Consider the following 144,179-nt stretch of genomic DNA (forward strand, 5'->3'; position numbering starts at 1 on the left):
AAAAAAAAATTAGTAACAAGCACACTCAGGATAGCAATTTCACAACAGAAAAATTCGCAACAACTTGTGCAGAAAAGCAAGTTAGAGAACTATATTGATATAAAGCTAAAAAGGAAACAAAACACAAGTATGGTAAAATTATAAAGAAAAGCAAGGGGATCTTTAACATTAAATGTAGGATGACGGTACGTGGTGCGGCGGGAGAGAGATTCAGAAGGACCTCCGTTTCCTGAAGCGGGAAGGCCGCGGCGTGTGCTCCTGGATCTGCCCGGTCCCGCTATGCTAACAAGCTGCGCGTTATCACAGTGAAGCCTGGTTTTCGCTGGAGCCACCTTCCTGGCCGTTCGGAGGAGATCTCAGCTCCCCCATCATCCAGGGACTCAGGTTCTTCCATCTTCCAGGGGTGAGACTCTGCAACCAGGCTCCAGAAAGGAAGGGGGCGCCGCCGGCCTGGGTCACCTGTGTCCTCACCCCACCCCTGGCTGCCAGGACCCGGGAGGCGTGGGCGCAGCTGAAGAGGAATGGATTCTTCCAAGCACCTCTCTAGCCAGCATCTTCCACAGCATCCTCTTTTTAATGTTTATTTGTTTTTGAGAGAGAGAGCGGGGGAGGGGGAGAGAGAGGGAGACAGAGAATCCGAAACCGGCTCCAGCCTCTGGGCTGTCAGCACAGAGCCCGAGGAAGGGCTCAAACCCACCAACCGTGAGACGGTGGACTGAGCCACCCCCGCGCCCCTTTTCTTTTTTTTGTTTTTTCACTTCTTACGCTAAGTTACAGTCATTCTTTTGAATATGTAGAATATTTTGCTATTTAAAAATGAAAACCATGGGACCACCAGAGAGACCGGAAGACAGAGCTTATGCGCAGGAGCCGGAGGGCAGGCTACGATTCAATCATTAAAGCGAAGAGGTAGGAGAATGTTTAAATGCCTTGAAAAAAAAAAATGGCGAAAAACAGGCTACAAAAGATCCTTCTGTTGATCGCGGGGTGGAAGCAGGACAGCTAGAAAGCCGCGGGGACACACCCAACTGTCATCTCCGGGCAGTGGCCAGATTGTCCTCCTTGGTGTCTTCCTGTTCCGTCTACATTTTCCGTACTGCGCACGTGTTACTTTCGTACTTGGATTAAGAAATAAAGCCATAGGTTTGGTTTCTTTTGGATGAAAATTACTAGCAGGGACCTGTCATCGGGCGCCAAGCAGGGTGGCCGCGGGCGCCCCCGGCCCCGCCCCCGGCCCCGCCCCCAGGCCCGTGCAGCCTCCTCCGGGAAGCCCGGGCCGCCAGCTCCGCCGGGTGGGTGGGGCCGGCCTGCCTCCTGGGCCCTCCTGCCACCCTCCTCCGCGCGGTTCATCCTCACCCCGCCCCTGTGTGCCTACGTAGCTCCACTTCCACAACGGGAAACGGAGACATCCGTAGCTCCCAGGACCCCAGCCGGGGGCTGATGACCCTGGGTCGCAGCACCCAGGGGCCGGCCCTGCCTCCCGCCCCTCAGCCTCACACTTCGGTCCCGCCTGGGCCCCGGATCTCTCCAGGACTGGGCGCGCGCCAAGAACGTCTGTCCACCCGAGTCCTGTGTGCTAGAGCGCAAAGCCGGTGCCTTCGCCCCTGCCAGAGGGCGGTGAGGCCTGGCTTTCAGGCCTCATGACGGGAATGATGGGGGGTGGGATGGGGGGAGCAGAAGACGGGAAGAGAGAACTGAATTTCAAGGTCAGCGCGCCCAGGGCGTCCTTCCCAGGTGTGGGGCTAGCACAAGGGCAGAGACCTGGACCAGAAGGGGATGAAGGGAGCCAGGGAGCTGTAAGGCGGCCACGGGACGCGCCCTCCCCACGACTTGCCAGAACCGAGACACCCCTTCAGGGCTCTAGCCCAGCAGACCATCCCTGCTCGGCTTCCGAGCCTCCGTGAGGGATAGGAGCCTCCCGGAAGGGCGGTCCCTGGCTTTGCGGCGCGTCTCCCCAGGGGAGCACAGCGACGGCGGCGCGTGCGGAGACCAGAGTGCTCAGGCCAGTGCTCCCACAGAGGGCTTTTCCCCACTGGGTCTGTGCTGGCAGGGGAAGCAACGGACAGCATGGCCTTTGGGGACAGCCGGCCTCCGCCAGGAGAGGGGAGCCCTCTGTTGATCCCAATCCCATCCCCCTCATCTCTACCCACCTCTGTACCTGTATTCTGGGGCTCAGTCACAGAGGTCACGTGGAGGAGGTTCTAGACACCTTTAGGACAACCCGGTCACATCTGAGAGGAGAAGCTTGTCCAAGGGCACTCCAGTGGCCCGCAGGGTTTTAGGGACGAATCCTCTGGCTGGAGGGCAGGATCTCTGCAATCTGTATCTTAGAGCTCTTTGTGCATCCACACTGTCAACACTGGAAAGTTCTTCCTGACAACGACAGGCATGAAGCGGTGGAAAGGTTGCCTTGTCCTCCTTCCGTTGCTGATAACAACCTGCTCCTTCCAGAGAAATCAGAGTGTCCTTGGAGACCTTGGTGAGAACCCACGGAGCGATGGGTTTGTGGCTGGGCACACACCCGGGGCAGGTGGCCTCGGGGCTGGTCTGGCACCACCGATCAGGCCAGGAACACGTGATTTGGGGAGCACTTCTGAGGCCCCATGAAACATGCTGTCTCTCTCTCGTCTTGGGTGTTCCTCAGCAGCTCCTGGATGCTGGCTCAGGGCTGACCAGCCAGCACCTTTGGAGATCGGAATGAAGCAGTGGGCTGCAACAGAGCACAGCAACCCTCACACTCGGCCCAGAGTGCCAAGGAGCAATTCAAGCTTTCAGCTCCCGAGACTGACTTGTAACTGTTTTGTAACTGGGCTGTTTTGTAACTGGGATCTGCAATGTCGGAGGTCTAGAGAATTGTGTTGGTTCACCAGAAGTTACAAACTCTGCCACAGGAGCCTGCCTTTTACCTTCAACTTTTTTAATAATTAAAAATAACCAGCAAGACCGTAAGAGCTGAGCATTTTTTTAAATGTTTATTTTTGAGAAAGAGAGAAACAGAAAATCCCAGGCAGGCTCCGCGCCATCAGCACAGAGCCAGGCGCAGGGCTTGAACCCTTGAACCGCGGGATCATGACCTGAAATCAGTAATCTGATGCTCAACCAACCGAGCCACCCAGGAGCCGCAGGGCTGAGCATTTTCTTATTCACTCTTGCCCCACACTTCATAATAGCATAGTCATGAGCATTGTGGAGTTCTCGCACACTTGAGATGTGGCTGCTCCACATGGATTGTGGAGGGAGTATAACATTCACACCGGATTTGGACGATGGGGGGAAAAAGAACATCAGCATTTCTTTTTAATAAACTTTCTGTTGTTACATGTTGGAATGATTAGTAGTTTGATTTGTTGGGTTAAATATGAAAATACATTCCACTTTTTGTTCTTTCTTAGCAGAGCTACTGACATTTTAATGTAACATATCTGGCTCCCGGTACGTTTTGTTGGATGATGCGGGACTAGAATATTTAAAGGCGTCTAAAAGTACCAGGTCTGCAGCGGCCTCGGGGTGGACAGTGATCTCTCGAGTCCAGAGACAGAGAGACGGAAGCAACTCTGCAGCTTTCCTGCTACTGATGAAAAAGGATGGAGTGACATTCCTCCTTCCTCATTACACTCTTGGGACCCGCGCTCTTGGGACTCCCTCCCTTCACCCTTCTTCAGGGGTGGCGGTGGGGAGGGAGGCGTGTTGATAAATCATCCCTGCACCCACCACACTTTTAGGGGGGCTGTGTGCCCAGAAATGGAGCAGGATCTCTCCTGGCCAGCGCCAAGAAAGCCAATCCCAACCAGGAACCTTACAGTAAGAAGTTGTGGGGGGTCAGGGGAGAGCAAAAGTGGCGCCCAAAGTAACAGGATTGCTTATAATCGATTGCTTATCATTCACGGCTTATTCTGGGGTGCTCACCAATCTCTTAAACTCGATGGTGAGGAAAAAAGAAGGTTGCCCAAGGTTTCTCCTTCTTAGCTCTGACTGGCTCAACATCTGTTACTGAGCAACACACACCATTTTAAGAGGAGAGCAGGAAGGTGATGTGGGGTGGTGGTGTATGGGACATCTTTTGTCATCTTCATGTAATCAAGGTCTGTCTGAAAGGTGGAAAATACATGGAGAATGTATTCAAAGACCTTCACCCCTACACCCCGGGTCTCACCTGCTGACAGGTGGACGAAGGACGAAGTGGGCATTCATTTTCTCTCCCACTGTGCTTCAATTTCTCTTGCTCAAGGAAATGTAGCATGAGGGAGAAGAAGGGATTTTAAACATTTGGTGAACATCCACAGTGTGCCTGGGATGAGCCTGGTGTAAGCAACAGGTAGTATATTTCTTGTTTTATAGTTGAGCAAACAGACTTGAGATCACTTGAGCAATTGAAACTGAAGGCATTTGTCTGAAGACACACAGCTCACAAATAGCAGGCTCAGGGCTTGAAGCAAGGCTGTGTGTACATATTCGGAGCCCACAGTCTGGCCGTGATCCCGCGACGCGTAGTCACACCCGCGTGGGCTGCCATCACGTCTACTCTGTGCTCTCCTCTTTGGCATTCAAAGAATATTCGAAGTTGAGAACACAGACTATTAAGGAGCGACATTTTTAGCTGAGAGATGCTTGCCCAGTTGGGTGGAAAGACTGGTGTAGGGCAAGTCAGGAGACAGCTTGGCTGAGCTCCTTTCCTCTGGTGCCAGAGAAAACTTCCAGATCTGTGGTGCCAGTGGCTGGGTCGTGATTTCTCCCACGTCCCTGGATCTCTACTTTGCAAGGGATCTCCCTGGGGCCTTGGATCAAGGTCCAGGGACTGGGGGAAAGGGATGGTAGCCCAGACTAAGAATGTTGTAATTGACTGATACATTAGAAAACACCTAATTCACTTGTGAAAGTGAAATGATGATACCACTAGCCTACCTCCCAACACCTTACGACACAGAGCGCCCCCTATGTGTGAACGCAGGGCCATCACTTCCTGCGGCTAGCTGCTCCCCTGAGCGGGGAGCCAGGGGCAGAGGGTCACAGCTCCCCAGCAGAGCTGCTCTCCAGAACACTGTCAGGCCCACACCTGGGCCTGGGCCCCTGGCTGTGTTCGGCCTCCGCACCTGCTGGCCTTCCTGCGGAGTCTCTGTAAGGCTATCTCCTGCCCAGCCACCTTCTCTTAACATTCCCAGCTTCATGTCTTCTCAGACTTGTTTTCTCCACCAATCAACCCTACCCACCGTCTTCTACTTCAGAAGTCGCTCGGGATTTCTGTTCTTGCGCTTTTTCGCTGTGAGAGCCGTTATAGATTTTTTTTGAGGTTTGGTGAAATCTGGGAGGAACAGATCAAATTGAGCACTCAGTCACTCAGTTTGCCATCTCAAGTCATGACCTTGGACTTGTACATAAGCCTGCTTCCAGTTTACTGGGGGAAGTCTGGCTACCTGGTGAGGTGTCCAGGTAAGGTGTGTAAATTTGCCCAGACGTCACCGGGAGCAAGCTGCTTGACCTCTTCTGGCTTATTTCTTGTCCCGCTTTCAGACAAAATGCTTCTTTATAAACATTATCTCAATTAAGGATTCATCTAAAATGCAGACTGCCTGAAGCAACTATTTCCTTCGATAGATCTGTGACAGAAATACAGAACTGGCCCCGCGGAGCAGCACTTTTAAAGTCAAGGCTCAGCTACCTATGGGAAGCAGACCCAGCCCCTCGGATAACTCATGATGGTATTTCCTGTGAGTTTAGCTAATTGATGCTTCTGTCTTCGGATCATTTTTTCCTTAGCTAAACTTTTCAAATGTGTTGGTGCACCAAACGTTCCTTATGTTCTTTGACAGCATCTAATTTCTGGGGCTCCTGAGGTTGAGTGTGTCACCCGCCCCACCCCACCCCCACTGAAGCAGGACCCTCTGTATGCCTTTCCTCATGAGAAACATCATCTCCACCCGCTTTCCCACGTCCCAGCCAAACAATCAAAGCACGTGCCCAAATTTACTTTTTATTTTGCAGACATAGGAAACGGGACCCTATCAAAAGAGAACAAAAAAGAGAAAGGAGCCAAATGTTGCAGAGAGAACACGCACAGATCGGCTCCCAGTTACTCCTAACCACGGACTCTCTAAGACATCAACACGCCAGGAGCTGGACTAGTCCGGGAGGGGGACACGGTCCACTGACAGCACAGGGGAAATGAGAACGGCCAGGAAAACGTCCCCACGAGTGGAATGTCTATGCGCAGTACTGGGGTTCAGTGTAGCGGGGTTCTCGTCCAGGTTCAAGGGGAAAACGGAATTTAACCTCACGCACGCAGAATACAAAGCGATTGCGCACTACCTAAGTCATCCAGTCTCTGAGATCATTTGCTATCAAAAAAGATAAAATTAAGTCATGGATATCTGGGTCTCCATCAGCTGTACCCGGATCCAATTCCAGGGGCATCTCTTCCTGTGCTGCCTGATTTAAAAAAAAAAAAAGTGAAGGGAGACATTCAAATTAAAAATGCAAAACACAAGACCTGGAGGAAGGGGAACCTTCTGGACCCCTGTGGTTGTCCTTGGTTGCAAAGGGCAACGTTGTGCTTTCCTGTCTCCCGGGACTCCAGGACTCGAGTGTGGGAGGAGCCGGAGTCCAGGAGTTCGGAGGTCACGGAGGGTGGCTGAGAGACCCCAGCAGCAGCATCTGGGTTTATAAACTGTGTTTCCAAGGGTGTTCGTGTGGCTCTAAGCGCTTCCTGTGGAACCCCCTGGGAGGTGGGCAGATTCTCCATCTTCAGAGGAAGGTATAGCAGAGCGCCGCTGTGGCCCCCCACCCTCCCCATACAGAGATCCCAGTAGGAAAGGGACCTCTGATCTGGGGGAATGAAAACACTCAGCATCCACTCCAGCGAGATGTTCTGATGCTCAAGTTCAATGAGTAACAATTTCTCAAGAGGCTCCAATCAGCTCGTACAAAAATAAGGGTCCCCCGCCCTGCCCCCCCAAAACCCACTACTACAGCACAGGGACCTACCCACCTTTGCCTTCCTATACATAACAAGCCGTCAGATCTCAGTCTGGGTTTCAATGCACGGTCAGCTTCACCGCTTGCGGGATCCCAGGGGTAGATCGTTTCTCAGGCAGGGTTTGCATTTCCCACCACACCTTCTATTCTAATGTTGGTTGAGTTGTCAGTGAAACCTATGAGGTGCTGTTTGCAGAGATCAGCCTGCAGTCCTGGGATTTCGCGTTCCTGGTCTTTTTCTTTTTTTTTTCCCCCCAGCAAGCTTTCCTCGTCAGAGTCAGACACGCACTCCTGCTGAGATCAAACAAACTAGGGCCCCGGCCTGCTGGGACAGCTCTGTCCCAGGGGATGATGTGACTTCCCAGCCGGCGGTTTCTCTCTGCTTTGCAAGCTATCCGTCACAGCCCACCTCTAGGGCTGCCTCTGGGAAGGCCATGGAGACCTGTGGTCGGAACATAGCCAGAGGGCGGCTGACGGTCAGGGAAGACACTCTCAATCTGACCTCAAAGGACAGGACTCTACAGGAGCTTCCACAAACTCACTAAAAAACAGGGAAACATTTTACTGTTGCCACATCAAACCAAGAGCTCATGAAGTGCAATGTCCCAGTTTGAGGCAGAGAGCAATTCGATCAATTCCTCATAAATATAAAGCACTTTCCTTAGCGATTTTCAGGGGAAGTGCAGACATCCAACTTGGCCTGATTCCGGATCATCGTCTCCTTGAGGAGAAGGAGCGCTCTCCCAGCCGTGGCTGTGCAGGAGGGCAGCCTCTCTCATCTTTAGGAAGTGAGCGGAGACAGAAAGGGCTAAAAGGCTTCTTCTACACCACAAGTCTAACTGCTTCTTGAAGAGGAAGACCCACAGGACGAGGGGCACAAGGGTGGGCCCCGTGGGGCCTCACTTCCGCAAGCTGCCTGGGAGGAGGCTGTCGGGGCCAGCAGCGGCCCTCCGTGTGCTCACCTGTGCTCACCGGCACGCACCAGCCCCGCCTCCTCCGCCTCCTTAGTCTCTCCCCCCAGGATCTAAGGTGTCAGCCCTCGGGGACTGTCCACACTCTGCCAGAGCTCAGATTACACCAGAAACAGAAGTAACAGAGACACGGGGTGAATTCAAATATTGGTCTTCCACGGAACAAGTGAAAGGGGGCTGTGCTTGATTTGAAGGAATCAAAGAGGAACTTGCCCTTAGTGGCTCAGGAGACAATTCCCAGAAGTGAACATTGATGGGGACAGAGAGGTGGAATGAACGCGCCTCTCTCTGTTCCCCTGTGAGGTCGCACAGGCAGGTGCCCCTGCTACTTGGCCTTCACCACCTGTTCATACGGGGGCGGGGGCGTATTGCAGTAAGAAGGGGGCGGCGGGTAGGCCGTGCTTCCCTGGGGTGAGTTGGGTTGGACCTGGAAAGCCATCGCCATGGGGTTCCCGGCGGGATTCAGCCCTGGTCCTCCGGGGTCCGTGTAATATGGCAGCCCCGGCTGCTGGGCTCCTGAAAAGACAGATGAGCAGATGTGAGACAGCAGAAAAACGCCAGTGCCCCGCACCCAGGGCACGGCCAGGCTGAAGGGACTGTGGAGAACCACCCCCGCCATCGGACACCGGGCTGCCACGTGCTGAAGGCCAGCATGCCCAGACACGGGGACAAGGTGACAAGCAGGGGCCCCACGCGAGTCCCTGGCCGCATGGAGGAGCTCCTGCTGTCCTGGGATGCAGTCGGCTGAAAGGGCACACGCAGACGCAGACTCACGACGGGACTGGATGGAAGGGAACAGGAGGAGGCACAGTGGGGGTGGGTGGGCCTCCAACGATGTCGCTAACCCAGAGCCTGGGTGAGAAACCAAGGAAGCCCTGCACAGAGCTGGGTGGGCACGTGCAGAAGACTTACCCGCCGGGAGGCCCGTGCACACTGTAGCGTCAAGAAAGCCGGGCCAAGTAAGCGAAGCCAACGCGCAGCCGCCGACTGCAGGACAACCCTGGTCTCCTGCCTCCCGGCCAGCAGTTTCACCGGCACCCCACAAGCCCCTTGAGAACACAGTCTGCTGAAGCATGGCCCCCACTCCCTTCTGCTGGGCTAACATTTTATCGGGTGGCAGCTGCCTGTCATCCAGGTGAGCCCAAGTTCACGGACAGGGAGACAACCTATGGGAGCAACCGCCAGAAGTGGGGTTGATGCATCTACGGAATCTCTATTTGTCTTGGGCACCTGCTGGAAGAGACGATTCTCTCGAAGGGCAAGGCTGTGAGATGCAGGCCTGGGTGGAGGCCATGTGGGGAGGAGGGGTGCAGAGGGCAAAGAAGGGGACAAGAGGGAACAAGCTGGCCACCCTGTCCCAGGTCTAGCAGTAACTCTCGTTTAAATGGGTAGAAATATTTGAGCTGCTGTTTTAGAGTCTATTTTTTAGATCTGCTTACTCCGATCATGTTGATAATGTTACAGAATACTGAATCTGTAATTAGAGAATCAAGATATGTGAGCTTTGGGTGTGTCCGGGACTAATTTTGTGGGTAGGCTCAGGTCTATTTGAGTTAGGCCTTGTTTAACCTATAAAGATACTAGGAGTGTCAGAGAAATCAACCCTGTATGCATATTGGGTAGGGCTTCGCCCTCCCGCCCGCCCCCCGCAAAATCTCTCTTGCCACAGTTTAATTGAATAAAGGTCAGGTTACTGGAAGATGCCCAGGCTGTCAGTAGGAGAACAGTGAGAACAGAACCACCTTTATCAACAGCCACCTTATCTCACACCTGGATGGCCCAACAGATGGCACCTGCTTCCATTGGTACATCTGCCCACAGGCTTGGGATGCATTTGTTTACAAGCCCTTGACCAAGAGTTTCCCAAGGACAGAGATTATGATGTATTTATCTCTGGATCCCTGTATATTTTATGCAAATAAAAAGTTAAAGATTTTTAAAAGCCAAGCAACTGTTACAGTTTGGAAAAGCCAAGATGAAAGTCTTTGACTATGAGAGCAGGAGAGGGGGAGAGGCTATAGGAGGAAGAGAGGGTAGAGGATAATGAGAGGGTGCAGGGGAGAGGTGCAGCAGAAGGAGAGGGTGCAGGGGAAGGGCAGGGCCAATGAACGCTCCACGCTGGGCCTGCTGGGGCGGAGGCAGCTTCCAGACACCTGAGTAAAAGTGGGAATAAACACAATGATCTGCTTACCATCACCCAGGAAGCGTGCAGGGAGAGAGAAAAGATGGCTGAGCAGAGAGCCATAGGAAAGAGCAACACTCCAGACAGAACAGAATGAGAAGCAGACAGAGGAGAAGGACTTGAAGGAGCCTGGGGAGAAAGTGTCACCCAGTGAAGCAGGGGGTGGGTCATGGCAGCAAAGGGAAAGGAGAATCTTTAAGGAAGAAGTGTTGGTATTTTCCAGTAATGCCGCACGGAGGTCAAAATTAGAACTGCAAATTTTCAGTGGCTGTGATATTTGGGATTTCTCACCAATGAATAGTTTTCGTACAGTGACAGGCACAAACTGCAGTGGGAAAAAGGTTCTTCAGGGGAAGGAAGGAGCGACGGCTAGGGGAGGGGGTGGGTGGTGGCTGACAGGGATGCAGGGAGGAGAAAGCCGTATTTTTAAGGATGGGAAATGCTTGCGATTGTTTAAAGGGTGTAGGGACACATTTACAGGAAAGAGAAAGGATTTCTAGAAGAACTGAAGCTCAGTGAGGGCAGGGACCTTCTCAATCCCTACTGCCTAGCAAAGAGCCGGGGGCACAAGAGAGCATGGATTTGTTCTGCTCAACGTGTGGAGAGACCTGTACAGGCAGCAGCTATGAAAAGGGGCACAGGGGGAACCCACAGTTACGTAGGAAGGAGAAGTGGGGTGCTCACAGCGGCCAAACTCTACATGCAGTGAACCGGGGTGCTAGGTTATTTGAACGGGTAGATTCCAAAATCCTCAGAAAAGAGATGGCCACAGATGGTAGCCAAACAGTGACAAGGCATGACAGAGCTCACTGGCATGGGGTTCAATGCGAAAGGGACTTTACAAACAAGGGTGGAAGCCAGGTACCATTACGTACTCCTTACCCTACGGGGGGTACGACGGGAGAAGAGAAACAGCCTTCGGGACTGAAGGCTCACAGCAGATTGTTCAGTCAGAGAAAGAAAACATATAGAGAATTCTGCGAAGAAGCTGGAGTTACAGGAAGGCTGTTTCTACGCTAGTCAGAGAGGAAAGGATCCAGAGAAGTGAGTTAAAAGACATCCTCACAGCTGCCCCTTCTATTTCCCCAAGCACTGAGTGTCTACCATGCCAACGTCTATTACATCTGTATTACATATATGTACACATGGGTATACATACATGTTATATGGGTATGGGAGGGGGAAAGGAAGCGAAAGAAACGGGATCAGGTAGAATTTTGTACATGTTCTGGAGGACACGGAGGCTCAGAAAGGTGACGTAACTTGCCAAAGCCCCACAGCTGGTATCTGGAAGCTCCAGATTTAACGCAAGAGCGCACTGGAAAGCCCAGGGTCTTTCCACTGGGACACGTGTCTCTTACAACAGGGTGATGAACGGGGGGAGGAGGTTCAGGTGAGACGGATGACAGGTGACCAAATCAAGGCTTGCCTGAGAACTGTCACGGCGCAGGTGCCCCACCTGGGCTGCCCTCTTATCCCGGGCGCATCGTGTTGGCGCCAAAGAACTGAAGTCCCTGCATTCTTTAATGCCATCATCTCTCCCCGCATTGAGAGTCTCAGCACGATTCGAGAAGGGATTGTAGATTCGACATAGGTGAATAAGAATATCTTAAAGACATCGGCGGACAGCAGGTCGTCCTTAGAACCAACCCCACCTCTGCTGAAGGACGGTCTGGCGGCCGAGCCTTCTTAACAGCGATCACCACTGAACTACGCAAACTGCCCAGGAACCTGTGAGTGGATGGGCTGGGCCAGTCTTCACCTGAGGTGCAGAAGGATCTTGCGCACACTGGAGAATGATGAGAATCATTGGTAAGTGTGTCCTATTCATTTATTTATTACAAATAATTTTTTAGGGGCACCTGGGTGGCTCAGTCGGTTAAACATCTGACTTTGGCTCAGGTCATGATCTCACAGTTTGTGGGTTTGACCCCCACATTGGGCTCTGTGCTGACCGTGAGCTCAGAGCCTGGAGCCTGTTTCGGGTTCTGTGTCTCCCTCTCTCTCTGACCCTCCCCAGCTTACACTGTCTCTCTCTCTCTCAGAAATAAAAAAAAAATTTTTTTTAGTAATTTTTTAGCATTTATTCACTTTTGACAGAGACAAAGCATGAGTGGGAGAGGGGCAGAGGGAGGAAGACACAGAATCTAAAGCAGGCTCCAGGCTCTGAGCTGTCAGCCCAGAGCCCGACGGGGGGCTCGAACCCATGAACTGCGAGATCCTGACCTGAGCTGAAGTCAGAAGCTTAACTGACTGAGCCACCCAGGCGCCCCAGGCGTGTCCAATTTAATTGGCATTATGTTAACAGTAACAACTCGTGGATATTGCTAGGAATCAGAATAGCACTGAAATACTGGAGATGGAGAGGCACTTGGGATATTAAAGAAACAGAACAGACAGGAGGTGGATAACTTGTGTATTTGTCAGGAACATGAACTCTTAGGTGAAAACACGTGGCAAACACATGGATGGAACATGCTGGAAAGAGTGTGGTGGAGGTGGAAGGGCACAGGAACGGAGGATGGACCCTCACTGAGCCACTGAAGGCTCCCTGGCCAGATGGGGGCGCCAGCAGACATTAGTTAGATCCCTGCTCATTTGGCTGAAAAAGTGAGTCCTGACAAAACACTGACTTGATTGACCATTCAGGCTCCCACTGAGAAGAGAAACTGAGGACTCAGTTCTGACTCATTTGGGGAAGGGGCAGAAGGAACACTTCACTCCATGTGTGAAAACCACAGAGAGAAGGCCAGCCAAGAACAGGTATGTGTCCACAGACTTGAGAGAGATGATTTCAAAAACATTCCCCAAAATGATTCTATGGCATTTAACTCTGGAATTCAAAGCATCTTAAAATCGTAATTTCAATTCCTTCATCACAAAGAAGCACGATGTTAATTTCAAGGTTCTGAGCCAACTTGGCGCAAGTGATCCTGAAGAATGAAACTGAAAAGTGGGGGGATCACCAGAAACGAATAGAGAACAGAACCAGGAAAAATACAGCCTAATGGACCTGAGGCTCAGCACAAAACTCTAAATAAAAAATAATCTTTTAAAAATGTAGGCATGGGGGCACCTGGGGGGCTCAATCAGTGTAGCATCTGACTTCGGCTCAGGTCATGATCTCAGTTCATGAGTTCGAGCCCTAAGTCGGGCTCTGTGCTGACAGCTTGGAGCCTGGAGCCTGTTTTGGATTCTGTGTCTCCCTCTCTCTCTGCTCCTCCCTCCCCTGCTCACACTCTGTCTCTCAACAATAAATAAAGATTAAAAAAAAAACTTAATGTATGCATGGAAGATAAAGAAGATTCAGAAAGAAAACAAATGGCCAAGAGACAAACATCAAATCTTATTCTCCTGTCAAAGAGGATGGTTTAAAAACGGAAATGGAGATTTAAAAATGGGTGAGGGAAAATGTAACTCTAAGATAAGGAAGAACAGGCTGGGTTTTGGGGAGAATACTCAGATGGCCCAAAACACCAGAACTCATTGTTGCAGGGAACCTTTTCATGACCGACAAGTCTCTCCCAGTTCATTACTTCACCCTTTCTTCCCTCTTATCTTGTATCTTTATTCATTTTGCTAAACTGTCTCATCTACTAAAAATATTTTTTAGTTCATTCTCCAGGACTTTTTAGACATATAATGATATATGGTTTCCAAATAGAAATATTTTTCTCCTTCCTAATGGTTAAATATTATTTTTATGTGAATGCTTTATCCAGAAGTTCCAGAATAATGTTAAATATTGACTGATGATATGAAATATCCTCATTTCTTAATGGGGATACTTCACTGCTGCACTGAAGGCTGATGTTGGCAGCACCTATGGCGTACAAATTTAGCTCATCCTTACTGAACATTTCCATTCAAAAGGCACAGCTGGTAACACTGGGGGTATATCATCAAGGACTTGATCCTTGCCCTCCAGGACCCTCAAGGAACATGCACTCTAAGTCTTTTATTATATTAAGAAAAAGCCTTAACGTTACTAGTTACATTATTAGTTTACAGGACGTTATTGGTTTTGAAAGTTCTGATAAGGCATGTATGCTGAATTTTATCAACAGCTTTTTTGGCATCTAATGAGAGACTCATTTTTTGTTTTGTTTTGCATTTTTTTACATTGTGGTAAAATACACACAACCTAAAACTCACCAACTTGACCATTTTTAAGTTTACAATTCAGTGATATTAAACACACTCACACTGTTATGCAATTATCACCATCGCACGTCCCCATGAGTCTTTATCTTGTAAAACGAAAACTCCCTCTCTATTAATAACTTCTCATTATCGTCTTTCCCCGTCCCTGGCCAACTAGCAGTATACTGTCTTTATAATCCTGACTACTCTAAGTGCCTCATGTAAGTGTAATCATATAATATTTGTCTTTCTGAGGGGCAGCTGGGTGGCTCAGTCAGGTAACCGTCCAACTTCAGCTCAGCCTGTGACTCTGCAGTTTGTGGGCTCAAGACCCACATCGGGCTCTGTGCTGACAGCTCAGAGCCTGGAGCTGCTTCGGATTCTGTGTCTCCCTCTCCCTCTCTGCCCCTCCCCTGCTCACACCCTGTCTCTCTCTAAAAAATAAAGATTTAAAAAAAAAATGTGTCTTGTGACTGACTTATTTCACTTAGAACAATGTCTTCAAAGTTCACCCACGTCATAGCACATCAGAATTCCTTCCTTTTTAAATTAGGATCTCATTGTTAGTATGTCTACATGCTACACTTTGCTTATCCATTCATCTTTCCATTAATAGACACTTGTGTTACTTCTATGTTTTGGTAATTGTGACTAAACTGCTACGAACTTGGGTGTCCAAGTATACCTTTGAAACTCTGCTTTTAATTCTTCTGGGTATATACCCAGAGGTGAACTTGTGGATCATATGTGGTAATTATGTTTTTAATGTTTTCAGGAATTGCCATACTGTCCATAGTGACTGTCCTATTTCACATTCCCACTAACAGTGCAAGAGGGTTCCCCTTTCTCCACATCCTCGCCAACACTAGTTTTCTGCTTTTTGACAGTACCTGTCTTAATGGGTATGAGGTGGTATCCCATAGTCTTGATTTGCATTTCGCTAATGATTAGTGGATGTTGAGCATGCATTCATGTGCTTGTTGGCCACTCACGTCTTCTTTGGACAAATGTCTATTCAAGTTCATTGTCTATTTTTGGATAGAGTTGTTGGTTTGGGGTTTTTTTTTTCTTTTTTTGGGGGGGGTTGAGGTTTAGAAGCTCTCTATATATTCTAGACATTAATTGCTTATGAAATATATGATTTGGAAATATTTTCTCCTATTGTGGGTATAGCTTCTTTACTGATAGTGTCTTTTGATACACAAACTATATGAATTTTCGTGAACCCAATTTGCCTTTTTTTCCCCTTTTGTTACCCAGACATTTGATGTCTTATCTGAGAAATCATATCCAAGAAATCAAATCCAGTGTTGTGATACTTTTGTCTTTGTCTTAAGAACTTTATTGTTGGGGTGCCTGGGTGGCTCAGTTGGTTGGGCGTCTGACTACGGCTCAGGTCACGATCTCACAGTTCGTGGGTTCGAGCCCCATGTGGGGCTCTGTGCTGACAGCTAGCTCAGAGCCTGGAGCCTGTCTTCGGATTCTGTGTCTCCCTCTCTCTCTGACCTTCCCCTGCTCACACTGTCTCTATCTCTCTCTCAGAAATAAATTAAAAAATAGTTAAAAAAAAAAAAAAAGAGGATTTTATTGTTTTAGGTCTTAGATTTAAGCTCCTGATCCCTTTTAAGTTAATTTTTGTATCCAGTGTTAGGTAAGGGTCCAACTTCATTCTTTTGCATTGGGATTTCCAGTTTCCCCAGCACAGTTTGCTGAAAAGACTGTCCTTTCCCCCACTGAAGGGCCTTGGCACTGTTGTTAAGTTACTTGACCAAATATGCGTGGATTTATTAAAGGGTTCTCTATTCTATTGGTTTGCATATCTATCTTTATGCCAATACCACACTGTTTTGATTAATACAGCTATATAGTTAAGTTTTCAAATCAGGAAGTGTGAAAATCCAATTTCTGTCCACTTTTTCAAGACTGTTTTGGTTAATCAGTGTACTTTGAGGCTGATGGATTTTTCTATTTCTGTAAAGAACATTGTTGGGATTTTGAAGCGGTTTGCACAGAAAATGCTTTGGGCAGTACTGGCATTTTAACAATATGAAGTCTTCCAATCCTTGCACATGAGATCAGTTTCCATTTTGTATGTCTTTTAAAATCTCTTGTAGTAGTATTTGTAGTTTCCACTGTACAAGTCTTTCACCTTCTTGGTTAAAATTTCAATTATTTTATGTTTTACTGCTACTGTCAATGGAATTGTTTTTGTAATTTTCCTGTCAGACTGTTTATTGCTTATGTATAGAAATTTAACTGATTTTTGTCTTGACTTGTTTCCTGATACTTTGACAAATTCATTTATTATACCTAAAAGGTTTTTTTTGGGGGGGGGTCAAATCTTTAGAATTTTCTTTTCTTTCCCTTTCTTTTAGAGAGAAAGAAAGACAGTGCATGAGCAGGGGACGGGGCAGAAGGAGAGAGATTGAGAATCCCATGCAGGCTCCACACTCAGCATGGAGCCCAACACAGGGCTCGATCTCACGATTCTGGGATCATGACCTGAGTAGCAATCAAGAATCAGATGCTCAACCAACTAAGTCACCCATGCCCAAATCTTTAGAATTTTCTGCATAATGACATCATATCATCTGCAGTTTTCTTTTCATTATTATTATTATTTCTTTTCTGTGTGTGGTGTCTTTGTCTTTGTCTGGTTTTGGTATCGGGGTAATGCTGGCTGGCCCTGTAGAATGTATTTGGAAGTTCTCCTTCCTCTTCTGTTTTTTGGAATAGTTTGAGGATAGGTATTAAATCTTCTTTAAATGTTTGGTAGAATTCACCTGTGAATCCATCTGGTCCTAAACTTTTATTTGTTGGGTTTTTTTTTTTACTGACAATTCAAATTCATTACCAGTAATTGGTCTGTGCAGATTTTCTATTTCTTTGTGATTTGGTTTTGGAAGATTATAAGTTTCCAGGAATTTATTCATTTCTTCCAGGTTATCCAATTTGTTGGCATATAATTTTTTTGTAGTATCCTCTTCTAGTCCTTTGTATTTCTGTAATGTCAGTTTGTTACTTCTCTTTTGTTTCTGATTTTACTTATTTGGGTTCTTTCTCTTTTTTTCTTGATAAATCTGGCTAAGGGCTTATTAATTTTATCTTTTCAAAAAACTGGCTCTTGGTTTCCTGGATTTTTTTTTCTACTGTTTTGACGAGGTAATTTCTTTCTTTTTTTAAAAAAATATTTTTAATATTTACTTGTTTTTGAAAGGCAGGGAGGGGCAGAGAGATAGGAACACACAATCTGAGCTGTCAGCACAGGGCCTGACATAGGGCTAAAGCTCACAAACCGTGAGATCATGACCTGAGCCAAAGTCAGATGCTTAACTGACTGAGCCACCCAGGTGCCCCGTGGTCATTTCCTTCTATTCCTAGTTTGTTGAGTGTATTTTATCATAAAAAGGTGAACTTCATCAAACGGTTTTTCTGCATCAGTTGAGATAGTAAGGGATTTCCCCCCTCATTCTGTTGATGTGGTGTATTACCCTGACTGATTTTTTATTTGTTGAACAATCTTTGCAATCCAGGAAAAGTTCCATTTGGTCATTTAAAAATACTGCTGAATTCTGTTTGCTCATGTTTTGTTGTGGGTTTTTTCATCAATGTTTACTGTGGACAATGATCACCTATCATTTTCTTTTCCTGTAGTGTCTTTGTCTGGATTTGGTGTCAGGGTGATTAATGCTGACCTCACAGAATGAGTTAGGAAGAGTGGCTTCCTCTCCAATTTGGGGGAAACTTTAAGAAAGACTATTACTGGTTTTTCCTTAAATTTTTGGTAAAATTCACAAGTGAAATCACCAGGTTCAGAGCTTTACTTTGTTGGGAATTTTCTGATTAGTGACTCAATTTCCTTAATAATTATAGGTGTATTCAGATTTTCTGTTTCTTTGTGATTGAGTCTTGGTAGGTTGTGTGTTTCTGGAAATTTGTTCATTTTACCAAGCTAATCCAATTGTGTGTGTGTGTGTGTGTGTGTGTGTGTGTGTACATACTACTGTTCATGGGACTCTCTTATAATCCTTTAATGTCTGTAGAAGGTAGAAATGTCCCTACTTTCATTTCTTTCCTCCCTCCCTTCCTTTCAAGTAGTCTTCATGCTCAGCATGGAGCCCAATGAGGGGCTTGAACTCACAACTCTCAGATTAAGACCTGAGCTGAGATCAAGAGTTGCACACTTATCGGCCAAGACACACAGGCACTCCCGCACTTGCATTTCTGATTTTAGTAATTTATGCCTTCTCCTTTTTCTCAGTCCATCTAGCTAAAGGTTTGTCAATTCTATTGATCTTTTTGAAGAACCAATTTTTTATTGATTTGTCCTATCATTTTTCTTCTTTATTTCATTTATCTATCATTTCCTTCTTTCTGCTAGTTTTGTGTTTAGCCTGTTCTTTGTCTAGTTCTGTAATTTATAAATTTAGGCTGCTGATCTGAAGTCTCTCTTGTTTTTTAATCTGCTTATAGCTATAAATTTCTTTTAGCATCGCTTTTACTGACTCTCGGATGTTTTGATGTTGTTTTGTTTTTGTTTCCATTTGTCTCTAAGTATTTTCTAACCTCCTTGTGATTTCTTCTTTGATCCACTGGCTGTTTAAAAGTGTGCTGTTTAATTTCACAATTTTGTGAATATTCCAGTTTTCCTTTGGTTAGCAATTTCTAACTGCATCATGTTGTGGTCAGAAAAAAGTACTTCGTATGATATATATTTTGTTAATCTACTGAGACTTCATCTGTGGCCTAACATGCAGTCCACCCTGGAGCATGCTCCACGTGCAGAAGACGACTGCGTACCCTGTGGCTGGGCAGAGTACTGTGTGTGTGTGTGATCTAGTTTGGTTTATTCTGTTTAAGTCTTCTAGTTCTTTATCTTCTGTCTGATTTTTCTATCCATTATTCTCCAAATATTATAGTACATCTGGCTATTTCTCCCTTCAATTCTGTCAGTTTTTGCTATATTGAACTTTTTCTTAATATATAAAAGTCTCATGTCTTTTTAAAATTTATTTTGTCTGATATTAATATAGCCACCCCTGCTCTCTTTTGGTTACTGTTTGCATAGAGTACATTTTCTTCCTTTCATTTTCAACCTGTTTGTGTCACTGGATCTGAAAAAGTCTCTTGTAGACAGCATACAATTGGATCATGTGTTTTTATCCATTCTTCCAATCTCTTTGGATTGAAGGGTTTTTGGGTTTAATTCATTTACACTTAAAGTATTTACTGATAGGGAAAGACTTACTTCTGTCATTCTGCTATTTATTTTCTATATACCTTATAATTTTTCTGTCCCTCATTTCTTGCATTACTATCTTTTTTTGTTTTTAGTTGATTTTTTTGTAGTGAAATGCTTAATTCCTTTCTCATTTCCTTTTGTGTATATTCTATAGCTATTTCTTTGTGGTTACTATGGAGATTATATGAAACATTCTAATCTTAAATCACTGTATCTTGGGGGTACCTGGGTGGCTCTGTCAGTTGAGCTTCTGACTTGGGTTTAGGTCATAATCTCATGGTTTGTGAATTTGAGCCCCGCGTCGGGCTCTATGCTGACAGCTCAGAGCCTGGAGCCTGCTTCGGATTCTGTGTCTCCCTCCCACTCTACCTCTCCCCAGCTCACACTCTGTCCCTCTCTCAAAAATTAAACATTAAAAAAACTTAAACACTGTCATTTAAATTTATACCAGCTTAACTTCAGTAACAAACACAAATTGTGTTGTTTTACAGTTCTGTCCCTCCCCTTTCAGTAGCTGGTGTCACAAAAGTACATCTTCACATGTGATGTGCCCTAAAACAGAAATCATTATTTAAGTGCATTAATCTCTTAAATTATGGAGAAAACAAGATTTGAAGTTACAAACCAATGTCACATTTATAGTAGCTTACACTAATAATCATTTTTTTCTTTAAATGTATTAGTCTCTTAAATAGTGTAGAAAACAAAAAGTGCATTACAAACAATAGTTACAATAATACCTTTTATAATTGCCAAGGCATTTAGCTTTTATGCGATGTTTATTTCTTCATGTGGCTTTTAGTTACTCTCTAGTGTGCTTTCATTTTGCCTCGCAGGACTCCCTTGAGCACTTCTGGCCGGGCAAGCCTGCTGGCTGCAAACGCCTTCATCTTTTGTTTATCTGTGAATGTCTCTTCCTCACTTTTTTTTTAATTTTAATTTTTTTAATGTTTATTTATATTTGAAGGATAGGGAGACAGAGTGTGAGGGGGGAAGGGGCAGAGAGAGAGGGAGACACAGAACCTGAAGCAGGCTCCAGGCTCTGAGCTGTCAGCACAGAGCCCAGTGTGGAGCTCGAACTCACAAGCTGTGAGATCACGACCAGAGCCCAAGCCAGACTCTTAACCGACTGAGCCACCCAAGCGCCCCAGTTTCTTCCTCACTTCTGAAGGAAAGATTTGCCCAGATATAGGATTCTGGGTTAATAGATTTTTTTTTTTCTTTTAGCACTTTAAATATATTACTCCACTGCCTACTGGCCTCCATAGTTTCTGATGAGAAATCTGCTTATGTTCTTATTGAGGATCCCCTGTATGTGATGATTCACTTCTCTCTTGTTGCTTTTAATATTCTTTTTTGGTCTCTGGCTTTTGAAAGGTTTAGCATAATGTGCCTTGGTGTGGCTCTCTTAAGTTCCTGTTACTTAGAGCTTATTCAGCTTCTTGGATTCAGGTCTTTCATCAATTTTTGGAAGTTTTCAAGCATTATATCTTCCAATATTCTCTGTGCCCCTCCCTTTTCCTCTATTTCTGACACTTCTACAATGCATCTGTTGGTCTGCATGATGGTGTCCTACAATCCTCTTAGGCTCTGCTCACATTTCTTTAATCTTGTCTTTCTGTTCCTCAGACTTGATCAATTCCATTGTCCTGTCTTCAGTTCACTAATTGTTTCTTCTGCTTATTCAGATCTGCCTTTGAATCCATGTGGTAAATCTCTCATTTCACTTATTGTATTTTTTAGCTCCAGAACTCCTTGTTGTTATTTCTTTAGGTTATTGCTTTAATGATATTACCATTTGCTCATACACGGTTTTCTTGACCTTGTCCATATACCCCTGTACTTCTCTGAGGTGTTTGTTTGTTTGTTTGTTTGGAGCATCTTTAAGACATGTGTTTTAAAGACTTATCTGGCAGATGTACCATTAGATCTTTTTTAGGAACAGTCTATTGATTTAATTTTTGCTTTGAATGGGCCAGACTTTCTTGTTTCTTTGTATGAGTTGTGATTTGTTGTTGTTGAACATCAGATCTTTGAATCGAATAACGTGGTAACTATGTAAGTAACATCCCCCTTTCCTTCCCCACAGTTTGCTGGGTTTTTTGCTTATGTTTTTATTTTTATTTTATAAAATTAATTGTCTGTCTCTGTGCTGAGAATAAGTCTGAAGTATAAACTTATGGTCTTCTCAGATCATCTCTGAGCTTTTCGCTGGGATGCACACTCTCTAACTTCTCTGGTATATGCAGATCCTAGTCTTTACTGTCTAGGTCTAAAAGGGGAGAATGTGAAAAACAAAGGGATGGAGAGTAGGGCACTGGCCATTTAAATCTCTTGGACGTCACTTCAGCCAGAGGGGGGAGACACTTGCCACAGCGTAGGGAGGTGCAACAGGGGCAAACACCCATCAGAGTGCAGGGTACCTATATGTGGGGGACAAGGTCCCTTGCCCACCCTGCTCCGGCCTGCTATGTGCAAGCTCCCCAGGAATATGTGCACAGCTGCCTACCAAGGGACCTGAGTTGGGGATGGGTAGCTGCTCCTGAGCTAAGAGCTGAAACTGACCAAGTGAACTGTAAGTTACCCTCCAACTCTCCCCTGTAAGTGACAGGCCTTTAACACACTTACAAATTCCAAAATATAGTTGACTCTTGAACACCACCCAGGTGACAAGCACCGACTGCCAGGGTGTAGTTAAAATCCATGTATAACTTTTGGCTGCCTCAAAACTTAACTAGTAACATAGATAGTCAATTAATACATATTTTGTATATGTACTGTATACTGCATTCTTACAATAAAGCTGGAGAAAAGATTAAGAATATCATAAGGAAGAGAAAATGTATTTATAGTACTGTATTTATTGGAAAAAATCTGTACATAAGTGGACCCTTATGGGTCCACTTGCACCTGGGGTGAGGGTGATGGAGATGTATGTGGGGGAGTATGCAATGTGTAAACGGCGGGGGAGGGTGACGGGGGAGCAGCATGTGTAGCTGGGGGCAGTAGGTGATGGGGGAGCACACCACGTATACATGGTGGGGAGGGTTTCGATGGACAAAGAGTCTTTTAGGCAGAAGAAATCCCAGTGCAAAAGGCACCAACATGGCAGCCTGGAAGATTTGAGGAAAAGCAAAGGCCAGTGTGCAGGGGGCTGGAATGAGCCGGAGGACAGGAGCAGGAGAGGTAGGTGGGAACACAAGAGTGGCAGGGGGGGAGGTGTCAGAGGTGGAGGGGAGCCGTGCTGGCCACTGTAAAGACCCCTGGCTGCGAGCAGGGCAGGTGGCCTTCAGAGAGCTGTGAGTGGGAGCCCGGACCTCTCTTTGACTGTCTGCTTCGCTGGAAACAGACCAAAGCTGGGGCGGGGGGGGGGGGGGGGGGGNCTGCGAGCAGGGCAGGTGGCCTTCAGAGAGCTGTGAGTGGGAGCCCGGACCTCTCTTTGACTGTCTGCTTCGCTGGAAACAGACCAAAGCTGGGGGGGGGGGGGGGGGGGGGGGGGGGGGGGGGCGGGAAGACTAGTGAGGAGGCTCCTGTGGTCACCTGGATAAAAGGTGGCAGCGGGAGAGGGGCAGATGGGAGAAAATGTCAGGATGGCTTTTAGCCTGAGCAACTGGAAGAAGAGATGTGCCCTTTGCGGAGTTGGGAAGGCTGGGTGGGGAGACTCGGGATGAGGTGGGGTGAAGACCAGGCGCTTGGGGTCCTCCTTCACTTCTATCCTTCATTTGCTCAACTAATGACAGAGGGGGTATTCTTTAATTTCCAAGTGGGGGCAGATGATTTATTTGCTCATTCATACATTTCTGAAACCTACAAGCTTGAGAAACAGTAGTAGAAGCAATTTGTGCCACTCAGGGAGCGTTGCCTCAGGCCCACGGCTGAGCACAGTCTATGGATCAACTCATATACAATCACCCAAGAAAGTCTCTTATGGTCTCAGCCTCATAGTTAGGAGCTTGAAGCTTAGGGAAACTGAGTCACATTCCCAAGATCTGCCCGAGAGGCATGAAGATAGAAATGAACCCGAGAGCGTCCTAGCCCAGACCCTGAGGTATGTGATTTCTGCCTTGGTAAACTTACTCAGATTTTCTTTGTGGTGTACAGTTCGATACATTCTTTTGTGTCCATTAATTTTTATACTTCGATCAGGTTAATGGTAATGCACAGGGATTCCTATGGTTTCCGCATTCTTTCCTCTCATTTCTAAGTGTTCACTTCACACACTTGAAGTTTTTCCATACATAACTCAAGTTATATGTTCATGATATAAAATTAGTTTTATCAGTGTGAAAAAGACTTCCGTTATAGACGTGTGTATATTCAGAAAATCGTGGATTATTTCTTCAAAGATAAACAAATATCTGGTAAAAAATATATATAGGTAAGCTGAAAGAAGAGAGCCGGGAGAAGAACGGACTTGCACGTTGTACCCGTTACAAACAAAGCGGGGGTCTTACTCTACTGCTTGCTTGGGAGGAGGGGGAAGGAGTTAAAAGGAGTATCTGTATTAGGTACCTAATACTTTCATGCTGTCCTGTCAGGGTTTTATACAGATCATGCAGGTGAAATGCAGCTTCCACTGAAAGTCTTGACTTTTTCTTGCCTGGTTGTATACATCAGGAGGTGAGTGAAGAAAACAGTTTTGCTCACTTCCGACAATGTTTTAAAACAGAAGCCAAAATAACTGCTAAGAACGCAGTGGTCTTCGGTGGAGCGCCTCCCCGAACACAAGGCAGAAAGGGAACAACGGCCATCACATCACCCCAGCAGATACAAGCACGACATTCTAGTCTGGGCCTGTGGCTCTCGAAGGTTGCTCTGCAGGTTTTCATGCTTAGCTTCTGTGAGATTACTCACTGCCGCCACTGGCCCCCACCTTTGGTTCCTTATCCAACATCTGGCACCCCCTGGGCGGCACTCTTCTACGGCACCGGCACCGGGGATCTTGTTAAAAGGCAGTCGTCTGGGGGCCGCGAGCGAGTCGCACTCCTGACAAGCTCTGGGGGAGACACTTGGGCCTCCAGCCCCAACTCTGTTGAACTAGACATTTTAGAAGTGTCTGCTGACCTTTGTAACCTATTATTATTCTCCCTCTCAGAAGAGGGATGTGAGTCATAAAGAGATTAGGTCCCTCCCTGCACCTGAACTCTTCCTAGGTCCTGTGAGCTCTAAGCCGGGTGGACCCCACAGCCTGGCCCAGGCCACCACCGCTTCCTACGGAGGCAGTGGCAGCCGGCTCTGGTGCCGCCTCTTCCACCCGTGATTCTCACTGAAAGTTCTCGCACGTTGCTATCAAAGCACCTTTGATCATTCCACTTCTCTGCGAAACAGCCGCTCATGCATTCCTATTCCTTTTCGGTTATGTTCTTCGCCTCTCTTTAACACAGTAAAAAATTGGGTTTTTAACGCAACCTGATGATATTTTAATGCATTTAGGGTCACCGCACTATATGCTGTAGGCCGTTCTCCACTGTCATATTTTGCTTTTATAACTCTCCATGCTTCTCTAGTTTGCTTTCTTGTCTTTAAAAAAAAAACCAAAAAACCAAACAAAAACCGTTGAGGACTATCTCTGAGGCTGATTTAGAATGCAGATGTGGTACTCTTAATCCCAAGAGTAAATAGTACAAAGATGTATCCTCAACTGTCCAACTCAATAGTGGAGCCTTTCGCTCCTCCCCTCCTCCGGCCACCCCTCAGCCAGTCTGTAGGAGCTGATCCTGGGGACAAGCACGCTCTTTCCTCTTCCTGCCTCGTCATATGCTCCCCCAATTTGCAGAAGCCTCACAAACAAAAGTGCCGGGCAGAGTCGCCCAGACTTTTTCCAGGCGAAAGTAACACTGGAGCTGACTTTCACGGCAGCTTCTAAGGACAAATGAGAGGCCAATTTGGGACCGAGAGTACTGGGTCATCAGCTGGAAGGGGGGCTCGAACCCGATGACAGGCAGGATCCTGTGACTTTTTATGATTTTCTCGCCTCCTTTTAGGAACTAACAAAACATTCCTGTCAGCCACATGCCCAGTGCTAAGCTCGGTTTGCTCTCAGTAATAATTTGCTTTCGGTAATAATAATTACCCTCACGGACCTCAGATGAGTGGCCACTAGAGAGCTTTTCCTCCCAGAGAGGTAAGGGTTAAAATATCAATACACACCAGACAGCAGATGGAAAAGCAATGTCCACATCACTTGAAAGCACCTCCCTAAGACATTAAGGGTCTAAAAAAATAGAAAATGTAATAGAGGACATTAAAAGTTTATCAAAGGCCATCTGAAAAGGTAAAAGGCAGTCAAATGGAAAATGCATGCTGTGCTTTTGCTGAAGTTCCACAGACAAACCCAGGTGTGTAAGCTCAGAGACAAAGGACTTCAAGCTTCATAACTTTTAACTGCAGATCTACAGCTTCCACATTTTTCTGTTAGAGCAGAAGTTAGGAGTCACAGCTGCCATCAACTCCGTCTCACTGTCCTTCTTCAGGAGCCTGGAGGGGGGGGCAGGGGCCATCTGTTTGATCACTGTATGCACTGAGGCCAAGCACAACACGTAACACACGGGACATGCACTGACAGCATGTGTGGCGAGTGACAGAAGGAAGCTGTGTGTGTACACGCAGTCATTTGGGGACCTCTCTGCCCTCTGTCTAGTTTGACCCAAGTCTGGGTCTAATAACAGTCATTTCGAATAATTTAGGGAGAAAAGTTCGCGACGACAGACCCGGGAGGCAGCCTGGACAAAGAAAGGTAGACTTGAAAGGTAACCTAAGGACCCTAAATGCAAACGAAGGGGGTGGGGACAGTCTGACCAGCTCTGCCCTTAGGAACTATGTAAGGAACACACTTCAGACTCGTGTCTCACCCTCCCTGAGACATGAGTCGTTTTTAGGAACTTGGACTGGGCAGGGAAGGGACTCAGACTCGGTCTTCACTCTGTCATTGGCAGAGCACGGAATAAGACGCAGGAGACTTAAATGTGCTAGAAGCTTCTGTCCCCAGTGATCAAAGATCATAGGTGGGAATGCTGTTGTTATTAAAGTAACAATAGGAGCCGCCTACCAACAGGGCAGGCTATAAAAAAATGCCCCTGCTTTTTGAATCGCACTGGGTGTGAAGTGTGTTATCTATCTGTGGTAGCAACAGATATGCTTTTATGGAGGGAAAAAAAACTGACATTTTCAAACGGCAGGAAAAAAATTAAACTCCCATTTTTATATGAGGGAACACTCCAGATGTGCCTACTTTATATTAATGCAAATCATAAGAAATAGCAATTGAGTTGTCACAGGAAAAAAAGGGGAGCATCAAAGTTAGAAAGAATTATCAGAGTAACAATGGCAGAAAGCGTGAGACATGCAAGCAGAGAATCAGACAGACACACAGAACTTTCTGGGAAAAAAAAGTCAAGGAGCTCCATGCTGTGAGGCAGTAATTCTTGCGCTTCACTAGATGAAACGGATCTCAAACCACATCCGCCCCCCCCACCAACCCTAATTATCTGGTCACCTAGTCACCTTCTGTCACTGGGATGAACTGGCACGAGCGCCGCGGTACCTGTGAAAAGTCTATCAGTACACTGGCATGTGTGACTTTTAAACAAATAAATATTTCCAGTTACTTTCTTTCACCAAAACCATAAATTCTAAAATAATTTCATCCTGAAGGGGGTGCCCAAGAACAACACAGTAGAGGGGAATGGCTGAGAGTCCCGGGGAAGCACAGGGTCCCTCCCCCCCAAACCATGGCAGCCACACACCTGGGTCTCTTCACCCTCAGTTTCTTCAGAAAATAAACAACAGAAACCTCAGAGCTGCAGAGATCAGATACGGTGACAGGTGACTGCAGGGCGCCCCGATCAGCGTCTCCACACACCTGAAGCACTGGCACACTGAAGAACTGGGCTTATTCCCTCGGCTCCAAAACCAGGCTGCCCCAGAACCGAAACAGCTCTGTTTGTGTTTCAGCTCTGGTCTGGAGGCTTATTCATCTACCAAACACGCTCCCTACGATTTCCATTTTCCTGCCGTTGGTGTCATTCAGCCAGACCACGAGAGTCACTCACTGCAGGCTGACAGATCTGGTACAAGACTGGGACATTAGCACAGTCAGAAAGCCACCCACAAACGCACCATAAATGCACTGCTGGAAAGGCATAAAAACGTGTCTCCCAGTGGAATCCTGGATGGGATGCTGCATCTTCTAGTTTGTTTTATTTAATCAGTATTAGTCACATTAATCAGTATTAAAGAAGACCATTTTTAAAGAAGACTTAACGTTTACACCCCAGATGTCCTTATTCACTGTACTCTTTCATCTCTGTCTATGCGTCTGGGTGATCGCACAGTCAGAATCGCGTACTCAAAACAACACATCACCCACTGCCCTCTTTCCTGAACACAGCTTGACAGGTGTCTTCCTCGCCACCTGGTCCCGACTTTGACCATTAACTTTGGTGACCACATAATATCCCATAAAGAAGAGAGGCCATAATTGAATCATCCTTTTCTCGGCTGCCCCTTTCACCCCCCCTTCCCCACATTCACCTCGCGGTGCACCACGTTGAGCCCACCACTCGGATCCTCCCGAAATCCAGAACCTGCCCCCACCCCTCCAGGCCCACAGCTCTGCTTTACCAAGGTTTTTACGTCTTTCTTCTGATTGTTCTCAAAGTTCCTTCCAGTGTTACTGAGGTATCATGGACACAGAACACTGCATAAGTTTAAGATATAAACACCATGATTTGATACGTATGGATGCCTTGTAAAATTATGACCACCATGTTATTTAACATCCATCACTTCACCCGGTTACATTTGTTTTCCCCTTTGTGAGGGGAACTTTTAAGATCTGTCCCCCTAGCAGCTCCCAAACACGCAGTAAAGTATTGGTGACTATCGCCATGAACTTAGCCGCCTCATTACTGGCGATCTGTACCTCTGCCCCTTCCCCACCCCACCCCTCATTCCAGAAGCTGTGAAAGGGCAGCAGCGCGGCTACCTTGGTCCCACCCTGCTCCTGCGCGAACACAGTGGCTGCTGCCACGCTGGCTGATGTCTGTCTGTCCTCTCTACCCAGGAGGGCAGGTCCAATGGGCCCTGTCAGCAGCACGATGAGGAAAGATGGGGGCGGGGGGGACACCATTCAGGGGGCTCTGGTTTTCTTCAGTGACGTTTTGGCCACCTCTATTATATAGAGAGAAAGACTAACTAAAATGAGGAATGCTTTTCTTTATGTGATTCCGTTTTGCAGATAAAGGGATGAGGGTCAGAAGAGAAAGGGGCCCGCTCTGCTCTCACAGACCTTAGGCCTCCAAAGCCCCCGTCCAGGTCCCTCTTTTTGTTCCCCAGAGCACAGCTTCTCTGCACACCCTCCCCTAGCTCACGGCCCACATGAGCCACCGGCAGGCCCTGAGCCTCAGCCTTTTTAAAAACTGTTTGGCTCCCGGGCGGACTCGGACCCGACCCCTGAATCTCAGTCACACGCCCCGTTTGTGAGCATCTCCCCCCGGGTCTTGCTCCAAGCCGCACACAGCCCTCCGCAGCCCTCCCCTGGTCCCGGCCGGGAGCCGGTCTGCAGCTCCCTCCACTCGGCCACGCTGGACCGGGGCGCAGGTCGCAGCCGGAGCACAGCCGGGTGCCCCTCCGCGTACCAGGACAACGTGACCTGCCACCCTCCCCCGTCCCCCAGGGCGCCACTAGGTTCTCTAAAACCTTCTGCCTTTTCTTCTTTGTGAATAAGCAAAGCTCCTCAAATCCACTCCCCACACCTCGGATCAACAGAGGAGAAAGGGAGCCGCTGCAGCAAGTCCCCAAGTACTGTATTGTGTTTCGCGAAGATACCATATCCCTAAATGTACTAATTACCCTATGACCGTACCGTATAATGTTAGCACGCAGAGTTTCTCTTCCTGGACTGCCAGGCTCTGCATGGCCCTTCTTACCCTGCTCATCTCCTAGGGGCACTGTACCCTGAGCATTATGGGATCTAAACAAACAGAGCGCATGAAACCCACCAACTGGATGAGGTGGATATCTACCCTGGAATCATTGAAAAGCCAACAGTCCCTATTTTTCTATGACTAATTCTAAACAATCCCATCAAAGCGCTCAAACTGCTTCTGAGCTTAGTGCTGTGACAAAGGACACAGACCCCAATTTCGTAGTGAAATTATGGAAACTGCACACTCCTACGGCCCAAATCAAGTCTTATTTTCTTAAGATGCTCTGGTGTATCTGGGGACTGACTACTTCACACTGCTATGGGTCTGCATGAAGTGCACCAATGGAAGAAGAGGGTGACAACCCACTGCAGAGGGGTGGGGGCACCCAAATCAGTGTCTCTCAGCAGGTGGGGAATGGGCTCTTTGACCAGCTCCAATGGTAGCTGCATCATGGCAGGTCTAGGAAGAAGAGGAATGGCCCCCATTTCTCTGAATGCCTCCAACAGCGCGGTAGAATGAGGTCAAACCACAGTGCCCGAGATGTTTGAGAGGCTGGGCTTCGCCCTGAACAGTTGCTCACTGGCAATTCTGGGCTTTCTCCACTGTCTACAAAGGGACTCATGATTTTTATTTGGGACGCTCCTGCCCTACATTTATGCCATCTTCTAGTGTCCTGCAGCTGGTGCTGTGGCCACACAATGGACAACAGCTGTTTGGAGCTCTGCGGCTCCAGAGACTTGGTGGGCACAGGAAAGGCTGGCAGGAAAGGAAGATCACAGGAGCCTCTCTTCCCGGTCCCTCACTCCTTCCCCACTCACACCCAGACCGAGTCCCTCACATGCATGGCTTCCCTGCATCCTGAAGGTGTCCTCCGTAGCTCTCACCATGGTCGGGGACCATCTGGGCAACTGTGCAGGCTTTCGCATGCAGTTGCGCAAACCATGCTGCATGCAAGTGGGTGAGGGCCAGAGCCCAGGCTGCACTGCGGCTGCCCAGCTGTGCAGCATACATGGGCTGAGCGGGCAGTTCAGGGAGGCCTGGGCTCCTGGCTCCGAGCGTGACCACTGGAAACGCTGAACCCAGGCTGGCCAGCTGGCAGACATGAGACTGCCTGGTGCCGGAGATGGGAATCCTACAGAAGCATGGGCTCAGTGGGGGGCCCAAAGTATACCGAAGGGATTAAAATTCACCGTAATAAATGCTGTTAATGCACTTGGCAAAACACCCGGGAGAGAAAATCAAGGAAGGGAAATGGCCAGGGACAATTTCACTAAGGGGACATTTTCCCGGCAGACAGAGGGCACGCACAGGGGCCCAGAGAGACGGCTGGGCTTGACAGAGCATGCAGCTCACACCCGGTGCTGAGTAGAAGCAAGGTCACAGGCAGAGGGATGACACTGTATAGGGCTCCCAGTCCTTGGCTAAGGAAAGTGGACTTGCTGGGAGCAAAATGAGCTGGCAGAGACCCTTAAAACAGGAGACTAACAAGACCTATGTGTTTTGTTTTTTTTTTTAAGAACTTTCTGGGGTGCCTGGGTGGCTCAGTTGGTTAAGGGTCCAACTTCAGCTCAGGTCATGATCTCACGTTCGTGAGTTCAAGCCCCACATCAAGCTCTGTGCTGACAGCTCAGAGCCTGGAGCCTGCTTCGGACTCTGTGTCTCCCTCTCTCTCTGCCCCTCCTCTGCTCATGCTGTCTCTCTCTCTCTCTCTCACACCTCACACACACACAAAAATAAACATACATTTAAAAAAATGTTAAAGAACCTCCTGGACTTTCTGGTGGCAATGTGGTAGATAGACAAAGAGCTGGAAGGTTATCAGTGACTGGGAAACTTCAGCAGCCATTGATTGCTCCGGGGTGAGGTAAGAGTGAGGTGAGACCTGGTACAATCTGATGCCTAGTGATGGGGTGTGGGCGGTAAGAGGACTGAGGACCCCAGTCAGGGTGCACCGAGATGCAGAAAAGAGACAGGATGAGGAAGGCCGGCACGCAGGGGACACAGAGCATTCTCACTTGGAAATACTCAGATGCCACAGACATTCAAGGGGTGTAATGCCAGATGGCTGGGAGCTCCACCTGATCACCGCAGTCACCCTGACAGCAAGGGGACCGAAGACACGTGGCACCTTGTACCCGTGGCCACGCGGGACACGTACTGCTTTTCCCTGCACTGAAAATCTACACAGTGCTGACAGGAAAAGGGAGGAAATTCAGAAGGGAGGAAATTCAGAAGTCTCTGACCCAATTTCTCTGGTCTGTTTCTTTCTTGGGGGTGGAGGGGAAGACTGACTCTGACGAACCCAGATGAGATCTAATTTTGCGCCCCAGCCCCCAACTGTAACTGAAAATTTGTGCTTCACCCGATGCTGGACCAGGAAAGAATAAAAATCCACTTACACATGAAAAGTGGTACTAACCCTGGTTGAAAGCTTTTAATGTACAGCAACCTCTGGACTGTTATGGAAAATATATATGCAGATCTTTTAGTAATATTAAAAAAATTATGAAGCTGATTCTTTAAGAAAGAAAACTGGGGAGTATGTGGTAGAAGAAAACTGTAAAGGACGTAAACAACAAACATCCATCTCCACGCCCTTTGCATCTTGAGATCTGCACTTCCGCATGAGGACAGGAGACAGAACACTTACACTCAATCCTCCCAATGTTTTTTGGTTTGAAAAAAACTTATGATTGATGTACAAAAATCCAGGCCTATCGAATGTATACAACGTGATGCATTTGGAGATAAATACGTACTGGGAAGTCAGCACCACTATGTGTGCCATAAAGCTATTCGTCACCTCCAAATTCATTCCGAGGATTCTGGTGATAAGAACACTCAACGCAAGATCTACCGTCTTCACAAAGTGTGAAGTGGATGATACAGTGCTGTTAACCGTAAGCCCTATACCGTAGAGCACATCTCGAGGACACACTCAATCTGCAGGACTGAAACTTCATAAAAACCAAGGCAGGAGCTGCTCCTAGAATCGCGTCTCCCGGGGGTGTGCAAGGGGGAGAGAGGCCCCGCCCTCCACTGCCCAGTGGGAAGCCGTGAGCAGCAGAGCAGCAAGCGCAAGAGGGAAGCGGCCACCTCCCCCTGGCACACAGTGGCCGAAAGACGAGCTCTCCTGAGCTGTGCCCACCCACCCCGCTCTGCCCTCTCCTCAGCAGGTGCCCTCACAGGGAAGGGCCCGTACAACGCCACCAAGAGGGAAGCAGCCTGCGTCCCAAGGGAGGCTTGCCTTCACCCCCCGCAGAGCCTGGGGCTTTCAGACAGTGAAAGCAGTTTTGTAAGCTTTTAGAAACCACTCATTTCTTTTGAGTTTGTGACATCACTTCGGGTAATGTGGCCTAATCAGGCCACCCTTAACTTGTGCAGAAACGTGCTCTATTTGTAAGTACTCAGAATACTAGTAAACGCATAGTCAATACTTATTGAATGAATGAATAAAAAGCAAAACAAGAGAAAACAGAGGATCGGCAATGACAGACTATCTAAGCAAATCACCATTTAGCAACATAATTAATATTTAGCCCCGAGGCACTATGAATGGCAGGGACACTACTGCTCGTACACAGAAATGTATACGTGAAGGAATTTTTAAGGGCAAAGACAGAGAGCAAACGATATGGTTACAGAAACTGCAGAGACATGCATAAAATGTGCACCTCTAATTGAGTAAGAATACGAGGTAACAGACATGCAGCCCAATAGACGCTGCACTTTTTCTCAACACAAATGCACAGTGAGGTTGACCATAAGAACTAACTGGATAAACACGGCCTGACTGGATTCTAGCATGTTCCATAGCAGTGAGCTTTTCAAATGCTTGCGGAGGAGACATAAGGCACACAGAGCAGAGACCAGGATGGGGGTGGGCTGACCTGGGGTGGCGTTGGGGGGCTGCCTGGTGTAGGACACGTTGAACGCGGGCTCCTCAATCAGCGGTGGGGGGTACATGCGCCTCCGGATGAAGAAGCCGGCTCCACAGCAGAAGAGCACACCCATCATCAAGAGGAACCTGAGCAAGAGCACAGGGGTGAGGGGGGTCTCAGGGTATGGGGTGAGGAGGGGCTCAGGGCACAGGGGTGAGGGGGGGCTCAGGACACAGGAGAGAGGGGGCTCAGGGCACAGGGGTGAGGCAGGGCTCAGGGCACAGGGTGAGGCGGGGTTCGGGGCACACAGTGGCTGCCCAGGGATGGCCTAGGCTCAAAGGCCCACAGACTCCGAAATCCATGAGCAGCGGCTCCCACGTGCTGGGGTCAGAGGGTGGGGCTCATACCCGGCCCCTCAGGCTGGCCTTCCCCTGACTTTTCCCCCAGGACATTCTTGGGTGGGTGACACCAGGGCGACCGCTGGCCTGCAGACTTTGGGACAGCCCTGAATGCAGCCCTCTCACACTGAGAAACTCTCTAAGTGAGTTTTCTGTCTCAAATAGCTCCACATGCTTAGCTGCCTTCAAAGGGTTGGTGCAGTCTCTTTCTTGTCCTTGGCTCTGACCTCAACTCAATTAATTTTAGTCAAAACAGGACCTTCTCGATCTTGCTTGAACACCATGGCCAATCCAGCTTTTGCCCCGCTGTCCATGTCCCGCATTTTCTGTTCTTCACAGGGAAAGCAACACGGATAAGCACATTTGTCCTTTATAGCCATTCTCTCTCCATTATTACATGAATATTCAGAAAGAAATTTTACATGGTGACCTTCCTAGGGCACACCTTAATTACAGAAAAACTAAAGGAGAAAGTACTCATACCCGATAAGAGAGCCACAGATATAAAATCTCTACGTGCTAAGTATGGCCGACCTCCTATCGTGACCTTCAAGTCTAACAAACAGTAGAGCTGACTGCTTAAGGACAGAACCTTTGTCTAACTCGTCTGAAAATTCTGAGATTCTCACATCACTGGCATTCAATAAATGACTAAAAAATGGATAAATGGCTTCTTCCAGCTCACACTTGCACCCTACCCTTTATTTCTAGAAATGGGGGAAGTCATTCTGAGAAGGGCCAAGTTATCTGTCCTGCACAGACATGGCTGAGAAACTCTTGACTATCTCTGAACTGACAGTATGATGGGACTTGTGGAACCTTCCAGAACCTCACCTAATTTACCCAAACTGCGTGGGCAGCCTACTGCCTTGTGAAGGATGAAGGAGCAGCAGAGCCAGCTGCATCACGGTCAAAGGCATCTGACCACTTACATAAATGAAATGTAAGAAAAAAGTAGGTGATAAAGTCTACCATAAAGAAGACTAATAGGATGTTAAGTGTAAGTCCATCAGTCGGTCAGGAAATGATTCGAGATAGGGCTGAAATTGTGGTTTTGGACCTGTCTTCTAATTCATCATTCATTCAACGATGTTTAAGCGCCTGCTCTGGCCCCAGCACCATGTTGTGCATTATGGAGAGTAAGGTAAAGTCCCTCCCCACCCACTAAACCTGAGTTCTGATAGAGGAGGGACAGCAAACAACAGATTTACAAAATCACTGATTTACAACTCTGGTAAGTGGGAAGAAAGAAAATTGAAGGTGCTGTCGTAAGTGTGTGTGTGTGTGTGTGTGTGTGCGCGCGCGCGCACGCGCACACCTATGTGCATACGTATATAAGAAAACATACATAATGTAAAAGTGACCATTTTCACCATTTTTACGTGTACAACTCAGTGCAACATGAGGTTTTAAACAAGGGTACGTGTTCTAGCGAGGCGATCCAAAAAACTTCCTTCAAAGCAGTATCTGAGCTTAGTTCTGGAAAGGGATGGAAAGAAAGAGGCCAGGAGAAGGGGAGGGAAGGCACGTGCTGGGTGGAAAGAACAGTGCAGGTGCGCCAGCGGGGAGCCGGGTCACAGGAGGCCCCCGGAGGATGGCTGTGGGCCACAGACGGGGGAGAGCCCGAGGACGCTGCTGTCTTGGCAAACTAAAGACTCCAGGCTGTGAGGGGTCTGGCATCTCAGCACTGAGATGCTGGAGCCTCGAGAGAACTGTTCTGGCTCTTAAAGCGAATTTCCCTGGGGTGGACTCAAAGGTAATCTTACATTCAACAGTGGGTCCAACTGTACATATCTGAGCACAGAGAGGCTGACTGTGCGCAAGGGTTTACATACAGGGTTTATAGCACTTTTCAAACAGCGCTACCACTCGCTCCCAGGAGCCCAGGCTCCCTGTTTCTGGAAAAGGCGCAGGACATCTGAGATAGGGATCTCTTCCATGCGGTAGGCTAAGGTATCCGTTCCACTATCGAAAGGATTTTTTCTTCTCCTAGCCTGTGAATGACATTGCACCTGATAGAGACCTAGTAAGTACCAGGCGGGGACAGAACAAGTCACAAGGTAGGAGACTGACTGCCAGCTTAGGTATCAATCCTCATCAGGTTCATTCCTCATGGAAACACTAGTCTGAGAGACCTTCAGGGAGAAACTGACGAGGCAGGAAAATGAGCTTGTAGAACAAGGGAAGAGAGGAAGGGGGAAGGGAGGGGTAGAGTAAGAAAAGCCGTCCTTTGAAGCACTAAAGGTTGATTGTGCTCTAGATGCTGCTCCCTTTAATTGCAGAGCAGGTTTTGGGAGCTTTCCAGTGATTAAGAGAGGAAGTTCGTGCCTTTTCTACGATCCGAAGTAATCTGGTTTCTTCAGTTCAATGTGTGTTGTTTCGATCCCTTCCTGCCCTCCCCCAGTACTGGGTGCAGCAGCTCCCTCCCTGAACACACGTCCTGGGCAGCAGGGGAGCCACGATGCGGACCCAGGTGCACCCAGACCTCCGGGGGAGCCACGATGCGGACCCAGGTGCACCCAGACCTCCGGGGGAGCCACGATGCGGACCCAGGTGCACCCAGACCTCCGGGGGAGCCACGATGCGGACCCAGTGCACCCAGACCTCCGGGGGAGCCACGATGCGGACCCAGTGCACCCAGACCTCCGGGGGAGCCACGATGCGGACCCAGGTGCACCCAGACCTCCGGGGGAGCCACGATGCGGACCCAGGTGCACCCAGACCTCCGGGGGAGGGACCCCGGCAGCGGGGCTCACGCACATGCTAACCCTGCCGGTTTTACCTCCTTCGCGGTGTGCTTTCCAACTCTACACAAGGGTGCTACTGGTCTAGTTTTTCTAACCTGAAGGATTTCATTCAGACTGTGTTGGTTAAAGATCACTCAAGATTTTAGAACTGGGGGGACTTTTGAAAGCATCTCCTCCAAAACCTTTGTTCTTATGGTAAGGAGACAGAGGTTCTTAAAAACGAGCTGGGACCAAGAGAGGGAAGGAGAGCAGCCCTTCCTTGACTCCACGCCCAGCTCCATATCCGCAGTCCCGACGGGCCCCCCAACACTGCCCCCCCCCACATGACTTTCCTGTCCCTTTCTCACCACGCTGGTCCCTCTCACCTCCCTGTCCCATCAACATGCTGGTGCCTTTGAACGGCGCACCCTCTCTGAGACCCAGCCAGAAGCTTCGCTGCTTTTCCCAACTTTTCTGGCATCAGAGGCTCTATCCTGTGTTTCCAGAACACGGGTTTAAAACTCTCCACGCATAATTACTATGCAGGCATCTGTCTCTGTTAGGGGCCTGGTGACCCTAAGAGCCTCTCCATGGGGCCCGGTGTGAGGAGACACTTGATGTTTCCCGAGAGCCGGACCCAAGCATCCTCTGACTTCAGCTGGGGTGCCTTGGACTCACACCTCCAGCTGTCCTCTGGCTATACCCCCACTTTGGAACGTGCTGTCAGAATCTCCCCCTCTCGCATCTGGCACCCGGGCTGACGGCACCCACGCGATGTCTCTGTGCAGGGATCCCGCTAACTCACTGCGTGCTGACTTATCTATGCATCCCAACTCTGACAAGTGGCCCTGGCCGGTCGCTCAAAGGCACCTGGCTGCCGGCTCAGGCGAAATTTCCTGGGAAAGCCAACAGAAGATGCTGTAGCTTCTAGGCCCTCGCGTTTCTCCTACATGCTGAATTGGTTTAAGAATCTCCTAATACCTAAACCTTGACAAGATCTTCCTCATTTTTAGGAACATTTCATTTTTAGGAACGTCTGGTGCTTCAGGCTAACCTGGCATAACTTCCTAACCATGTCAGGACTCCTGCCCCAGCCAGTCCTGTCTCCTTCTCCCACAAGGCCCCATGGAGGAAAGTTCTGAGGGAAAGCATGCATGAAGCTGGGCTCTGAAATACCACCCATCCTGGTCTTCCTGGCCCTGCTTTGGCTGGCCCGCCCCACTTCAAGTGGACCCAGAGATATTTACATTTAGAAAAATCTTGGACTGAAAAAAAAAATTCACCTTCTGTTTTAGGGTTTTAGGCACCAACATGGCGCTTGGCTCAGGAGGGCTCTTCCTAGAAGTGGTGACATCAAGACAGGGGATCCAAGCCAGCCCTAAGAGGGGGCCAGGCCAGGGCCCGATAGGACAGGTGAGTCCCCAGATAGCCAGTGCCCCATCTAGGCGGTGGTGATGGGGGTATGGAGGCAGGCTCTCCTACGAAGACAACGGGACAAGTGGAATCCCACCTATTGGCGCTTCCCCTAATCAAACACTGGGAACAGCTGTCGGAAGGGAAAGACAAAACCCCATAAAAAAGTTTCAAGTGGCTGCTGTAACATGCTTAGTAAAAGTCAGAAAGTCTTCGGAAGTCAGGAACGTCAGAATCTAAAAGTCACAGAGAAGCCTGAGTCTTAACCCTCTGTGGAGTTTGCCTGGATGACCTACCACTGCAGTGGAGCAGACGAGAGGGCGTGTGGGCGCAGGAAGTGCTCTTTTGGTTTTAGGCACATCCTCTCCCACTCACGCCCGCAGTCCCTGAGATTGGAAGCAGCGTCTCTCAACTATAGACTCACACACACTGTCAGACACACCCCTAGCAGTCATCCTCTGAAGAAGGCGATCCACTGGGCCATCCCATTGTTGATGGAAACTGCACCTTTCTCCTTCTAGGATGTTCTGTCAACGCCACTCCCTCATCCCCTCTCAAGGTAGAATTTTACGGCCTTCCCTCAGGAGAGCTGGAAGATGGACAAGGCTGTCTGTCCTGAAAGTGACTATTCAGCGGACAGAACGAATGGAGATGACTTCCAGGCAGCACAGACTTGATCGCAAGATCTGCCAACTCTCTTTCCAAAGATCACCCTCAGCTCCATCTCAGAAAGTGGAGCAGCCGCCGCCGGAGATCAACGGCCTTCCAGCCCACCTTCCCAGGCTCAGCCTGTGGGAACAGGAGCGAGCCTCCCACAAACGCAGTGAGCCAACCCGAACGTACCTGTTTCCTTGACCGAGGCTGTGTCCGAGACCAAGACCTCAGGTGACGGTGACTGACAACACTGAGGGTGGCAGAGCCCTGGCGGGGCGGGGGGGGGGCAAGGAAGGCATTCGAGACCAGGAACAGTTGCGACCTACCAGAAGTACCACAGCCTCTGGATGGAGAGGGCCCGCACGCAGCACCTGGAGCCACAGCAGTCCTCGTAAGGGCGGCATCTGTAGGACAGAAGCGCAGAGGCTGGTCAGTGTCCCGGGTCAGAAGGAAGGCCGGACAGCTCACGAGGTCCAGGCCGATTCTGGTGCTAAGGACAGAAATGCCACCGCTGCATTTCATGAACCAGAGCTGAGCGCTGTCTGGCGGCCCAGACAGACAGGGCCGAGATGGCTCCGGCCGGAGGGCGGTGCAGCTCGGAGTACCGTGTTCCAGACGCTGAATCCCAACGGTCCCCTGCTGGCGGGGCCGGCGAACCCAGGCCAGTGTGAGCTCCGTCAGCACTGCAATGGGCAGGAGGCTCAACAACAGACCCTGGCCCATGCTCCATCCCTGATGAGGGTCCAAAGCTGGGCGCACGGCACTGGCAAGTCCCCTGGGGCTCAGAGCAGAGGTTATGAAGTCAGACACATGAGCTGGTTCTGTTCTGGTCCTGCCGCTTAATGGCTGTGGGACTCAGGCAAGCTCCTCAACCTCTGCGAGCCTCGATTTCCCCATAACTGAGCTTCTGCAGTTCCCCAGTGAAAGGCGCAGAAGGGCAGGACCCTGTAGTGCTGCAACCTACACACCCCGCAGACAGGACTGTCCTTGTCTCATTCCCCCTCCCTCCATGGGGCCTGAGGCTTGGGGCCCTGCGCGGGTGGTTGGGGCTCAGGGGCCATTCCTCCCCTAGGAGAGCTGCCCAGTCAAGGCCCTTCGGACTCAGTGCAGGCTCCAAGGAGTCACCTTAGCTGTCTTTAAGATTCCTGCCCCCCTCCCTTTTTTTGGAAAAGAGAGACTACTATGAACGCTGAAACCCCTTGGCTCTGCACCTTGGTATTACAGACACACTTTCACCGGAGTGACTTGAGTCCACGCGGCGGGCAGTGGGGAAAAGGGAGAAGGCGGACTGTTCCTTAATATTGTTAAATGGTAATATAGCTGTGATCTAGGTCCCTGCCGGCTTTCTTTTTTTAAAAAAGAGCTAAGAGAAATACACACTTTGATCTAGGATCTTAGACACTGAATCTGTAGATAATTCCAGTAAAATTGGCTTGCTTTATGAATAAATGTGTAGAAAATAGCTCCCTGGGAAATATCAGTGAAGATGCATTAAGATGGCCAAGTCGGGAGTTATAGTAAAACTCAGCAGACTCGAGTTCCTCTGCTGTTTCTCCTTGGTTGGCTCCCAGGGCTTGCATATTTTTATTTTATTATTAATATTTTTTAAATGTTTATTTATTTATTTTTGAGAGAGAGACAGACACTGCGAGCAGGGAAGGGGAAGAGAGAGAAGGAGACAGAGAATTCCAAGCAGGCTCCATGCCATCAGCCCAGAGCCCGATGCAGGGCTCAAACTCATGAACCGAGAGACCATGACCTGAGCCCAACCCAAGAGTCGGACACTTACCCGAGTGAGCCCCCCAGGAGCCCCATCGCATCTATCTTTTTAAATACCCAGCACCCAACTGCTGCTAAATCTATCACTTCAAGGACATACTTATCTGAGAGACTCCTGCCCAGTCTCCACCACCACCAAGACCACATACACCATATGATACAGATGTTTCCACATCCAGTCCTCCCACAATCCACAAACACGGACTTCCACATACTAGGTAGAACTTGTTACGATTTCCCTAAGATACTTCCGTCAATCGGTGACATAAGGTGATCTGTTTCACTTGCCTTAATCAATCAACACACAGCAGAAGACTAAAGTGTGTGCCTCAAAATGCCGCTGGTCAAACAAGGGAAGAAAAGAGGCAAACAAAACCAAAGACTCTGAAATACAAACAATAAACTGGTGGTTGCCAGAGGGGAGGTAGATGAGGCAGGGTGAAACAGGCGAAGGAGATTAAGAGTGCATCTACTCTGATGGGCACAGGGTAATGGACAGGATTGCTGAGTCATTCTACTGTACACCTGAAGCTAATGTAACACTGTATATTACACTTAGATTAGAAAATAAATTTAAAAAAATCTGCTGGTTCTTGTAATCTAAGCATCCATTAAAAAGCCACCAAGGTGCTACTAAGGAGCTTGGCTCCTCACTGGACCCTGGGAGGGGTAGGGGGTGGGGCAGCAGAAAGCCAGACAGAAGTCCCTGCCAAGGAGGAGCTTTCTTTCTACAAAAGGGAGGCAAGCAATAAATCTTTTAAAAATGAGCCATGTGATGACAGTAAGTCCCACTATGGTGAAAAATAAAGAGCTGACAGGCCGAGAGCAGGGAGGGGGAATAGATGACACAAGCTTTAACAGGGAATTCAGGGATGACTCACTGAGAAGGTGACATCTGAGCAGAGGCCACGCAGAAATGCAGCCTGACAGTGACTTGGGCCAGCACAAGGGCCTGGGCGGTGGGCGAGCGTGGTTCCAGAGCGGCTGGACCGGCTGCCCCTCTAGTCGCAGCTACACCGCACTGTGGCCGCGTTGTGGAGAAGAGTGGTGAAGCGCAGAGCGTGAGAGGAGATGCAATGCCCGGTCCAGGGGGCTGGGGGGGGAGGGGCGGGCAGGGAATCGGGGCCAGGGCTGTACCCGCAAGGACCAGCACGGCCCAAACAGCACCCTCTGCTAATGTGATGCACTGCAGTGTCCACAGCGATGCCCTGGTACCCTCCTCCCCGAGAATCTCCGTGGTCCTGGGTAACCAGTATGTATGTGCTTGGGGGGGGGTGCAGGGTGCATACATTTGTATGGAGGAAAGGGGGGGTATTCAAGGGAGAAAAAGGAATTCTTGCCTTTAGGGTAGGTGCAGTTCAAACACTTAATTATAAATGAAAAGAGATGAAACTCTTTTCTATCACGAATCTGTAAAGAGAATCCTCAGCAGTTACGTCAGATTCATGATAAATGTGATCACGTGATGGGCAGGTTTCAAAGATGGCCCCAAGATTCCCACCCCTTAGTGTATGTGGTCTGCAAGACCCCCTCCCCTGGAGTGTAGAAGGTCCTAGGAATATGATGAGATGGCCACGCCCATGATTACAGAATATCATATAAGGTCATTTATTATATAAGACTCTCCCGCTAGCTTTAAGTAGCTGCAGTGCTGTCAGAGGGCCACGTGGCTCAGACTGAGGCTGGTCTCCAGCGGCTGACTGCCACCACCAACCAGCTGACGAGGAAACTGGGACCTCAGTCCGACAACCGCAGGGGACTGAACTCTGCCAACAACCTGCATGAACTTGCAGGAGAACCCCAAGCTACAGATGAGGACACAACCCAGCCAACTTCCTGATTTCAGCTTTGTGAGACCCAGAGCAAAGGACTCATCGAGGCTGTGCCCAGACTTGTGATCTCTAAGAATTATGAAATGATAAATATACAGTAAAACCTTGGTTTGTGAACATAATTCATTCCGGAAACATGCCTGTAATCCAAAGCACTTGCATATCAAAGCGAATTTCAAGAACCATGGGCTCAGTTGTGATCATGTGATTTTTGGACTTGGGTACAGCTCGTATTGCAAGACATCACTCCTTATCAAGTTAAAATTTGTTAGGAATGCTTGCTCCTCTTGCAGAACAGCCACAGGATGAGTTACTCACAATCCAGGGTTTTACTGAACATACTTTCAATCTGCTAAGTCTGTAGTAATTTATTATGTAGCAACAGAATACGAAGACAAGTAAGAACAAAGATCACAGGTTATGAAATGTCTTACATTCTAGATGTGAGGTGAGGTGCTTTACCACTGTCATAACACCCAAAGCATCTATATACACGGTTAAGTATTATTAGCCTCATGTCTGAAATAAGTTCAGAAAACAAGGCATTAGGGATATCCTCTTTTAAGTACCAGCACTATTGCTAAAGCCAGGAATGGACTTGGCCGGCATTCCGGGAAAGTGCCTGGCACAGACGCTGCATCTTGGGTCGTACAGAGTCTTCCATTACCGAAGGGTAACTAACTTCTTTGTCCATACTTGGTTTGTCTGTTCTTCCTACGCCCTGCTTTTACAAGCTGCCATTGGGCCGAGCATCCCAGTGATGGTGTGTGGTGAGTCCACAACCATTTAGCTCATGTTAAGGAACCAACTGGAAGGGACAGAGAGAAGCAGGGCAGTGAAGGGATGCCTAAGAAAGCAAAAGAGGTGGAGAAAATGTAGGAGGTGGAGGTGAAGTTTAATGTGGCAGGAGCCATTCCCAAAGGGCAAGTCAAGCTCCAAGGAGTGACAGGGAAGAGAGGGAAATTCAGACCACAGTAACAGGGACAAGCACAGAGTCCCCGGGTAACTGGCAGGAAGTCCCTGGGGCAGCGCCTACAGACACACTTCAGCAACCACTCTTAGTGATGCTTTAACCTGGAACAGCATACTGGCCATTAAGATTCCCCCAAATGCCTACACCACTCCACGTCAATAACTCTCCACAATCAGCAGATGATTTATCATTAAAGATAGAAATAATACCGTAAGATGTGATATTATGTTCATTTGGAAAGAACCCCCAATGCTACCGTAATAAATTATACATCAGAACAGTGTTTTTCAGCTACGGCGACCCACTACTGGATTGTGAAGTCAACTTATTAGGCTGTGATATCCACTTTTTGGAGGCAAAGATCAATTTAAAAAAAATCATAAGACACCACATGTAGGAAGTGTTTTGCGCAACTTCTCTTTTGGCCACGTATACACCCATACAGACGTGTGTGCGGGTAACAAAAGGCCACAACAGAAAGGCTGCTCCTTCAAGGCTTTGTTGTGTAAGCCCCAAAAGTAGACACGGTCAAGTTCTGTTGTGTCTAGATCAGCTTCTTTCACCCTCCTGGTAGGCTCTGGGCAGCTGCAGGTCACTTCCTGCTGGCAATGGTGCCGGGCTGAGCTCTCTTTCAGGTGCCCCATGACTTCTGCCTGGGTGATACTGGTCAAGTGGCTATTGCATTTTTGTTCCTAACTCTACTGAAAGTTTCCCTGCGATGATCAAATTCTGGAAGATGCAACTCTCAGGAAGACCCCCTCAAGGGGGAATGCCCCCCGCTCACCTGCCTGCTTATGAGCACCCCCTGAAGGGAGGAGGTGGCTGAGGAGCGGTGGAGAACAGAGATGGCAGATGTTTCTGGATTGGGAGAAGTGAAACTCTTCTCTTCCCGGCTCAGAACACTTTCTCTCCATTGCTCTACCACCTTTGCCGCCATGATGTTTCCTGTGTATCTCCCCCTCGGTTTTACTCATAACTATAAGCAGAGCTGCCTCAGGTGCAGTCAGAGCTGAAGGCAGAGTCAGGGAGTCCGTTCCATTGCGGTAAACATGGACTTGGTATAAAGCGGGCATAGGGATAAACATGTGGTAAATGGATTATCTTTCAAGAGCTGACTTTGATAAAATGCTTGCCCTTCAGAGCTATGCTTATGAGCAAGCATTTGCTACTTTGAAACCTAAGCTCCTGCAGTGTCCTATTTCCCAGGATAGAGAAAACACATAAGACAACAACCTCTACAAGCCTCTTGTATCAAATTCTACACACACACACACACACACACACACACACACACACACACTCTCCTCAGCCCAAGAATAAAGACAGAAGTATAATGATTTTGAGTTCCCAATTCAAATGACTCTCTGTTAGCAAGATTCAACATCTAAGTGCTCTTACTTTTCAGGATCCAAATTTGGAACACTAGCAGCAAATATGTGCAGTCAACTAATTCTCTGCTTTCTCTGCTCGAAACAGAGTGCCCTTTCTGCTCCCTTGTTCAGCTGAAGACCCATTCACTCCAAGCACACTTCTGCTCCTCTGCAGTCCTGGACTGGCTCCCAGAGTGGATGCTGGTGAGTGCCAACCTCTCGAAGGAGCACGTAATGACCCAGGGGTGACACTCTTACCCTCTTTCTCTCCGCTACTTCTTTTTCAGTGAACCTGCTGGTAAACTGGGGCCCCAAGAACACACCTATTGGCATTCCAGACGGCTGTGATTACAAAATAATGTTACGTGTAACACTCAGCTGAATTAAAAAGTAGGAAACACTAGCAGGCACCCAGCGTACTAAATAAGCCATCGTCTGACACATCAGGTCTGGCGCCTAAGTCTCAAACGGCACCGGTGTTCCAGAAGCCGGCTCAAGACTAACTATGCTCATTACCTTCACTGTGCTGGACACAGAATAAGTCAGGACGGAGACAAGAGAATGGAGTTTTCCTTCTCATTCTACTCTGTGTGTCACTGCTCAGACTTGCAGCAGAAAAGAACAATAGGATGTTTAACTAACTCCACTCCTCAACATACCTAATTTTCAATCTAGGACTCCGAAACACACACAGCTGCTACAGAGGTGTGGAAACCGCATGCACATCAGCTGCAGTGGGTCCCTGGAAGGGATCCCTCTTAGCCAAGTATTCCTCAGCGCATCCCATGATCCAAACATCAATTTCTGATTAGATCAGAGATGAGATGTTAACTTGTAATTAAGTACATTACAGGGATAAAATGAGACTATCTAGCTTCTGTCCTGCAGTGAAGGATCGGTGGTGAAGTCCTGAGGACACATAATGTAAGAGGAAGCATATGTCTGGAAGCGTATCTGCCACAAGCTGGAAATGTGTCAGAGCCGCGATTAAATGCAAATAGAACAAGATGGCTCTTCTGCAAATCTCAGGGGTCCAACAAGTAAGTACATGTCATGCCTGGCACTGCCCAGGAGGGAAGGGGTCTGGCCACTGGACACATTTTTTCTTTGCCGTTGAGTCACGTAAATCCAAAGGGCAGAAAAGGATAACATAGCAGGGCAGGGAATGTTCAACATTAATCAAGTCACAGAATTTTTGTAGTATAGAAAAATGGCCAGATGTTGATATGTTAACTCTTTCATGTGGTGTAAAATGGTAATTTATATTGAAAATGATTCATGGTGGGGCACCTGGGTGGTTCATTCGGTTACATGTCCAACTTCAGCTCAGGTCATGATCTCGAGGTTCATGGGTTCAAACCCCATGTCGGGCTCTGTGCTGATGGCTCAGAGCCTGGAGGCTGCTTCAGATGCTGTGTGTGTCTCTCTCTGCCCCTCCCCTGCTTCCCCCTCTCTGTCTCTCTCTCTCTCAAAACTAAATAAACATTAAAAAATAATTTTAAACTGATTCATGGAAAATCATCTCAGCATCTGGAGGAGCAACAAAAATGAGTTATGCATTCAGAGTGGAGGTCAAGAAATGCAGTTTGTAGGGTTTGCTAATTTTTTTGGTTTTAAATAAAGAATAGGGCATAGCTAACAAGTGAAAACTGTGTGGAGCTTTAGGTGATTTCCTGTCAACACTGTTTCATTTAAATTCCAAGCTATTCCATGACCTGCTGGATTAAGTCTCAGCACACCATTCCCTTCCTTCTAAGATTCTGCCAGTGCAGTGTATTTCTCCTGTCCAATCCGATGTCCTCGTTTGACAGGGGACTGGTCTCCTCAGTCATATGCCATATGTATCCTGATATCTGGACTTCCTCTTGCACTACTTTTGTTATCCTCTGTTTGTTCCCACAGAGCAAAGCACGAGGCAGCTGCGTGAAGGCTCACGGACTTCAAATCAGGAAGGACATTCAGTGTTATTGAAGACTCTCAAGGAACCCGTGAGAAACAGGACTCCTTAGAAAAACTAAAACTAAAAAACTAAAAAAACTAAAACTAAAACAGGACTCCTTAGAAAAACACATGCTCACAAGGTTTGGAGAAAATTCCAAAAGGTAAGTGAAACTCGGGTGGGGACAGAACAGAGGTCAGCTTAGTCCTCAGTCTACTCAGGGCCCTTATGAAGTCTCCTTGACACATGTCCTTGCAAGAGCTTGAGCACTCTGGGCCTTCCTTGTATGGAGGACTTCCCCCTGTGACCCCAGCCAGCATGGGACGGACTTTCCCTTTCCACCCCCTCCCACAGGGGCTGTCCCTCACCACCCCAGGACCTCCTGAGGGGCCACCCCTCTCACAGAGGCTGCCCCCTCACCACCCCAGGACCTCCTGAGGGGCCACCCCTCCCACAGAAGCTGTCCCCTCACCACTGCAGGACCTCCTGAGGGGCCGCCCCTCCTGTACAGGAGGGGCCACAGGACCTAAATATAGGATCTAATAGTTAACTATAATTAAATTTTATGTTTGAAATCTGGTCTATTATTCACTCGGTCAGGAGCTTCTGGAATCTCATTCTGTCACTCTAAGCATTCACTGTTCCTTTGAGTCTTCTGTCATTTAAACGAAGAATGAGAGTCAGGTTTTCTTGGGACCCAGGAATGTGCCACCCGGCCACCCCATTCTGCTCCTCCTGTCTGCAATGATCGCACAGCACATGGGCACAGCAGTGTCCAACAGCGCCCCAGTAAGGTCAGGTGGAGAGTGAGGGAGGCCTGGGCCTGAACATCAGGTGGACCTGTCGTCACACCGTAACGCTGAAATCTAGAACCAGAGATCTTCCCACAGGCTGCCTGGAATAAGAAAATCAAAGAAAGATAAAGAAAGAAAGAAACCCACTCCGCTAAGTGAGTCCTGGCCTCGCTGTGTGGGGGCAAGAGTGTGGACTGAAATTGTGCACCTTGCGGGAGGAGTGGCTGCATGAGCACCCAGACCCACCACTAAGTGGGTTCTAGGACACTAAATGGCTGTCCTAAATGCTGACCAATCACAGCTGTTCACTGCCTGGATGAAAAGAAAGCGGTATTTGAATTAGATATTCACATATAAGGAGAGAGGGAGGGAAGGAAGAAGGAAGGAAGGAAGGAAGGAAGGAAGGAAGGAAGGAAGGAAGGAAGGAAGGAAGGAAGGAAGGATCCATGACCTCCTCTCCCTACAGCTTGTGAGTGTGACTGCTACAGCATGCCTTCCACAATGTCACTCAAATTGCAACAAAGTATGGAGGATGGTGCCAATGGGGAGCTCCATTAGAGAACTTCCTTCCATGCTGGGATTTAATCCTGATATATAGGGACAGCTCTTATACCAGTTACAAATCCACCCAACTGGCCTATTTATTTAGACCAGAACGCCCTGTCTCACCGCTGAGCTATTGTGTGAGAGGCTATTAACTGTCCCCATGAAACTCAGGCACCCCGTCAAGTCACAGATCTCCCAGTCTTATGGTCCCTTTGAAAAACCTGAGCCCAGCCTCACAGGACATTAGAGGGACAAACCCAAATTAGTTCCAGATGATCACAAAGTATCCAGTTAATACTCTCCTCTAGATCATTCTCCTGAAGCCCCCACCTAGGAGCCCACTGCTCTAGCAAGTGCCCTGGTTGGTGAACCCACTTTTTGTCTTTTCCTTACGCCTTTTAAACTCTCAGCCTGGTGGGCTGGTTGCTTCCAAAGCATAGCGACATCCTGAGTATTCTCGCCTCTTCCCTCCTCAACAAGGTCATATGTGATCTTCCTGACGTTTCAGGTTTCCCACCAACTCCCTGAAGCATCACTTCCAGATGTGTATCAATGAGTCACAGCCATCTCTTGCCAAAATTGAGTCTGCCCTCCTAAAGTCTATTACTCGCCACCAATTCTACCTTCCTATAACAAGCTTTTTTATTATACTATATTATTGAATATCATTTTTCATTTCAGCCTTATGATGGCACAACATGGCAGATCATAGCTCAGGCTGGCCTTTCAGACCCCAACCTACTAGGGGAGAGTTCCCCACTTGAATGAAACAATAAGAAGTCTCCCCTGAACATAGGGAAGGACGAGGTCGAGGAGGAGCCCCTCACGCTCCACATGCTCACACTGGGTGTTGAGCACTCAGGAAAATGCTTCTCCAGTTTGGCTCACGTTAGAGTTATCAGGCAGCTTTAAGAAATACCCATGCCTTTTGGTCAGGAATCATTCCTCAAGTGAGTCTGGTCCACAGCCAGGACTGAGAACCAAATGACCTAAATTTGGAGCTCTCATACCTCTTATTCCTTTCTTGGCACCCAGCCAAGAGAGGAGGGGTAAGGTGCGAGCTTGTGTTTGTGCATGTGGTGGGATTTATTGATTTTTCCAATCAAGGAAAAAAGCAGTTTTACTGAGGTACAACTGTTATATAAAAGACTTCACATATTTAATACATGCAGTTTGATATTTGCACATATGCAGACACCTGTGACAGGATCATCACAATCAAGGTAATAGTCATATTCTGATCAGTTTCAATAGTGAAAACTGAAAGAAATACTTTTTTTTTTTTTTAAGAAATTTCATCTCTCTAATCACAGGTTTTAAGCCTTTCATCTGTCTGGCTGTCAAGACAAAAACTTCACAGACTTGAGGATGGACTGATGGCTCATTCTTTCTGTCAGCATCAGCTAACTATTGATATGTCAGCATCTTTTCCTTCCTGGTGTGACCTGGTGTCCCTGACAGGCAGGGCTGTGCCTATCTGTTGAGACAAGGTCCTACTTCGATGATCTTTTAACTCCAATCTGGTTGTCATAACACATGGCAAAGTCAACCATCTCTGGGCTCTGAAGAGGGGGCCACAGTGGCTCTGATGAAACCCAGCTTTGAGGGTGGGAAAGACAGCTGCCCCGTGAGTTGTTTTCTCCAGAGGCACATCTTTTACTAGAAAACATCTCAAATAAACCAGAACTGGTTGTACTTAGGTTGGCATATGGGAATTACCTAGGGAAGTTTTACTTTTGTCATGAAAGAAAACACTTTAAGTGCTTATGATAAGTCCTCAAAGTAACAGACCAAATGGGTTACAAAGGGCTCATTCCCTTGGCATTTAGCCTTGAATCGCTGCTGCCTGAGAGCAGCTGCACTTGTCGCTGAGGTGAGGAGATGAGGTAAAATGGACCAGGAGGCTTTAAACCACCACTGACTTTTGCTAACTTCCAAGTTCAGAGACTCTAACCTTGTGTTTCTGGGAGAGGTTTCTCCTCTTTTCTCCTTTCAGAGAGAAAGGATATGGTCACTTAAAATCAGTTCCATTCAACACAATCCTGAAAAACAAAGAACCTAGCCCTCTAGCTCTGGGTAAACCCTCAGATTGAAAAACTAAATTCTGGCCAGAAGAGTGAGTCAATATGGAAAATGAAAAACAGAAACGAAGCCCTAGGATCTTACAGCATATAAATCGGTTAATAAATGTCATGTTCTCTAAACAGAACTAGCATGACAAATACAAATGGAGCGATCCAGATTTGCCATTACAACCCTTAAAGCAGACAGACTCGAGTGCCCATGTGCTCAAAAATCATAAAAAGTAGAGTCAGGCTGACACCTGGCTTGCTTTCTCAGCTTTCCTTTTACTTGGGTGGTGAACTACTATTTACATGCTCAGAACTCTTGAATCTACAGTCTATCCCTGGACTCCCTCCTGAGCTGCAAAAACAAAGCCCCCACTGTGCATGCTTCTGGGAAGTCCTGAAAGAACTTCAAGCTCTTCATGCACATAGCTGACATCCTCCACTCCCTCTTCTGCGAAATCCCTCCCTAAACCTGTCCTTTTCATGATCTCTCTCACTGTCTGCCCAACTGGAAACCTCCAAGTAACTGACTCCCTTTATTCCTATACTGATTCTTCTGTGAAATACTATTTAAGCCCACCGCTGTGTTCTTTAGCTCTGTCTCCACTGAGTCAGGCCTTCCATAATCCGCCCTAACTACAGCAATGACCTCCTCACTCCAGTCTCTACCTCGCAGCCATGCACTGCCCTGACAGCTTCTTGAAAGACCAAGCTGACGCACTGTGCGGAAGGAAGTCTCTCAACGAGCCTCACGCTCCTTTTTCCACCTCATCGCCTGCCACCTGCCAGGCACCCTGAACTCTGGCCTTGTGGCCAAACAGACGATGCATCTTCATACTTCCATGCCTTACATTTCACTAAAGCCTCTGAAACTGCCGCTCACCCTTCAAAGGTCAGCTTTGTGAAGTCTTCCCTACCACCACCCCTTATCTCCCCCATACACCATGATCCTCCCTTTGCTAGATCTCCATTTATACAGTTCTCATCAGGTACTATATTATTGCTCATTGTTAACAGCATCTGTCCTCCACACTGGACCCCGAGCTTAAGAGCAGTTCAATCTCATTCCCTAGGTCCTGCCCAGGTGCCTAACACAGCTCCTGGCACATCTTAAGTGCCTGGCCTTAAGCAGAAGTGACAATGCCCTAGAAAGGAGACTCCCTGAGATGAAATTAACACATCAACTAACATGAGCTCAGAGTACAAAGGGTACTTTGATTACAGTATTACACCCAGTGCTGGTGAGGATGGTTGGAAACAGGCGCTGTCATACGCTCTTGGCTGATTGTATCAGGACAGCTTTGGGGAGGCTAGTCTGGCAGTATTTACTAAAATGTAACGTAAGCATAACCTTTGCTAACATAATTACATTTCTGTAAAATTATCCCATGACAAAAACAAGTTCTAGCATGTACAGATATAGTATGTACAAAGATGTTTATTAAGTAGTGGGGCATACTGAAATCCTTTCTCCAAACTCCTGGGACCAGATACGTGGAGAACTCAGACCCCTTTGGACTCATGGATGATAAGACTGCATAATACTACTGAGCAGAATCTGCACTGAAATATACAAAACATCTGTTAAGATAAGCAAAGAAGAGGCTATCAACTGAGGTGGCATTAGAGCCTATTTCAGCAAACCAAAACCTAGGCTAGAGTCAATTCCTGTAAATGCCTCAAGGTTAAGAACCACTCACAAACAGACAGCTAGGGTTTCCCAAATAATGCAACCATTTAAATGACAGCCCATTAAATAATTGCCTTGCTTTTCTTCCTTATAAAATCCTTGCCCCAAGCTCCTGTTGTAGAGTGCTCCTAATGATTTCCATTATGGGATTGCCCAAGTGAATTGATGTTTACTCAATAAACTCTAAAAAGAATTCTAGTATGCCTCAGTTTATCTTTTAACACATCATACTAGGTGGAATTTTAAAAAGAATAACCCTGTCTGTTCAAATCCATTTCTCCTACCAAATGAATTACTTAAAAATTTGTTTACATGGAACATTCTCTAGGATACCTCACATGTTAGGCAACAAAACAAATCTCCATAAATTGAAGAATACTCAAATCATATAGTGTATTTCCTCTGACAACAATGATAAGAATTAGAAATCCATTATTAAAAAAGTAATGGAAAAAACACAAACATGTGGAGAATAAACAACATGCTATTAAACAACCAACGGGTCACTGAGGAAATAAAAAAGGAAATGAAAAATACATGGAAACAGATAAAAATGAAAACACAATGATCCAAAATGTTTGAGATGTGGTGAAAGCCTTTCTAAGAGAGAAATTTACAGGGATACAGGACTCCCCTTAAGAAACAAGGAAAATCTCAAATAAATAATTCTCAAATAATCTAACCTTACATCCAAAAATGCTAGAAAAAGAAGAACAAAACCCAAAGTCAGTAGTTGGAAAGAAATAATAAAGAGCAGAGCAAATAAAAGAAGTAGGAGAACAGAAAAGATCAACGAAACCAAAAACTGGTTCTTTGAAAACATAAACAAAACTGATAAAGCCTTAGCAAGATTCATCAAGAAAAACAAAAGAAAAGAGGACCCAAATAAATAAAATCAGAAATGAAGAGAAGTAACAACTGACACCACAGAAATGCACCGGTTATGCCATGCCAACATACTGAACAACCTAGCAGAAATAGATAAATTCCTAGAAACATACAATCTTCCAAAACCAAAATCACTAAGAAACAGAAACTCTGAATAGACCAATACTGGGAATGAAATTGAGTCGGTAATAAAAAAAAAAACTCCCAAAAAACAAAAGTCCAGGGCCAGATAGATTCACAGGTAAATTTTATGAAACATTTAAAGGAAAGTTAATAATTTTTCTCATCAAGCCGAGGAAGGAAAGCTTCCAAATATATTCTATGAGACCAACATTATCCTGACACCAAAACGAGACAAGGGCACTACAAAATAAGAAAACTATAGGCCAATATTCCTAATGAACATAGATGTAAAAATTTTCAACAAAACAGGAGCAAACCACACTCAATAATACATTAAAAGGATTATTCACCACGATCAAGTGGGATTTATTCCAGGGATGCAAGGATGACTCAACATTCACAAGTGAATCTATGTGATCTGCCGCATTAACAAAATGAAGGATAAAAATCATACGATCATCTCAATACATGTAGAAAAAGCATTTGACAAAATTCAAAATCTGTGAAGGATTAAAAGCTCTCAAAGAAGCATATATAATCTCAACATAATAAAGGCCATATATGAAAAACTCACTGCTAACCTCATACTCCATAGTGAAAAACTAAGCTTTTCCTTGAAGATAAGGAAGAAAACAAAGATGTCCACTCCCACCACTTTTATTCACCACAGTACTAAAGGTCCTAGCCACAGCAATCAGATAGGAAAAAGAAATAAAAGGCATCCAAATTGGTAAGGAAGAAGTAAAACTCACTATTCAGCAAACGGCGATAGTTATATGTACATATATAGAAAACTCTAATGAGTCCACCAAAAAAAAAAAAAACCTATTAGAATAAATAAATTCAGTAAGGTTGAAAGATACAAAATTAATACACAGATATGTTGTATTTCTCTATGTTAATAATGAAGTAGCAGAAAGAGAAATTAAGAAAAATATTCCATTTACAACTGTGCCAAAAAGAATAAAATATCTAGGAATAAACTTAATCAAGAAAAAGTGAAAGATCTATGCTCTGAAAACTATAAAGCACTGATGAAAGAAATTAAGGATGACACAAAAGAATGGAAAGACAGAATATTCATGGATTGGAAGAATAGTGTTAAAATGTCCATACTACACAAAGCAATCTATATATCCAACACAACTCCTACCAAAATACCAATATTTTTCTTATAGAACTCGAATAAATAATCTTAAAATTTGTATGGAACTACAAAAGACACAATACGACTCAAAAACAGTCAGAAGAGGAGCACGTGGGTGGTTCAGTCAGTTAAGTGTCTGACAATGACTCAGGTCATGATCTCACAGTTCATGAGTTCAAGCCCCGCATGGGGTTCTGTGCTCCCAGGTTCAGAGCTGGGAGCCTGCTTCAGATTCTGTGTCTCCCTCCCTCTTTGCCCCACCCCCGCCCATGCTCTATCTCTCTCTGTCTCTCAAAAATGAATAGGCATTACAAAAACTTTTTTTCTTAAAAAGCCAGAATAATCTTAAGGGGGGAAAAAGCTGGGATATCACAATCCCAGAATTCCAGGTACACTACAAACCTTTAATAATCAAAATAATACAGCACTGGCACAAAAATAGATACAGAGATCAATGGAACAGAAAATTAGAATGCAGAAATAAAATCATGCTTACATGGTCAATTAATCTGCAAGCAGGGAGGCAAGAATATTCACGGGGAAACGACAGTGTCTTCAACTAATGGTGCTGGAAAATTGGACAGCTACATTGCAAAATAATGAAACTGCAACATTTTCTTACACCATACGGATAAATAAACTCGAAATGAATTAAAGATCTAAATGTGAGATCTGAAACCATAAAACTCCTATAAGAAAAAAGGGCAGTAATGTCTTTGATGCTGGTCTTAGCAGCATTTTTCCAGGTAGGTCTTTCCCGTCAAGGGAAAGACAAGCAAAAGTAAACTATTGAGGGGTGCCTGGGGCACTCAGTCATTTGAATGTCCAACTCTTGATTTCAGCTCAGGTCATGACCACAGGGTCATGGGATATATATGATCACAGGGTCGTTTGTATATATACAAAATATATAAAGAACTTAGACAACATACAAAAACCAAATAAGCCAACTATAAAATGGGCAGAGGAAATGAACAGACATTTTTCCACAGAAGACTTACAAATGGCCAGCAGACACATAAAAAGATGCTCAACATCACTCATCATCCGGGAAATACAAATCAAAACCACAATGAGGTATCACCTGACACAACTGGTGCAGAGCCCAAGAGGGCTCAAACTCCTGAACTAGGAGATCATGACCTGAGCCAAAATCAAGAGCTGGAAGCTTCATGACTGAGCCACCCAGGTTCCCCTATATGATGGAATATTACTGAGACGTAAGAATAAAGGATGAGATCTTGCTGACAATTTGGAAGGACCTAGAGGATATTATGCCAAGTGAAATAAGTCAGAGGAAGACAAATGCCATGTGATTTCACTCATAGGTAGAATCTAAAAAACAAAACAAATAAATAAACAAAAAACCAAACAGCTGAATCAGACTCATAAAGCCAGAGAACAAACTGATGGTTGCCAGAGGGAAGAGGGATATGGGATGGGAGAAATGGGTGAAGGGGAGTAGGAGATACAGGATTCCAGTTATACAATGAATACGTCACAGAGATGAGAGGCACAGTCCAGGGACTCTAGTCAATGGTACTATAATAGTATTATATGATGACAGATAGTAGCTACACTTGGGGTGAGCACAGCATAATATCTAGAGTCGTCACATCACTATTTTGTATACCTACAACTAATGTAACATTGCATGTCAAGTATACCTCAATAAAAAATTTATTTATGAGGGGCTCCTCAGTGGCTCAGGTGGTTGAGTGAATACTGTGTTATATTTCAGAAAATTAGAGATGGATTTTGGACCTTGAGTAGTAAAAACAAAACAGAATGGATGCTATCTGAATGTACAATGGTTAAAGGGAAATGTGTGGGTTATGGTACCTCCCCAAGGAATACTTTTACTTATAAAAAAAATAATGAGGTTGTTTTGTACACTGACTGAGAGGACTGTATACAATATGTAAACTCAAGAATCAAGTTACCCAATACATACAGACACATGACATTTTAGGGTTGTCTTAGTTCATTGGGCTGCTATAACAACGTACCACTAATTAGGAGGCTAATAAACAACATAAATTTAATTCTCACAGTTCTGGAGACTGGGAAGTCCAAGATCAATGATCACGATCATGTTCTCGTGAGGGCCCTCGTTCTGGTTCATAGCTGATGCCTCCTTGCTGTGTCTTCCCTCACATGGTGGAAGGAACAAGGGATCTCTTCAGAGCCTCTTTCCTAAAACCATTCATGAGGGCTCCACCTCCCAAAAGCCTTACTTCCTAATACCATCACCTTGGGGGGTTAGAATTCAACATATGCATTTGGGGGGACACAAACAGTTAGACCACAGCAAGTCTAGAGATCGGAAGGGTGGATAATCAGGGAAATCTTTCTCCCTGTTCTGAGGACAAGAAAATGCCAACTTCCACCAAGAATCTTCCTTGCGGAGCCCAAAAATAAGAACTGAGGATGAAGGAAAACTCTTCTCTAGAGTATCTGTCCCCAGGCTAGACCGGACACCTCCGCCTCCCACGGCTGCTCAGCAGAGGCTGTGCGCAGCTGCCTCGCCGTGGCAGAACAGCAAGGGGCAGGGAGAGGGCTGCACGGGGCGCCCTGCCCCTCCCCCCACACTTCTTTCCACTCTGCACACCCCTCACGTTCCCGGCGCTGCGGGGAGGCAAGCGGGGCACAGGGAGTCCAGCCGACCTCACAGACAGGAAAGTCTCCCTCAGGCTCAGGGTGTGACAACGTGATCAGGCGGGTGGTGCACACTCGCCTGGTAGTGATCTGATAGTGATCGCAGGTGGCCTTGTGTCTCAGTGCCCCTGGGACTGATCTTGGCACCGCCATGTCCAGCAGGCAGGTAAGGTGGCCCTGCCTGGTCTGGTTCTGGCCCCTCCACATCATGTTTCTAGGATACTGACCTGACATCTGCACCTAACATTTCATCCACTCACACCGTCAATTACTGACAGCAGAGCAGTGAACCTAGAGACACAATAAATCAGGGTAATGTGAGAACTTTAAAAGAAGTTTCAACACTCCAGTGGGACACTTGGGAACAGGGCCTGAAAATGGCCTGGGCACAAGGGAAGAGCAGTACTGGAAGGCATGGCCTCTACCCAGTGCTGCCCAGGGCTGGGCACATGCTGAGCTGGACAAGCCATGGGCCGTGAATTCCGGGACAGCAGGTCCTGGCCCCCTCCTCTTTACGTCCCGTGCCCCTCCCACTGGCCCCCCAACCCCTCGGTCATGGTCTGGAAATAGTAGGTACTCAATACATGTTAGAGGAACTCATGCACGACCCTGATGATGTACTCATTAATTCTTTCATGTGTCCTGTTTTTTGTATTTGACCAAAACACTTAACATCCCTTTCATTCTCTCCTGAGTCAGGGGTGGTGTGGACTGCCTTGAGTGCCAGTGGAGCTGACTTCCGAGAAATTTCCCCACATTCTCTCCTTCAGTGGTACTTGGATCTGAACCCAAAACTGAAATAAGTGAGTAAGGGGCACCTGGATGGCTCAGCCAGTTAAGCATCTGGCTCTTGGTTTCGGCTCAGGCCATCATCTTGAGGCTCCTGAGCCCAACTGGTGTGGAGCCTGCTTAGGATTCTCTCTCCCTCTGTCTCTCTGCCCCTCCCCCACTCACTCTCAGAATAAATAAATAAATTTAATTAAAAAAGAATAAGTGAGTAAAAGGAATGTGGAGGCCACAGATGTGACCAGAATGCAAACACCCCCTGAAGGAGCTACAAGCCCAGGTGAATGGCTTAACCTCTCCTGTTGCTAGTTATTTCGTTTGTAAAACTGGGGGGGTGTGGTCTTAAGGTTTTCTCAGTATTCTAAGAAAATACATATGAATCAAGGACCATCTTTGGGTCAAACCCTTCCCACCTGCCAGCTCTCCAGGACGTCCGTAGGTGATCTTGCCTCAAAATCATTGTTGTCTAGTAAGAAGACCCAACTCACTTCCAACCTACTACCCTCAGTGTTCTGGAAGGAATTACTAGATTCATTTCCATTCACAAAGAACAGGAAATATGCACCAGCTTCCTCTGGCCTGTTTAAAATCACATGAAAACATTCTCGCACATCACTGTCGCAAAGCTCCAGCTCAGCACCTCCTAGGAAGAGGTCTTAGGAACCTCAGAATCTCAAGCAGTGAGTGGTCACAGATGCCTAGATCCAGCCCACAGGCTGGCTGCGTGATTCACCTCCTTTTCCTACTGTTGTGTCAACACTAAGATCTGCAGAAGAAAGATGGCTCATTGCTTTGAAAAAAAATATTAGGTGATTGTTTCGTATTTGGCAGGAAGGGTGGACCCTTACTGAGCTGACATCCATCCCACATTGGTACGCTGTTTCTGCTACAGTACATAAGCCTGCTCGGTCATTCACCTTTTATTCTCTGTGCTGTCAACTGTTTTGCACAGACAGCCACAGGGGGTCACAGAATAAGCAGGATGAGACCTTGGAGATTACCGAGCATAGGAAACTGGGGCCCAGAAAGGTCAGATTTGCCCACGATCACACTGCAACCTAACGGGCAGAGTAGGACTACAGAAGGTTCTGACTTCCAGTCCCTAAAGCATTTTCCATCACCCAAGATTGACAGTGACTCCCCCTTGCTTTCTCCGACCCCCTGCAGGCCACCATTTGTTTCAGTTACTAAAGGTGTCCCGAACACCTTCTGTGCCAGCCCTGCGTTAGCACAGAGATATGCAAATCAGCAAGACTCCCAGTCTAGGGAGGAAGGAGACAATGAATGTTTGACTTTGGCAACAGTTAAGTCTGATGATGGAACATGGTACCAGAGGACCAGTCCTCAGCTGAAACAGAGAGTAAAGGAAGAGAGGCCACTACCGAAAGCTGTCTGGAGGCGAGCACACATATAACAGGCTCCGAAAGGGCACTGCACGTAGGAAGTACTCAGTACATGTCAGTATTGTTTTTAGTGTTTGTATTGTAATCTGACATTGTGGAGGACCCTGTGTCAGCTGCACATACTCTCCTCTGTCCTGGTCTGAAGGAGACATGGAAACCTGGGTGGATCATGGTGACCACAGTACAGTGACTGTACCATGGGGCTGTGAGGTCCTGCCGGCCTTCCAGGCGAGCCTCATGCACCACCGTCAACTCTGGAGAAGGCCCGGATGTCCCCGGCCCCACCCTTGGAAACCTGCCCATCTACGTGCCCACAGAACATGTTGCACTTATTTCCGCCTTCCAAGCCATCTCCCACCTCTGCTCTTGAAGATGCACGTCCGTCCATGGGTGGCAGCTGTGGACGAGTAAGCCTCGGGGACAAGCCTCAGGCTGCAGATCTCAGCAGAAAGAGCTCGTACACATGAGAGACACTGCTCCTGATCTGTGAGCTCCTCCCCTCCCCTACTGTCCAGGAAGGGGTTGGTTATGGCCATGGTGCTACCCAGTCCAGCACCAAGGGCATGCTGTGCCAGCCTCTGGATATGGGAGCCAGGCTGGGAAGGGCCCTTCCAAGAGTCACCAAGAGCATGCCCCACAGTGGGACTGGCTCATCCGGTCCTCCTGTCTCTCAGGGCAGCAGTCCTTGCATATGAAGTCAGGGGTCCCATCTGGTCATCTATGGACACAGACCCCTGACGCTCCCTAAGCCATAATGCAACTGGACGTATCAGTGATGACACACACATCGTGAACATGCACAGCAGTATCAAGCCTCGCTGCAACCAAATGTGGTAGTCACCATTACTACATCTACGTTCTAATGGGAGAAAGGCAGCCCAGGGCCAAGTGATCGGCCGGGTTGCTCAGCCGGAGAGAACAGGAAGGCGCAGAACTAGCCCTCGTGGGTTGCATCCCTGTCCTTCCGCACACTCAGGGGTACGGGGTGCACTACCCGAGACAGGACAGCGGCTCCCAGGCACCTGACAAGGAACTCAGCGCTTCCTGCCGCTCCCTGGGCATCAAAGTGAGCCAGGATGTGACACTGCATTTATACCCCTCAGGGACAAATGCCACCTCTGACTGCAGTACTTTCTGGAGTCTAAACAAACAGGGGAGAAGGGAGTGCTCCTTTGGATGTGTGCGCCCCACACGTGCCTCTGCCCCAGGACGTGCTCCATCGCAAGGTCCTTCCTTTATCTTCCCATCTTGTGTCTCCTGCAGCTGATGTGGTATTCTACGCTGTGTAGACAAAGGGGGTTGACTGAGCAAGCCCCTGACAGAAGAACAATTCAAGTGGAGACTGAAAGCAAAGGAAGTAGATTTGGTGAGGCCACGTGACCACCTGGCTATTTTTAAATCATACTGTTGCTAGGAGGGGCTACAAGGAAGGCCTCAACCAAAGTAGGAAAAAAAGGGAAATTTTAATGGAAGGCTTTGGAAAGGGCAGCCTGTAGACAAGAAAGAAAGGTGGCAGAGTGGAGGGCAGTGGGAAAGAAAAAAACCATAGGAAGCTTGAAATGTGTGGCTTTCTGTTTGGATTTCAAAGGGACTTTTTCTTCAAAAACAAGGAGAATGTTTTGTTTGTACGTATATGTACGCAGACTTCCAGCTCAACAGGGGTTAAGAAAAACACAAGTGAAAAAAATTAAGAAACTGACTGACAGGAGAGGTAGAAAGAGAAAGATGTGAGTCTAGGTAGGTACAGTGGACACCTAATTATCTTAAAAAATCAGCGGTAATGCTGGAATAAAATTCAGGAACACACAGGGAAGCAGGGAACGTAGGCATGCCATATAGGATTTCCGGTGAGACAAACGAAATCAGATTTCCAATACAAGAGTGACAGCTCTAAAACAAGTTCACAAACTAGATGTCCCCTCCCTCATGCAGTCCGTGACAAATTATAAGCACAAAATAGAGGTGTTGTTTGGAATGTATTTTCTGCAGGGGGAAGAATCCAGTCACAGAATAAGAGGACACCATCTTGAGTGTCCATATCTACAAGGAATTGTGTACTCGGAAGAATTTCATATAAAGCACTTTACCCAGAAGAAATGAAAGATAGGCAATACCAGGAATGTATTTTTTAAATGAGATCTGTTACAACTTACAGGTTGTAGACTTAATGTTAAAGGTGCTTCAAGAAGAACCGCTCAGTCACAAGCGATTACGCTGTGGCTCCCTGGCCCCCAGCTCCTTCCTGGCCCGCCACCACCGTATCCCAGCTGCAGACAGGCCGGCAGACGCTCCACAAGTGTCTGTGGACTGAAAGAACGAGGCGCAGCCATCCCAGCCCCTCGAGCCGTACCTTGCACACTAAACGAGGCAGGGCTGGGTATCCAGAGGAGAGACCACACGGCACAGCCTAGATGTTAGATCTTGACATGCAGGCTCCCTGTGAAGGCGAGCTCAAGCTGGACATAAGTCACCTTGACCTGCACCACCGTCTGTGCCAACACCATGGACAGCACGATGGAGCTGGCTTTGGGGAACACTGTGCTCCCCAGGTCTTCCACAGGCCCGAGTGCTTCTAGTTGGGGTTGTGATCTTTCTGTGATAGCATCCGGCCTGTAGCAAATCCATCCTTAAGCAGCATAAGATTGGATGGAGTAGAATACATCCAAGCCACTTCTCCTCATTCCTCTTGGATAAAAATGTGTCCTTACCCCAACTTGACAGAAAGTAGGGAGAAGATCTCACACGTGTTAAACACCTTGCTGGTGCAGTAAAGTGGCAAGCTCAGTTTGTAGAAGAACCAACCTTGTGTACATACACAGAGGGGATGTGAGCTGGCCCTGGGCGTGTATATATTTGTATACGATTTCAGTGCTGACCATACACAGGCCCCAAGCTTTACAGCCAGGGCAACTCTCACGTCCACATGTCAAGAAGAAGCTAACTGGGAAGGTCAAAGGGCTAGCAAATAATAGTGCAGTGACTGTAATGTGTGGATCTGGATAAAGGCAGCGACTTCACAATGCTGTGAATATACTATACACTGCTGAAGTGTTCACTTCAAAACGGTTAATTTTGTTATGTGAATTTCACCTCAGTTTTAAAGAGGGTTATAGAGCAAATATTTGCACTCTGATCTTCTGGACCCTGGAGCACTTAAAGTCTCTGATTAAGGACAAGGTGCCAGAACATGGGAAATAAAAACAGGGAGGATCAACCGGGAGGAAATGAACTGTGCAAAGACGAACGCTAACATCCAGTGCCACGCACCATGGCAAGCGGTGGCGTTTAATAAACATACGCGTTATGGCCCGTCCTGGGAGCACTCACAGGGCACACAAGACTGTGTGAAGACTATCAAAGATTTTATATAAGGACCAAAATGAGGAAGAAGGATGGAATTCTGAAGGAAGGCTTTCCAGCCAGGGAAGAGCTTGCCAGTGTAGGTCCTCCAGTGAGGAATGGAAGGAAACGCACCCACTCAACATTTGGGGGTGTCCGCTGTGTGCCAGGCACTATCGTGGGCACGGCAGTTCAAATATTCAAAAGTCCTGGTGCTTGCCCTCACGGGACCCTTAATAAAGAAGATAAAACTAGGTAAGTACCTTGGGAAGCTACTGTTTAAAGGTGGCTAAGAATCTGGACTTTGTTCCTGATGTTTTTAAGCAGGGAAGTGACAAGACAATCTCAGTAATTCAGGAAGAAGTGAGAACTTGAGGAGAGAAGAGAATGAAAGAAGATTCATTAGAAATCTATCTACGTATTCTGGGGTGCCTGGGTGGCTTAGTCGGTTAAGCGTCCGACTTTCGCTTAGGTCATGATCTCGCAGTTCGTGGGTTCGAGCCTCGCGTCGGGCTCTGTGCTCACTGCCAGCTCAGAGCCTGGAGCCTGTTTCAGTCTGTGTCTTCCTTTCTCTCTGACCCTCCCCTGCTCATGCTGTCTTTCTCTCTCTCCCCCCTAGAAATAAATAAAAAATATTTAAAAAAAAAAAAAAGAAAGAAAGAAATCTATCTACGTATTCAGTGCAATCCCTATCAAATTTCCAGGGCATTTTCCCCAGAAATAGAAAAAAACAATCCTAAAATTTACATGGAACAAGAGACTGGGAATAGCCAAAGCTGTCCTGAGAAAGAACAAAGCTAGATGTATCACACTTCCTGATTTCAAACTATACCATAGAGTACTGAAAACAGTATGGTATGAGCATGAAAGTACACACATTGGCCAGCAGAACAGAACAGAGATCCCAGACGTAAGCCCTCCCATATAGCGTCACTGAATAGTTGACCAGGAAGCCAACACTCAATGGGGAAAGAACGGTTTCTTCAACAATTGGTGCTGGGAAAACTGGAAAAATGCACACAAGACAATATAACTGGAGCTCTGTCTCACACCACCTACAAAAATTAACTTGGAATGGGTCAAACGCTTATAACACCTGATACGCTAAAAATCGTAGAGGAAAATATAGGGAAGAATCTCCTTGACATTGGTCTTGACAATAATTTTCTGGATGTGGCACCAGAAGCACAAACAACCAAAGCAAACATCAGTAAAAGGGCTCTATGTTGCATGAAACTAAAAAGCTACTACACAGAAAAAGAAACAATCAACAAAATAAAATCATCCTATGGGATGGGAGAAAATATGTGTAAATGTCAGATGAGGGATTAATATCCACAATATACAAGGAACACGTACAACTCAATAAGGGAAAACAACAATAATAATAATAATCCAATTAAAAATGGGTAGGAGTGTCTGGCTGGCTCAGATGGTTAAGCGTCCTACTTCCACTCAGGTCATGACCTCGTGGTTCCTGTCATGAGCCCCGCATCGGGCTCTGTGCGACCGCTTGGAGCCTGGAGCCTGCTTTGGATTCTGTGTCCTCCTCTCTCTCTCTGCCCCTCCCCTGTTCATGCTGTGTCTCTCTCGCTCTCAAAAATAAACATTAAAATTGTTTTAAATAAATAAAATAAATGAAAATGGGCAGAAGAAGTGAATAGATTTCCCAAAGAAGCCAACAAGTACATGAAAAGGTACTCAACATTACTCATCATCAAGGAAATGTAAATCAAATCCACACACAGGTATCCCCTCACACCTGTTAAAATGGCTATCATCAAAATAAGAGATAACCAGTATCAGTGAGGATATAGAACCCTGTGCATTGCTGGGATTGGAAATCGGGACGTTATTATGGGAAACAGTATGGAGAATCCTCAGAAAATTAAAAATAAAATCACAACACATGATCCAGTAATCCCACTTCTGGTTAAATATGCAAAGGAAATGAAAAGAGGATCTTGAAGAGATATCTGCACTCCCATGTTCACTGCAGCATAATTCATAACAGCTAAGATATGGAAGCAACCTAAGTGTCCATCAACAGATGAATACATAAAGATGCAGTGTAGACATAAAATGAAATACTGCTCAACCCCAAGAAAGAGGGAAATTCTGCCATTTCCAACAGCATGGATGTACCTTGAGGGCACTATGGGAAGTGAAATAAGTCAGAGAAAGACAAACAGTATATGATCTCACTTACTTGTGGAATCAAAAAAAAGGCACATTCATAGAAAGAGAGTAGAATGGTGGTTGCCAGAGTCTGGGGGTTGGGGAAATGAGGAGATATGGGTCCAAGAGTAAAAATTTCCAGTTATAACATGAATAAATTCTGAGGATGTCATGTACAGCATGGTGATTACAGTTAACAATACTATATTATATATTTGCAAGTTGCTAAGAGAGTCAATTTAAGTGTTCCCACCACAAAAAAGAAATAACAATTGTGAGATATAATGGAGGTGTTTACTAAAGCTACGGTGGGAATCATTCATAATATGTAAGTATATCAAATCACGACGTTGTACGCCTTAAGTTTATACACTGGTTATATGTCAATTTCATCTCAATGATGCTGGATAAAAGAAAAAGTATATGCAATGGTTCAGAAGACCATTAATGCAGGTATGGATTCACACGAAGGCAGTGGCAACAGAGAGCTCAGAGGCAAGACTAGTGTGTATGGCTGGAGTTCTCAAGTGGCTGTGGGATAAAATGACATTAATTTATGTAAAGGGCAGAGGACAATGTCTAGGCTATAGTAAATTCTCAATGTTACTATTACTATTTTTTTATATTGGGCTTCAGTACTCTAATAATTGAGTGGCTTTACTTTCTAATTTTAGAACCTTCCCCTTCACCGTGGTTAAAGACAGGTGAGAGGAATCTAAACCAGCAGACCAACCATACTAAAGGCAAGAACAAGGCTTGTCTCTGTCTTCTCTGTCAATACAAAAACACTTTCCAAATACAGAGTGAATAAGGAAATGAATAAAGGAACAGACAAACAAGTAAAGGCAAGAACAGCAATGACCTCCAACTCTCAACCTCTAAAAAACCAAGAAATGGTTCATCAGCTGATCCACAGAATGACGTGAGAAAGATTTGTTTTCAGAGAAGAACGCACAGGAAGACATGCCCCATTTCTTGCATCAAGGAACTAGGCTTCCCAAGGAATATCCACTGTTCTAAGAACCTAAATATTTTACCTCCATGCTCTCTCATAACCATTTTCCTTCAAGCTGACAGCTCTGTAATTAAAGCCCTTATGCTGCTGCTTTATTTTTCCAAGCGGCCTTTGTCATTTTCGCCACTGCAGAGGCACTCTGCCAGGGTCCCTGCAGGGCACTGAGGGCTCCTGCTTGTCCACGTGTCCCCAGTCACAGGTAGGCAACCTGCCTCCTCCTGTATTTGTCTCTTTAAGATCAAAAACTCCCCCAAGAATGGCAGGTAATAAACATGTACATATTGGCCAATTAAGAAATAACACTCTTGGTTAGTATTATTATTTCCTCTCCAATCTCCCTATACGCTAAAATATCTAGGGTTTCTGCTATAACGTGATTATATATGTTACTGAAAATTTTCTTGTTTTACAAAATTCAATACCAAAAATAACAGAGTTTGGGGAAAAGACTGCTTTGGAGGGCATTCCTCTCAAAACCTATGGAACTGCAAAATACAATAAAAATAATAACTGATAATCTCCAGAGTTAATCTGACCACGTAGGCAGGTAGTTCAGCATAGTCCGAGGCTAAATCAGCAGATATTTAAAAAACCCATAAAACAAGGGTGCAATGCAACACTGCTGTAATTAGAGTAACACCGGCCGGTGCCCAGGGCCCACGTAGAAGCATATTGTGTTCGGAGCCAAGAGCCATGAAAGCTGACTGTACCCATGGGGGGGGGGGGGCGGGGCGGGCCAGGTGATCTTTGTAATCACTGTCAACAAAGGCAGGCACGCACGCACACACGCACACACACACACAGTCCCAGCCGCTGAGCTGAGGGCTTTTTCCTATCTGGCTCAAGTTCAAAATTCTACTGCCACTGCTCCCTTTATCTCGGAAAGTTTGTCTAAGGCAGCACGACTCTGGCCCTGCTCAGATACCTTGCCCCTCCTGTCCAACGGTGTATGAGCCCACGTGCATCACAGAGCAAAGCACCTGGTATTTCCCGCTGCCTTCAAGGTAAGTGGTCAGAGCAGGCCCAGTGACTTTTGGGAAGTCACCTGCACCATCGTGAGCAGAGGCAGGTGAAACCAGGGTTGAAGGCCTCCCCGGACCGAGCGTCCTCCATCCCATAGCCAGTCCTGTTACCCATTAAAGAAATAACTGCCAGAGAAAGATGAGCCACAAGATCAAACCAACAGAAAAAAATGCAAATACTTACATATAATATGTTGGATAGAGCCCTTCAAAATACCAGCAATGTTTTTTGGCCTCTGTGCACTGAAAATAGAAGGAAGAAAATCTTTATCAGTGGAAAGCCATCTGCATAGTGTGAAGCAGATCTGACAGAAGACACCAGGGAAGATGAGGTGACACACCTTGAAGTGTGGAAAGCAGAGGGCTGGGGGGAGGCAATGGGCCAGAGGGAGACCCACCCTCCACGATGACTTTTTATTTCTGTAAATTTTTTAAAAGGGAAGAAAACATAGGAAAACACCTATTTGCCTGTAATTTTTCTAGCTTTTTATTTCCCTACATACATGGGCATGACCAATTCATTAAAAAGGTAAAGACAATCCATTTTTAAAACTTCACATAGTACGGGGGCACCTGGGTGGCTCAGTCAGTCAAATGCCTGATTCTCGGTTTTGGTTCAGGTCATGATCTTGCGGCTTTGTGTTTTCAAGCCCCACATCAGGCTGCTTGGGATTCTCTCCCTCTCTCTCTGCCCCTCCTCTACTTCCATGGTCTGTCTCTCTCAAAACCAACAAATAAACTTAATAAAACTTAAAAATTCACATAGTGCAATACTCCAAATATCTAAAATGTGCTAAAAATAAAATATCACAATTATCGCCATTTCCCCCCAACTTTTAGAAAGGTCGTTTCCACAGTTTTGACATTTCTAGGTCTTTATACTTCAGATTATTCCAAAAGCCATATTCAAATCATTGATCCTCCCGTGGGGAGCCACATCTGCCAGACTTGGTAAATCAGGATTCACTTGCGAGCACCGGTCCTGGCCCCTGCCCTCATTCCCAGAGATGAGAAACAGGGAGGAGGTGAGGAAAGGCACTAAGAGCCTCCCCAGTGCTTTCCAAGGAAGCGTGACGCTTGACCGTATGGGGGCAGAGCAGGTGCAAGGCTGTCCTGCTGGACGGACCGTCTCACTCTCCTAACAAGTGAGAGCGAGCCGACGGCGCCAAGTGCTGAGCAAGAGCTCCAAGCAGAAACACTCGCACGTACCCAAACAAGATTTTCTAAAATTCCTTGGCTTGTGCTAACATTTTCTTTTCATTCACAACTTCCTACATTCATGATCCAGTTCATTGGACCCTGTGTACCATCCAAATTTATCTTCCAAATATTACAGTGTGAAAACCTACCAGCAGGAAAACAGGGAAAGGCGCCGTGAAAAAAAAAGCTTTCTTTGGGCAAGGCAGGGGCTGTCTCACCCAACCCCCGCTCTGCCCCCCACCCCCGCTGCCATCCACCCTCTCTGCCTTTCCTGGCACTTTCCCAGCAGGTGTGTGGCAATGCCTTCCTGACACCTATCAGATAGTTTCAGAAACAGACCCCGACTCTAGAGTGAGGTGAGAGCAAATATTACGTGTTACGCGGACTAAGTCAGATGGGTCATGAAAGGAGCGTGAGACACTGGGGGAGTTTAAATGTGCTTTAGGACACTCAGGCACACTCAGGGAGCCCAAAATGACCCAGTTTTAGTAATGGAAAATGAGTTTAATTTAGACACCGTTAGTTCCTGTTTGGTTTAAGAAATGAAAGTCAGCTGAAGGCTGGCAAGGAAGGCAATTTCAGGTCTCCGCCCTAAATCACAATTTATCTCATGAGAGGCCCAGGTCATTCTTCCCGGTGGCATGTTAACCATTCCTTCTTTAGTTTCCATCGCTACTGTAGACGCACACTTGCTTAGAACTGGACCCTCGCCTCTCCCCTGCTGTCCTAGGGCTACGGGGTGGCAGAGAGAGATGTGGCCCAAGACTTCGGATCCCGCGCCCAGCTCTGCCACTTACAGGCTGACAGACTCCGGGAAAGGGAGCTCTCTCTGCCCGTGTGGTGGGTGTGTGACACGCACAGATGTGTGTATGCCATCTATGGGGGTATGTGTGAACCCCAGCACAACAACAGGGTATAGGAAAGCACCAAACTGCTACATAAAGCCCAAGCCCCAGGCGCTATCGGACATGATGACTGGGAAGGACAGTTAGCAGCATCTGAGGAACCACGAATGTATTTTGCTTTAACCACCGCCAGTCTCTCCACAAACATGGAACACACTATGCACAAGGTTATTTCTCACGGCATTATTTCTACCAGCAAAATCCGGGAAATGACACAGATACTCACAGCAGGCTAGTTAAATAAACGATGATAAATCCACACAACGTGGCCAACACCAATGAGGTCTCTTGGAAACACTATGAAATGATTTCTAAGACATGGGGTTACTGAAAAGACAATATGCAAAAGCGTGCATCCAGTATGCTCCTTTTTATGGAAAAGGAGAACTGTACCTTTGGTCAATTTCTTACTAAAAGAATTACAGGAAAGGTCTAGTAAAAACAAATGGGAACGCTTACCCTATGGGGGCTGGGTGAGGAGTTGGGAAAGAGAATGACGACACATTTCTCTGTGCGTACTTTTTAATCTACAGTTTGACTTTTGAATCCTGTGATAATTTTTCATGTTGAAAAAATAAAGTTACATTAAAAAGGATTTTTTAAAACTCTACTCTTCTCAGACCACAAAGATTTACTAAGAACTATCATGGCAGTGCAGTCACACATCATTTCTCTGCCAGAAGCAAGCAGACACAGCAGATAGCTGGGAAGTCAAAAGAGTTTCACAAGAAATGTGTGAGGAAAACACACCCCTCTTCACAGCCCTCCCACTGCCCTCAGATGTCAGGACACTACTTCCACCCCATTCTCCCTCTGACCTCAAAACTTTATTTCTGGCGTTTTTGCTGAAACATTCCATAACCTCCCTGGTGCTTCCTTGTTCGTTACTTTTGTTCACAGTTATTTGCTGATCGCCTTTACCATTTTTCATCAAGCTACTCAAATAAAACCTATTTGGAAAATGACCAACCTCCATTTACTCCTTTGTAAAATATTCTCTTAAGAAAATTTTATTGCTGGGGCCCCTGGGAGGCTCAGTCAGTTAAGCAACTGCCTCTTGATTTCAGCTCAGGCCATGATCTCATGGTTTCTGAAACTGAGCCCCATGTTGGGCTCCATGCTGACAGCATTGGGGCTGCTTGGGATTCTCTCTCTCTCTCTCTCTCTCTCTCTGCCCCTTCCTTGCTTGTACACATTCTCTCTCTCTCTCTCTCTCAAAATAAATAAAAATAAACTTTACAAAAAAGAAAATTTTATGGCCACATTTCCTGAAGCAGAAGAGGAAAACACTTTTAAAACTGAGCTACCTACCACTAAAATATATAGCTTCATTTATTGCTACTTGAAATTAGTTTAAGCTTTTGAAATCTGCAAATACCCAGGTAACTTATTCATTTTTGCTAGCTGGACTTTTACAACAGCTTTCTTGGGTGAGAAATGTAATCTAATAATACACACAGATAACACTTCACTAAAGTTAGAATGGGGTATTATTCCATTTTACAGCTGGATAATTGGAAGAACACAGAATTACATGTTTCTTTAGTCATCTGAAAACACTGAATGAGGACTAAGAAGTCCTGGGAATTTCCTCTGTCGAGTCTTTCCTTCACTAAATGCCTGCTAACTGAATCCCGGATGTCAAAGTCCGCTTGCACACCAACCCAAGAGCTCCATGGTAGGACTGAGGATTAGGTTCCGCAGAGCAGGAGGCAGGAAGGAAGACCCCTCCTAGAAACCACCCAGGGTTGAGAGCCAGCTTCTGCCAAGTGAAAGTCTACCAACAAAGCCATAATTCGCCTATCCATTCCAATCCCCAAATCTAGCACAATCACCAGGATTCAGGGCAGACCCAGACGGCTGGAGCTCTGGACATGTGGCCAAAATGGGAGTTTGTGAGAGATGACTAAGGGAGGGTTCCAGAGCATTCCCCAACAGTGGTGGGCACTCTGAAGTAACCTTGTGAGCAAATAGCTGGGTGGTATGGGGGGAGGCAGGAGGAAGGCACTGTGCTAGGGTCCACTGGAAAACACGCCCAAATCAAGGGGTAAGCACGGATTCATCCCACTGAAGAAAGATGAATCAGAACACAGCTGGGTTCTCAAGCTCACTGCCATTACCAGACGTGGTGCCAGTCCGTCTGGACCTTAGCCATCGTATTTCTAAAACAGGACAGACTCTCCTTATTTATGAAGATGGCTGCAATTATAAGACGGCTTTGTGAAGTAACTGAGATTGAATGCATCAAAATGCCTGGCCAGATCAGCGTACAGTTCACTGAATCTCACACCCAGCCTGCAATTCTATCTCTAAATGTGTGCCCTGAAGCAAGCTTTCCAACTTCTCTGCAACAAATGCCTCACTTTACTATGATCAGTTATCATCTAAGTAGAAGCAATGCTTTCAAACCCCTTGAGAACAAAGATTCTAAGTATGTAATATCTTACATTTGCACAGCATTTAGTTTTCCAAAATCTCTCTAAAATAAACAAGGCTCTCTCTAAAAAAAATTTAAGTATATAAACTAGAAAAAAAAAAAAAACAAACCCCACTCTCCACCCAGAAAGTAGGCCTACTCACTCTACAAAGATCATGGTTTCTCAGGGATTGACCATCTACCGACACAGAAAAATATATTTGTTAGGAGAGGTCAGGTCAGCTGCTCTCTGTTACCGACTACCGACTGGGCATCAACAGCCAGGGTGTTCTACCAGCTTCTGGGCAAACAGTAGGCCCTCAATACACTCCTAATGTAATACTCCTTCCATGTGTACAATGAAAGTAATAATAAGCATTTCTCAAAGAGATCATAAAGAACAGCAACATACAACAGACAGACTATTCACAAAGCAGAATACGCAGGACTGTGAGAAAACATCTACCCTAAGGAGCAAGTGGAGGGTAATCTAAGATTTACACTGGAAAGGCTTGTAAGGCATCTGTGGTCAGGGAAGAACCTCAGTGCTCTATTATTCAAGGACTAGGATGTCTATAAATGTAGTTGAGCCCTCCTAAATAGAGTCATCCATACTTAGCCAGGATCTAAAGAAGCCCAAAGGACAAATCCTTTGCTAATCCCCAACAATAATCCTCGCGCTGACATAAATGATTCTGTTCTATCTGTGCAGAAAGTAGAAGGTCCCATATGCTACCGTTTAATAAAATGGTACACCCTTTTCCTACTCCAAGTTCAAAGAAGAGCATACGGTCACTTCTGAGAGCCCACCACTGTTTGGGAATGCTCTGGAAACACCCCTTACTCATCCCTCACAACAGCACACGGTCGACTCTGACAGACTGAAGCCACCTGGGACTTTGGGACACACAGGGGTAAGGACTCGAGTGCCGACTGAGATTTTACTTAAATTCCACCCTTTCACCTTTTGTTCTAAGGGGGATGGAGTAAGATCTTTACATGAATAGCAAACCGGCAAAGTAGTGCTTCACTAACAGAACCGATCCCACTGACATCTGGAAAGCATTTTGCCAGTCTGTCCTGGACCAGGAAGTCCACAACTGGCTTCAACGTGGTGGGAAGGCCCTGGGAAGATCTGTTCGAGGACTCTGTCAAAGGGGAAAGATGTCCTGCTGCACCTCGGTGCTGCTTTCACATTCGTCAAAAGGTGAACTTGACACACATGCCACAGGATCTCGGCTGCATTCCGTTCCAGCCCAATTAGAGTGGGCATTTACGCTCAGCACAGACTCTGAACAAAGGGAGCCTCTTGGATGCAGGCAGGGCTGATGCTCAGGACCAGGGACAGAGGCAGAGGGCAGCAAGAGGCCTGGCGGGAGTCAGAGCAAGAATTTATGGAGGGGGTGGGGCGCCTGGGTGGCTTAGTCGGTTAAGCGTCCGACTTTCGCTTGGGTCATGATCTCGCGGTTCGTGGGTTCGAGCCCCGCGTCGGGCTCTGTGCTGACTGCCAGCTCAGAGCCTGGAGCCTGTTTCAGTCTGTGACTCCCTCTCTCTCTGACCCTACCCTGCTCATGCTGTCTCTATCTCTCTCCTAGAAATAAATAAATAAAAAAAAAAAAAAAAAAGAATTTATGGAGGGGGTAACAGGTAATTATATCAAGGTCTCTGGATTTCAAACAATAATAGGAGTAAACATGGCTCAGATTCTTATAGTGGGATTTTAATCAACTTCCTAAGTGCTAATTACTTCATCCTTGGACTTATGGATATTCTCTTTTTCAGGAACATATTATCTCCAAGGAACCCTGATTTTTTTTTTAGAAATAAGAGTATGAGGCTTCTCACAAGTATCATTTATTAAAGGAAAGAAAACAAGGAAACTCTTTAAATAACAGAAATAAAAGATCCTCTGGTGTCTTACAGAAGAAACCAATCAGCCAGCAAATAACCACTAGAGATGTAACCCTGCCTATTAATATCTTGAAGATTCCGGGACATGGAGATGACGAGACACAAATTAGGCCCGGCTGCATGTCCCTGGGAAAATTCTGTGGACTCTTGTAACTTATTCTGAAGAAAGTTTCCTTGTTAGCTTTATGCACCTTAGTTTTTACCAAAAGAATGGTCGGGAACTCATGCCAAAATAATAACAATAAATTACCTTTCTGGTGGCATTAGAGAGGACTTTTTTTTTCCATTGTTCATCTTGGTAATCAAGTTTCCAAGCTTTCTGTATGGAACATTTTGTTTTTAAATTTCTGTTAAATTTTACTTGAAAAAGCAGTTCCCTTATAGTCCAATAAAGAAGTGGAGAGTGGACATAAAGAGATATTTAAAATGAGGAAATTCAAAGGTGGGATCCACTGAAAGACTCACAACACTTGGGCACACAGGCATTCCTACTCATGCCATTTGAACACAAGAGTTCTGAAAAACATGTTAATTTTTTTTTAGTTTATATATTTATTTTGAGAGAGAGAGAGAGAGGGTGCAGGGGAGGCGAAGAGAGAGAGAATCCCAAGCAGACTCCACACTGTCAGCACAGAGCCTGATGTAGGGCTTGAACATGAACTGTGACATCATAACCTGAGCTGAAACCAAGAGTAAGACACTTAACTGACTGAGCCATCCAGGCTCCCCAACCATGCTATTTTTTTAAAACAAATATCAACATAAAGTATAATTCATGAGACAATCATGTGATCCAAGTTCTAGCTCAATATGAGGTTTAATTTATACACCATTTGGAAAACTCGTGTTTCTCCAACTACTCTCACATGACTACCATATTCACATCACTGCTGACACCAGATGTGTGGGGCTCTCCCTGACACCACCAAGGAATTCTGTGACACCTGCTGGGTGCCCCACAATGTAACTCAGCTCTGGCACAATGTACCAGGAGATAGCACTGGACCCCACAGGTTAAGGGCTCAGTCCTGTAAGAGTGCCCTGACCCCCTTCAAGCACCAGTTGCCCCTTGGGCTTCTGATCTACCAGCTCTGGATCAGAGGTTCCCACAACTCCCTCCTTCGGTTCCATTAATCTGCTATAATGGCTCACAGAACTCTGAGAGACATTACACTGACCAGATCATTGGTTTATTACAAAAAGATAGAACTGAGGAACAGACAGACAGACAAGATGCATAGGGCAAGATAAAAGGAAGGGGCATGAAGCTTCTACGCCGTCTCTAAACACATCACTCCCCCTCAAATCTCTATGTGTTCACCCACCTGAAGTTCTCTGAACCCAGTCCTTTTAGGGTTTTATGGAGTCTTCATCACTTAGGCATTGTTGATTAAGTCACGGGCCATAAGCCTCCAACCTCTCTCTAACCTCTCTCCCCTCCCTGAGGATCAGAGGAGGGACTGAAAATTCCAACCTTTTAATCACATGGTTGTGGAATGCGGCCCCCCATGCTTAGATGCTTCCCAGAGGTTAAGTATTAATAGAACAACAGATACATTTACTGGGATGAAAATCAAGTATGTATTTCTTGGGGCGCCTGGGTGGCTCCATCCCTTAAGCGTTCAGCTTCAGCTCAGGTCAGGATCACCCGGTTTGTGAGTTCGAGCCCCAGGTGGGGCTGTGCTGACATCTCAGAGCCTGGAACCTGCTTCGGATTCTGTGTCTCCCTCTCTCTCTGCCCCTCCCCCGCTTATGCTCTATCTGTTTCGGTCTCTCAGTAATAAATAAATGTTAAAAAAAAAGTATGTATTTCTTAATATAAATTATAGCATTGCAAACATAAAAGTCACCCATTTTCAATGCGCAGTGTGGGGAGTTTTTAGAAATTCATACACTTTGTGAATTCCATACAACAACCCAGTTTTAGAACATTTCCATCACCCCAGAATGTTCTCTCTCTCGACCTTCTGCAGTCAGTTCTAGCGCCCACCCCAGCCCCAGGCCACACTGATCAGCCTTTTAGGTTCGTCTGGCCTTTAATACAAGGTTCAGTTAGTTACATAAATGATAAAACTTATAGTCTTTTATGTCTGGATTCTGTTCATCTGTGTTGTTGAAATCAGCAATTCACTCATTTTTAGTGCTGAATACTATTCCACTGAGTAGACATACCATACTCTGTTTATCTATTTATCTGTGTTGTTTCCTTATTCGGGCTATTATAAACAAGGCTGCTATGAATGTCTGCAAGGCTGCATGCAGAACTTCGTGTGGACATAGGTCTTCACTTCTTGGGTAGATACATAGGAGTGGAATTGCTGGGCCATACGGTGACTCAATGTTTAACTTCTCAAGAAATCTCCAACCTGTCTTCCAAAGGAGCTGCATGATCTTACATTCCCACCTACAGTGTGAGGGCTCCAGTTTCTCCACATCCTCACCAACAGTGACTATTTTCTTTTTGATCTCAGCCCTCTGACCCTGTACTGGTATCTCACTGTGGTCTTAACTGGAATTTGCCTAATGATTAATGAAGCAGAGCATCTTTTAACGCCAGCTCAATTCTAAGGTGAAAGGAGTAACTGCCATTTATGCAATGGCTATTATCCTCCATGTGCTCTTCATGTAAAATCTTACCTACAGTCTAACAACCCTGAGAGTCAGCCAGGACAGGTACTCAGAAGCAAGTAAATGAAGGTCTCAGAGAGGTGAATTAACCTGGCCAAAGTAACACAGGAAACAGGCAGAAAGCTGCAGTCTGAAGGCTTCTAAAATCTGTGCTTTTTCTCTGACAGTGGACAGATGTCGCACTTTCCTGTGTGACAGCAATTCATAACCCCATTCTTTGCTATGTCTGTCACATCTCTCACAGGGAGCCAGAATGAGATTTATTTTAGGCATCATTTCAGTCCCTGGAAGAAACTAAAATGATGACTGCAGCCACATGAAAGACCTCACTTCCATCCTCCCAAAATCAACCTGATCAAAAATTAGACCTTAGGGCACCCCTCAACTCTCAGCACTATCATCTCCTGCATCTCCAAGAGCAGCAAAGACCAGGGTGCTTAGCAGCTTTGCCAAGACTTGGCCAACCTGCCACTGACAATCCCAAACCAAAGGAACCCAAAGCCTACCCACGGGCAAACCAACCTCTCTCACGCTCAGAAAGTGTCCTTAGCTGCGAAAAACACTCAGAGGTGCAACTTTACAGCACAGAAGAGCACAAAGTGAATGCACAGGTGCCAGCCAAAAAAAGTTTACGTGACAAATTTTCCAAACGGCACCAAAGACCATTCATTCAAAAACTGATGCTGGAGATGTCATTAGAATGCTCTGAAAGCAGAGGTAACAGAGGGAAATAGTAGAGTGACTGTTACTTGCTGGCAAGGCAACAAATGAACAATCGATCTTAGTTATGGGCCAAATGCAAGGGGGGAAAAAGCATTGAAGAGAGATGAAACCTTCAGATACTCTTCCCAAGGGCCTAATCCAGGGAAGTCACCCCTCTGAATGTGACTGCCGAGGACAAGAACGACATTATGAAAAAGTCAACAGGTCAACTCAGCAACCACCTGATCTATCACGGGTGCACCTGCTTGTATGATACCTATCACAGGAAGTGACTATATCACACCGTGCCGCCCACATGCACAGCAAACACACACTGGTATTTTATGTTGAGACTAAACCTTTGCCAACAGATCCAAAACCCAACCACCAAACTGATGAGAAAGCCCCAACTTCTTACCTGTTGGTGACAGAAGTGCCTGCAAAGACTCGTAAGCACAGCAGCTTCGGGAGCAAAATGGCAAAAAGGAAGTAGGGACTCCTAACTTGGACTGTGTTCTAGCCTCCCTATTCCACTTACATTTGAGAAGGAGAGTGTGTTGGATTCTCCGATGACATATAAATTGCTCTAAGTCTGGATTCTGACTGTAAGGAGCAAGCTCTTAAAAAGAGCTGAGATTTGCCTAAACCCAACGAGAGGCTGAACAATGTTGGGATCACCCACATTCAAAAGGTGGTACGATATATGCCTCCTCTCATGCCAAGCACCTCCAGCCCGCCCTTTGTCCCCAGAGAGTCCCATACTGTTGCTCCCTGGGTCTTCACAATTTACCAGGACAGGCCCACAACAACCCCCCAGCACCCACCCCGACTTCACCTAACCACTACTCATCTGTCAAGTCTCTACTTAAAAATGAATTTCTTCCTAGGTCTGAATGCAGGAGGAGGACTCTGTGGGACACCCCTGGAACAGCCTGCCCCTACCATTCCTGTGTCCTGGGCTTCTCCTTTGTGATTACAGTGAGTTCAGCCTTACCTGGGGCTCACTGCCTCTTATTCTCTGAAACACAAAGCCAGGCACATACCAGTGTAACTCGGGCTGGGCTCCCTAATGCTACCACACTGCTTTGCACATGCAGGGTGCTTAAATGAAAATCCAGTTCTCAAACCACCCACAAAAGCACACTCTCCCCAAATCCACTCACCAACAGCGAGTGAGGAAAACCTATGACAGGTGCTACAACACTTGCAGCTACAAGGCTGCAGGATCCACTGGATGGAGGCAAAATTTCAGAGAAGAGATGGCCTTTCTCAGGAGAAGAACCGTCCTTCTGATATCAGAATGCAATGAGAACTTTCCATTGGGCTTCCCAAGGAGAACAGTAGTGACTGGCATGGAAGAATGGAGGCTTCCAGGAGAATCTCCCCAGAGGGTACCTGGACTGACAGCTATAATCTGATATCTAACTGTGGAAATGTTTATTGAGGAGTTCTGTAGAGCTGCTGGATACCTCGGGAACTCAGCCGAACATCTGAAATGAACTTAGCTAATGAAAATCAGAGGCTAGTTTGAACTCAAGGAAAAACAAAAAGGTTGTGCAATAAAACAAATGAAGTATTAATATTCTACATGGCAAGAGTCAGCCAAATTTAAATAGTCATAATAATGAGGCTATTGAGTATGGATTTAATCAAATACCACATATGTGTGCATACATACACACATACACACACTTAATACATATAATACAGTAGTATATGTATATTGATATAACCAAACATTCTTAGGGAAGAGGAAGAGAGAATAAACAGATAATGTCTGACACCATGAATCAAGAGCTAGAAGTATATATGTATCTTTTAAACTTTAAAGGCAACTATTTGGCTCTATCAATCTTCCCAATTTATATTATTACTTTCTTACAAAAATAATTAGAAAAGTAGAATCCACTTGGTGCTTACAGCAAAAGCCACTGAGAGTCAATATTACCAATGATCACCACTCATATCAAAGAAGAAGGTACCAGGCGAGACCCAGTTAAAGGGAAATACTCTCATCAGGAAGGGCCTCCTTCTGGACCATTCTGGCCCCTGCTGCTGCGATGTGGAAGACGTCGTGGTTCCTGGCCAGCACTTGTCCCTGGATGCCCTCCTGGTGTCCCACCGCCCCCAACACAAAGCAGCACACAAGCAACACACGTCCCACCTGGGCGCAAAGGTGGACTCTTTCCTGCCCCGCCCCCACCGCCTTCCAGCCAGCGTGCCTGACTGAGTCCACCTGGAGATAAACACGGGTATGATTACACTCTGGGGTGACTGAACAAAGAAGGCAGACGTGACTGCAGCTGGACGCCCAGCCTGTGACACACACTGGTTACGCGTCCCACAAAGCGCAGGGATGGATGGACAAACGGTGCCTGGGCCGTGCCGGCTCCTATTCTGATCCAAAAGGCTCCTGAGAAGCCACCAGTCACATCTGTTTTAGGCGCAATGTCTTCTAAGCCAATCGATCTACCATTTGGGGGGGGGGGGGGGGCTTGAGGCTCTTGTGTTTAAAAATTAACCCACACAAACGAACATGTGATTCTCCCCAGGGTGTTCACGAAGGCAAGAATGGTTGTGCAAAGTGCACACCCAATGACAAGGGAAAGGTGAGGACAGGAAGCAGCAAGTTTTGGCAAAACTGAATTCTGCCTAAATTCAGTATGGGGTCCTGGATTGAATCCTGGAGTAGAAAAAAGGTCACTAGTGGGGAAAATGGGGAAAATCAAATAAAGCCTGAGGATCAATTAACAGCAATTAGTGTAGGTGTCTTATTTTAGCAAATGCGGCAGGGCATGGTAAGACGTTAATTAGTGGAAGCTGGGTAGCAGAGCACCCAGGAGCTCTGTGTTAGCTTTGCCAGTTTACTATGAATCCAAATTATTCCAAAATTAAAAGCTGATTTAAAAATATGCAAACATATTGTACCCAAAACAGATATACAACAACAAAAACCTGAAATTAGGGCCCCCAACTTGAAATACAGAGAGCAAAGACAGCAGTGGTGAAGAGCCTGCAAGAGGGGAGAAGGGCCTCGCAGGCCACCTTGTACGAGCCACGGTCTTCTTCCAGAGGCTGAGGGAAGCTACTGGCAGCCACTCTGCTCCGCATGCCTCCAGGGCCTGGGGAGACAGGCAGCCGCCGTGGTGGATGAATGAACGAGCGCGGCAGCAGAGAGGACTCAACAACGTGAGAGAAGGGAGAGAGGAGAATCAGTTCTTCTGACCTACATCATGCCAACTGCCCACTGTGCCAGAAGGCCAGGCAGTTGGTAATGCCTCTGACCCAGATGTGAGCTGCACCAGGTGAGCTGTAAGGAGGCGGGATGAGCCCGCAAGGCTCCAGGAATTCGTACTGGCTCGGGCAGTATGCCATGGCTCTCACCTAATGCCTGGTAACGTCCAGCGCAAACCCCGTCACGTCTCTGAGGCTGTGGAGGAAGACAAAAGGGACTCCAGAGATGGCCCAGGTAACAGGATCCCAGCAGGACCTCCTCGCCCCCCCCGGAGGTAGGAGCCGGGTGACCTCTGAGTCTCTTTGGAACTATGATGCCACATGAGACACTGATGTTAGGCAGGGCATTGGGCTAAATTTATAGTGAAATCCTGGTCTTTTCCGACATTTAGGTAAAGGAATCTATTATTTCAGCTTAAATCCCTGTATACCAATAAATCTTGGCAGCTTCCTGGGAGTTAGGGAATCATGGAAATTCAAGTAACGGCAAGAAAACTCCTTTACACAGACCTCTGTACACACAGGACTAACTATGCCAATCATTCCAGCCCTTACTAGAAACTGAACTGAGAATGGTCATCTCTGCTAGCCACGCAAGGATATGTTGTTTGGCTCACAACAGTTTTAACATAAAGAAACTTTACAGAAAAATCTAGACTTCCAACTCGGAAAAAATCCAAAACCCTGTCAGCTGGGCCTGAGCGGTGCCTACCTCCCCCGCACACCTTTTACATGATGAGGCCTCTGTTCGCGGTCTACACTTCTAGCACTCCTAGGAGATGGGGCGAGTCGGCCACACATGGCCATTTACCTCCTGGGCCCTGTAGGCATTTGCAATCGGTTTTCTAGGTGCAGAATCCCTGCCTTGCAACTTCCCATAAAAGCCCCCAGCAGTTTCACATCACTGCTTCATTCCCTTGTCAATACTTCTCCAACCTTCTTACCAAAGTAGGAAGGGCCTGAGAGTGCCCCAGAGCATGGATACAAGACTCTGGGAATGCAAGCAGGGGAATTCAAATTCTTCTGACATCTCCAGCTTTATTTTCAATACTCACACCTACTGCGTTCAACTTCACTTACATTACTGCATTCTGGTCCATGATACAGCAGCATTACATTTCATGCATGCTTTTCAGTTATTTGTAAAGGACAACCTTTCTTCCTCCCTAAAAACTCGAAGTTAAATGGGAGCTCCAGCAGATATGCTAGGTAGGTGCTGTGTCTTCCTTTTCTCCTAGCATATCACAGGGTCCTCAGTTTGAGAAGATCAGCGGCCAACTGACTTGTCCTCAAAGGCTCAGTCTGTCCCTCGGGACTTTGGGATCTCTCGGAGGGTGCCTGGCAAGCTTCCCTGCTCATTTTCTCACATTACAGGCGAAAATGCATATTTGCCATCCCTCACGGTGACCTACATTAGTTCCCTTAGCAGCAAGCCTAATATTCAACATTCAGATGACACATACTCTCCCAAACAGGCTGACTTCCCTGTGCGGACCAGCTAATAATACACAGTGTGTGGGTGACCACATTTACTGTTGGTAATTATAAAGCTCTCTTTTAGGTGTACTCTCTCTAATGGACTTTAATCATCTTTGCTTTTATCAGCCTTTTGCTCGAATTTACTGAACTCTTCCTGGCCCAAGCCTGCATATAGGAATCTGGGAAATAGTCCATAGTTACCAGCACCCTTACGAGGATAGAGGAGATAGATGATATGAAAGATGGGGGAACGTTATGGGTTCTGCACGATAATGAAATCCTAGCATCTCCTAATACCTAACAAAATCCACAGTCTTAGCGGGAGGAGGGATCTTGTTTTATCATCATTTTGGTCTATGAATAGCCTGGGGTGATCACCTGGAGACACGGGGCCTGGCGGGCAGGTGCACGTGTGAGGCATGAGACATGGGAGGTGCCGGGACTGGGGGAAGGTCACGTGAGGTCCTGCCTGGCAGGGAGAATGCCACATCCAAGAGACATTCCAGTGGATAATGGACAGTCTAGGCAGTTGGAGGCCAGGTGTTCCAAATAAGCCTTCAAGGTCTGATGAGGAAGATGGGATCAGTTCATCATAACAATCCCCAAGCACTAGGAACACCCAGGCTGCTCAGCAGAGGCCCACTGATATAGTCATGAGACAAGAAGCCTAGCAAGTGGTCCAAGTCCCCTGATCATTTGTCCTTCACTCAGGACAGGGACCCCTAAGGTCGGGCACACATACTTCCTTGGAACAGTAGACGGACGCAGATGGCTTAATTTCTACAAAAATGCCCAGATCTGTGGCTCCTCTGGACAAAAGCTAAGGAAAGAAATGATCCTTGAACATCACTTTTGCCACTGGGACTGGAGCGGGGCGCCATGTTCTTACAGACCTTTTTCCCTTTTTTCTACCCTTGGGGAAACAGGGTCTGCTCTATATTCTCTATCTTCCCCAGGGGGACTATTTGGTGAGGTCCTCACAGGATGACACTTTGTGCACAGAGTGAACTTATCTGGGAGCAAAAGCAAAAGAAGAAAGTGTCTGCTGATGACATTGTTTTACCCACTTCCTTACTCCAAATACTACATTCTAAAGAGACCTAGATCCAACTACATTAAGAACATTTTACCTTCACCTTCTTTCCAGGTGAAAGAATGTGGAAGTTTCCTATACAAAATCCCTCTTTTAAAAAAAAATCTTAGGGGCTCCTGAGTGGCACAGTTAAGCACCCAACTCTTGATCACGGCTCAGGTCATGATTTCACAGTTTGTGATGCATCGGGCTCTGCGCTGATGGTGCGGAGTCTGCTAAGGATTCTCTCTCTCCTTCTCTCCACCCCTCCCCCACTTGTTCTCTGTCAAAACAAATCAATAAACTTTTTTTAAAAACCCTATATATTAAAAAGCCCGCGTGCCCTTCCTCTCTGGAAAAAAAAATGCTGCTCTCAAATGAGAAAAAGGCTCATTCCCAGCCCGTTCCCATCATGGTCAGTACAGGGACTGTCTGCCCTGACCAGGAATATCGTCCCTGGACCAACTCCCAAGAGCACCGGGGCCTGATAGCCGCATGGCCAGGGTCAAGGGGCCCGGACAGCTGAGTAGCAGGTATTACTCCCCAGAAAGTTCCCACATGGGGAGGGGGCACAGCATTTCATTTGCTACGGCAACCCAATAACTCCTTAAAGAACTTCATTGCCTAGCATTGCAGAAGTCAGTCACCAGACCTGAAGGTCCAACATCAGTCAAGACAGCCAATCTGCCAGGCATGGGCAAGGGGGCAGACCTGCCAGCCTCTTTCTGAGAGAGAAAATCTGCCAATACCCAATGAACGCAAGGAAGGGCTAACATTTTAAAACTCTATTATCTCATAGCATAAGGAAAACGTATTTTTTGTCCAATTAAGCAATGATACATTTGACCCTGTGGTCACATACTCTGCTATAAGAAGTAGCAAACTAGTTAAAAAAAAAAAAAACAAACAAAAACTATCCGAATGTCAGTCTAGGAAGACAAATCAGATGTCTTTAAATCTGTCAATAAACTCTGGCCTGGTTATTCCATTTGTAGAAATCTATCCATTCACAAAATCCCAAATTCACAAAGAAGCTTATCTTAGGATTCTTAAAAAATAGGAAAACAGGCGTGCCTGGGTGGCTCAGTTGGTTGAGCGTCTGACTCTGGCTCAGGTCATGATCTCCCAATCCGTGAGTTCAAGCCCCGCATCAGGCTCTGTGTTGACAGCTCAGATTCTCTGTCTCCCTTGCTCTCTGCCCCTCCCCCACTCATGCACTAGCTTGCTTTCTCTCTCTCTCTCAAAAATAAATGAACATTAACAAAGTCTTTTTTAAAAAGGAAAACAGGCAACAAGCTAAATATTCAACATCAGAACTGATGAGTCAATCAGTAGCCATAGCATAAAAAACACAGTATGGCCACTAAAACGTGTGTGAGTATTTGTTAACGGAAGGGCTGTGCTCAGGAGACAATGCAAAACAGAGTACGTGTTGTAACTACCGTGTAAAGACTGCCGGTGGAACACATTATGTGATGCTAAGAGCTGCTCTCTAAGAATGGTGAACTAGGAGAACCTTGTTCCTGTTTCTTTGCATATTTTTCTATTTTCCAATTATTTCACAACTAGAATGCACGGTTTTAACTTCATCATGAATAAAGCAATGTTTCAACCATGAATGTGGAAAACTGGAGACCGCTCCGGCTCGAGGATCAGGACAAGCTTCCTAGAGAAGGTTGTATTTGGAACGTGAATGGAAAGACAGAGAGGGAGAGGGCATTCCCAGGGGAGCAAAGAGCGGAAGCAGAAGTGGGCAGGTTCTAGTAGGAAAACACCGCTCTGGCCTGACTAGCAAATTACCAACAGAGAGCACAAGGCCTTGCTCGATCAACGCATTCTTTCCGACGTCTCTTCAGCAAGGCACTCCAGGCTGTGGCTACCCGGACGATTAGGAGGAGCCAAGAGGAGCCGGAGCAATGATCTGCCATGCTTCCTGCAGTGGGACTGCTTCTCAAGTCCATGCTAGTGTTCACCGAATCAAAATAATACCCTGGAATATTAGGATACGAAACACCAGAAACCGATGTTTACAGAAAGCACACCCTTCTGAACACCTGCGCTGGTGAAAATTTCCTCCGATCTAGTGTCCAGCTCGGACTGACTCTGAGCACTCCTCAAAGCATATCCCTAAGGTGAATTTCCCCATCCACGCGAACAGCTAAAAGCATAAAAACGGAGGGAGAAGGGAGGCCTTATTCCTTTCTCCTAAGGGAAACACTGAGTGGTGAGGGAGTCGGTTAGGCAGAGGAAGGTCTGTCTTTCTCTTTGTAGAACGGAAAGGAGGGCAAACAAGACAGAAAGGAGTAGGAGGGCAAACAGAAACACACTGAAGGAAAACCAGAAAAGTTCAAGAATAATAATAATAATAAATGGGCGTTGAGGGGGCGCCTGGGTGTCTCAGATAGACTGATACAAGCACCTTTTGGATTTAGAAACAGCAATGAGAGAAGGAATACAAGTTAGCTGACGCCTTCTCCCAAGCAGCTTAAGATGCCTTCAGAGCTGTCCCCTTCACACCGTCTCTGGGAATGGAGCAGCAAAGATTTTCTCATTCCCATCTGAAATCCAGTGGCTGTCCCTATCAGAAAGCAAATGACACATATTAAGGAGGAGCAGCCACCATTTATTGGATATCTATTATTTGGCTGCACTTACAGGGGGTCTCAAAGCTTGTCTATACCCTGCAATACAAGGATGAGTTCCCTCCCCGGTACTACAAATGAAGTCCAGGAAAGCTAGGGCAGGCTCAAAAAGAAAATGCTGGGATCAGTTTAAACAGACCTGCCTGGCTCCAAAGTTCCCCTTTTCCTACCACATTATACACAAAAGAGGAAGATCTCAGCTCATGTAGACCAATGTCCCTCCTAAAGCAGGAGTCTAGTCTCCCGGATCTATGATACACAACATTCACTCAATGTCGAGTAAGTGAGAATGTGGCCAAGAAAGCCCATTTCTCCCAAGAGACCTCCCGGTTCCTAACCTCGTTCAACTGCACCAACTCCAGAAAGCTGAAAGGCCAACTATGGAGCCCAGGCACGGGATTTCCTTGACTGTGCCCTTGAACCCAAAGGAAAGAGCATTCACACTGCTGGCTGCACACGTCAACAACTGCTCACACGCTGTAGGGAAGACACGCGGCCAAGATCTGTGCCTTGCACTATTCTAATCAAAGTCGGGGTGCGGCATTCTGCCCGGCCTTCAGTGTTGTAGCCACAGCAAAACAACAAATGCTCGACAACATCACTACCACTGCCAATCTTCCCCAAATAAAGTCAACGTGGAAGCATTCGGGGAGTCACAGCGCAGGCACAGAAGTGAATTACGTCTCATAAACCCTTTCCTAATATTTGCGTTGCCTGCACGGGAAGCACTGTTAGAAAGGACCTGCAGTCCATCAGTTAACCTGCCTAGTTTTTACATTTTGGATTCAAGAATTTTTTTTCCAAGAAGGAGCAGTTTGGAGGACAGTTTCAAATGTAACTGCTAACAATTAGTTCCACCACGTTGCAGAATTTAATGCGGAGGTATGTTCATTTCCACTCTGCACCACCTGGGAGGAGGAGTCAGGGTGTGCTAACGCAACACGCACAAACACACATCTCCGTAAGGGAACTCCTTCCAAAGCAAGGACAGCAGAAGATGAGCAAGGGACACAGAGGACGTGTACCCATGATACAGACCCTAAGCCAGGGTTACACCTAGAGATCATAAGTTCCCATTCACATACTACGAATCACATTTTCTCCAAATTTTCTTTAAATTCTAGTTAGTTAACATCAAGTGTGACATTGGTTCAGAAGTAGATTTAAGAATTCATCGCCTCCATAGAAAACCTAGGGCTCATCATAACAAGTGCCCTCCCTCAATGCCCACCCCCCACCTAGCCCACCCCCCACCCAACACCCTCCCATCTCAATCTTTTTGTACTTGTTGAAGGCTGTAACATTTAGATTATAAGTCCAGGCCTAACAATTTTGGTTTTGGTTTTGGTTTAAATAATTCCCTTAAAGAAACGAAGGCAACCAACTAGGGGTCAGAAGTAGATTACTTCTGGGGCACCTGGGTGGCTTAGTCGGTTAAGCGTACGACTTTCGCTTAGGTCATGATCTCGCGGTTCGTGGGTTCGAGCCCCGCGTCGGGCTCTGTGCTGACTGCCAGCTCAGAGCCTGGAGCCTGTTTCAGTCTGTGACTCCCTCTCTCTCTGACCCTCCCCTGCTCACGCTCTCTCTCTCTCTCCTAGAAATAAATAAAACATTAAAAAAAAAAAAAAAAAGAAGTAGATTACTTCTCCTACTTGTACACAAGTCTCCATACCACTGTTCTCAACTCACGAACCCCGGCCTCCAGCAACACACACACCATGTTAAGTCATATATGGTCATATATGACCACATAAGGAGCTCCCATCCTCAGTCTTTGACTTCACTGGTAACACTGTGCTTCCTTTTCTACCCTCCACACACACACACACACACACACACACACACACACACATACACTGCTGTGTGCAGATGTTCCTATGCACCCATACCTTCATTTACGTTCTTCCTGGGCCTTGAAGCCAGGCGTCATTTCCTTCCAGGCCCTGGAGCTTCACAGAAGGACTGTTCCCAGGTCTGTCCTATTCAGCATCACAGGCTGTACACTGTGCAGCTCAGGGAACGCCACTCAGAAAGACTGTGCTGTGACAGGCACATCCCGGAGGGCTGCATCTTGGCAACTCTGGGCTACTCACCCTGTTCAAAATGTGTCATCTTGGGACTCTTTCCCTCCTATCTTCTGCCACCTCCAAAATGCAAAAGCTTATCCAAAAACTGTGATCACTGTAAAAAGGAGAGGCAAAGAGAACTACCCACACAAAGGCATTCCTCCTCATGCATTTACTGCCAAAGAGACAGGCTCCGCAACCTGCACAGTGATCAGCTGATTCTCAAAAGATGAAACATATAAAAATGTGCAATGCCTGCGATCTCACTACTGGACACAGCACCTGGCTAGGGCACGAGCATGGAGCCAAAAAGGCTTGGAACGGGACAACTCAACCACATGCCATCTAGAGAACTGACGGGGCCCTGAAGGGCACAGTGAATCAGATCCGTCGGAATTTTAGTTCCATTCATGGATTTCAAGTAGGGAAGTGACAGGTTGGATTACAGTTTCAAGAGATCACACTTGAAGGAGGCGGGTAGCACACAGACTGAAGAGCCTAGACTGAGGTTTAGACAAAATAGAGGCCTGGGGGACGAGCACTCTAGGAATTGAAAGGAGGAAGAATCAACAGGACTTGCAGACAGTACAGGATGCAGACAGGGTGCGGCTGGAAGGCCCCAGGGTTCTGGAGTAGTGTCTTCACTGAACGGTACGGCCACCAAGACGGAGACAACAGAGGACCTCTGGAGAAAGAGTGAGCTCAGGGTCTGGGAGACCCTCGGCTACCGTGCTGAGATTTCAATTAGACAACTGGATCAATAGAAGCTGGAGCTCAGGAGGGAATTCTTGGCTTAGAGACAGAGATTTTGGCGACATTAGCATACACACGATCACTGAAAATGTAGCTGTTGACGAAAGTCCCTAGGACCTCTCAGAGAATAAGAATAGAAAGTCTTCAACCAAACCTAGGGGACATCCACATCGAAGGTACCAGTGAGTGGTCTGGGAAAGTGAGCTTAACCTCTTGTGCTTCATTTGGCTCATTTGAAAAACGGACATAATGCACTGATTTTTTTTTTAACATGACACCGAGAGCACAGGCAACAAAAGCAAAAATAAACAAGTGGAACTACATCTAACTAAAAAGAAACTTCTGCACAGCAAAGGAAACAATCAACAAAATGAAAAGCCAACCTATGGCAGGGCAGAAAATATCTGCAAGGACCTCCTATAATTCAATAGCAAAGAAACAAATAACCCAATTGAAAACTAGGCAAAGTGCCTGAATAGATATTTTTCCAAAGAAGACATACTAATGGTCAACAGGTCGATGAAAAAAGGCTCAACATCATTAATCTTCAGGGAAAGGCAAATCAAAACCACACCGAGATGTCACCTTACACCTGTTAGGAATGCTATTAGCAAAAACACAAGCAATAACAACTGCTTCCAAGGATGTGAAGAAAAGCTAGCTGTTGTAGGCTGTTGGTGGGAATATAAATTGGTGCGCCCACTATGGAAAATTCTATGGAGTTTCCTCAAAAATTTAAAAAGAGAACTACTATATAATTCAGCAATCTTGCTTCCTGGTGCATATCCAGAAGAAATGAAATCACTCTCTTGAAGAGGTATCTGAACCCTCGTGTTCATTGCATCACTACTCACGATAGCTATGGGAACAATCTAAGTGTCAATGGATGAATGTATATTTAAAAAGTGATATATAAATAACAAAACATTATTCTTCCTTAAAAAAGAAAGGAACTCAGCCATTTTCGCAACATGAATGAACCTGGAGCACATTATACTAATTGAAATAAGCCAGACACATAAAAAAAAACTACATCATTTCATTTCTATATATGGAATCTAAAGAAGTCAAACTCATAAAAGCAGAGAATGGAACAGTTATCACCAAAATTGGGAGAAGAGGAAAATGGGGAAATGTTATTCAAAGTGTACGAAAACTCAGTGCAGGAAGAAGAAGTCTGGACAGCTACTGTACCGTGTGGGGACTACAGTCAATAAAACTGTATTGTAGATGTGAAATTTGTGGAGAGAGTTGATCTTGTGTCCTCACCACGCATATACCAAAGATAGTTACGTGAGGTGATGGGTGTATTAATGAGCTTGACGGTGGATCTTTTCACAATGTGTAGCTATGTCAAAACACCACACTGTGTAACTAAAATACATAAACTTATTTGGCAAGTGGTCCTCAGTAAAGCTGGAAAGAAAAGAGAATAAAGGAAAATTTAAAAGTATCAAAATTTAAAACCAATTTTTGACACATAATAAGCAAACTAGTAACTGACAGTTACCACATCATCACCATCATCTTATCAATTTGTTTATTTTTTAGTTTCAAGTTTTATTTGAATTCTAGTTAGTTAACATAAAGTGTAACATTAGTTTCAAGAGTAGAATTCAGTGACTCATCACCAACCTGAGATCAAGAGCGGAGCTGAGATCAAGAGTCATATATTTTCTCTGTGCTGTCAGTACAGAGCCCGCTTTGGATCCTTTGCCCCCCTCTCTGCCCCTCCCCTGCTCATTCTCTCTCTTTCTCTCTCTCTCTCAAAATAAACAAATAAACTTTTAAAAAGTTAAGAAAAAGAAATGCTCCTTCTGAATCCCAACCACAGATGCTCTGCGATGCACAGGTATACAGCTTCCAAGGGGTCCTTCCCCGAACAGCTCCCTTAGACCTTTGCCGTTACTTGAAGTTCAGACCTTTTCCAACTCACCTCCATGGCTCACTTTAATAAAAACAACAACAAAGACATCTCACCACAACTGCCCCAACCTCTTTCCACCAAACCTAAAAGATATCTGCCCCTTCCCTCCTGCTCAGCTCATTTCCCGACTCCAACCACATTCTCTACCCTGACGCCAACCTCTGTATCCAGCTCCTGACCCCATCCCCTCCCCCTTCATCTGCTACACGTGTCTGCACCAAGGTCCTCTAGGTTAAGGTCGAAAGGGTTCACAGACCACAAACAGGCAATTAAAATGCCTGAGCTAGGAGGTCCTCAAAGTGGCTTGCCCAGGTCTGGCACTTAACCCACAGCTGAGGGAACAATCAGCACAGCCTTCCCAGGCGTCACCTGAGTGTCTTCGACTATGGTGGGAGTTTGGATGGCAAAGTCAGAGAGGCAGGAAAGGAGCAGAGGTCACACAGCCCCTTCAGGGCCCTGCAGCAGCCAGGCTGGGCGCTGACTAAAGCCTGCGTGTCATCATCCACTCAGAAGCACCATGCATCAGTTAAAAAACAAAGATGCCCGGGCCTGCCGAGAGACAGTGGTCACAGTCTGTGGCTCCAGCCCACACACAGAGTTAAGTGGGGGGGTTTCCCATGGCCTCCCTCAACACTAAGCCATTTCTCCTTTTACATGTAATCAACTGAGTCAATGAGGAATTGACTCCAAGACTCCCAGCCAATGCACAACAAGTTGAGATTCTCCAACACGTGGTCATGTCATCATCTGCTAACATCCATGTGTTCCCTTCCCCTCAAAACCCATATGTTGAAATCCTAATGCCTGATGCAATGGTATTAGGAGGTAGGTCCTCAGGGAGGTGATCAGATCACAAAGCTCTCAAAATGAGATTAGTGCTCTTGCAAGAGATGCCGCCCAGACCCCTTGCTCGTTCTACCAAGGAAGAACACAGCAAGAAGGCGTTCGGCTATGAATCAGGAAGACAGCCCTCACAGGGCTCCAGCACGCTGGGGCCTTGATCTGAGACTTCCCAACCTCCAGAGCTGTAAGAAGTACATTTCGGTGGTCTATTTTGTTAGAGCAGCCCAAGTGGACTGAGACATTATCCAGACACATGTTGACAAGTTTAACAGGAGGAGATAAAGAACGTTAATGTAGAAGATAATTAGAAGAAACATAGAGCCCTCAATTTCAGTTTTAAAAACTATACCTTACAGTATACATCTCTACAAGTGTTGTGAGGATTTGTGGGTTACCAGGAGCCCTTGTCAAAGAGATTTAAACTCCGTGTGAATCTCCTGGCTTGTCTTACCTGTCTATGACAAGGCAGGAGAGCTGTGATGGAGCCAGTCAGATCAGACTTATAGGGCAGAGCACCCTTCATGTTCAAATAAGACACCATGCAGAAGAGACGGGAAGCCAACCAAAGGCTTCGTGACAAAATATACTTAGTGCTGAACTCACTCTTTCTTAGTAGTGCACTAAGGACCCAGCCCACTTAACTAAGCAGCTCCAGAATCAATCTTTGATGACAGGATCATAGGAGAGCACAACACAAATACGACACAAATGGACGACAACAAAATGACCTTGCAGACCTCAAAGATGCAGTACCTCATGAAGCCTATGAAAGGAACACAGAATCAGGCAGTTAAGCCATAATAATGACTCAACAGATGCTCAAAGGAAAATGGTAGGAATAAAAAAGACCAAGAGAATCTAGAAGTGGGCGATGGGGGTGGAGGGTTGCATACTAGAGCAAATAATTCTGGGGAAAAAAAATAAGAAAAAAAATGGTACTATGATTAGTCCTCTGACTTTCAATGCCAAGTAAAGACTATCCTATTATTCATCATGTATTTTTGTCAGAAAAATTAATGTCTCCCCACCCCTAAAATTGTCTCATAATTCTAAAAATGAATAGCTAGATAAAATTTATGTTTTTTTTTTATTTTAGAGAGAGACAGAGAGAGAGACTGCACAAGCAGGGGAGAGGGGCAAAGGGAAACAGAGAGAGAATCTTAAGCAGGCTCCCTGTGGAGCCTGAGGCGGGGCTCAGGACCCTGGGATCTCAGGACCCCTGGGACGCTAAGGGCTGTGTCCCATGCTGAGGGGCTGACACTGTGATTCTATGTCTTCTGAAGAGCCCAAGAATGCAGAACCAGAACCAGGGTAAATATAATGCAGACATTTCTGCTCAACATAACAGAAAACGTCAACAATTAAGTCGTCCAAAAAGCTGATGCATTGTTTCCACCACTGCAGGGGTCCAAACAGATAGAGCTAACTAAGTTCAGGCGAGTACAGGTGAGTACGGCGCTCCACTCTTCAGAGTCCACAGCTAATCAATGACCTTCGCCTTTCCTCCTATAGCTCCTTCACCCAAGGTCATTACTCAGGGACCTATTTACTCATGCAAATATTGACTGAGTCCTACTCTGTGGCAGGTACTGTTCTAAGAGCTAGAGATTTTTCAGTCAACACAAGGGAGAACACCTGTGCCCCTATGTTAATTGCATCAGGTTTTGAAAGTAACAAACACAAAGCTGGGAACTGGTCTGAGCAAGGGGTCTGGGAGAAGAATTGGGTTGGAATTTTACCGAGCGTGATGAAGACAGGCCTCCTGAAGGGTGGCATTTGAGAGGCCCCATCAACAGGAAATGATCCACGTGAGTGCTAGGAAAATTACATGTCATCCCAAGGCTGGATAATCAAGTGACCACTAGCCTAATCCATACACTTCTAGAGTCACTTCCCCCCAGTTGGCCTTAACAGCTGTGCACAAGCCGAAAGAAAGCAAGAGCCAGTGAGAGCCCCAAGTCTGGCCGGGCCCTCCTCGCATACCAGGAGCCAGGCTTTTCCTTCAAGGCCTCACCACGGGGTTCAACTCTCATCCATCAGCACCCAGCCAGCCATGGAGCTTCCAGAGATAACAAAGTCCCCACAGTCTTCTCTTTCATGCAAATCGCATGTTGCCCTGATTCTTAAAATCTCTACAGAGTGGGAGGGTTGAAAAGGTTTATTTCAGAGAACTGGCACCCAAAAGCTGCCACAATCGTTGGCACTCCAGGCTACAGGAAACATTTGGCAAGAAATATACTACTAAGGATACGGTGTAAATGTCAACAACCTGACCTCCAGAAAGAGCCGGCCCTGACAACACCTAGAAACTAAGGAGCTCTCATAAAAAGCCCCTGGGAGGCATACATACCCTTACAACTTAATGACTCCCCAGGTTCAACTAAAGCACAATCCAATGTGAAACTCACTGCCTTTTGGTTGGGAAGGTGCCCTGCAGCTGAGTGAAGGCCACCGGGAGACAGCCTAGCACTCGTCACCCTTCCTGGGGGCACTCAGACAGCCCAGTGCACAGAAAACCAGCAGAGAACGTTAGCATCTGATGGCCCACAAAAGGCTGTGGGCTTCCCCTACTCTGGGACCACGTTCTCGACCTCAGCGCCTGGGCAGCTAGCACACACGACAGGGAAATGGGGGACATGAAAGTAGGGTCCTCATCCCCTTCTCATGCCATTCCCAGGAAGCTCTGAGTTCATCCAAAGGAAAGGTCACTTGCGGAATGAGCTCCCCAGAAGCCTCCCTGCAGAAGGGATGGGGCCAGCCACAGCCTGCTCCTCCTTCATCGCTGCCTAGGTGGCGGGGGGTGGGGGGGACACCCCACCAGGGTTTCCTAGGAGGTCCTGCTGACCCATGCCTGCAGGGCAGCCACAGCCCTTAAGGGCCCCCCGCCTTTCACTCTCCCACTTGTCCAGGTTGGAGGCCAAAGCATATGGTTCCCCTGAGAGAGTGTGACTCCGCTCCTAGGGCAGAGTTTGCTGGGCTCCCAGTCTCATGGGACACGTACCTCTCCAAGTCCACCCGGCCTCAGGCCACAGTAGGTGCACACCCTTCCCCGTCTCTGCATGTGCAGCCGTGGCAAGGCCAGCAGCGCAGCCCGGGGAAGTGGAGCCCCACTGCCCGCGTGTCTGTCTCACAGCACGTTTCACAGCAGTGAGACTGAGCGCAAGTGCTTTCCCATCGTCCACGGGAACGAAAATGCGGATAAGAGGAATTGCTGAGTTACTATGTGTCATCAGTGAGTATCTGTCATGCTCAGAGCAGTGCCTGAAACCCGGCCAGTGCTCTACAAAGGCTGGCCAAGTAAGAAAACAAACACGCAGTCCTGCCGTCGAACAGGGAAGTGAACTGCTGGGGATGGGAAGGCACGGGAGGAGAGTCCTCCTCAACACAGGGTCTAGTCCCCTGCCGACCCCAGCACTGCCTGCCTGCCCAAGGACAAAGTCCCTGCCTGCTTCCAGCGGGTGCCGGCAAGGGAGAGAGTGTGCAGGGCCGCGAGTGAAGAACCCCCTTATCTAGGGGGCTGCAGGATCCACTGCGCCACAAGTGGAAAGAAGCCGGTTCAGGCAGAAAGAACAAAGGAACAAAGACAACCGGCTATGCCAGCTTGCAGCGGACTGTGACAGGCCAGCGAACGGTCCCCGCGATGGTCTGAGGTCTTACGGTGAAGAGACTCGGCCTCTCACCTATTTGGCAAGTGATGGATGCGGCCGGGGACCTCTAAAGCATCACAAGGTGCCCTGACAACAACCAAGTGGAGACGAGATCCAGGGCAGCCAACTGAAGATGAAAACATCCCGGGTATCTAGCTCATGTACCAAATTCCACGTGACGGGTTATACAACAACAACCACAACCTCTGCTGAATTCCTGAGAGAGACCACTCTCCCCCAGAGACAAAGCAGATGCTCAGGAGAGCCATCTGGTAAAATTGGGCTATACCACACCATCCTATTGCACACAAAAATTACCAATCTTCTCGATAGTTGAGTCTGTGAAAGCCTCAGCTTGGAGTCTGCTGCTTTCACTGCGGTCACAGCGCTGCCTTCAAGAGGTTTTCAACCTGTCAGACAGGAGTTGAACACTCTCTCGAGAGGAGACATTCCTAGGCAACCAAGCAGCCTGTTTGGGAAGCACCGGGTCCCTGAGGCGGCCCCGACTCCGTCCAGGGCACAGCACCTCACACACAACCACCTGGGAGGTAGAACCCATGGCGCGAGAGATCATTTCCTCAAGGGCTGATCTGAAAAGGAGGTTAGGAGGCCAGCCCTGCAGGCTCAAGTACGGATGCTCTGGTTTTGAGGGACAGCCTGGTCTCAGAGTCACGTCTCCGTCGTTCCGTCACGGAGGAGATGGGATTCCTAAGGCCTCCAAATCCTGAACAAACAGAAAGAATGCAAGCGCCGAGGCACTCACAGAAGTAGGAGATACCAAGCCAGGGGGCTATGAGGTACAAAAACAATAAGTCCGCCTGGGACAAGCAGCTTTTCCATCAACCTTCTTGGGAGAGTTCCCACCCCACGTTGCCTAAGAATTATTTTATAATCAATTCAGAAAACGAAGTCTTTTCCAGCACAGATCTCCAACTAGGACAGAGTTTTGACAACCCTCTAAAATGGAAAAGACAGAAAGAAGCCTAAGTTATTCATCGCCCATTTCCTTTGATGTCATTGACTGAATGCAAATTGCCTTCCGTAATCAGGCCGAATAGGGAGTCGGACAAACCCTAATTCAGACTCCTTACCCCAAAGTCCCATTAGGTCCCAATTTAAAGAACCCGCTTTAGCAAAAGGGGGAGGTCCCGGCCCCCATCAGAGGGTGCAACTTTCTAAGCAGGGTAGGGGGGTGAGGGGGAGGCACGGGGGCTTGAGTTTCCCTGGCGCTTCCACTCCAAGTCGCTTCCACAAGTTCCCGGGCCGGGCTCCAGCAAATCACGCCCACCACCCAAACTCTCCTTGGAATGCTTGTCTGGAATCTGAAGACCATGCGATTCATTTTCACAGGCAGGGATGTTTCCCGCCGCTACTTCCCTGGCACTGCCCTGACCTCCCACAACAAGTCCGCGGGTTCGCGCCTCCAGCCGCCAGCCCACTCCCACCTCCAAGGGCAAGCCCGCAGCCGCGACTCTGCGCCTGCGCCGCTCCCAGACCACCGCCCCTCCCCCCCCAACCGAAAGCCCCACTCGATCTCGGGGCCTCCTCCTCTAGGGAGGGGGAAGTACAATGCATAAAGGTCACTCCTGAGGCCTCCGGATCCCCTGGAGAAACTAGAGGAAGAACCCTGGAGCATGAGGCAGTGGGGGTGGGGAGGGGCAGGCGGTGTCGGGTGGGGATGGAAGGGGAAGGCAGAGAGAAGCAGAGCAGGGGGGAGGCCGGACGGGACCCTGTCACCAGGATCCCTACTTATTCAGCACCGGGGCTGACACGGGTCCGCTAGAAAGGCTGTGGTTCTCAGCCACTGGCCCTTTCGTGTTCTCCCAGACGGTCTTCCAGGGGGCGTCGAGGCGGCGCCCCGCGCCGGGCCGCAGGCATTGTCCAGGTTCCCCGAGCGCATCTGGGAGGCGCCCCGGCGGCGCGGCCCGCGCCTCGGCTCCTACCTCCACGAGCAGCCCGAGCAGCAGCGCCGCCGCCCTCCGGGGCTGGCGGCCCATGGCTCCGGGTCCTCTCCGGGTGTGCGCCGCTGCCGGGTCGGCAACGCGTCCTCCGTGGGGCGTGCGCCAGGACAGAGGGGGCGGCAGCCCCTGGCCGGCCCGCGGGACCTGGGGGCTCTGGGCGGCCGGAGGTCGCGCAGCCACAGCGCCGAGCGCAGCGCAGCTTCCTCCGCGCTCCGCCCCCTCCCCCCGGCTGGCGAGGGCGCGCACTGCCGCGCACGCGCACACTCCCCGCGCGCCCGCTGGGGCAGGGACCGCGGGCCCTGGGAGCCGAGCCGGGCAGGGGGCTCAGCTGAAAACGTGGAGCCTGCTTTGCCTTCTGTGTCTCCCTCCCTCTCTGCCCCTCCCGCACTAGGGCTCTGTCTCTGTCTCTCTCTCTCAAAAATAAGTAAACATCAAGAAATCTTTTTTAAATAAATAAAAATCGAAGTCAAAACGTTGTGATGCTTTCTTCCCAGTCTCCTATCTCTCCTGGGTGCCCTCTGCCTGGTTCTAGATGACCGGTGTATGCTTGGCAGGAACTGGTAATAGGGTGAGGGCTGGCCGGCCAGGCCGCTTCCCCGAGTGAAGAGGAGGGCACACGAATCTCTGAACAAGTCACAAGAGGAAGACAAGTCTAAGACAACCACTCTTAAAGAGGACAGGACTTGCTCTCATCTGTTGTTTGGGACAGGCCTACTCCCCTGCCCCTGATGAAGGAAGACCCCAGAACCTGGGCTTTTATGTCCTCAAAGGAAGCAAATACATGAGTGACTGGGCTTGGCCCAGAGTCCAATGGCAGAGCTCAGCTTTCCTCGCAGGGAGATGGCATGAATGATGGGCATGTAGTTCATGGATGCCACCCGTAGGTGTCTACACCACCTTTCGGCTGAGCACTCTCCTGGGCATTGGGGATAGTAGCGGTGAACGACATAGACACAGTAGCTACCCTCTAGGTTGAAGTGTGGACTTCAGTCCAGTGAGGGGCAATGGATAATTAGAAGGAAGACATTAAGGTGTGCATGTCAAATTAAAAGTCACCAGGAAGAAAAATAAATGATGTGCACTACTTAGGAGGTATGGCAGGTGCCACCGGAAATAAGAGAGGCAGGCCAGGCCTCTCTGGTAAATTGTCAGGAGCAGAGACCTAAAGGGAGGGAGAAAAACCGAAAAAGCCCTAAAATAGGAGCAGCCAGGGCCCAGGGAACTTTCACCTAGGATCAGTGCTGTGAGGCCATGTGCGCCTCTCGAGATGTGGTAGAACTTGAATTCAAAGACAAAATAGGACCCACAATCTGGGGCAGTTATTAGTTCAGGAAAACAACCCATTATCCACAATTGCCAGCCTATTATCTCTAAGTCAGACTTGCAGAAAATCAAACCACTATCTCTTACAGTCTAGAAAGCCAAACAATAACCCCTGTCACGTTGGCCCCAAATGGCTAGGGCTTGATTAGTAATTGACAGCTTTCATACATTTTGTCCCCACTTTCAATTTAGAATTAATCAGAGAAAAAGCCGCATCTACTCCCCTAACCAACCCCACAGCATGGCCCACTTCTAGTTACCTCACCTACACTTTCTCCACGACAACAGCCTCCAGTCAGGGCATCCTGGAAGCCTTCCCTTTAGTTCTACCTTCATGCTTTCCTATTCCGCTGCCTGCCTTTGAGTCTCTGTCCAATACGAGAGAGAGCGGCACACGCCCTTGATATACCAAGCTCTGAGTAAATAGCCTTTGCCTATGCTCATTTGCTTAGTCGTCATTTATTTCCCTTGTACACTGGAGGAGTCATTCCTTATAGAAGTAAAAGCAGTGAGGCACCTGGGTGGCTCAGTCGGTTAAACCTCCGACTTCATCTCAGGTCATGATCTCACAGTCCCTGGGTTCGAGCCCTGTGTCAGGCTCTGTACTAACAGCCAGCTCAGAGCCTGGAGCCTGTTTCAGATTCTGTATCTCCCTCTCTCTCTGACCCTCTCTTGCTCACATTGTCTCTCTCTCTCTTTGTCTCTCTGTCTTTCTCTCTCTCTCTAAGAAATAAATAAAACATTAAAAAAAAAAAAGAGTGGAATTACTCATGTCTTTCCCACAACTTCGATTACCTCCAGTTTTCTAATTTCCACTTTGAAACAAATAGACAGCAACTTGAGAATCTAAGCTCTAGGCTGGGGTGACCACCAGCATAAGTAATGGTCCTTACTTTCAACTTCGTAAGGAGACTAGTTGTTACTGAGGTGAGGATGCTGGACTAAAGGAAAGGGGAGGGGTTGACTCAGAAAAACCACTCAATACCCCAGAGTTGGTGTAAAGATGATTTTCATCTGAAGACATAGGAGATTCAACAGATGCCAAAAGAAGTCTTCTAGGAGCTTCTCTGATGTGACTCAAACCAGCGACTATTGGGAAATGAGATAAATTCTCTCTTTTGATTGGGTCTACTCATAGGAAGAAGATGGAGAATACATCTATCATAAATCCACTAAGGCTCATGGCCACGAAAAGATAGGAAAAGACCATTCACACCCGCAGAAACAAATCTTTCTTATCTCAATCCAAAACACCAGAAACAACAAGCATTGGCAAGGATATAGAGAAAAAGGAACACTTGCACACTGGGGATGAGAATGCGAATTGGTCTAGCCACTGTGGAAAACAGGATGGAGGTTCCTCAAGAAATACAATCAAACTACCATACAATCCAGAATCACACCCCTGGATACTTAATCTAAAAATGCAAAAGCACTAATTCAAAGGGATACATGCACCCCTATGTTTATTGTAGCATTATTCGGAATAGCTAAGCTATGGAGGCAGTCCAAGTATCCGTAGATAGAGGAATGGATACAGAAGAAGTGGTAGATATGAAATGGAATGCTATTTAGCCATAAAAAGAATGAAATACTGCCGTGTGCAACAACATGGACAGAGAAGAGAGTATAATGCAAAAGAAGTCAGGCAGAAAAAGACAAATACCCTATGATCTCACTCCCATGGAACTTCAGGAGAAAACAAACAAGCAAAAGAAAACAAGAGAAAGAAACAAACCAAGAACAGACTTTTCACGGTAGACAACGAACGAACTGAGGGTTAGCAGAGGGGAAGAGTGCATGGGAAGGCGGGGAGGAGAATGGATGAAATAGGTGATGGAGAGTACAGAACACACTTACCAGGATGAAAAACTAAAACAGCTTTCTTGAGAGAGAGACAGAGACAGAGAGAGAAAGAGAGAAAGCGTGCCTAAAGGAGGGAAGACAGAGAGAGACAGAGACCCAGAAACCAAAGCAGGCTCCAGGCTCAGGCTCCAGAACCAAAGCTGGAGGCTTAAGTGACTGAGCCACCCCCACTGCCCCATCCATTGTCTTTTTTTAAACAAGCCTATTTGTTCTTCCCAAAGAAGCTCTTTACCCCATTGCCTTTCTCCTACTAAATTAGATATGGAAGCCTCTAATGTTAGTCATATAGTAAGCTAAGTACTCTTTTGGTAAGTTCTTCTCTACATGTGAATAAATCTTTTTTCTTCCTGTTAACCTATGTTTTCAGTTTAATTTGCAAGTCCTCAAAAAATGCACCTAAGAGGATAGAGGAAAAGTCGTTTTTCTTTTGTTGCAGACGAAATGACACAAAGGACAAGACACACACAAAAGACAGACACAGACACAACTCCGGCTGGAGGAACATTTCTACGCAAGCCCCTCTTGCGGTTTATTTTATACCCCAGTAACTGGATACAAACTGAAATCTACAAGATGCATTCCTTTACCAATTAAGGGCAAGTAGCCAAACACATTTCAAGGACAGGGGGGAGCAAAGGGAGGAAGCGACCACAACATGTTTACTAAGAGGCCTGCTCACAATTCCAGCCTCCTCCTTATTTCTAAGGAGGGCATGTTCCCTCGTTTGCGAGCGGACCATTAAACTTGGATATTTTGTGCAGGCTTCCTGGCAGAGCACCCTGTTTGCAGGCATGCTTTGCCCAGGCAGGGAGCCCCGTGTGCAGGCACATCCCCACGTCCCTAACCAGGCTTTCTTGTGGTCACTGTCAGGCTCCCACATCTTTCCTAACATGGCTGATGCAAGAGAATGAGTGAATGAAAACCTGACAAAATTGGGGGAGAAATGGAAAAGTTTGGTGTTACAGAGTTAGTCAATCATCATAGATTTTAATAATCAGAATTTAAACAGCAGAACAATCATGGGAGCTTTGACACTCCATGGATTGGTTTTGCAAGGATAAACCTACTAGGTCTTTTTTTTTTATGTTTTTATGTTTATTTACTTTTGAGAGAGAGAGCAGGGGTGGGGCAGAGAGAGAGGGAGACAAAGAATCCAAAGCAGGCTCCAGGCTCTGAGCTGTCAGCACAGAGCCTGACACGGGGCTCAAACTCACAAGACATGAGATCACGGCCTGAGCTGAAGTCAGACGCTTAACACACTGAGCCACCCAAGCACCCCAACCCTACTAGATGTGAACAGGTCAAAATTCCACATAGTATGACTTTTTTCCTTATTCTTATAGTTAAGTTTTTTATTTTAATTCCAGTAGAGTTGACACACAGCACTATACCAGTTTCAGGTGCACAATAGAGTGATTTAACAATATGGCAATTTAACAATTGTATACATTACTCAGTGTCACCATGATAGGTGACCTCATTATTTCCCATTTCACCCATGCCCCACCCGCCTGCCCTCTGGTAACCATTACTTTATTCTTTATAGTTAAGAGTCTGTTCCTTGGTTTCTCTCTCTCTCTCTGCTCTCTTCTTTTGTTTTGTTTCTTAAATTGCACATATGAGTGAGATCATATGGTATTTGGTCTTTTTCCTGAGTGACTTGTTGCACTCAGCACTATACTCTCTAGCTCAAACCATGTCATTGCAAACGGCAATATTTCATTTTCTCTATGACTGAATAATAAAAGTTCCATTGTATATATGTATATATATCTTCTTTATTCATTCATCTATCAGTGGACACTTGGGCTGCTTCCCTATCTTGTTCATTGTAAATAAAGCTGCAAGAAATATAAGAGTGCATGTATCCCATTGAATTAGCGCTTTTGTATTTTGGAAGTGGGTATCAGTGGGACAGTTCCTGGATTATAGGCTACTTCTGTGTTTAATTTTTTGAGAAACCTCTGAAACAGGGTGATTGTTGAAGAGACCACCAAACGATGAATAGAAGAGAGGCAAGATTTTATTTATGGCCGGGCCAAACCTGATCTCCTGATCTCATGGAGAAATGCAGAGAATGGCCCCGAACAAAGGTGGCGGTGAGCTTATATGGATCTCAGTAAAGCAGAACATATCATTATTTAGTTAGCCAATTACATTCTACAGCATACTATGGTAGCCAACTGCATTGTGACACTCAGGTGTTAGTTTTGGCAGAGACCTATCGATTTTAAGTTCTTTGTATTCAAACGACCAACCGTAATTAGACATTTGAGAAGCTGTGGGGTAGTGACTACGTGACAGACCACCGGGGTAGAATGGTGATGTGGTGTTCTGTAACCTTACGTACAGGGTGTGGGTGTGGCCAGCCAGGACAGGGAAGTACAAGCCTGCCAAGCAGATTTACAAAAGCAGAAATAGCGTGTTAGTATTTAACCGTGCTTGAGGTTCACCTACAAGACCTCCAAAGCATTTTTACAGTGACTGCACCAATTCGCATTCCCGCCCATTTGTTTACATCCTCACCAACTCCTGTTGTTTGTTGTGTCTTTTATTTTAGCCATTCTGACAATGTGGACTGATATCCCATTGTACTTTTGATTTGCATTTTTTTCTTTTAATTTTTTTAATGTTTTATTATTTTCTGAGAGAGAGACAGAGTGAGCAGGACAGGGGCAAATAGAGAAAGAGATACAGAATCTGAAACAGGCTCCAGGCTCTGAGCTAGCTGTCAGCACAGAGCCCGACGCAGGGCTCGAACCCACGAACTGTGAGATCATGACTTGAGCTGAAGTCGGACACTTAAACAACTGAGCCACCCAGGTGCCCCTGATTTGCATTTTCTATGAATTAAAACAACATAATTGTTAAACACTAAGGAAAAGGGAGGAAATTTGCAGTAATTGGACATAGATTGTGCTAGATTTACTCTCTGAATACAATAGAGAATTTAATCTTTCAACAAATGCAGAAGGCGGATAGCATCATGCCTTTTTCACACATTAGGTATAAAGACCAAAAGTAACTTTCCCAAACTTGTCAACGAGTAGCAGGTGATACTAGACCTGAACTTTATCGGGCTCCAAAGTCATATATTCTTTTTACACCAAAGGGAGAGTTCCTTGAAGAGCTGTGTTCTGCACTCATGAAGTCCTCAGGAGCTTCACTGTAGTAGTGCAGAGAAGCACTGTGAGTAAGAAAAAGCAAGCGTCTTAGATCTGTTAATGCCTCGCATGGTTGCATTGCTTGGGGATGGAATTAACCCTCTTGATCTAACTAACCAAAGAGGAGAATGAAAGCCGTACTTTTCACTAGTTTTGTTTGCTACCAACAGCTTTTCTCAAAAGCTACTCTTGAGTAATAATAAGTAGAAGTAAGAGACTTTAGGTTTTGCTCCATGAGTAAAGGTCCTTGGAGTCTTGCCAACTCTCCTGATTAAGGTCCTACGCTTTCAGAACTGTGCCTGCCTCTCAAGGGCATAGAGAAGAGACACATGGTAGAGAATAACTCTGAAATGATCTAGACAGCCCTTAGCCCCACATACTTGTTCAGATGTTAGATCGTACACGTTCAGAAGAGCCAATGCAATGGGTCAGGCGTGAGTCAATGTCGGAGCAGAAAGCTGCTCAGTATGAAGCAATAGGGAGAGTTAGGGACTATGGCCAAATTCAAAAGTAGGCATCATTCAGTCAATGATGTTTAGAACATTGAACTGGCTATATAAGACATATTGACCATCGCTGTGGGCCAAGTTCAGTTTGTGACCCTTGGTCTGTAACAGGAAGCTTGGCCTAAATAAACCCTAACTGCAAAGGGATATTTGGAACGTCTCCCCACCAAATTCCTACAATACATCCCAGTCCTTGACTCTCCTAAGGTACAGGGCAAGTCTCTTTTATACAGGCTATATCTATCTGCACACTCATAGCAGAGTCATTCCCATTCGGAAAGGGAGAAACAGGAAAAATGGGTGGCAGGTTGTAGGCAAGTTCAAATCCTAGCTTGTCCTCCGAATTCTCCAGGTATCCACTCAGTCCCTGGGATCCCTTCTTTCCCAAATGAGGCCCCAACTTTATAAAGAGACGGTAGATATTAGAAACTGTAGACGACACCCCAAAAGGTATATAAATAATGTTCCAAAAATTGTGCCAGATGTACAGTCCTAAAGAAATAGAGATTGATGGTACAGCTGTCCCCTTCAGTACAATGATGGGTCTCAAAATATTGGAACTGGCCCAATTAGTCAACTTTGGGGACGCACAGTAAATGATGATGTGTGGCCACTAGAAAATAGAAGGGAACAGGACTGTGCCTGTCTGCCGTGGGGACATCAGGTACCACAAGAACAGGGTCCTGGAACCCTCACCTCCCAACCTGTCACACAACTCATAGACTCACACAAACACACCTACGACACTCAAAGCAAAAGGACAGGACACATGGATACCATGTCTTATGGGCAGTAATTTCTTGGTAGAAGTACATCTTTTTTCTTCACATTTATTCGTATTTAGTATTTTTAGCCTTTATTTGTTTTGAGAGAGAAGGAGTATCCTGAGCGGGGCTTCGTGCTGTCCCTGAGGAGGCTGACCTGGGGCTCGATCCCATGAACCATGAGATCGTGACCTGAGCCAAAATTGAGTCGGACGCTCAACTGATTGAGGCAACTTGGTGCCTGTCCTCATTATTTAAATTTATATTTTACTAAATACGTGTCATCTGTCTAAAACTTCCAATAACTATATGCTTTATAACATTATATATTGGTGGTAAATAGGAAGATTTAATATTTGATTTTGGCATTTGTATAATATGCACAGTAGACTAATTTATACATTGTCAGGGAAAATGAAAGATTTTAAAGTATCTCTTTGATATGATTTTAGTGACTGGGAGCATCCTAAGTCTTTTTTATATTAAACATATAAATATATGGCAAATATGACTTCTAAAGTGTTCTTATTTTAAGTTTATTTTGAGAAAAAGAGAGTGTGCATTTGTGCATATGAGTCAGGGAGGAGCAGCGAGAATCCCAGTCAGGCTCCCAGCTCTGCACAGAGCCTGTCAAGTGGGACTTGATCTCATGAACTGAGAGATCATGACCTGAGACCTGATCAAGAGTCAGAGGCTCAACTGACTGAGCCCCCGGGTGCCTCAACTGCTAATCTTTTTTTGTTTGTTTTTTAATTTATTTCTAGGGGAGAGAGAGAGAGAGAGAGACAGTGCAAGCAGGGGAGGGTCAGAGAGAGAGGGAGTCACAGACTCTGAAACAGGCTCCAGGCTCTGAGCTGGCAGTCAGCACAGAGCCCGACGCGGGGCTCGAACCCACAAACCGCGAGATCATGACCTAAGCGAAAGTTGGACGCTTAACCGACTAAGCCACCCAGGCACCCCTCAACTGGTAATCTTTTGAAGTGTGTCAGAGGTAACAGGAAACCAGGTCACTGGTGTCAAGGGGTTTGAAAATGGAGCCAGGAGGCCATTAAGGAGGTGGCCCTTACACAGGTCCTCACTGGGTGGGACCTGAACTTCGGAGCAGGACCACATATGGTGGGGGCTCTGCAGGGACACCCACAACCTGCAACAGTAACAAACCTGTGCTCAACGCAGGCCTCGGCAACCAGGTGTTTAGCTGAGATTAGTTTCCTGCCACCCACACCAATCCCAGTTCCTTGTAAACGATGTGCACAGTCATTCCTTTTTGTCTTTAATCACTGCTAACCGCTGGTCCCTAGGGGACCACAGTCTGGGTTTCTACCTATATTTGTGCCCCCAAAGGCAATGCTAACACCCCAAATAGATGCCTTTGTTTTAGTTCAATTCTGTCTCTTTTCTCGGGTGTCAAAATGGTAGTTAGTAAAGCAAGGTTTTATTGCATCCCAGTTATAAGAACAAACAATGAGCTACTGGATGCTGGGAGAGGACACTGACCATGGTGGGGAATCGTTATCCTTGACAGCTGCTCCACTACGGAGGAGACAGAAGAAAAATGTACTTGGAGGTGGTGACTGGGCAAGAAATAGCTGCCACTCTTCTGGGATCCATCAGTGTCCACATATGCTGGGCCGACTGGAAGCTTTATTATCTGGTCTGCCAGAGCTGTGACAGGCTGCCAAGAATCACTGTATTTTCAGGGGAATGGAAAACTCACATGCTTAAGAAAAGGAAGCCCCGATGATGTTTTTAAATTATGCTTTAAAATGTTTAAAAATGATTCGGGTGGGTGTCCTTTTATACTTCAAGCAGAAGGGTCCTTTGTTGTGTCTGCAGTGAGATAGTGGGCATGGATGGAAAGTAACAGTGAGGCTTTACCCAGCATTCCCTACGAGAGGGGAAAGAATGATACTTGTCAGGAAATCTGCAGCAGCACAATGGCAATGCTGCAGGCTCCTTCTACCTGCCTCCTTTTTAAATTTCCCCGCAGATGTCCTGTCAGCCCTGATTCTTACCTCTTCTCCATACCCTGGCTTCCCAGGGTCAAAAGTGAACGCAGTCTTGCTAGGAAGATGCTGCCTCCAGTGCTCACCCAGCTAGCTGCACAGTCTGTGCAAGTGTCAGTTCCGGCAACTCCCTTTTCTCCTAAGAGTGATTCTCTGTATATACAGTTTAGAGCTTTTCTCTACGGAGAGAGCTGAAGAAACTCCCTGTGCTGGAGAATCTGTTCCTACAGTGGTTAAAGATGCTTTGGGCACCTGTACCAGTTGCAGCTGAAAACACTGATGTTTGGATGTCGATAGTTCTGATCAATGGTAGATTGATGCTAAACAAGCTTTGGGACTGCCAGTCCCCCATGTGAAGTCGGGAAACTGTGTTTCTGAACACTAAGGTGGTGATTGTATGTGGTGGGTAGTGACCTGGTGTGTGGACACACAGGGGAGGGAAAGCTATGTTGTTCAACGTGCGTCCCAAGGATTTAGAGCGTATGAAGTCTTTCTGTGGTTGGCACCAAATATATTGAGCAAGTACTGTTAGATTCTTATGCATCAGCCACCTCCGTGTCTTGCATGGATTAGAGAACTTGCATTTTCCCAGGCACCTGGGTGGTGAAGTGAGTTAAGCGTCCAACTCTTGATTTTGTTTCAGGTACTGACCTCACGGGCCTGTGATCAAACCCCACATCAAGTTCTGCACTAAGCATGGAGCAGCCCGCAGATATACTCTCTGTCTCTCGCTCTGGCCCTTCAATTATCTCGCTCTCTCTTTTTTTTTGAAAACAAAAAAATTTTAAAGAAACAAAAAATTTAAATACAAAAGTTTTCAAAAATAATTTGCATATTTCCCATTAGTTTAAGTGACTCCATAAAAGGAATACTAGCCAGGGCCACCACGTGGTTCAGTCCAGCATATGACTCTTGATCTTGGGAGGCTGAGTTCCCACTCCTCATTGGGTTGGGGGTTCCTCAAAAAAGCTGTCTATTAACTCTCACATTTCATTACACGATTGCATGTTTTATTACAATACAGCATTGCTTATATTGGTTTTTATTATGTTTTCAGTTTTCCCTAATGTTATATATGCTTACTGACAGAATGTTTATGAGTCTATGGCATTCCCTGCAGAGGTTTGCATTGATGGTAAACAGTTCGTAGGGAGTAGAAGTCTAAAAGATTTGGCGAAATCCTGGTTTTTACTTTTTTTGGGTTGTTTACATTTTATTGGCCTTAAAGAAGGGCAGCTTTTAAATATCCGTTAAGAAACCAAAGGACAATGGGTGCCTGGGTGGCTCAGTCGGTTAAGTGTTTGACTTCGGCTCAGGTCATGATCTCATGGTTTGTGGGTTCGGGCTCTGTGCTGACAGCCAGCTCTGAGCCTGGAGCCTGTTTCAGATTCTGTATCTCCCTCTCTCTCTGACCCTCCCCTGGTCACGCTCGCTCTCTCTCTCAGAGATGAATAAAACATTAAAAATTAAAAAAAAAAAAAAGAAAGAAAGAAAGCATTAAAAAAATTTTTTAAAGCCAATGGACTAGGACACAACTATTTTAGAATCTCCAGTAAATGTATTTGAATACTTTCGGGAAAGCTTTATAAACAGTGTCTTTCTTATTAACAAGGAACCTTATCTTCTAAAAGACTGGTTAAAGTAGTCGGGTAACAAAGAGGCAATCTTGTACAAGTCCCATCTAACCTACATCCTTGTAGATCATAGGCCCCCCTCCCCGCTTCCAGTGCTGCCCCTTTAAAGCTGCAGACCACTACCTGTCTGTGTGGACACATAACACATGCCATCTTCTCTGCGGGAGGTGTTGCATTTGGCCGCTGCCCCAGACATTCTGATTCTATCTTATGAACTTGCAGTGCTATTTTGGTGAAATGGCTTTCGGGGTGTGAAATGTTCGGACAGTATCCTGGCTGTTTATTGCAGGAAATGGGGTTCGATTTGTTTCCACTGCTCAGGCTTTAGAAAACTCCAAGTGTGTTGACCCTGCAGGATCCACTAATTGGGGAGTGGGCATAGAAGGTTGAACGAGAGCTGCAGTGATGGCAGAGCCGAGACATTTGTCTGGGCTGGAAATGGGATAGAAGTGCAGAAGTTATCCTGAAAGCCTTTCCTCTCTGACCTGAGTTGTTCCTCTATGGAACCTCATTTGGCACTAAACGCCCAGATCGTTTTCTCTACCATCTGCTGATGGGAAAATGAAAGCTGATTGTGTGGTCTTGGGTTTTGCTTTAGGCCAGATCCCTAAGACTGAGCCAGCAGTTCCTTCTGCACGTACCCTCTTGTCTTCATCCCCAAGTCAAGTCACCGAGAGCCTGTTAGCTCTGCTACTCTAGCTGCTGTCGCTCTCTGGGCATCAGGGACCTACCACGTAGATGTCACACGTCTAGGAGAGTCCCTGTGTCTGGTTTACACTTTGTATTTTTCCCACTCTCTAAACACGCTCCCGCTGGGATTCTCCTCAAGGCACCACTGTCCGGCCCTGCCATTTCCTCGATTCTTCCATCTTTCTCATACCGGAGCGTGACATCCATTAGCAAGGCATTTTCTCCGCCCTTCAGTATTTCTTTACTAAGCCTTCCTATCTCTGCTCCCAGTGGCTCTACACTTTCTAGACTATAGCGCCTATCCTTGGGACCCCAAACACTCTCCCAACATTTGCTCGGGGACTTCTCCAATAATTCTTAATAAACCAAGAGATTAAACTACTAAATACAAGTATGAAGCAGCCAGTCCAGTTTAGGAACATTTCAATGATTCCCACGACCCTGAGGCTTAAGAATAAACTCTTCTATTAAAAATTTTTTAAAAATAATTATTCATTTTTGAGCGAGAGAGAGGAGAGAGAGAGAGAGAGAGAGAGAACACTAGTGGGGGTGGGGCAGAAAGAGAGGGAGACAAAATCCAAAGCAGGCTACAGGCCCTGAGCTGTCAGCACAGAGCCCGACATGGAGCTCGAACTTGTGAAACGCAAGATCATGACCTGAGCTTAACTGACTAAGCCACCCAGGCCCCCCTAGAGTTCAAAGTCTTTAATGTACATATATTTAACCGAATATAACATATCATGTATAAGTAATTGCATATACCATCTGGGGGTGACTGAGTGGCTCAGCAAGTTAAGCGTCAGACTTTGGCTCAGGTCATGATCTCCGGATTCGTGAGTTCAAGCCTCGCATCCGGCTCTCTACTGTCAGCACAGGCCCCACTTTGAATCCTCTGTCTCCCTCTCTCCCTGCCCCTCCCTGTCCTCTCAATGAAAAGTAAAGAAACATTTAAAAACATCATATCTACACAGGTGTAATATGCATAACGTATCTGATCTGTATTTACTGACGGTGAGTGTTCTGCAATGTTTCCCCTCCTTGCTGGTCTCTCTTCTCTGCCCTGTCCCACTCATCAGTCCTTCTGCACACACCTCACGTTCGCCTAGTCGCTGGGGGTGTTGTGGGCCTCTGTGTCTGCTTGTCAGGAAAAGCACTGTGCATTTCCTCACTTCCCTCAGTGCATGACACACCCCATCCTTAGTCCACGCGGAATATTTGACAGCGTCCTGGTATTTCTTCTCTCTATTTCTTTCCTATTCTGATTGCCTCCTGAACACAGGGCCCAGGATTTAATGTTTGGCTGATACCCTGGTACTTGTATGTGTTTTTGCAGTTTCTTAGTATTTGTGTGTATGTTTAATTTCCATTTATACAAACACTCTGAGTTGTAGGCTTCATTCTCTTACCTTTTAAAAAACATAGAGGCTTTTGAGAGGCAACCGACAAAATAGGAGAAGATGTTGGCAAAAGGTGTATCTGCTAAGCAGCTAATATCTCACATACAGAAGGAACTTCTACACCCAACACCAGGAAACAAATAATCCAGTTTACAAATGGGAAGAGGACAGAGACATTTTCCCAAAGAACGCATACTGCTGGCCAAAACACACAGGAAAAGGTGCTCAAAATCAGAGAAATGCAAATCAAAACCCTGGTGAGATACTGTCTTACACTGTCAGAATGGCTTCAAAAAAGACAAGAAATAACAAGAGTTGGCGAAACGTAGAGAAAAGGACACACTTGTGCACTGTAGGAGAGAATGTAAATTGGTGCAGCACTGTGGAAAGCAGTATGAAGGCTTCTCAAAAACTGGTAACTAAAACTCCCCTCTAATCCAATGGTGGCAGTAGTGAGCATTGACTCAAGGAAAATGGAAACACTGATTTAAAAAGATGTGTGCACACACAAAAAAAAGATGTGTGCGCTGCTGTGTTATTGACAGTCACTTGATAGGGAAGCACCCCAAGTTTCCATTGATAGATGAATAGAGACAGAAGGCACGGTATGTGTACAGTTTTACCTACACCATGGATTATTACTCAGCCAGTAAAAGGGATGAGATCTTGCCATTGCTGAGAACGTGGGTAGATCTAGAGGGTATTATGCAGAAAGAAATAAGTCAGACTGAGAAAGACAAATGCTGAATGATTTCACTTGCAGATGGAATCTAAAACGAAAAACCATTATAAACAAAGAAAAAGCAGAACTGGACTTCTAAATACAGAGACCAAACAGACTGTTGCCAGAGGGGAGAGGCATGGGGGGTACGGGCAAAATGGATAATGAGTAGGGGGTAGGAAATATGGCTTCCAATAATGCAATGACCAGAACACAAGGACGAAAGGAACAAGATATTATCCATGGAATTATGATTTCTTTGTATGGTGACACACGGTGGCTACGCCTGTGTGATGATTCATAGCAAACTGTTGAATCACTATGGTACATGCCTGAAATTAGTGTAACACTGCGTGTAAAGTGTACTCAACAGTTTAAAGTAAAATAAACAAAATAATATACAGTAGATATGGGGAAAATATCTACAAAGTTTTCTGGGCGAATATCGAGGCCGTAGCTCCTTACAGCACTAGAATATTCCAAAGAGTGAGTTCTGGAGGTTGTACACAGCAGCAGCCCACTCGTCTTCTACCGGGTGTGACTTGCATCCCCTACAGTTGTGCAGGGTGATCTCTGTGGACATTCCTCACGTTCTATTTGAGACCCGGTTGGACCTGGGCTCTCGGGGGTTTGGGGCCACGTCCTCTTCTCCTTTGCCTCTCTCCTCTTGTCTCTCTCAGGAAATCATAAAAACCTAGTCTGAACGTACCCTAGTGTTGTGGTGCTGAGGCGCACGTGGGAAAATGGTGACTTTCTCCCTCTCGCATGTTCGTCTCCAGGCTGACTCATTTGCCGGCCAACACTCTTGTCTTCCCAAGGGTTGGGGCCTTTGCCTGCCTCCCTGTCTCTCCTTCCCTGCCCTCCTCAGCACAGTGGCAGAGCCTGGGAATGCCAGCCACTGGCATTTCTTTGCCAGAATGCCAGTTGCTAGTTGTTCCTCAGAGAGCCGTCAGCAGGAGAATCCAGGAGAGGAAGGAGGTGACCAACGAAATCCAAAAGGCTGGGTGCTCCGTCAGATGCAAGATGGAGAGCCCATGACCTGGCCCATCGTCTGTGCGGGAAGGACGCATCTGGGGGGGTGGGAGGGCACCCCAAAGCTGCCCTTTCCCACAGGGCACCCTGGGCCTCGGGCTGCAGAGGTTCCCTGTGTGGGAGAGGCTGCTCTGTGCGTGCATCAGTAGCCTGGGCAGAGGGGAGGCCCGCTGGCTGTGCTCACCAGACCTCACTCCTCTGGGAGAGCTCATAGCCAGGTACCCAGACAACGCCCCCTCCTGGTGACTGTGTTCATGTGCAGAGAGACCTCTGCTGGGGACGCTGTGCAGCCAACAGAAGACTGGGTCCTAGGGGAAGCAGAGGAGTTCTGCTCTTGGAACATGACTTAGTGTCTCCGGCTTCCTTTCCCTGACTGCTCAGGAAGCCATGTTATCAGAATGCCAAACAAGGGCAACTCTGTTGAAGCAAGAAGTCACTTCTGTCTACAAGGCAGGTCAGTGTGGAAATAGCAAGTGCAGAGTGTGTCTGCCCAGGCGCCCTGTGATTTAAAAGCAGCAGGCAGGGCGCCTGGGTGGCTTAGTCGGTTGGGCGTCCGACTTTCACTTAGGTCATGATCTCGCGGTTTGTGGGTTCGAGCCCCGCGTCGGGCTCTGTGCTGACTGCCAGCTCAGAGCCTGGAGCCTATTTCAGTCTGTGACTACCTCTCTCTCTGACCCTCCACTGCTCACGCTGTCTCTCTCTCTCTCCTAGAAATAAATAAAACATAAAAAAATTTAAAAAATAAAATAAAATAAAATAAAACCAGCAGGTGATGCAAGCACATCTCCCCTAAGCCACTCGTGAGCTCGGCATGTCTGTGTCTCTGCTTTCCTTTATCACTTGGGTATTTTCTTTCTAGTTTTTAAGTGTATTTATTTATTTTGAGAAACAAAGAGAGAGAGAAGGCCCAAAGGAAAGGAGAGAGAATGCAAGCAGACTTCCTCCTGACAGCACACTGCCTGACCTAAGGCTTGATCTCTAGAACCCTGAGATCATGACAGGAGCCGACATCAAGAATCCAACATGTGACTGACTGACACGCTGAGGCACCTCCTGATGCAAATCTCCATTTCTTTTTTTTATTTTTTTTTATTTTTTTTTAATGTTTTTATTTATTTCTAGGAGAGAGAGAGACAGCGCGAGCAGGGGAGGGTCAGAGAGAGAGGGAGTGACAGACTGAAACAGGCTCCAGGCTCTGAGCTGGCAGTCAGCACAGAGCCCGACGCGGGGCTCGAACCCACAAACCGCGAGATCATGACCTAAGCGAAAGTCGGACGCTTAACCGACTAAGCCACCCAGGCGCCCCCCAAATCTCCATTTCTTAATAGATGTCCACTCTCCATAGTTGTCTGGCCTGCTCTCATCAAGGATTTTTTTTAAGGAGCTAAAGAAAACACAAGCGCAGGAAGCAGGCAGAGTGAGAGAAAGCATCTTAAGCACTTTCCATGCCCAGCGTGGCCTGATGCACGGGGCTCACTCACAAACACCGAGGTCATGGCCAAGGCCAACATCAAGAGCAGGAGGCAGAACCGACAGAGCCACCCAGGCATGCCTCCTGAATGGTGATTGTCAAGCAGCTCTGAGCTAGTGTTGCTGCCTGAGCTGCTCATAGACATTCTTTCAGAAACAGGACTGTGGAGCAAGCGGTATGTTCACGGTGGGCTGCAGGGCTCCAAACAGAAGTTTCTTCCACCGTGCAATCCAGACACAGAATCACAGAATCACAAGTGCAGTTGCATCTAATGTGATGAAGTTGGTGAACGTCACTCTCTGTCGCCATGACCCACGTGATGTTCACGGTGGAGAAAGTGCGGTAAAATGAGCAGAGGCAGGAATTACCGAAACTATCTCTATCCAGGGCTTCCTAAACTTCTTAATCTCTCCCATCCCCTCCTGTGGTTTCTCTTTTGTCGTCCATCCCTAATAACCACCTCTGTGGGGTTGAGAAACTAGAGTGGGAATTCCCCCAGGGGCATGCATATATATATGTGCATTGCACATTCTGGAACTGGGGAAATAAGCACCGGATGAATCTGTGGAATCAGGGAACACTGGGGAATGTGGGCCAAGGGTCCTTCCAGCTCCAGACCTGCCATCTTTGGGCATCAGCCTGTGATCAGAACCGTCCCTCAGAAAATGCAGTGTTTCCCTTTCTCCAGAGCAGGGTCCCCTGAGAAATGTCTGTGCCTTTGGGGACACTGGGGACAGCCAGGGGGGCAGAGGCATGGCACACATCTAGAAGACCGCAGGGTCATTTCGCCAAGGGCTCCAGTCCCTCCCTCAGTCCCGGGGCTCGGAGGCCCCACCTAGCGTAGGGCTGATAGCTAGGATAGAGATCGTGACTCCTCACTGTAGCAGCTACTGCATTTAGCTACTTATTTTTCCAGGTGCGCTGCCCAAAAGTTTCCTTTCTGGACAGACGTGATCAATGACGCATCACCGTACAGCCCCCGGGTCACGTTCTCTGGCTCCCGTTCTGTCCCTATGACTCACTGCATGATTGCGTGTACCTTGTCTCTGCTGCTTGAGCCACTGCTCCTGCCACTCTTCACCCTTTCCGCCATCGTCTCCGGCAGCGTAGGACAGCCCACCCAGGGCCGGGCAAGGACGCTGGTGGCCCCAGCACCAATGCAGTTGTAATGCCTTGAGGGAAGGAGTGACCTCTGGGTCTCTGAGCAGCATGCTTAGGGCTGGCTGCGCAGGTGGCACACCCCACATGCATTCCTACGTTCCTGACGCCTCCTGCCCTCCTCCTGCCCTCCTCAACAGGGTACCAAGGAACTCCCAGTAGTTTGACCTCACTGGCCCAGTATACTGTCCAGAATGTCAACACCGTTTGCAGGTGTGCAGGGGAGTCCGTTAAATCCCAAATCTATACTGAGTACATATATGTCAGTGAATTCCGTCTCCTCAGGACCTTTTATTTTATTTTTTTTTAAATTTTTTTATGTTTTATTTATTTCTAGGAGAGAGAGAGAGACAGCGTGAGCAGGGGAGGGTCAGAGAGAGAGGGAGTCACAGACTGAAACAGGCTCCAGGCTCTGAGCTGGCAGTCAGCACAGAGCCCGACGCGGGGCTCGAACCCACGAACTGCGAGATCATGACCTAAGCGAAAGTCGGACACTTAACCGACTAAGCCACCCAGGCGCCCCAGGACCTTTTATTGATCATTCTGGGCTTCCATATTCGCGGCTTATTCCCACTCATGCTGCTCAGGCTTTTGCCAACACAGACAGGTGAGGTCTGGTGACCGTCAGCGTGTGGCCTCCCCTCCGGCGCAGGCCTTCAAACTTTCTGATCTGGCTATTTTTACGTCTGTCTTTCCGTGGGCCTCTAATATGAGCTCCTATCAACACAGAACAACAAAGTCTACACTTCTCTTATATATAGAAAAACCTTCTTCCTGAGCAGAGTCACTCCGTAGGGACCAATAGAAGTTCCACATCAAGCTGACACTGAGAGAGTCAAAACAAGCAAAGAGAGTCCCTTTGGGGTGATGGATGCGTGTACACTACCTCAGTTACAGTGAGTGTGTCAGTGGTACGCACCGATGTCAACAGTCACGGATGTAAGCAATGAACCACGGGAATCCACCCCAAAAACAAGAGCACCCTTGACACACAGTGCGTTAGCCATTTGATAAGAAATCATACTTAACAAAAACAAAGAATGAGCATGAAGGTGGGCGTCGTAGACAAGGGAGACCCGGCTGCTAACATCCTTCCTCGTGCATCTGTCTGTTCTCCTTCTACATGGGTTCGTGTTTGCAGAAGGATATGATGGCCTCAGGAGGGGGACAGGACAAAATGGAGGAACTCTGGACTCCAGGATGGCCACATGAAGGAATTTAGTCTCCAAACAAAACACCCACCCAGTGCTGTCATGTGGGGAAATCTATGGGAACCTACTACTGAAATTTGGGAGGTCTCAGGTAATTCAGCATAACTTCATAGACCCACAAAAAGATAACATCCAAGGTAATCTAGACACCAGTCTAGACCCTTAAAAAAGGCTGTTTCAGTCAGTAGGGCAGGAGGCTCTAGGTCTTGGAGCCATGATTTCATGCCCCATGTTAGGAGCACAGTTGACTTAAAACTATACATTAAAATAAGTATTGAAAAATGACCAAGGTCAACTGGGCTCGAATGATTGATCCGGTAAGTGGTGGGATGGATCCTCTTGCCTATCCCTGCAGCCACTGGGAATGAAGAGGTGCGCGCTCAGGTAGGGCCAGTGCTGCTAAGCCCGTCAGGTCTTCCCTCTGGGAGCTCAAGGTCTAGAGGGAAAGGCGGAAAAACCATGAAGAAAAATGTGAGTGACACGCGCCACGACTCCACAGAAAAAAAAGCACCGGTCTACAACAGGGTGCTGAGATCCACTAGGGGAGGCTGTGAGAAGGGCATCCGAGGAAGCATTAATATTTCCTGCAACAGGACAAGAGCGCATCAGCCCTTCGCAAATCCCAGTACGTGGCCGGCAAGGCAAGGGCAGAGGGGTGCGGACGCTTGATCAGCCTGCGATCAGAACCGTCCCTCAAAGTGCCTCAGAAAATGCAGGGTTTCCCTTTCTCCTGCAGTGCTGGCTCAAGGTGACTGCAGGGACCAGGAAGACCCAACCCCCAGGGCCCAGAGGCAGCCACCAGATCCCAGGGCACAGCGGCCACACTGCTGCTCCCCTGGGCTCCCTCATATACTCCTGCTCCCAGGTGAGCCCGACACCCCATCTCCTCCCCATACACACCCTCGTGGCCCGGCCCGTGCAGTGGCCACATGCAAAGTCCCTCTCCACTGATCTGGAGGTAGATCAGAAACGAGGCCTGAAGCCATCTCACATCCCATTCTGTCTAGAAGGGATTTGTACTGTTGTACAGATTTCCCGAACTCTATTCCCAGGTGTCGCCATTGGCCTGCCCATCCTTCCCCACCTTCTCCAAGTCTGGCACATGATCATGAGGGGTGGGGAGAGATTTTTACCCAGAGGGACGTGGGGCTCCTGGGATGATGTCTGCTGCTCTCTCCTTTGGTTGCCAAGGAACAGGTCCCTGGGGCCCCTCCAGATCAGGAGCAGAGGCCTTACTGCCTAATGAGCATTCCAGAAGGGAGGCCGCTTACCGCCCCACCTGGCCCTTCACAGACGTGGGGCTCTCACAGGACTGCCTTCTGGCGCCATGTCGCAGTGCTGCACTGAACGTCCTACGTGTCCCGTTATCCTGATCCCTCACACCCCACGAAATGCCTCTGTCTTCTGATCTCTAGAATGGGCTGTGTTGTTCAAAATCACAGGGTTGACGTTGTGAAGGCAGGGAGGTGCTGTCCATACTCCTCTCACGATCTGACCTGAGAGCCTCTCGTGTTTCAGTCATTCCCCACCTCCAACTCTTGCATGAAACTAAGATTATTGTTCCGACTGCGGGCACCTCCGTCTCACTCTTGCCACAGGTCACCGCGGGCTTGGGGGTTTGGTGTGCATTCTGGCCCCCGGCCCTCCTGGTGGCCATGGTGCTGCATCTGATGGTGACCCTCCTATGTTCTACCTCAGCAAACCTATGCCGAACCCAGGAACAAAGTTAACATCAGTGTTGCGTCGACCGCCGAGGCAGACCAGCTGCAGCAGCGAGTGGGGTACCTGGTGCCCACTGTCCCCACAGAGACCCCACCTACCTCTCCACATTCTTGGCCACATGCACACTTCATGCTTCCAGGCTCCAGGCCCTGTGCGTGCTGTTTAGGAGGTGAGCACCCCGCCCCTCCGCAGCCCAAAGGGCTTCAGCCGCTTAAGGCTTCGAGTCCTGGGAATGTCACCACACCTCCCTGAGTTTCAGACTGTACAGCTCAGCAGGGTGACACACTCCAGGGACTCAGTGGGGCCCTACGGGGTCTGCTGGCAGGGCTGTGGCGGGGCTGGGTTACCTTCGTCCCCTTCCCCAGGAAAGAGTCTCTGCCTCATCCTTCACTGCCACCAGACCTTGAGTCGGGCTGTTTTCCCATTTGAAAAGGAGCTTTGAGGCTCCATCTGGGGCTCTGAGTCCTGGGGCAGAGCAGGGCCAGGATACGCGGGGCTGAGCAGGAGGCCCAGGCCCACGCAAATACGTGTGATGGGGCTGCTGGGGGCCCCACCATTCATCAAAGATACAGGAAGCCCTACTAGGTGCTGGCACTTGTATAGGAGCTGACTGGGATCCGATGCGCAGAGCAGACAGCACCCTGCGCTCCAGAGCCCCATTCTAGTGGGGCTCAGCAGTCAGTGACGCTGGCTGTGACGAGAGGTAGAATCCACAGGACAGCTGATATGATGCCCTGCTGGCCTCCTTTAGATACAGCAGCTTCTTTGGTGAGAAAGAGGAGGATCGTGGACCCCTGGAGCGGCAGGAAAAGTGAGTAGGTTGGAGCCTACGCAGGTGGGCCTTCCCTCTCCAGGAGGGCAGTGAGGCGACACCGAGTGGGAGGGGCTGCGGGACCCAGCATCCCACGCATCCCAGATCCTGGGGGAGGGCAAACGTCTGAGGGCTTCTCCTTCAAAGCAAGGAAAGGGGTCCCCCCTGTGGAGTAGCGCCTGGGCTGTGGGCGCGGTGGGACAGCACAGGACACCAGAAGACACCGCCGGCCCCGTCGAGAGTCCGACCCCATCCCTTCGCACACCCAGTGCTGCCTCCACCCCCAGCAGGGGACTCAGAACAAAGGGTGTGGGAAAATCACGCTCACCAATGTGTGCAACGTCCACAGTGGGTGCTTGGCAAGGGTTCAGGAGACCCAGTGAGGGGTCAAGGAGCAGACATCTCCAGCCTGTGGGAAGTCAGTGTCAGGGGGAGGACACCCCATGGGCACTGACGGAATGAGGCAGCACAAGGCCCGGGAGGTCAGGTTTGAGGTATTAGGACGGCCCTGCGAAGCCGTGGAAAGAGACAGGGTCCCTCTCTCTGGATTTGGTCCGCTGTGCCTGGGGCCCTCGTGTATGCAGTGAAGGGCTGACTCACCTGACACCACCGTCCCTGTCGGCGTGGCGGGGAAATCGAGTGGGGGGTGGGCAGGGACACAGACCACGGAGCGTGTCTGGCTGCCCCAAGAAGGACAGAGACGACCACACCATAGGTTCAGGGCTCCACTTCGGGAGACTTGTGCCAGTCGTCAGACGAGGTGTCTGCAGCTTTGGGGGCCCCCGAGCATGAGCAGCCTCCAGCCCCAGCTGGCGGGGTCCCAGACGGGCTCGAGCGACCACCTGCTGCAGCTCAGCGACCAGCCTCAGCTCTGGGGCGGCGGCTCACGGTGGCTGTAGCCCCACAGGTCACTCCCTGCTCCCCTGAGTGCGGGTTGAGTGTTACAGAGATATTTAATTGATCTAGTGTGTTGCTTTATCAAATATAAAATAACTTAAATTATAAGTTATAATTAAATATAATTTATATAATTAATTTATAATTTAATATAATATAATTTATAAATATAATTTATAAATAATTTATATTTACAAATAATACAATTTATAATTTAATATAAATTAATTTATATAATTTAATATAAATTAATTTATATAATTTAATATAAATTAATTTATATAATTTAATATAAATTAATTTATATAATTTAATATAAATTAACTTCAAGTCAATTGTACTCGGATCCTTTGACATTGTCCATGGAAGCGTCCTCAGGGACATTCACCACATCGTACCCCATGACACTATGCTCTCCTAGAACGTTTCCATCACAGGGACACGTGTCCTCCTCATCGGCCACCGCTCTTGCCCTCAGCCAGTCCCTCAACCACGATCTCAGCTTCTGCTGCATTCCCTCCTCTGGGACGTGTGTGTGTGTGTGTGTAGAATCACACCGCACGGCCTCTTCCGTCTGCCTGCATACGCGAGCGTGATTCGTACTTTTAGAAATAGTGAAGAAAAGGAACATTCTGGGGCGCCTGGGTGGCTTAGTCAGTTAAGCATCCGACTTTCGCTTAGGTCATGATCTCGCAGTTCGTGGGTTCGAGCCCCGCGTCGGGCTCTGTGCTGACTGCCAGCTCAGAGCCTGGAGCCTGTTTCAGTCTGTGACTCCCTCTCTCTCTGACCCTCCCCTGCTCACACTGTCTCTCTCTCTCTCTCCTAGAAATAAATAAAACATAAAAAAAAAAAAAAAAACAAACGATCAAAAAAAAAAAAAAAGGAACATTCTGATGACAAAGAACAAAGATAATCCTAAGCCCCAGTGGGAAATATCTTCATTCTCTGGGATAGGGATCCATTTGATACGTTTCACTCGAGAGCCAGAAGCCGCAAGAGCACTGTCTGGACCAGAGGGATACCTTGAAACTCTTTTCCTTTTCCGGGACAGGCCGTGTTTAAGTGAGTCTAATTTGCATATTTTAAAACTTAGTCAAATCTTCAATCTTCCCATTCATTGCTCATCTATGAGGCAATAAAGTATACAGTAATTAAGGGTTTTATACAGATGATGTTTATTTCGTAAAGTAAAATGTAAAGAAAAAGTGGGGAACCCTGTGGCTCAGTCATTTGAGTGTCCGATTTTTCATTGTGGCTCAGGTCGTGATCCCACGCTTTGTGGGTTCGAGCCCTAAGCCAGGCTCCGCCCAGACAGCGCACAGCCCTGCTCACGATTCTCTTTCTCTCTTTCCTTCCTGCACTAGCACTCCCTGAGTCTCTCTCTCAAAATCAACAAATATTAAAACATGATAAATGCGCATGAAGAAAAAAGATCCACCCCTTCTCCAAAGAAAGAATTGTCCATCCCGCCTGGTGTCCCTCTTTCCAGTCCTTTCCTTTTGAGGACAGCAGGTGTGTGTCTGTGTGTCTGTGACGGGCTGGGGTGGGCAGGTTTCGGGACTGTGCGTTTGTGCTCCACAACGTCTCCACCAGGGACCCGCACAACATTGTCCCCTTGCGCATTCTCGGTGGCCTCACATCATCACGTACTCTGCTTCTCCGGAAGCTGAGTTATTGGGCCAATTCCAATATTTTGACTCTTACCACTGTCCCAAAGGGGACATCTTTACCAGAAATCTCTATTTTTGTAGGACTCCTACCCCAGCACAGTTTTTGGAACACAATTGATCTACATTTTTCAGGTTTTGCCCACTGTTTCCAATATGTGCAGACTATGAGGTTGGGGCCGGATGGGAAAGAGCAGGGGCCCTGGGACTGAGTGGAAGCCTGAAGAGCTAGGGGGACAAGCCAGCCCTGAGGCCATCTGGGTTCCTGGGCGGGAGCCACGGGGCAGGGACAAACCCACACCCCCTCATTCGGACTTCCCCACCACATCCCGGCCCCGTGCCCTGGAACATCCTCGTCGAGGCTGGGATCCATGACACAGCCCGGCCACTCGAGCCCCTCCTGTTCCCTAACTCAGCTTCTACCAAGAGCAGCCAGTCCCTGCTTTCAGGCCAGTGGAAGACGCAGGCTGGGCCACTGCCGTCTGCTTGCTGGCCCTCCACCCAGCCTGGGCCCCTGACTCTCGGGAAAGGACCTGTAAGTGCAGGTCAACTCACTGAGCTACAGACCATGACCTGAATGTGTTCTCCTGATGACTGGGTGGCAACAGCAAGAACCACCTGAACTTGGGCAAGCAAGAGGGACCTTTACGAAGCTCATTAGGAACTCAAGGAGGCTGCAGGACAGACAGAGCCTCAGTCAGGTGTTTGGCACTGAGGAGAGCTCTTCCACACCCTTCAGGCCCCTCCAGCAGTGAGCCCCTGACCCTGCCTGCCCATCTTTGGTATCTCTCAGTTCCCTGTTTGTGAGAGAGGACTGTGCTTCCGACTCAAGATACCACGTGAGGAGAAGGGGGAGGTTCCTCTCCTCCCAAAAAGTCAGGTCAGGGAGAGTCCACTTGATTAGAAGCCGTAGGAGAGGCCGTGGCCGGCAACCTATGTCTTCTATGGCACGACACGGGACTCCCCGGGTCGGGAAGGAAGACGGAACCTCAGAGCTCCCCCTGCGGGACGGCAGAGAAAACCACTGAAGGGGAAGCAGGTGAGAGAGGAGAGTAAGCAGGCCTCAGGGGAAGGGCTGCCATGGGTGGGGTCCTGCCATACTGGTCAGGGCCGCAGGCGCCATGTTGGTTTGCAGGAAGTGGCCAGGCCTCCCCCTACTCGTGTTGCCATCAAACACCAAAGCCACCCCTAGAAAAGACTTTCCATCCCACGCTCCAAAAGGCACTGGGATCCTGGCAGCCAAGGGGGCCCCAGATGCACTGCACTGAGGGGAGGGGAGGGCAGGGGCCACGGCGCTGAGGGTAGCTCGCTTGGGCTGCTTGGGGGGAAAAGATCTCCTTTGTGGGGAGCCACAACATTTGCCCCAAGGAGCTGCTGACCATTTAGAGAGCACCAGAGTGGTGGTTTCAAAGCCTATGGATGGCCCCTGTCTACAGACACAAGCTGTGGGTGATGGCCGTTCCTGGGGCTGTCCCGGGGCTGGCCTGATTCTGCCGGGTGGGCACCGGTGGGGTGGGCCCCCAAAGGAGAGACACCACACCCACACCGGAGGTGATCAAAGGCTTTCTGGAGGCACGAAGGAGTCGAGGGTGGGGGGAGGCTTTCCAGGCAGAGGAACAGAGTACGCAGAGGCCCACAGACCTAGGCAGCAGAGGGCTCTCAGTGGAGTCACATGAACAGGGACGGCTAAGGATGGCTGGGGGTCTTTTTGAAACATGGATTGTGCCACTGAATCCCCATGACGGTTCCACTAGGAAGGTAGAAATGCTGTCCCCGGTTTGCTAATGAAAACAATGAGGCTTTAAGGAACTGCTCTCTTCCGTGCCCCGCAGAGAGGCAGAGGCAGGGTTCGAATCCAGTGCTTGTCAGCCACGTGAGGCCACCCAACAAGAAGGCAGCATCCAGGTGCTACATAGGGAAGCTCTCAGCCCTGAAGTCCCCGACCTTTTGATCCAGGGCCCAAGGAGAAACCTCCTCTTGCTCAGATAGAGGCTGGTTCCCATTCCTGGCCAGCAAGCCAACCCCCAGTGGAAGGGATGACACTGCCCTTTGGGTCCAGTGAGGTCTCCAGGCCTGGGGGACGGAAGAGGAGGATGTGCAGCCCTCTGGGTTCCTGAGGCGAGCCGTGTTGATGGGGCGCAGAGTCCAAAGGTGGCCTCTCTTCCCCTGTTCAGCGTCTTTGCAGATGGGGGACCCAGGCAGGAGATGAGCCTCAGCGACCTCGTCTCAGAAATGGAGAAAGAACTGGTGATACTCAGGGGGTGGTGGGAAGAGTCACTCGGGAAACGACTTGCAGGCTTCTGCCTGGTGCCTGGAGCACGTGAGGGGCCACAGGCCAAGGCTTTCAAGGGGTAACGATTGATCCACGGGTCTGCTCCTCCTCGTGGTGTTCGGTATCATCCTTAAGAAACAAATGCCACAAGTCAGGTCAGGAAGATTTGTTCGGAGGCTCTCTTCTGCAGCTTTTAGAGTTTTAGCTTTTCAATTTGGGTCTCTGATCCTCCTGGGGTTCACTTTCTATGTTATGTTAGCTGAGTGTCCACCTTCATTCAATTATTCATCAATTTATGTATCTGCGTCTGTAAGAAGGGACAGCTTTTAGTCAGAGTATGAACAGTAAGCGGGACCCGCGGGGAATTTTCAATAGATCGCAAAGAAGCTGAAGCACAAAAGTGAATAAATAATGCTGAGAGCAGTTGGCTAAGATTTCAAACCAAACCCTGAAGATGATCTTGGATCCGCTGTTGAAGGGGCTCAGTGTCCTTGTCACACACCACCCCCTGGTGGCCACAGGACGCCCAGGTCCACTGCAGGGCTCCCTGGTCTATCAGCCCCATGTGGAAGGAAGCCACATTCCAACTTAGACACCCTCACAGGATTCCAGGCAGATCAGACGCCGCTGTGTAAAATACAGGGCTCTGGAGGTGCCTTTCCGGAAATGTATGAAAAATATAGGCCTCTTCTCAAGTGCATTGTTGTGAGAAGAATTCATTGAGCAGTTGACTCAGGCACCGGGTTCAGGACAGAACAGGGTGTGGGGTGGGAGAGTGTTGGGAAGGACGCTTCTATGTCACACCTCTATGTGTCTGGTTTAAAGAGAGCAGTAACCCAAACAAACGATATTTGTAGACTTATTTGATGATGTGACCCACAAAACTTTTTAGAAAGTTTGAAAACGGTCACTTCATATGTCTATCTGCAGACACGCATAGAAATTAGACCACATCATCCTATATTTTCAGCTACCTTTTCACTTCTTAGGATTGCATGATATGCTATATAGAAAGCTCTGGACTCCATAACATTAGTGTTAGGTGTAACAAATGAATTAAGTGAAGCTAAGCAATATATATCAATCCATTAAATATGTTTCATTTCTATCCATGAATAACAAACTATCGCAAAGAGAACTTAAGAAAATAATTGACAATCACTCCAAAAGAATCAATTACTTAAGAATCAGTGTAACCAAGGGACATCTGGTGGCTTAGTCAGTTAAGCATCTGATTCGGCTCAGGTTGTGATCTCATAATTCGTGAGGTCAAGCCCTGTGTCGGGCTCTGTGCTGACAGCTCAGATTCTGTGTGTCCCGCTCTCTTGGCCCCTGCCCCCAACTCACGGTCTTTCTCTTTCTCTCAAAAAGAAATAAACATAGAAAAAATTTTTAAAAAAGGATAAGTTGAAAGAAGGTGAAAGACCTGTATACGGAAAACCATAAATCACTGGAGAAAGAATTTGAAGAACAGAAAATAGCAGAAAGACATTCCATGCTAGTGGATCCCAAGAGTTAAGATGGTCAAAATGTCCACACTACTTAAGGCAACCTACACCTTCCCTCTGGGCAATCCCTAGCCCAGATTCAGCACATATGCAAAAAGACCATAGTCTTTCAATGTGGATAGAACCACAGAAGACCCTAAATCGTCAAAGCCATCTTGAGAAGGAACAACACAGCCAAAGCTGGAGACATCATGCTTTCTGGTTTGAAACTATCGCACAAAGCTACAGGGATCCAAGCAGTACGGTACTGGTGGCAAAACAGACACACAGATGTTTGGAACAGAGGAGAAGGCCCAGAACGAGACCCACCGGTATGTGACCAATTAATTAAAAACAAAACAATGTAACATGAGGAAAAGGCCGTCTCCTCAATAGGTGGTGTCAGAAACAGGGCAGCCACACGCCGAGGAAAGCAACTGGGCACCTAGGTGACACCACACACAGATACAGAGTCAAATGTATTTATTAGAGACTTAAACGTAAGACCTAAAGCCAGAAATATCGTGCATAAAAACTTGGGCACAAGGTGCGGGAAATCACACAAGTATGGCCCCGAGTTAGGAGACTAGAGGGAACGCTTTGCAAGGCAGATCACTGTTTTCTGGCCTTGTTGCCAACAGCCAGCGGCAGTTCACGGGTCTAGTTCATGAGTATCTGAGGGGCAGGCCACACTTCGCTTGTCTAGCTGATGCCTATCTAGGGGTTAGGTCCCACCTGTGCTCATGAATTCCTCAGACCAGGCTTCACATCTCATAGTATATCCTCAATCAGATTGTTTTCTCCACGGCTTCCAGACGTTCTTTCTGGCAAGCAGCCCACGGACATTTTGCACACCGTTTCCCTGAATATATGCTCAATAAATAGGGGAGCTGGAGAACAGCTCGGGGAGATGGCCCCTAGCCTCCTTCTCCTGACTTGCACGGAGTCTTGAATAAGCCCTTCTGCCTTCCTGGGCTTTGCTGGACAAAGCCAAAGGCCCAACCCCTAGGAATGTTTTTCAACTCAGTCTTGACACCGATTTTTTGGATTTGACCCAATTTACAAAGAGAGAGAGAGAGAATGAGCAGGGGAGGGGCAGATAGAGGGACAGAGAGAATCCCAAGCAGGCTGCACACTGTCAGCACAGAGCCTGACATCAGGCTCGAGCCCAGGAACCGTGAGATATGCCCTGTGCCAAAACCAAGAGTCAGGCACTCTGTCTCCTGAGGCCCCCCCCGGGCACCCCTTTCGGTGTTGATTTTAAAGCAAATTCATGGAGCACACCCGTGGCCCGGTCCAGCCGAAGGAGAATTGGCAGTTGTGCCGGATGGGAGGGGGGAGATCTGTTAACACGTGTGTGTCTTCCCTCCCCGACTTAGTCCCCGCCAGCGGGCCTGGACGACCCGCGGTGCTCCGGCGGCCGAGGGCACCGCCACCTTGGTCCGGCTCCGCAGCGTGGGCTGTTTGCTGGCTGGTGTCCGTGGCCTGTGGCTTCGGGACGGCGTTTCTGGGCTACAGGTGAGCAGTCACGGTTTTCACAGACCCTCGGGTCCTAGGCTGGGAGAGTCTCTCGCTGATAATGAGATTCCTTGTGTCTCTGGGAACGCAGAGCACAAGCCCAGATGTGGCTGCTGCTATTTTTATCCTCACGTCTCCCTCCCGCGGCCCTGGGGGTGAAGAATCCGCACACAAATCCCAAGGGGCGCCAGGGCCTGGCCAGCTGGCACTGGATTGCAGCCCAGCCCCAACGGAGCCCCTGGCCACCACGACAGGCCGCGGGAAGGGGTCTGGCTGCCAAGCTCCTGAGAAGCTGGGCTCTGAGTCAAGGGTGCTGGCTCAGCGAGGGAGCCTCATCCCGGGTCGGTGAAGACGCACACATCTCAGGGACTCTGACTCTGCCTGCACGGTGGCCTCTCCATCTGGTTCCCGGGCTCCTCAGCCTCCAGTCTGGCGTGGCTCCTGTGGCCAGGAAGAGCGGCTGTAACACCAAGACGCTTTCCCCTCTGCCCTTGACGCTTCTCTTTCTTCAAATGCATGTGTGGACTCACATGGTGATGATGGGCAAGTTACTTTAAAAAACAACTCTCTGTGCCTCAGTTTGCCCATCTGTGAATTGGGAACATTCCCAATACCTAGTTCATAGCGTTTTGGGAGGAGCAAGTGAAGTCCTCCAGGCTCAGTGCTTCGCAGATGTGAAATTTTTGTCATTATGTGTGCTATTCCTTTTTTTTTTTGAAAGTTGTTATTAAGCGACTTTATTTTCTCTTGCCAAAATATATTCAGTCTGATAGTTCTTTTCAAGGGAGTTTGGCTTTGATTTCTTAAATTTTTTTTAATGTTTTATTTATTTTTGAGAGAGAGAGACAGCATGAGTAGGGGAGAGTCAGAGAGAGAGGGAAACACAGAATCTGAAACAGGCTCCAGGCTCTGAGCTGTCAGCACAGAGTCCCAAGCGGGGCTCGAAGCCACGAATCATGAGATCGTGACCTGAGCCAAAGTCAGATGCTTAACCGACTGACCCACCCAGGTGCCCCATGGCTTTGATTTCTGAAGTGCATGACACACACTCATATTAACATTTTACTATGGTCTAGGAGGCAGAAAGAAAACACTGCGTTCCGAGATCTACTTTCTCTTCCTCTGCAGAATATTTTAAAACACCTTCCTGGATTTTTTTTTTTCTATGGATTTTCTATGGATTTGCCTTTGACTAATTCAACTTGATGGACTTTATTTTTGTTGGTGTTGGGAAGAAGAGGTGGGTGGCTGGCAAATCCATTTAATTTATCTATTACTTAAGGACGTGTTTGCTTTTATCTCCTGTGAGAGAGGTGGTGATCGATTCCCACCCAGATGATGGCTAACAAATGCACGTTTAGGGCCCGCTCATATTGGGAGCAGGACATCCAAGTTCATGTGTCTGGACTCTGTACTGAACACAGGAGCGCAGCTGCTCACCGGCAATCGTTCTAACAGTGCAACCGCCCCCTTGCAGCTACCGCTGTTTTTTCCATTAATGACCAGCTTTTCAGCTTTCTGTCCACTTGCACACATGCACATCTTGTGCCAGCAGGAGGCGCTGTGTGCAAAGCAAAGTGACCATTCAGTGGTTCTTTCTGGAAAAGATGAAAACCTGAGATATTTCTGGCTTAGACCATTTAGTTTTGATCTCCTATTTTGTGAGTCAGCATTACTTGACATACTTCTCATAAAAGAATTACCTCTTGGTCCCCAAATTAGAAATATCACAGCTGAGATAATATTTGTATGATGTCTCACACGTAGAACAATGAATATGCTTGGATTCGTGCCTCAGATGCTGGCCCCGTGGGTCTGTGTAGACCTGTGTGTCCCACTGGGATGTCAAACCTCAATACCGATGGACGTGTGGGCCACCAGGCAGGGGAGGGGTGTTGCTGTGTCCTGGCTCGCACTGGGATGCTCAAGGGGGACCTTACCACCCCTACCCCCCGCCGGTACCTAATCCTGAAACCTCAACATCTCCTTAGGGCTCAGCATTTGCCAGCATCCAGGAAGAGCTGACTAAGTCTAATTCAGGCACCGGGCTTTGTTTGCTTAGCACGTGACTCGGGCAAGTCCTTTGACCCTGAGCCTACATGTCCCATCCCCACGGCAAGGCAGCTGGGCGACCTGATTTCTTCTGCTGTAGCAAAACCAGGACATAAGATTGGATGCCTCCATATTTAGGTTGTATGTGAAGTCTTTCTGGACTCCATCAAGTCTCCATGAAAGTCCCAAGCTAGATGGAGGCAAACCACCCAATAAAGCACCAGGACGTGAACCAGTCACGCCCCCCAAGAGCCATCAGGGGGATGTAGCTGCCGACTTTATCTTGGCCACGTTTAGCCCGCTCTGTGGGCCTGTTTGCTTCAGCGACTCTGCCTGATACAGAGCGAGAACATCCTCGGACTGTTTGGCTCACGCCCTGCTCTCCGCACTGTGTCCCTGCATGACTGGAGTCTCTGTGGCTTCCTAACTTCTCATGGCTTTCCCACGCATGACCTCCCCGGAGAAGTGGCCCCCCTTCTCGTGGAGGGAGACCCGGACATGGTGAGACATGAGTCCGTTGCCGTTGCCCTGGGTGTTAGCTGTGGGGGTGCTACCCGCCCACCATCCCTGCCTTGGCTCCGGGTCCTTCCTGTGAAGCCACACGTAAGGACGTGTTTAGAGGCAGGGAGAAGTATCTCGTCCTCCTCTAGAGAAATGTCATGTTTCCTTCTCCCTGCGGCCGTAGCTCACAGCCACGTCTGCTCCTCGTGGGGCTGCGTACAGCTCGGGCCGAGCGCGTGGCCTCACTGCTTTGTCTGAGCGAGCGGAAATGATCCGCGTCTTCAGCTCAAATCCCGCTGCGCCTCACATCGGTTCCTTGCTGGAAAAGTGGAACAGAAGTCTGACAAGAGTCATAAAAATCAATGGGAAAGAAACCAGACCCACATTCGGTGAGGCCCTACTGTGTGTCGTCCTGCCCCCGTCTGTGCCTGCGTCCTGACCGCTCAGGCCGTCTGGGCAGGCTCCACGGCCGATCTGGGGCTTTGTCGGGGAAGAAGGGGCGAGGCCGTCCAGCAGGCAGAGGTGTGGAGGGAGGAAGGGCTGTATCTCTAGCTGGGGTCCCAGCTCCCCACTCGTCTGCCCCCTCCCGGTGCTCGCTCGGCACTGGCCACACCACCCCCCACGCCCTTCCTCGACCTCGCAGGCCCGTCCCCGTGCAGGCCTGCTGTCCCCGCCTGGATGGCCCTCCCTCCCGCATCCCTGCAGCTCACTCCTCTCGTTGCCTTGGGTCTGCTCCTTAGCTTTCTCTCCTGAGTGTGGACCCCCAGACACAGCCTCCGTTTTGCCTATTTATCTGATTTGTTGTTTGCTTCCCCACAAGAGGGCTGGGGTGCTCTCTCTCCCCCTGTGCCCGGGAGAGCGCCCGGCACACAGTGGTGTCCGTGGCGTGAACAGTGAGCGGAGGGACAGGCGGCCTCACCACTGTGCCCCTTCCCCCGCCGCGGGGGGCCGGGCACCATCCAGAGCCACCCTGCACTCCATGCTACGGACGGCTTCGCTTTCACTCCTGCAGGCGCTGAGAACATACATGACAGAAAAGCCGCTTTTCTCTTCTGCCCTCGTGCGCAGGAATGCCAGGAGCCCCCCGCCGCCGACGGCCTGACGGGCATGGGGGCCTGGTGGGGCTGGGGCCTGACCACACTGCTGGACAGCCTGCACGGTCAAGGCGGCCCTACACCCGGCCTGCCGGGCGCTCAGGTTGGCTTCCGTCCATCCGCCCTTCACGCGGGGTCGTTGAGGGAACGTGTGTCCCATGCCTGGCCTGCAGCACTGCACGCTCACGAGTGGCCGCTAGCTTGCGGGTCAGGGGCTCCTGGATTGGACAGGGGATGCATCTCCTTGTTTCCCAGTCCCCCACAACTCTGCTCCATCCCAGCGCACAGCCTGGGCTGCACCCAACATAGGGCATGGCGGCCTCACAGGAGCTCGCGGCTGGTGGGTCAGAAGGCTAGGCTGGTGACGTGGGACACAGGGCACCGCAGGATGTGGGGGGCATCCTGGAAGCTTCCAGAGAGAGGAAGGACTTTCCCCAAATTCTGAAGGAACAATTACCAGTGAATATGCATTTCATACAGTAACCCTGTTCCTTGTTTACCTTTTATGTTCTAGCTTTCTTCTTTTTTAATTTTTTTTAATGTTTATTTTTGAGAGAGACAGAGCATGAGTGGGGGAGGGACAGAGAGAGAGGGAGACAGAGAATCCAAAGCAGGCTCCAGGCTCTGAGCTGTCAGCACAGAGCCCAATGTGGATCTCGAACTCATGAACCTCGAGGTCATGAACTGAGGTGAAGTCAGATGCTTAGCCAACTGAGCCACCCAGGTGCCCCTAAAAAAAAGTATTTAAATGTGCATGTCTGTAGAAAATTGGGCAAATGGTAGGAAAAGCATTATTTTTATAGAACAGGAAATAAGTTGTGTGGGAAACTTAGAAGAAAAATAACCTATTAAAAAAAAAGGACAGATGCCACTTACTGTGTTTGTCACATTAAATAATGGAAAGGTCAATACAAAGTTTCAGAAGAAAGGTGGTTTTATGCATTTGTATTCATTCATACCATAAAGTTGATATTATTTCTAGATTTTAGGGTAAAAACAAAGAATAATGGATTCTGCTAAATCAGCGCTTAGGGGGAAATAGGGTCGATGGCACAGAGAGGCAGCAGATGAAAGTATGTCTTCACGTGAAATCATCAGGAAAATGTGCACAGGCCATGCACGCACATGTACACGCGCACACATACACGCATGCTGCACAAACTGAGCCAGGCAGGAGGAAGGAATTTGTAAAGACGAAAATGCAATTTAATTCAATCAGCAGCAAAAAACACCCCGAGATGAATCTTTTAACAACAATTGAGTAGATACCTTCTCAGCTAACATATAGCTAAACAGGATGGAAGAAAGTGCAATAAATGTACAAAGTAAAACTGTGAAAGTGAAAATTACTTTACGGAAATTAAATGAGTTATAAACCATCTGGAGCCCGAGAATGGCCCTTGATACTCCTTCTGCGTGAAACTAACTCGAGTCAGATGGGTAACGCAGCAAGGGGGACTTCCAAAGACACCCTGGCTCAGACGGTACAAGTCTCACCAAACTGTTGAAAGACACTAAAGGTCAGGATGTACCTTGAATGGTTCGCGATCGCAGAGACAGAGAACGCTTACGTATTGGTATCAAAACTGGGCACAAGTATCTCTAATTTAAAAAGACAAAACAACCACATGCCACTCTTACTGGTTTTGATTCCCAAAAGTCTAAATCAATAAAACCCTGTAGCACTGAACCTTATTGATGGAACCGAGCCTTCCTGGGGGCCATATGTTTATTGCCCCAAATGCGGAGTGACTGTCAGCTACAGAAGGGGGGCGGGAAGTTTGCAGCAGTGGTTGTGGGCTCTGTGTGCCGCTGTGGGGGGGCCCTCCAAAGGAGGGGCTCTCCTTTGACTCCCTTGAGGATATGTAGCTGTCTGAGTAGGTGGGATGAAGCTGAGTCCCCCGAGCACACACCCCTCAGTTTGTGCCAGGGGAGAAAAGGGACAAGAGATGGAGGTGCAGGTGTGCGACCGCTGCTGGGTCCAACCAGGACAGCCCTTTGCACGTCACATCCTGGATTGCCGGGGATTGGATAGAACAATTCTATTCAAAAGTTCTTTTGAGTCACATCTAACTTCTTTATCATATAGGACATCAAAAAGCAGATAAATCAAGTTTAGTTCCGAAATACATGAAACCCGCTCAAGTTTGACTTGAGATCAGTTTCGTAAGATGAATAAGTAAGTGTTCAACTAACCTCTGTATTCTGTGGGCTGAATATCCTGTGCGGCGTGAAAAGACGGCGGAGAGAGCACGTCCCTGCCCCTCCCTCCTGAGCTGCTGGTGTCCCAGTGAACAGGGCAGTGAGGCTGCATTCCGTATGCTGCCCAGTGCATGCTGATCCTGATTCCCTAGCAGCAGGTATCCTGAAATCATAGAACAGGGCTTTAGGAAGTAGCATTCTCTCGGCAGAAGATCGTTGAGATTGGAGGTCATGATCTTCGTTAAGAATGCAATCTTGTCAGGACAGGGCTGGCTCAGTTGGTCGAGCACGTAACTCTTCATCTCGGGGTGTGAGTTCGAGTCCTCTGGTGGGCATAGAGATTACTTAAAGAAAACTGGAGGGGCACCTGGGTGGCTCAGTCAGTTAAGCATCTGACTTTGGCTCAGGTCATGATCTCACGGTTCATGGGTTCGAGCCCCGTGTCGGGCTCTGTGCTGACAGCTTAGACCCTGGAGCCTGCTTCAGATTCTGTGTCTCCCTCTCTCCCTGACCCTCCTCTGCTCCCGCTCTCTCTCTCTCTCTCTCTCTTTCTCTCTCAGAAATAAAACATTAAAAACTTTTTTTTTAATGTTTTTTATGCATTTCTAGAAGAGAGAGAGAGAGAGACAGCATGAGCAGGGGAGGGTCAGAGAGAGAGGGAGTCACAGACTGAAACAGGCTCCAGGCTCCGCGATGGCAGTCAGCACAGAGCCCGACGCGGGGCCCGAACCCACGAACCGCGAGATCATGACCTAAGCGAAAGTCGGACGCCTAACCGACTAAGCCACCCAGGCGCCCCAAAACATTAAAAACTTTTAAAAAAAGAAAAAGAAAACTGGATTTGTGTTCCCCTTGATTCGCTCTTATGAATGTGGCTGAGCAAGGCAAGGAGCATCTGGCAGGTCAGGAGCATCCTGACCACAGGTTATAGTCTGCCTGGGCGGTTTTGGTCTGCCCAAAACCGCCCAGGCAGACTTTAAAAAAAAAAAAAAAAAAGAAGTATAATCCATTGGCACCCACCTGCCAGGAGGGGAGTTGGGCAGTTGGAAGCTGTGTAAAGTCTGAGCTGTTCTGGCGACCGTGGATGTGGGTGTGCAGAGGGGCTGGGGCCCCGTCACCCATGGCCTCTGCTTTCAGAGAAGTCTGTGTGCGCCGTGTGAGTCAGGGATGGTCACGACACAAGGAGGCACGAAAAGGGTGGACTTCTTTCCACTTCTTCCCCTAACTTTGGATTCTGTAAACGCCGCTCTCCTGACTCATTCCCAGATATCTGAACACAAGACACTTGAATCCTTGAGAAGAAAACACATGATGAAATGTTTAAGGAAATATACGCTCGGCCTGAACGCACAGGACATATAAGCAGTCGTGCACCTGCTGAGTGAGATTGGGTTTTAACTGTGGGCTGGGTCGGCATTGGGTGGTGACGTGACCTCCTGACACCTGGGGGTCGTCCCCCGTGAAGGAGGCTCCCCCAGGGTCCCCGAGAGAAGCACCTGCCGCGCCCACATGCACAGTGCTATGCACAGGCTGGCTACACAGTCACCCAGCCAGGTTTTCCGTCACCTGGCAGCAGTGCTGTGCGGGACACAGTCCCAGGGCCTGGGGCGGGGTCTCCCGAGACGGCACAATCTTCCTAGAACTTGGAAAATACAAATCTCAGAATTTGCAGCAAAGTCCTGAGCAACTTTCGTCCTCCCTGAATCTGGCACATGATGTGTCTGTTCACCAGAAGCCGCAAGCGACCATCGGTGATGCAGGTACTGAATCACAGGGAGGGGCTGGGTGCCCGGCTGGTTCGCACGGTGGGGCCTATCGATGTCGGGGTCGTGAGTTCAAGCCCCACGCTGGTCGTAGAGACGACTTTTAAAAATGATAAAATCTTTAAAATAAAGCAATAAAATGAGGTTTCCTAGGAAGAGTGCACTCCCTCGTAATTCCCAAGATTCACTCGGTACGTGAGGATGAGATTGCTCCTGGGTTTGGCTGAAGTGACCCAATGTCCCTTCTGGTCTGCCCACGAGCTGTGTCTCACTTCTGTGCTTCCTACAGAGCCCGGTGCTCAGCAAATACGGAGTAATCGTTTATTGGCCAAAGGAAGCTACTAGAATATGTGTATGGATAGAGGGAAAATAAACAGGGCAGTGTGTGAATGCGTGATTCTGAGTAAAGGTATAGGTGTGCTCAGTGAACTAGTCTCGTGTCTTTTTGTGTATGTTCGAGATGATTCCCAAATGAACAGCTTTGGGGCACCCGGCCGGCTAGTCAATGGAGCATGGGACTCTGGATCTTGGGGTCCTGGGTTCAAGCCCCACACTGGGCATAGAGAGTACTTACAAAAAATGAAAAATAAACAAAAAGGCTCTGTTGAATCATTCAACAGCCAGATGACCAAACGCTGGATGCTTAGTTTTTTCTAAACTGTTCTCCACGCCTGTCTTTTCCCTTCCACGGGCATCACAAGAAAAGCTAATTAAATTTAAGAGAACTATTCAGCAGTGATTTACAAATGTGTAATGTATTAAATGTGGAAAGAACCAGACAGAAACGTTCAAGCAGACAGACTTCAGAGATAAATTTCCTCTGCTTTCGGGATTATATGAAGTCTGCCAGCGATAACTTTATAGGACAGAAGGTTGTCGGTGTTGATTCATTCCTTCCTGGCAGACGGAGCTCCGGCAAAGCCGAAATATTATTGCTAATCTTTTTTTTTATTTAGATGTGCACTAGAGGAACACTTCAGACACTGTGGATATAAACCAGGACTTCTGTGTTGCTATGAAAACATCATTTATTTACTTGAACCAAACTATCTCGTAGCAAGAGCCAAGAAGGTTGAATTCCTCAAGGCTGAACTTCACCATCAGCCGCCTGCCTTCTAGAGAAGTTTCTGTGTTAGCTTGGAGTCTTTCAAACTACAGTTATTTCCCAAAATAATGAGTGAAATGCCGCACCTGTTTGCCAGGGCAGCTGCTGCAAATGCCCAGAGATGCAACTGTCTTGTGTCCTAGTGTAGAAGTCCCGGCATCTGAGATGGGGGTGCCCCTGGGTCCCAATGCCCTGTTTTATAAGGACACAGTCACCTTGGTCAGGGCCCACCTTCGTGACCTCATCTTTTTTTTTAAGTTTATTTATTTTTGAGAGTAAAGGAGAGAGAGAGAGAGGGAGGGAGGGAGGAAGGGAGAGAGCCCCAAATAGGCCTCAGGCTGTCAGTGCAGAGCCCAATGCTGAACTTGAACCCAAGAACCACGAGATCATGACCTGAGCTGAGATCAAGAGTTGGACGCTTAACCAACCGAACCCCCCAGGCACCCCCCTCGTGACCTCATCTTAATGCAATCATTTTCGGAGCCAGGTCACTGGAATCGGTCCCCCACCGAAAGGGGGACCCATCACAAAGACCTTTAAGCAACTGTAGATATTTGAAAACAAGGGTTATATCATTTTAATTGATGTCAACTATTTGAGAAATTTAATCCCACTAATGTGTCAAAGGGAAAGAGAATCCTCAAAAACTTCACAAACTTCCTCTTTTTCCATCGTCATAGACTCTCCTGTGGGCAGTACTCTTGATGGGTATTTACGTGCTGGGACACCTCAACCATCATAAAAACCATAGTATAAGTGAGTCACGGGAGTTCGGTGACTCTGAAGAAGGTCAAGCAATAACCAAAAATGAATTCTTTTTTGCCATTTGAAACACAGTTTAAAATAGGAGCACAAGTGGGTCTCTCTTTAAAACCACATGGGTGTCTGGGGTGCCTGGGGGGCTTAGTCAGTTGAGCGTCCAACTTCGGCTCAGGTCATGATCTCATGGCTCGTGGGTTCAAGCCCTGTAGGTTCTGTGCTGACAGCTCAGAGCCTGGAGACTGCTTCGGATTCTGTGTCTCCCTCTCTCTCTGACCCTCCCCTGCTCATGCTGTCTCTCTCTCTTTCAGAAATAAATAAAAAACATTAAAAAAAAAAAAAAAGAACTTACTGCCTTTCCTTGTGACCATCTTCCTGGCCCCGTGGTCAGGCCAGGAGCAGGGAAAAGCGATCATCAAATTTCAGGAATGTGAGCTGACCCTGGAGCGACCTCAGCATGCCCAGTGCCCTGCACATGGTGAGCACTTTTTCTTCCCGAGGTCATGGACGGTGAGATTTATAGCCCTCGCGGGTGGCTCATTTCTTGGATGCTGGGTCAGCAGAGGGGTCGGCCGTGCCATGTTGGGAGAAGTCGGAACAGTGTGGGGGTCAGAGGGACAGACCTGGAGACCATGGACACAGAGCAGAGGACCCAGAAACAGAGCCACGCAAACCGGCCCAACCAACTTCTGACAAGAGTGCAAAACAGTTCAACGGGGGAGAAACGGCCTTTTCAGCCATGGTGCTGGTGCAACAGGACATTTGGAAACAAGAAAAAGGAGAGAGAAACGGTGCTTGAACCCACACCTCACACCTTGCACAAAAATCAACTTGAAATGGATCTTAATGGGAAATGCGAAACTGTAACATTTTTGAAAAAAGGAAAACCCGAGAAGCAAATCGGCCTGATCCACAAGAGGAAAATGGAAAGCTTTGCTCTGAGTGACCCTGTGAAGCAGATGAATGCCTGCAAAGTGCACGTTCGACCAAGGACTAAAGAATTCTCATAACACAACAGTAAATTACAAATAACCTGTTAGAAAATGGACCAGACCAGGGGCGCCTGGAGGACTCAGTTGGTTAAGCATCCGACTTTGGCTCAGGTCATGATCTCACAGTTCGTGGGTTCGAGCCCCACATCGGGCTCTGTGCTGACAGCTAGCTCGGAGCCTGGAGCCTGCTTCAGATTCTGTATATCCCTCTCTCTCTGACCCTCCCCTGCTCACGTTCTCTCTCTCTCTCAGAAATAAATAAAACAGTAAAAAATAAAAATAAAAAAATAAGAGAAAATGGACCAGACCAGGAATAGACGTTCTACTGAAGGAATGTTCAGGAACTCATGAGATGTGAGTGTTGGTGGCCACCAGTGGGATGCAGAGGGAGACCATGGCAAGGTGTCACTCGGCACCCATGAGAGTGGCTCCCATCCAAGTACTGGCATTAAGAGGGACATGGGTGCAGAGACCCGGTCTCTGAGCCATCGCTGGTGGGAATGCAAGTGGCACAGCCCCTCCATGAAATAGGCAGTGTCTTATAAAATGAAACACGAAAACGTACGATCCAGAAACGGTACCAAAATGATACAGAGAAACGGAGACTGGAGTTCCCCCCAAATGCTTGTGCATGATACCCCTGCGGGAAGCCTCCCGATATCTGTTGCTGATGGACCGCAGGGCCTTCGCCCGCCATGTAATACTACACAGCAACGAAGAGGAACGTTATCCATGCACGCAGAGACCTGAGTGAGTCTCCAGAGAATTCTGCCCGGTGCAAGAGCCACGCTCAAAGGTTACATATTCTTTGCTCCTGTTTATACAGCATGCTTGAAATGGCAACACCGTAGGGATGGATGAGCAGGGGGGCACCCGGCGCAGTGGGAAGAGTGCAGCAGGAGGCAGCCTGGGCAGGACATGTCAGCATCTTGACTATACAGACGTCATGTCCAGGTTGATATCGTCCTGTGGTTATGTAAGACATTGTCATTGAGGAAGAGTGTGCGTGGATCTCTGCACATGTTTCTACAAATGCTCATGTACCTACAATCCTCTCAAAGAAAAAAATTAATTTACAACAATTTAAGGTCGTTATAACAGGCAAAACTAACATAAATACAAATGACACTTTAAAATTAATAGAAAATGTCATGCTTTTTCTAGCAGTCAAGAGAGTGACCCCCATCAGAAATGAGCACCACACCCAGAGCGGCTTCCAGCACCTCCATCCTCCAGCCCGCCCGTGGTTCCTCCTTTCCCTCAATTATCCTTTCGGGGGGAAGGTTCCAGAGCACAAAGGCGGCTGAGAACCTCCAGAGGGTGGCCATCCTGAGTGCTTCGATTTCTGCCTGATGAGATCCAGACGTGTCTTGGGCCCCACACCATCTGTTTCCACTCTCTGTTGTACCATGACATGGGGGGAGGGGGGACACTGCGCCCCGGTGAATTCTGTGGAGTCGTTCTTGGAAGCTCGAAAATTCGGGATTATTTGGGATCAGAGTAATGTGTTTCTGTCAGTAACCAGATACCTCCAGGGAGAACGCCGGCAGGAAATGTGGGTGGAAGAGAGATCAGAGAATCCGCAGGCCCTAGAGACGAGAGATGAGAGACGCAGAAGGTCTGCCTGAGGCTGGACCCGCCCTCGCTGACGTCACAGCCCAGCCAGTTACAGCCTGCTCCCAAGAAAGCAACACATTTCTGCAAATTTTGGCCACAAAAGGCTCACCGGCATCTGAACGGCATCATACCCAGACGAAATGGACCAAGGAAAGCGATCTGCCTGGGACAACGGAATTCGCTGTCCACGGGCACCACTACGTAGCTTGGACTCTGCCCACGTGATGGGACGTGTGGCCTCATTGGCAGGACATCTGTCACCGGTGTCCAATATCTCCTACGTCTGGGCCCACGTTTGCTGCCCTCACCTAGGAAATCAACGAAGTCTCTGTGGTGTGGAAGGGCCGACGGTGAACTTCAGGTCTGCTTTACCTGAGTTAAGGCCGTGAGATTCTCTCCGGGACAGATGTCCTGATTTAATTACTGATACAACACCTTGTTAGCTTATCTCGTGTTTAAAAAGATCCGGCCACCACTTTGTTCTGCGGGCAGAACTCCTCCCGAGGTCAGCGATAGTCTTGCCTCCCAGGTAGGTCAGCTCCGAAGTCAGGAGGAGGAGGCCCAGGCCCCGTGTCATGTGGGGGAAGCCAGGGAGGAGAGGCCGGCGCCCACGGGACTGAGGGGTGTTAAGTCGCTGCTCTCTGCACCAGCACTATGGCAGTGTCCCCGTGCCCGTGTCGCTGCTCCAGATTCGGAGACCCCAGAAATCTGTGAATCTGAAGTGTAATCTCTTATTTGTAAGAGAAATATTTTCTTCATTTAACCAAACTGTAAACCACGATATTTTTTTGATGACTTCCCCACCCCCACCCCCACATGGCATTGTCCCGCCCGCAACCCCACATGGCATCGCCTCACTCCCACCCCCACCCCATATGGCATTGCCCCACCCCCCACCCCACATGGCATCGCCTCTCTCCCACCCCCACCCCACATGGCATTGCCCCGCCCCCAACCCCACATGGCATCGCCTCACTCCCACCCCCCACCCCACATGGCATCGCCTCACTCCCACCCCGCCATGACATTGCCCCACCCCTACCCCATGACATCACCCCATCCCCATCCCCATCTGCCATTTCTTTGAGTCACTTCACCTGCCTGGTGACTCCCAGTGATTCCCCTTGTGGCCCTGGGTGTCCTTGGTGTGTGTCCAGAATGATAACCCAGAGTCCAGGAAGAGGGGGATCAGGGAAGGTGATTTCGGTGGCAGTTCCGGCTCACTGCGGTCTGTCTCTCCTCCCCTGCAGTCCGGCCAGACGCCACCTGGCCTCCCTCACTGGTCTCAGAGGACCGGCTTCGGCTCTGTCACTGTTCCCTCTCTGGCAAGACGCTGCTTTCTGCCCTGACCGTTAGTGTTTTCTTTCTCCTGCTGACATTAGGGTCAGTTGGTTCTTTCTGTCATTTTCAGATGGAAGCGGGGGTGGTTGGGAGACGGTTCTTCTTTGCCCTACAGGCATGTCCTACTGCAGTTTTCTCGTCCAAGGACAGCGTGAGCACAGTCCCCGGGTTGTTACAGGCTTTCTCTGCTTTCATTTAGGTCAAAACACATTCTTATTTCCCTTTAGACGTCGTCTGCGACCCGTAGATCATTTAGAAGCGCGTGTTAGTCGTATGTACTGGGATCGTCCAGATGTCCTGGCGTAAATGATTTTTCACTGTGTTCTGTTGTGGTCAGAGAACATTCTTCAAACGGCTCGGGTCCTCTGAAAATTCCCGAGACTTGTTTCGTTGCCCCGAATGTGGGCGGACGTCGTAAGGAGCGCATGCCCTCTGTCACGGGAGAGCCCTGCCAGAGTTGTCCTGGCTCGTGGGCCTGCTAGGTGTGTGCCCACGCGTGGGGGGCAGGAGTCGGGGACCGAGCTCACCTCCTGCAGCTGTGGCTTCCCCTCAAGGTGCCCACAGTTTTCCCGTCACTTTGTCCTCATCCTCACTCCTCCGTGTGTAATGTGTCTTTTATCTCTGGCCACTCTGAAGATTTTCTCTCTATCACTGGCTTTGGGCAATTGGAGTGTGATGTGCTTCAGGGTGTCTGGGGGCTCAGCCTTGCTGGGACCTGGGAGTGTGGGGTCGCCATGAAAACTGGAAAATCTGGGGCACCTGAGTGGCTCAGGTCACAATCTCACAGCTCATGAGTTCAAGCCCCACGTCGGGCTCTGTGCTGACAGCTCAGAGCCTGGAGCCTGCTTCGAATTCTGTGTCTCCCTCTCTCTCTGCCCCTCCCCTGTTCATGCTGTCTCTCTCTCTCAAAAATAAATAAGCGTTAAAAAAAAAGAAAACTGGAAAATTTGGGGGCCATTTCTTGAGGTCTTTTCCTGACACCCCATCCTTCATTGGCCTCCTGGTCTATCAGGTCACTCCACATCGGACCACGGCTCTTTGGTGTCCTTTTCACTAAAGACAATCTTGTCTGTGCTGACCTCTCCTTTCACCAGCCCCATCTTCCCTGGGTCGCGTGCGGCAGGTACATCTACACTTTATCTCCTGCGCTGTGGTTGGTTGGTTTTTCTAAACGCGCCCTCGCCCTCTCCTTCCCCTGCCGAGTAAGAGGCTGGTCTATACTTGCTAATCCCAGCATCTGCGTCAGCCTTCATCGCTTGATTTTTCTCCTCATTTCAGTCCCATGTGTCCTCTGCTCTGCACACCTGCTGTCTTCTAGGCCGGACCTGTGACTTTTACCTTGTCGGAGGTGGACATTGTTGTATTTCTGTAAAACCTCGCCGGCTCTGTTCTGGGATGCGGTCGAGTTCTGGGACTACGCTCCTCTTGCTGTCAGGATGCAGGGGGCAGGGCGCGAGCCGCCTGAATGCAGAGCTGGTTACTCCCGCTGCAGAGACGCGGCCCTTCTGAACACCCTGCATCGGGTCTCCCCGACGATGGGGTTTCTGTTCCCAGCTGTCTGTGGGCACCAGGCACGGCTCCAGCCCTCTCGGTTGCTCTTGGTCTGGCTTTGAGGAGTTTCCGCTCGCAGATGCGCGGAGGGCCTGTCCCAGCCTCCCGCAAACTCCGGCCACGGGTTCCCCAGGCTGTCGCCTCCGCCCTGGCCCGGCCCGCGCGCCCCGGCCTGTGCTGCAGCGCAGAAACTCGGCAGTGAGCCGAGCACCATGAACGGATCCTGATCTCGCTCAGTTCCTGTCTCAGCAATGACCGCACCTTGTGGCTGATGTCCGGCGTCTTGATACCATTGTTTCTTACCTTCTCTGTGTGTCTGTCCTGTTGTTCATTCGCTTGTTGTTGGGGGGGTGCAGGGGTAAGCCCCATCTCCGTTACTCCGCTTGCCTGGAAGCAGGTGATGAGACCATCTGAGCCGGGGACCCTCTGCTGGGGCATCCCCCAAGGTCACGGACTCCAGTAGCCGTGTGCCACCAGTGTCTGCTGCCTCCACGCTCGCCCGAGCCCCGATCCACGGACAACACAAACGCGCCTCACGGGTGACTGAAGGTGGTGTGGGATCCCTGTCGGCAACAAGACAGATGCGCTGCTGTCATAAGGGTGCAGACCGCCCCGCCGCCTTACACAAGCGAGGGCAGGGGACAGCAGGGAATGCGCGTTGAATGCTTCCACTCATTCACGAGTCAAGGGCACACAAACTGGTGTGCAAGGAGAGAAGCCAGATCTCAGCCGCCTGAGGCAGGGGGTGCGGGGGGATGGGCACGGCGGAGGGCGGGGTAACGAGGAGGGACCAGGAAACACTTGGGGGCACCTGGGTGGCTCCGTCGGTTAAGCGTCCAACTTCAGCTTGGGTCATGATCTCACGGTTTGTGAGTTTGAGCCCCACGTCGGGCTCTGTGCTGACAGCTCAGAGCCTGGAGCCTGTCTTCAGATTCTGTGTCTCCCTCTCTCTCTGCCCCTCCTCTCATCGTTCACATTCTGTCTCTCTCTCTCTCAAAAATAAACATTTAAATAAATAAATAAATAAATAAATAAATAAATAAATAAATAAATGAAGGTTAACTAGTTGAATCTTCATACAACGCTGAGAAGTAGGTTTCATCATTATTTCTCTTCATGGCCAGACCTAGGTCGCACAGCTGTAAGGGAGGGAAGCAGTATGTGACCCTGGGCACTGGGCTTCTGAAGTTGGCATTTAACCACTGTGCCGTCCTGCCTCTCGATGGGAGCCCTTGAGTTCACAGGAATCTCCCCCTGGAGTCAGTCGCCCACCTGCTTCTGCTGCAGGGATTTCCGTCCCGACCCCTCATAATACTGATTTATTCCTCCCACTGCTGCATATCTCAGGTTGATTTTGAATTTGTTTTGGCATAAGATCTTTCTTCATTTTCTCTTTGTAGCCACCGGGCAGGGAGGCGTTGAAGGTGGCCAGCGCCGAGCTGGGGCGCTACAGACACCGCCTCCCTAACCCAGGCGACACGACCATAGCAGACACCCCCGGCTTTTCCTCCGGAGAAGAGCCAAGGCTCTAGGAAGTCGCTAAGTATCCCAGGTCACACGAGCATACGGAAAACTGAGTCATGATCAGGGTTTATCTGTGCTCAGCTGTCACTCACAATGTCCTTCCCAACTTTGGAGATTGGAGAAGGATTCCATCTTTGCCGTCTTCCAGAAGGCTCATGTCCCAGCCACCCTAGAGCTGTGTACTGTGGTACCTTTGCTGATTTGGTTCGCCGGGCCCGTGCCAGCATCAAAAGACTACGATCTCCTTTTGTGCGATTTCTGTTCAGGCTGTTGAGTATCTGTTCCTGTAAATTAGTGCATACGTCTAATAAATGCAATGAGATGGACCAGTGCAGGATTTTGGTTTTTAAGTAGGGCTTTTGAAAAAAAGTCCTCATTTGGTGAAGTTGCCAATCAAATCTTTCCAGAATGATAGCTGTCATTTTTCCTGACTCACCAATCCCACACTGAATGGCCATTCAGACGGAAGCTATGAAATTGCCCGAGTTGCTATTTTGAATCCATTCAAAAACCTCCATGGTCTTTCTTGCAATTTCTTGGGGCATAAAAAAGAGAGAGAGAGAGAGAGGAAGAACAGAAAATGCTTACCTTCTCCAGATCAGAATTTGTTAAGGAGATTATTGGACTTGGAGTGCCGGCTCGTAATTTTGGTTTCTAATAGTTTAAAAGCAGGTGGGGGGCACTTGGGGGGGCTCAGTCGGTTAAGCGCCTGACTCTTGGGTTAGGTTCAGGTCATGATCTCACGGTTCGTGGGTCTGAGCCCCGCATAGCTCGGGGACTGCTTGGGAGTCTCTCCCCCTCTCTGCCCGCCCCCCACCACCTGTGCGCAGAGCTGTCTCTGTGTCTCTCTCAAAAATAAATAAACATTATAAAAACAAAGCAGGTGAGTACCATGGATGCACGCTGTGGGCTCCCAGGGGCCGGGCTGGGGTCAGGCAGATGCAGACGCCAGAGATTTTCAGTGTCTTGTGATAGGGAAGGTATGGGGCACCTCAAAGCATAGTCACCTTATAGACAAAACAGGAGTAAACTGGATCCTGCTGCAAAGAGTTGATGAGAACTGGAGCTAATTCCTGTGGCACTGAGCAGAGATGCTGACAACAAACGACAACTCAGTGACACCAGCGGCTTCCGTGTGCGTTTGTATGCTCAGATCGTGGAGGGCTCCTCTAGAGTGGAAGGCGGCTCTGGACTATTCGAGGGCGCCCATGTTGGGAAGGGGGTGGCGTGGGACCCAGTGCTGCCTGGAGTGTGATGGGCGAGGGGAAGTCCGGGTTGTCAGGGAGACCTCTCCTCCCCCAGTGAGGTCGGAGGGTCCGCGAGGGACCTCCTCACCGACGGCTGTCTGCTTTCCTCCAGCGGGTTAAACTTCCCTGCACTGATTAACTCGAAGCCTGAGTTGAGCCTGCACCCACTCTCGGGAGGGAGACAGAGAGCCCTGGGGATGCGGGGGGGGCGGGGCGGTCCCCTGACAGGCTGTGCAGGGCCATCCCTTGGCCGTGAAGCATGCTGGGGCAGGTCCGAGTGCAGGCACCTGCGTGGTGCTGCTGGCTGCTCTCTGCTGTGCTGCAGACTTGGAAGAGGAGGGACGTGTACTTGGGGGTCCGGTGGTCTTCACCGGACTGCAGATGGCCCCTGGCAGGCGCCTGCCGGGAGTGTGAGAGTCTCTTGCCGCCCAGTGGCTCACAATGACCAGTTTATGACCTCACAGCTCTGGAGGCCAGAAGTCTGACATGGGTCTCCCTGTGCAAAAATCACGGACTTGACAGAGCCCTGACTGAGGGTGGGACCTATTCCTCTGCCTGTTCCAGCTTCTAGGGCCCCTGTCCATGGCTGGTGGCCCCTCCTCCATCTTCACAGCCAGTGGCTGATGGCATCTTTCCCGGTGTCACTGCTCAGACACCCACCCCTCTGTCTCCTGCTTCTGTTTCTAAGGAGCCCTGGGATTCCACCGGGTTCTCTGCTCAGTCCAGGATCATCTCCCGATTTGGGTTTCACTGACTGGCAACCACAATTCCATCCGCAGCCTGAATGCCCCATACCACGCAAGCAGACACGCGTGGGTTCCAGGGTTCGGTGTGGACGTCCCCGGGAGGGGCCTCTCTGTCCCCACGGTGAATCTCTCTGCCCATCTGCACACGAGGCCTTCGGTGGCCCCTTTAAACCATGTCTCGCAGGAAACAGGGTGGAGATGCCGCGGAGCTGCCAGGCCAAAGGGAATTGCATGAGCAGACACCATCACCATCGCCCATGGTACCCACCAGTAAACAAGAAAAGGGCGGAGAAAGAGGGGGGAGAGAGAGAATCCCAAGCAGGACCCTCACTGTTGGTGCAGAACCAGACTTGGGGCTCAAACTCGCAAACCCTGAGATCATGACCTGAGCTGAAATCCAGAGTCAACGGACTGAGCCACCCAGGCAACCGAGGAAGGGTTTTATTTTAGAGAGGGTGAATGGGCGAGGCCCTGTTGGATAAAGTGACATTTGATCAGAAATTGAATGAGGTTAAAGCAAGCTGCACACCTACCTGGGGAGAGGAATGGCAAGTGCAAAGGCCCTGTGCATGTGCATCTGAAAGAGGGAGAAGGGGTAGAGGGGAGGAGCGAGAGAGACAGGGAAGGAAAATAGGGGAGGAGACGGCCAATGACCAGGTCACAGGTCACAGGGGAGTATTGTGGATGTCTTCCTTGGAAAAAAATCCCGTTCCTTTGCCCATTAATAGTCACATTATTTTCTTGTTTGGTTTTTAATAACTGAGTTTTGTTTTTTGCGTATATATCAGCCGTTAACCGCTTATCAGATATATGCTTCATAAATATTTTCTCCGTTCTGTAGATCTCCTTTTCATTTTTGTTGATGGGTCCTTTGCAGAGTGTTTTCATTTGAAGAAGTCCACTTGTTTATTTTTTTTTTCTTT

The 144,179-nt window shown here is 47.9% G+C and overlaps 1 protein-coding gene across 1 annotated transcript; it reads right to left on the reverse strand.

Annotated features, from left to right (window-relative positions):
* Positions 1 to 5,978: 5,978 nt before the first annotated feature.
* VOPP1 (VOPP1 WW domain binding protein) lies at positions 5,979 to 95,559 on the reverse strand. The gene is made up of 5 exons (XM_039243014.1): positions 95,428 to 95,559; positions 66,244 to 66,302; positions 38,835 to 38,912; positions 33,327 to 33,463; positions 5,979 to 8,456 (listed from the first exon to the last, which is right to left on the reverse strand). Exons 1-5 carry the CDS (start codon positions 95,479 to 95,481, stop codon positions 8,266 to 8,268), a joined length of 519 nt encoding a protein of 172 aa, XP_039098945.1. The 5' UTR covers positions 95,482 to 95,559; the 3' UTR covers positions 5,979 to 8,265.
* Between the last annotated feature and the right edge of the window lie 48,620 nt (positions 95,560 to 144,179).

Source organism: Hyaena hyaena, unplaced genomic scaffold (assembly GCF_003009895.1).
Source record: "Hyaena hyaena isolate Hyena2069 unplaced genomic scaffold, ASM300989v1 scaffold_218, whole genome shotgun sequence".
NCBI lineage: Eukaryota > Metazoa > Chordata > Mammalia > Carnivora > Hyaenidae > Hyaena > Hyaena hyaena.

Coding starts and splice junctions, on each gene's coding strand:
- VOPP1 (XM_039243014.1), bottom strand. CDS start 95,481: ATGGGCCGCCAGCCCCGGAGGGCGGCGGCGCTGCTGCTCGGGCTGCTC. Junction 66,303..95,427: donor TGCTCGGGCTGCTCGTGGAG/GTAGGAGCCGAG, acceptor TTCTATTTTCAG/TGCACAGAGGCCAAAAAACA. Junction 38,913..66,243: donor CTCTATCCAACATATTATAT/GTAAGTATTTGC, acceptor TCTGTCCTACAG/ATGCCGCCCTTACGAGGACT.